The 121,896-nt window shown below is 42.1% G+C and overlaps 6 protein-coding genes and 1 non-coding gene across 9 annotated transcripts; 3 read left to right on the forward strand and 4 right to left on the reverse strand.

Annotated features, from left to right (window-relative positions):
* Nucleotides 1-4,725: 4,725 nt before the first annotated feature.
* Nucleotides 4,726-9,895, reverse strand: LOC146625516 (uncharacterized). Its single transcript, XM_085362190.1, has 4 exons — nucleotides 9,167-9,895; nucleotides 8,585-9,049; nucleotides 8,018-8,350; nucleotides 4,726-4,809 (listed from the first exon to the last, which is right to left on the reverse strand). Exons 1-4 carry the CDS (start codon nucleotides 9,893-9,895, stop codon nucleotides 4,726-4,728), a joined length of 1,611 nt encoding a protein of 536 aa, XP_085218316.1.
* Nucleotides 9,896-58,504: 48,609 nt separating this feature from the next.
* Nucleotides 58,505-64,155, forward strand: LOC146625517 (kappa-type opioid receptor-like). Of its 2 annotated transcripts, XM_085362253.1 has the most exons (4): nucleotides 58,505-58,559; nucleotides 59,145-59,358; nucleotides 62,741-63,093; nucleotides 63,626-64,155. In XM_085362253.1, exons 2-4 carry the CDS (start codon nucleotides 59,264-59,266, stop codon nucleotides 64,153-64,155), a joined length of 978 nt encoding a protein of 325 aa, XP_085218379.1. In that variant the 5' UTR covers nucleotides 58,505-58,559; nucleotides 59,145-59,263. The 2 variants fall into 2 exon arrangements, with proteins under 2 accessions (XP_085218379.1, XP_085218378.1); XM_085362252.1 differs by lacking the exon at nucleotides 58,505-58,559 and having other exon boundaries at nucleotides 59,111-59,358.
* A 3,547-nt stretch (nucleotides 64,156-67,702) lies between these two features.
* chmp5b (charged multivesicular body protein 5b) lies at nucleotides 67,703-71,215 on the forward strand. Its single transcript, XM_085362256.1, has 8 exons — nucleotides 67,703-67,851; nucleotides 69,251-69,355; nucleotides 69,501-69,547; nucleotides 69,637-69,730; nucleotides 69,814-69,885; nucleotides 70,292-70,400; nucleotides 70,670-70,782; nucleotides 70,892-71,215. Exons 1-8 carry the CDS (start codon nucleotides 67,783-67,785, stop codon nucleotides 70,940-70,942), a joined length of 660 nt encoding a protein of 219 aa, XP_085218382.1. The 5' UTR covers nucleotides 67,703-67,782; the 3' UTR covers nucleotides 70,943-71,215.
* Nucleotides 71,216-71,302: 87 nt separating this feature from the next.
* Nucleotides 71,303-74,884, reverse strand: fastkd3 (FAST kinase domains 3). 2 transcript variants are annotated; one of them, XM_085362255.1, is made up of 7 exons: nucleotides 74,825-74,884; nucleotides 72,852-74,315; nucleotides 72,672-72,757; nucleotides 71,971-72,145; nucleotides 71,808-71,877; nucleotides 71,615-71,729; nucleotides 71,303-71,526 (listed from the first exon to the last, which is right to left on the reverse strand). In XM_085362255.1, exons 2-7 carry the CDS (start codon nucleotides 74,284-74,286, stop codon nucleotides 71,428-71,430), a joined length of 1,980 nt encoding a protein of 659 aa, XP_085218381.1. In that variant the 5' UTR covers nucleotides 74,287-74,315; nucleotides 74,825-74,884; the 3' UTR covers nucleotides 71,303-71,427. The 2 variants fall into 2 exon arrangements, with proteins under 2 accessions (XP_085218381.1, XP_085218380.1); XM_085362254.1 differs by having other exon boundaries at nucleotides 72,852-74,320.
* A 1,244-nt stretch (nucleotides 74,885-76,128) lies between these two features.
* On the reverse strand, nucleotides 76,129-79,379 carry myl12.1 (myosin, light chain 12, genome duplicate 1). The gene is made up of 4 exons (XM_085362257.1): nucleotides 79,314-79,379; nucleotides 77,728-77,927; nucleotides 76,780-76,941; nucleotides 76,129-76,663 (listed from the first exon to the last, which is right to left on the reverse strand). The coding sequence occupies exons 2-4, from the start codon at nucleotides 77,909-77,911 to the stop codon at nucleotides 76,491-76,493; spliced, it is 519 nt and encodes a 172-aa protein (XP_085218383.1). The 5' UTR covers nucleotides 77,912-77,927; nucleotides 79,314-79,379; the 3' UTR covers nucleotides 76,129-76,490.
* A 6,687-nt stretch (nucleotides 79,380-86,066) lies between these two features.
* myom1b (myomesin 1b) lies at nucleotides 86,067-118,747 on the forward strand. The gene is made up of 38 exons (XM_085362191.1): nucleotides 86,067-86,083; nucleotides 86,891-87,028; nucleotides 89,334-89,468; nucleotides 89,587-89,761; nucleotides 91,781-91,938; nucleotides 92,086-92,178; nucleotides 93,694-93,782; nucleotides 94,024-94,065; nucleotides 95,801-95,962; nucleotides 96,092-96,253; nucleotides 101,122-101,263; nucleotides 101,491-101,690; nucleotides 101,898-101,951; nucleotides 102,279-102,403; nucleotides 102,528-102,711; nucleotides 102,929-103,103; nucleotides 103,181-103,302; nucleotides 108,857-109,053; nucleotides 109,143-109,269; nucleotides 109,788-109,972; nucleotides 110,068-110,182; nucleotides 110,263-110,419; nucleotides 110,504-110,610; nucleotides 110,709-110,753; nucleotides 110,849-110,985; nucleotides 111,075-111,219; nucleotides 112,556-112,615; nucleotides 112,889-112,956; nucleotides 113,051-113,164; nucleotides 113,617-113,676; nucleotides 113,925-114,012; nucleotides 114,102-114,140; nucleotides 114,220-114,325; nucleotides 114,515-114,678; nucleotides 114,914-114,950; nucleotides 115,097-115,119; nucleotides 117,454-117,509; nucleotides 117,620-118,747. The coding sequence occupies exons 1-38, from the start codon at nucleotides 86,067-86,069 to the stop codon at nucleotides 117,878-117,880; spliced, it is 4,464 nt and encodes a 1,487-aa protein (XP_085218317.1). The 3' UTR covers nucleotides 117,881-118,747.
* Nucleotides 88,827-88,899, reverse strand: trnar-ccg (transfer RNA arginine (anticodon CCG)). The gene has a single exon. It is a non-coding gene; the product is annotated as a tRNA-Arg (tRNA).
* Nucleotides 118,748-121,896: the final 3,149 nt, after the last annotated feature.

Raw genomic sequence — 121,896 nt, forward strand, 5'->3', positions numbered from 1 at the left:
CTACTAGAGCATACAGGACCTCATAGAACCAGAGGAGAGATCTTTTAAATAAACCACACCATCTGGCCGTCCTTTCTTCTCTGTGCGATGTTCATCTTCTGTATCAAACTGAAATTATATGACAAGATTATAGTGCCAAGACGAAGCTAAATGTTGGTGGTAATTATTTTAAAATGTCCCCAAAAAAGCCTCGCATGCTTTCCATCCATCCCTTGAGATTAATGATTAAATGGAGTTTTCTGGGGGGGAAAAGGAGGCAGCTGTTCTGAAATGTGACCCCACTTTATGTTTTAAGGTTTTCGGACACTTTTAGTAACATTTTAAGATCGTGGCACCCAACAATTATTATAATTATAGAAATGTTCCAGGAATTAAAAACACAATCATGCACCAATTATGGAAGCACCAAAAGACCAAAGTGACAAATGTTAGGGAAAGATTTTTAAAAGCACTTGCTCTTCTTCTTCTTCTTCTTCTTCAGTTGGCTGCTTTCTTTATAGGTCACTACAGCAGATGATCTGCCTCCAGCATCCTCCTTTGTCACACCAACCTTCTGCCTCCATCTTTGAATCTTCGTTGCTGTCTTCCTCTTTTCCTCCCGTCTGTTTTCTCCATCTTTAAGGTTTCAAGGTTCTTTATTATTTGTCACATGCATAGTTATACAAGTATAATAACACACAGTGAAATGTAGCCTGACACGCTCCTCGACATGTGCAAAAATTGGGGGGGGGGGGGGGGGGGGGTGTAGAGGAAGAACATATATATATATATATATATATATATATATATATATATATATATATATACACACACACACACACACACACACACACACACACACACACACACTGGGTGAATGTGCAGTAGTAGCAGCAAGCAGGTGAATTCTGTACATTAATATGAATAGATATCTGACTATTTTACAGGATAGACAATATAAACATATTTAAAATTAAAGGAATTGAAATGTACATTGTGCCTTGGTTTAGTGTCTGGAAGAGAGTCCTGTCTCAGTCAATTATAGATGATGTGAGAGGGCGGGTGTGTGTGTTTAGGGCACGGATGGCTTGGGGATAGAAGCTCCTCTTGAGTCTCTCTGTCCTTGCCCGGAAGATGCGGAACCTTCTACCAGATTGCAGAAGTTGGAACAGTTTGTTGCCAGGATGGGACGGGTCCTTCAGTATCTGCGCTGCTCTAGTCCGGCATCTCCTGGTGTAGGTGTCCTGAAGCGGGGGGAGAGCAATCCTGCAGCAGCGTTCTGCTGTACGGATCACTCTCTGGAGAGCTTTTTGGTCCTTCACACAGCTGTTCCCAAACCACGATGTCATGTTCTGTGTGAGGATGCTCTCCACAGCGCCTGTATAGAAAATCCTGAGGATCTTTGGAGAGACCCTGAACTTCCTCAGTTGTCGTAGGTGATACAGGCGCTGCCTAGCTTTTTTGGTCTGGACCTGAATGTGGGCAGCCCATGTCAGGTCTGAGGAGATGTGGACACCAAGATACTTGAAGGACTGCACCCTCTCCACTGGAGCTCCATTGATGATAATAGGCTTGTAGTCTCTGTGCTGACCCCTTCTGAAGTCCACCACCAGCCCCTTGGTCTTGCTGACGTTCAGCTGGAGGTGGTTGTCCTGGCACCACGATGCCAGATTCTTCACTTCATCCATGTAGGCCGCCTCATTGTTGTTGGAGATGGCACCCAACACCACTGTGTCGTCAGCAAACTTCACAATGGTGTTGGAGCCATGGGTGGCCACACAGTCTGAAGTGTAGAGGGAGTAGAGCAGTGGCGAGAGGACACATCCCTGTGTTGATGGTGATGCTGTTGGAGAAGCACCTGCCCACCCTCACCACCTGAGTTCTGCCAGTGAGGAAGTCCAACACCCATGCACACAGACGGCTGTTAAGTCCCAGATCCCTCAGCTTTGTGAACAGTCTGCAGGGCACTATTATGTTAAACGCTGAACTGTAATCAACAAACAGCATTCGCACATAGTTACCCTGTTTCTTGTCCACGTGGCTAAGAGTGGTGTGTAGGACGTGGGCGATGGCATCCTCTGTGGATCTGTTGGATCTGTAGGCGAACTGCAGCGGATCTGTGGTGTCTGGGATGGCGGAGGAGATGATGTTCTTCAGCAGCCTCTCAAACACCTTCATTACTACCGAGGTCAGTGCAACTGGCCGGTAATCGTTCAGGGATGAGGGTTTGCTGTTCTTGGGCACAGGGATGATGGTGGATCTTTTGAAGCATGTGGGGACCACAGACTTCGCCAGGGACTCGTTGAAGATGTAAGTGAACACACCTGCTAGCTGGTCAGCACAGCAGCGCAGCAGACGGCCGGTGATGCCGTCTGGCCCCGCCGCTTTCCTTGTGTTCACTCTCCTCAGTGCCGCTCGGACGTCATGCTCCGCGATGCTGGTCACCGGTCTCTCGCTGATGACGTCACTGTCCTCGGTAGTCAGGCGGTAGATAGCATTAGCCGCCTGGCTAACCTCGAAACGGGCGTAGAACCGATTCAGCTCGTTGGTGAATGCAGAGTCGGCGTCGATCGGCGCAGTGTCCCTGGCTTTGTAGTCCGTAATGGTGTGTAGTCCGTGCCACATACTCCGTGTGTCGCCCTGGTGGAAGCGGGACTCCACACGTTCCCGGTACCTGCGTTTGGCATCTCTCACCGCGCGCCGCACGCCCTATGAGGCCGCTTTGTAGGCGCTCATATCGCCAGTGGCGAGACCCGCGTTGTAGGAGGCGGTCCTGGCGTTTACTGCAGTGCGGATCGATCTGTCCATCCACGGTTTCTGGTTTGGGAATGTGGTGACTCTCGCAGTGGGGATAATCTCCTCCACTAGCATATTGACGAAGCATACTGCTACTTCCGTAAACTCTTTGATGTCGACTGCGCATGCTCTGAACATGTCCCAGTCGACGTCGTTGAGTGCGTCCTGTAGTGTAGCTTCTGATTGGGCAGTCCACCGTTTTACTTCCTTCGTGGTCACGTCTTCCCTCCGTATGCTTTGTTTATACTGGGGAATGAGGAAGATGGCGTTGTGGTCAGACTTCCCAAAAGCCGGGTGTGAGACAGCTTTGTAGCCCTGCTTGTATGGCGTGTAGCAGTGGTCCAAAATCCGATCCCCTCTCGTTGGACACGAGACATGCTGGTAAAAGTTTGGCATGACTTGTCTGAGGTTCGCTTTGTTAAAGTCTCCTGCTACAATGAGGGCTGCGCCCGGGTCCTTGTTTTGAAGCGAGCTCAGCACATCATGTAATTCGGACAAAGCCATACCTGTGTCCGCTTGGGGTGGGATGTAGACCACCGTGGCGATGACCGAGGTGAACTCACGGGGCAGATAGAAAGGGCGGCACTTAATGCTCAGGAACTCCAGATGTGGCGAGCAGCCGCTGGAGAGAGTAGAAATGCTCCTGGCATCACACCACTTTCTGTTTACCATGAAACACACTCCCCCACCTTTGGTTTTGTTTGACTCTGCCGTTCTGTCCGCGCGGAGCACAAAGAATGAATCCGATGGAGTTACGGCCTGGTCCGGCACGGTGGGGGACAGCCATGTCTCCGTGAAGCACAGAATGTTGCAGTCCCTCATGTCACGTTGGAAGGTGACCCTTGCTCTTAGGTCATCGAGCTTGTTCTCCATGGATTGTACATTGGCCAGTAGGATACTGGGCAGTGGTGCGCGATGCGCCTGCTGTCTCAGTCTGTTCCTAATACCAGCGCGTTTTCCCCGGCGCTTCTTTGTTCTGCGCCTCGGATGAGCGGCCCGTCCTTTGTTGTTCTCCGCGCCGCGTAGAATCTCTGGCGGCCAGGAAGGGTCAGGTTTAAAAGTGTCCAAGATTAGATGTGCAACCTTGGCACCGATGTTTACAAGTGATCCGCTGTCGTATACTATAAGACTAGAGGATTTTGGGATGTAAACCAGAGCAAAAAATAAGTAAAAAACAAGAAAAGTGGATAGTCGGAGCGGAGCAGTCAAGAAGGCGTCTGGACGTGGCCGCGCCATCTTGGAATCTTTAACGTTGTTGACATCCCCCCTGACATTTTTCTCTATTCATAAGGCATGAATAGATCCATGCCTTTTATCCAGGATTCTGACCCTCTCGTCCCATTCAAATGTCACAGCAGAATTCGAGACTCATCAGCAACATTTTTCCAATCTTCTGTTGTCCAATTCTTGCGTGAAGGCACCCTGTGTAGTCTTCTGCTGCTGCAGCTCGTCTCCCTCAAGGTTTGATGTGTTGTGCATTCAGAGATGCTCTTCTGCACACGTTTCTGTTGCCTTCCTACTGGCTCAAAGTAGTCTGCTCATTTTTCTGAGAACCGCTTCTCGATAGGTATTTTCTCTTATGCAGACCATCCACTGTAAACCCCAGAAATGGTTCTGTGGGATAATCCTACTACATTCTTAAATGCTCAGATCCCTTAAATCACCATTTCTTCCCCACGCTGATGCCCAGATTGAATTTCAGCAGATCATTTTGTGTGCCTAAATACATTGAGTTGCAGCCACATGATTGGCTGATTAGATATTTACCTTAACGAGCAGCTGAACAATTTTTTTTTTAAAACAACTGTTCTGGTTTGCATCTGTGACTGAAAACAAGTTGATTAACAAGAGTCTTCGCTGAAACCATGTTGGATGCTTTCAGGTGTAAATTGTACGTCTCTCTGCCATCAGCCCTCATCAGTCTCCTTTACTGAAGGATGCACAAAGAGCTTAATTGGCACAGGTGTGACTCATTATCCTCTCGGGATGCACCTGGCACTCTGCTCTCTCTCTCCACTCCACTTTCTGCCACATCTGCCCCACATACAGAATTTACAAGTGAAAGGTGTTCCGACTTTTAAATGCAACTGTTTGTCTACAATGAATCCAGCTCTCCTGTTTTATATTATCACTGTCAAAAGAGTTGTTATAATACCAATGGGACTCTGACATAACACTAAATTATAGTTTATATAGTTCTTGTACTTGTTGCATAAAGAGTGTGTAAAGAACTCACATTGCACAGCCAAAAGGAAAACTCAAAGAGAGATTTCTCCAGTTTTTTCATGCTTTTTATTAAAGTGGAAAGAAATTTGAATACATGTTTAATTATATATATATTTTTTAATCTGCACTTGAGGCAGAGTCTGCTTCTGCTGATTATTTTCCAGAGCTGCTTACAGTCCTACCGCCATGGTCACTTAGCCCATTCTCACTCCCATAACCAAGTTATTTTACACCAAACCAGACACATAAAAGTAAAGCTTCTGATAAAGCACCCAAACGACTATTGCGATGCCAGAGACTTTTGACAAATACCCTGAATGAAGTTGGAGTATGAAAAAGATTTTATTGTATTTTCCTCCCATTATGCCTCACCAGCAAAATAAACTGTTTTGCTTTATAGTGAAAGTGCAGAGCAGTTAGGTAATTATGATATTAGCACAAAATTTAACCAAGAGAAAATTCAAATTAAGGTTGAGTATAAAATTTAAGTCCCATACTTATTTTTATAATATCTTGTTTATATTGTGCATAATGTTGTTTAACTTGAACACATTGCACAGTCGGCATCCTTGGTTACTTTTAGTTACTTAAGCACCTCCCACTAACACACCCATTATTTCCCTGAGATATCCAATGCACTACATCAGGATGGCACGGGATTTAAAACTCCAATAAAGTCAGAGAGGGACGATTGGGAAATAAGATGCAGGTGAGAACAAGAATATCATGAAAAGAGGGAAAGGACCAAAGTGAAAACAAAATAAGGCACATAGAGAAACTAATCTTTAAAGCAGGAAGGCAAACAGACCAAGAACTCATATGGGCAAACATGGGGACAGAGATCAGATTACACAAGAGCCTGAAGGAAACACAAATGAGTACAGCAAAACCAGAAAATATAATACAGAAAATGCCAGTTTTATTATATCAAATGCTTTATATTCTCCTCCCTGAAGTATTTGGTTTCTCTACAGGGGAGCCATAAAAGTCACGGTTTTGTTTTTTACCTTTCACTCTATTTCCCTCACCTTAAGAAGGTGCACATCACTTTCCAAAGCTTTAATCAGATTACGAGGTTAAATATTTAGATTTATTTGGCAGAGGAAAATGTAAAAATCTGAGACAGACTCAGACAGCAGAAATCTTGTCATGGCTCTTAGCTGGCTGGCTCCTTTCAAAACAGATTAATTACACCATTGTGATGCTGCTCTGCAAAATGGGGTTTTGTTACTTATTCACGGTGATGGATTGAACCCAACCAGTCACTTAACTTACTGTTGGAAAACAAATGGAAACACATTCGTTTGAAGGTAGAATGTTAGATTTGTATTGTTGATTGTCATTTATGCTTAGAAATATTTACTTATATATGCTTAGAGTTTTGTAATTAGTTGTAGATTGGTAGAGGTTTTGATCCTTGATAGTCTGCAAACTTTGTGTGTATTAGACAGCACTTTGGGAGCATGAGAGGTCATACCGTGTCTTATTGTTTTATGGTAGGATTAACGTAGTTGCGTCTGTTCTAGTCTAAGTGCTCTTTGTTTAGATGAACTGCAGGACTTCCTCACCGTGTTATCTAGGATGAACCATCTAGGGGGAGGGGGAGGCTACCCTCTTCCTGACCAAGGATGTTTGACCCTTTGATCAGCAGTCCACACACACACACACACACACACACACACACACACACACACACACACACACACAGAGGCAGGTACTCTTTGTGTGTATGTAGACGTCATATGTTAATGAACTTATGCATATTCATGTAACCTCAATAAAAGAACAGTGGTACGGGAGAACGGACGAGAGCAACTGGGGTCAAGTGAAGGAACGGCACTCTGTCCGGTCTCTCCCGTGCACGAGTAACATGAAGAACTTTGCCTATTTGTGTCTTGCTTAGCAGTGTAATTATATTGTCTTCAACGTTCCAGCGGATGGGTTCAAGCTACAAACCTATCATAGAATTTGTACAAGTCTAAAATATCTCAATTTCAGAAGAGAAATTACCAGTTAATTAACAGTAAGGTGATATTTAAGAAAATTAATAATGCAAATATATGACAAAAACAAGTACAAGCAATAATCTAAACCCTCCTCAGTACATGAAACATATTTAATGATTATTGGTGAAACATACTAGATGTGTTTATGTCACAGTATGGCATGGCACACCGTGGAAGGAGTGGGGAAGGAGGACCCAGGCGCGGTGCTCTATGTATAGACAGTGTTTATTTACAATGGTGACAATCCAAACAACGTAACAATAAATCCCCGTGTTTTCCCAGACTCCCGTGTCGTGTCTCCCCGTGAATAGTCCGTGTTTCTGTGCTCTCCGCTCCCGTGTCAGCACCCCCCGGTGCTCGCTGCTCCCGTGTCTTCCACGCTCCTCCTGCGGGAAACAAAAGACGCAGCCGTCAGGACACATACAACGCGGGCATACACACACACTAACTCAGTAACAGGACGACTAACGTGGAGTCTCATGCAATGATCCCGCGTCAGTGGGAGCTCCAAGACTCTCCTAAGTAGCTCCCCCGACGAGCCCTGATCAGCGGCAGGTGTGTGGCTTCGGGTGTGGCCAGTCCTTCCACAGGGCCACACCCCTCAGGCCTGCAGGTGGCTGAGCTCCATCCTCCAAGCATACCCGCAGACGTACACACACACACACACATCTACAAGCATGGAGAAGAGCAGCAGCAACACCAAAATACATATAATAATAATAATAATAATAATAATAATAATAATAATAATAATAAATAACTGCTCAGGGATCCTGGGTCGCCCAGTCCCAAGACCCTGACAGTACCCCCCCTCTAAGGGTCGATCCCAAAACCAAAATCAAAACAGCACAACCAACCCAGGGCGGGCGGCGGGGGGACCAGGACGGAGGGCCAGAACCAAAACAAGCAAAAACAACAAAATAACAAACCGACCCAGCCCACAGTCCCAGAGTCAGACCGCGCATCCCGCAGCGGCGCAAACCCCCCCCCCCCGAAAAGACGCCACAAACAGTCTCAGGTGGCCCATCAACACAACAACAGAGTTCAGGGGGCCTACCTCGAGCCCAACGGCGCCGACGTAGCAGCTCCGGCGGGCGGCCATGGGTCCGGCAGCAGCAGCAAAACAGTTCTGGGGGCCTGCCACTGCTCCAGTGGCGGCTACACTGCTGCCCCTCCGGTGGCGAGCCCCGGGTCCAGTAACGGCGGCGCTGCTCCCCAGGCGGCCTGCCCGGGATCCAGTGGCGGTAGCGGCGCTGCTGCTCCTCCGGCGGCCTGCCCCGGGTCCGACGGCGGCGGTGCTGCTCCCCAGGCGGCCCGCCCGGGATCCAGTGGCGGTGGCGGCGGTGCTGCTCCCCAGGCGGCCAGCCCGGGATCCAGTGGCGGTAGCGGCGGTGCTGCTCCCCAGGCGGCCAGCCCGGGATCCAGTGGCGGTAGCGGCGCTGCTGCTCCTCCGGCGGCCTGCCCCGGGTCCGACGGCGGCGGTGCTGCTCCCCAGGCGGCCCGCCCGGGATCCAGTGGCGGTGGCGGCGGTGCTGCTCCCCAGGCGGCCAGCCCGGGATCCAGTGGCGGTAGCGGCGCTGCTGCTCCTCCGGCGGCCTGCCCCGGGTCCGACGGCGGCGGTGCTGCTCCCCAGGCGGCCTGCCCCGGATCCAGTGGCGGCGGTGCAGCTCCGGTGAACAACGGCGAGGGGTGGTACATGGCCGATGACACGCCGGTCGATGACGCGCCGGTCGCTGACGCAGACGCGCTGGGCGTAGCTGGCGTGGAGGGCGCGCTAGACGTGATGACCCGTCAGACTTGCCGACCTCCAGTTCAGGCTGAGCGGGTCTCTCCGGACCTCCGAGCTCCTCCGGTGGCAGCGCGGGCTCCACAGGCTCGCCGAGCTCCTCCGGCTCGACCAGCTCCTCCGGCTCGCCGAACTGCTCCCGCTCCGGCTTGCTGAGCTGCTCCGGCTCGCTGAGCCCCTCAGCTGGCGGTGCGGGCCCCTCCGGCTCGCTGAGCTCCTCAGCTGGCGGTGCGGGCTCCTCCGGCTCGCTGAGCTCCTCCTGCTTGCTGAGCTGCTCCTGCTCTCTGAGCTGCTCCAGCTCACTGAGCTGCTCCGGCTCGCTGAGCCCCTCCAGCTCGCCTAGCTCCTCCGGCACGCTGAGCTGTTCCGGCACGCTGAGTTCCTCAGCTGGCGGTGCGGGCCCCTCCGGCTCGCTGAGCTCCTCAGCTGGCGGTGCGGGCTCCTCCAGCTCGCTGAGCTCCTCCTGCTTGCTGAGCTCCTCCGGCTCGCTGAGCTCCTCCGGCTCGCAGGGCTCCTCAGCTGGCAGTGCAAAAGAAATCAGGATGGTGGCTGCAGGCAGACGAAACGGTGGCGGAGTTACAGCTGCAGATGGTGAAGCAGCGGGTGGTGTAGTGACCTCTGACCAAGGTGATGTTACCTGCGTCGTCAGCTCGTCCACTGCAGACACAAACACAGATGGTGAGGGAAATGGAAAATTGTCCGTACTACTCACCACAGCCGGCTCTTGAGATGTCCGTGGGTGTGGCTGCGGTGAGGAACGCCGGCGGCGCGAACGTCGTTTTCGTGTAGACGTCGGGGCCGGCGTCTCAGGCTGTGAATCCACCAGCTGTCCGGGCCGGTGAGCAGGCTGAGGAGGAGAGTGGAGGTGGAGGGTGGAAAGCAAGAAGTCCAAGACGACAGGATTAAGGTCGTCAACCAGCCAGGGAAATTTACAAAGCGTCTCCTGCAGCCGCCTCTCCACGGCGCGACGCAAACCTTCCGCGGGCTTCTCCCACCATAACTCACAGAGTCTGTAAACCCTGTCCATAACCTCCCTCCTGAGCCTCTCCTCAGAGACCGCTGGGTCCATACGTGGCGGGATCATTCTGTCACGGTATGGCATGGCACACCGTGGAAGGAGTGGGGAAGGAGGACCCAGGCGCGGTGCTCTATGTATAGACAGTGTTTATTTACAATGGTGACAATCCAAACAACGTAACAATAAATCCCCGTGTTTTCCCAGACTCCCGTGTCGTGTCTCCCCGTGAATAGTCCGTGTTTCTGTGCTCTCCGCTCCCGTGTCAGCACCCCCCGGTGCTCGCTGCTCCCGTGTCTTCCACGCTCCTCCTGCGGGAAACAAAAGACGCAGCCGTCAGGACACATACAACGCGGGCATACACACACACTAACTCAGTAACAGGACGACTAACGTGGAGTCTCATGCAATGATCCCGCGTCAGTGGGAGCTCCAAGACTCTCCTAAGTAGCTCCCCCGACGAGCCCTGATCAGCGGCAGGTGTGTGGCTTCGGGTGTGGCCAGTCCTTCCACAGGGCCACACCCCTCAGGCCTGCAGGTGGCTGAGCTCCATCCTCCAAGCATACCCGCAGACGTACACACACACACACACACACACACACACACATCTACAAGCATGGAGAAGAGCAGCAGCAACACCAAAATACTAGGGGTGCAACAATATTCGTATCGATATTGAACCGTTCGATACAGTGCTTTCGGTTCGGTACGCATATGTATCGAACAATACAACATTTGTAATTTATTTTATCAATTTTCCTTCTGACGATGCTGTCTGTGTTGAGCGCTCAGTGAATCTGCATTCGACTACTCCGCCTAGGCTCGACAGTGCAGCCTAGGCGGAGTAGTCGAATGCAGATTCACTGAGCGCTCAACACAGACAGCATCGTCAGAAGGAAGAGCGCAGGGCAAGCTAGCGAGACAGAAGTTAAGCTCTCCTTGTAACAGGCAAATTGAACCTCATTCAGATCTGGCGTTTGGAATTATTTTGGTTTTCATGTGACGTATGACCCTGAAGGTAAGCGAGTCATGGACTAAAGTAAAACAGTATGTTGGATGTGCCATGCAATGCTCAATTACATTGGTGTGAACTAGTGTGTTAGCGCAGTTAGCTCGTTAACGTGTTGGCCGTCTAGCCCCATGCACGGAGCGATCGGCGGTAGCTCGTTAACGGAGATTTGCCGTGTTGTGGCGTTAAGGTCATTTCAACGAGATTAACCTGAAAGCACTAGTGGGAACACAACGAATATGACTGCACATTTACGCCGACATCATCCTAGTGCAAAGACAAATACAACAAGCATGCTACTAACTTTAGCCGAGTCATTTAGACAGCTGTTAGCACATGATTCTCCTTATGCTGCTGAGAATATAGCCCAGAAGAAGCGGATAGTATAGCTTTTATTTTGGAAAGAGCCATTTCTCTGTAATAAACTCTCTTTTCCAAAGATGAGTGATTCCTCAATCAGATACAGGGCTCGCAATATCGCTAGCCCGACGTCCCGGAGCTAGCGATTTTTTCAGTCGGGCTACCAAAATCTATCTCTTCCCTGCCCGTCGGGCTATTGTAGGAAAAATATATGTCAATGCTTTTGCATTCTTTCAGAAATGTAGCTGGGTAATTATGTCATTGGCATCGGTGAGCCACTGTCAATATGTGACATATTGAAGTCGCGTTTGAATTTGCGCTTGTTTTTTTGCTTTCACTTTGCAATCGTGCGAACTGTGTATAGAGAGCGACAGCACTGATCTGTGAGTGATGATAATTTGTGCACCAATTCCTCTGACATCGTCTTATTAATCGTTAGCTTACTATGCAAACATGACAAGTGAAATCTCCCGCAGCAAGCTTAAACATGTGAGAGGTTGATCGTGCAGAGAATCGCTGAGCTTATGTGAGTGAGTGTGTAAAAGCATTTCAGTTCTGCTGAGCCAAATAAGACAGGTCAGGGTGAAGAAGTGACAGCCAAAGAAAAGCTTACCACAAAACGGAGAAGTTATGACAAATCAGACTATGAGGCAAAAAGAAAGTGCAGCTTTATGGTTTCATGGACAAAAGAATTTCTGTGGCTGCAATATGATGAGCTAAATAACCAGGGCTGCACATAAGTGGTCCGCAGGTGCGCATTCGCTGTCAAAATAAAAAACACGCACAAGGGTTAGGGTTAAATTTAAAAACTGTACTTTTGAGTTAAAATATATATTTATAATTTTAATAAATGACAAATAAAAAATGCATGAACATTTTTTTGTATCGAAAAAATATCGAACCGTGACACCAAAGTATCGAACCGAACCGAACCGTGAATTTTGTGTATCGTTGCACCCCTACAAAATACATATAATAATAATAATAATAATAATAATAATAATAATAATAATAATAATAAATAACTGCTCAGGGATCCTGGGTCGCCCAGTCCCAAGACCCTGACAGTTTAAGTGTAATTACAGCTTATTACAGCTCTTTTTTAGTGTAGTGGTGCTTAAATTAACCTCGTAATAACTAATTTTTCCAAGTGTCGATGACTGATGAAAAACTCTGTGGTCTTAACTTTTATGAAGGTGAAACATTTCAAATTTATACAACAGAACTGAACACAGGTGAGCTATGACCGGTGGACGTGGTAATTGCAATGAAAAAAATACCTTGTATTTTACCAAGCATGAATTGGAGTGAATCGGAACTACACTTAAGAGCTCCAGTCATGGGAAAATGAAACACCTCTGGAGGTGTTCTGTAGGTGTATTAAAGCAGCTATAATTATCGTTCTCATATTAGTAATGGATCACATGATGATTAATGCAAAGGAAATCCCTTGTATAAAATTATCATCCAGCTCTAAAGTTCTTTAAATCATCCCAGAGCTCACTGGTTTGGTTTTCTGAACGTCAGCCTCACTGTTCTGCTTCATCCTCACCGCAGACAGCAGCTCGTTGCTGCTAAAAAGCAAAACTGTGTGCTACCTGCTGTACACCAAATGACAGAGAGTATTAACCAGCTGGTGAGCATTGTGGAGCACTTAGCGTCTGAAAAGTTGTAAAATTAGATGTTAGTTAAGATCTAAAACAGCATTAAAGGAAAGCGAATATTGGAGAATATACGCAAATCTGTCAGCATTACTGCGGTGATGTTTCCCCACAACAATCTGCACACTTTGAATGCCAGGTGTCGTACCTTTATAGCCATCTGGTGGAAATATTTTTATTGTTTGGTGTGTTTTCTGTCGTTTTGATATTTTACATGCAGTCTCCACCTGCTCAATCCAACTGCTTGGATTCTAGGCGGGCTCGCCACCTGAAACACAAATGAAAGGGTATATATATATATGAGGAAAAGCCATGAAGGAAGAATATCTCTCATTCAAAAGAGACGATAACTTAATAAAAACTAACGCATGATGACAAAAACTATGATGAAATGTATTGACACTTTAATCCACGTCTAAAGACACAGAGGGAGGAGATCCAATCAGAACTAAGGATGCAGAAAGGCGGGAAAACATTTGCTTTTGATTGGATCACTTTGAATCTCCTACTGCAGTTGGGTTCACCTAATGACTGTAGAAAACACAGTATTTGGGCAAAACGTGCACAAATTGATCTGCCCTGACAAACAGGTAAGGGGGGGGGGGTTGGGGGAGGGGTTCCATGCTTCCTGTTTGTCATGAAAAGACAACAAAATGTGAGTGCTTGGGAGGAAGAGAAGAGCAGACATGTGGACATGTTTCGCATTGGATGTCAAGGAAAATGCGATGCTTTGTGAATTGTGTGGAGAAACTTTCACCGGTAATACGCACTAAACTTTTACTCTTTGTTTTTTAGTCCACTGACTCAACTTTAGATTTAATTTGCTGTCAAAATTAACAGTGGATCATCTGCCTCCATCCCTATCCCAGCATCCTCCTTTGTTACACCAACCCTCTGCACATCCTCCTTCACCGCATCCATGAATTTTCTCTCTGCTCTCCTCTTTTTCTCCTGCCTGGCAAGTCTTCCATCACTGCTACAATTTCTAAAGCCTGAGTCTGATTACTTCTACTGGGCTTAAATTACAATAGGCTGAAAGGTGATTATGGATTTTTTTCCCCCCACTGACTCCAAGAACATGATGTTTGTACCAGGTTTAACATCGTTTGTTGTGTGTAATATTTAACACAAAGCACCGCAGCAGCCTGAAATGATGAAAGATGTGTTTTCATGCAAAAACTGAGTGCAGCTTGTTCAGAAATGGTGGGAACAGACAAAAATGAGTCAGGCAGGAAATGTTTTCTCACCACTTAATTGTAAAGGGCCTGTTTGTAGCTGTGCAAAGCTATAAGTCATCATTCTAAATTCTCAGTACAATGCATTTACTCAATATTTGCTAGTTCTGTGAACTGATCTGCACTAAAACATTTGTGCTTCTGTGACTAAATAACAGTATTCTCCATCAGTTCACTGGGCTCTCATTGAAAACATAGAGGCACTGCAATCAAAGTCCCTGAGGGCGTTTCCTTGATCATTGATTTCAACCGGTGCCTTAGTGAAAGGCGATGAGTGGTGCAAGAAGTCTGTGGCGTCAAAATGAGAAATCCTTTGATCTGCCCCGGCACATGACGATAGCAATCCAGCTGTGTTGGGCAAAGGCCAGTCATGCCCTTGATTATTTCAGGTTTCTCCTTATTCTGAATGGCTCAGCGAAAGTTGATTCTGTGATGCATTCAGTGGCTCTAAAGTGCTTTTGTGCATTAAGTGGCATTCTGCTGGATCAGAACGACAGCTCGAGGTAGTTAATGAGGAAGAACACAAGATGATAAGGCGCTATCTAGAAGGAGTCCAAAAGGACGACTTCAAAGATCTTATATGATAACTTTTACTTGTAATTGGAGGTTGTAGCGGGCTCGGCATGACTGAAGGACGTCTGTGTTCAAAAGTGTCTGTTCACTTTCTGTATCTCTTCAGCAAACTTGTGTTTATGTTGCTAAAGTCAATTTTGTGTTAGTTTACAGTTGCTAGTTTACACATTTACTAGTGTCAGGAATGCAGAGAACTACACGATTTGAACCCGCTAAAGAGCAGTAGCTGGTGTTTTAGCTGCCTTCAGTGCGGTCACTATGTGTTGATATATTATAATAGGACACTAGCTGTCAGTGAATGTAATGCATATGTGCAAAGGTGCACTCACTTTTACTGCCTCATCGTAACCTGTATATAAAAGATGGATGTAGCCATTCTGACATCACCCTGAGATTTTGGAATTTTTGCTGTCACCATGTTGGTGTTTTTTAGTGTCAGAAGTAACCATGGCTTCAGTTGAATACTCAAAGTAACTCACAGTGCTATGAAAAAGTATTTGCCCCCTTTCTGATTTCTTAGACATTGCTGTGGACACAGGAGGGAATTGTGGCCCACTCTTCTTTGTACGCCGTTCATGTTGGAAGCATGAACGGCCTGTTTAAAGTCATGTCAAAGCATCTCAATTTAAGTCCAGATTAAGACTGGGTACTTCAAAACCTCCATTGCGTTTTTCTTTTTTAGCCTTTCAGAAGTGGACTTGCTGGTGTGTTTTGGATCACTGCTGCATAACCCAAGATGCCCTGTTGAACCTTGAGGTACAAGGAACAGGGAGAGACCAGACAGACATGGACATGACCGACAAGACAAAACGCGTTATGATATAACACGAGAGACATTGAATACACAGCCGAGGTACAAAGCTAGGACAGACTGGACACAAAAAGGGAACTAACACAAGACCTAGAAATACAAATAACAAAACACAAAGGCACCCAAGAGCTTGAATATAAGTGTCTCATAATTTCAAAGAAATGAAACAAAAGTCCAGAACAGACTTAAAATACAAAGAACTAGGACGATGACACATGAGGGGGGCTAATATGTAGCAAATAAGCAAAAAACTAAGGCATCAGGAAGGGGTTCAAATACTTTTTCTCAGCGCTGTAGATAAAACCATCTTACGATCACGATGATACACCATAATTCACAAAAACCAACAATCAATGTAACTGATAAGTTTCACAGATCATGAAAGGTTAACTAAGAGGCTGTTTTTTCATGTCATGCCATAACCTGCTGATCTGTTGTGACCAGTTCTGTCAAACCCAAAGGTGAACCATGAATTTTACACTAATAAAATCTGCTTCGTCTGAAGTTCCCTCACACAAAGATTTTTAAAGCTCTATATTATAGTAATCAGCTTCACCATAGCATCAGTTTGAGCGTTGTTATATTGGCAGCCTTTAAGGATTAACATTAATTACTTTCTCCTCAGTCACAGAAAGCCTCAATAAAGGCAGGAGGTACACCGGCTCATTTCTCCAGCAGGAAGCATGATATGAGTTGATGGAAAGAGCCAACTAATCTCAATTTGACAAGCATTTCATGTCACTTTATGGGCTATATATTGCTACTTCTTCAAAATTAAAACCTCTGAAATGAAGAGAGATTTTTCACTGGTTGTTCTCTTTTATGACTTATATCAAACTACATATTAAAAATGCATGGTGATGAATCACAGCCTCAGAGCCCTGTAGTTAAAACACATCACGTAGTTTCTGTTGTCCTGCGTCCTCAAATCAATTTTTCCCCCAATCAGGGCGGATGAAGAGTTGATTCAACCACAGACAAGAGTGATGAATTATAAGTTGTCAGCTAACAAGCAACTTGTCTAACATACATGAAGTAATGTTAGAATTTCTCCCTCCCAGGAACTGGAGCATATACTTCTTTGACAGGATGTTAGCGCAATTAACCACACAGCAATCCATTATCTGTCAGACAGCCTAACAGTATTAACCATGTAACCTGAACCTTGAAATAATTGCCAGAAAATTTTTTTCTTAAAGTTTTTGAAACTGGAGTGTTTGTTGAACCTTTGGCAAAAGGTTCAACAAACACCTTTTGTTGCCAAATAATAATATATATATATATATATATATATATATATATATATATATATATATATATATATGTGTGTGTGTGTGTGTGTGTGTGTGTGTGTGTGTGTGTGTGTGTGTTTTTAAAAGGATAGATATTGTTAACTTGGATCATTTTTGAGACAGTTGATATTTTTGTGCAATTTATTTAGTTTTTTTAGGTTGTTAAAAGTCACAATGGTGACGATATACAGGGAGTGCAGAATTATTAGGCAAGTTGTATTTTTGAGGAATAATTTTATTATTGAACAACAACCATGTTCTCAATGAACCCAAAAAACTCATTAATATCAAAGCTGAATGTTTTTGGAAGTAGTTTTTAGTTTGTTTTACCTATTTTAGGGGGATATCTGTGTGTGCAGGTGACTATTACTGTGCATAATTATTAGGCAACTTAACAAAAAACAAATATATACCCATTTAAATTATTTATTTTTACCAGTGAAACCAATATAACATCTCCACATTCACAAATATACATTTCTGACATTCAAAAACAAAACAAAAACAAATCAGCGACCAATATAGCCACCTTTCTTTGCAAGGACACTCAAAAGCCTGCCATCCATGGATTCTGTCAGTGTTTTGATCTGTTCACCATCAACATTGCGTGCAGCAGCAACCACAGCCTCCCAGACACTGTTCAGAGAGGTGTACTGTTTTCCCTCCTTGTAAATCTCACATTTGATGATGGACCACAGGTTCTCAATGGGGTTCAGATCAGGTGAACAAGGAGGCCATGTCATTAGTTTTTCTTCTTTTATACCCTTTCTTGCCAGCCACGCTGTGGAGTACTTGGACTCGTGTGATGGAGCATTGTCCTGCATGAAAATCATGTTTTTCTTGAAGGATGCAGACTTCTTCCTGTACCACTGCTTGAAGAAGGGGTCTTCCAGAAACTGGCAGTAGGACTGGGAGTTGAGCTTGACTCCATCCTCAACCCGAAAAGGCCCCACAAGCTCATCTTTGATGATACCAGCCCAAACCAGTACTCCACCTCCACCTTGCTGAGTCGGACTGGAGCTCTCTGCCCTTTACCAATCCAGCCACGGGCCCATCCATCTGGCCCATCAAGACTCACTCTCATTTCATCAGTCCATAAAACCTTAGAAAAACCAGTCTTGAGATATTTCTTGGCCCAGTCTTGACGTTTCAGCTTGTGTGTCTTGTTCAGTGGTGGTCGTCTTTCAGCCTTTCTTACCTTGGCCATGTCTCTGAGTATTGCACACCTTGTGCTTTTGGGCACTCCAGTGATGTTGCAGCTCTGAAATATGGCCAAACTGGTGGCAAGTGGCATCTTGGCAGCTGCACGCTTGACTTTTCTCAGTTCATGGGCAGTTATTTTGCGCCTTGGTTTTTCCACACGCTTCTTGCGACCCTGTTGACTATTTTGAATGAAACGCTTGATTGTTCGATGATCACGCTTCAGAAGCTTTGCAATTTTGAGACTGCTGCATCCCTCTGCAAGATATCTCACTACTTTTGACTTTTCTGAGCCTGTCAAGTCCTTCTTTTGACCCATTTTGCCAAAGGAAAGGAAGTTGCCTAATAATTATGCACACCTGATATAGGGTGTTGATGTCATTAGACCACACCCCTTCTCATTACAGAGTTGCACATCACCTAATATGCTTAATTGGTAGTAGGCTTTCGAGCCTATACAGCTTGGAGTAAGACAACATGCATGAAGAGGATGATGTGGACAAAATACTCATTTGCCTAATAATTCTGCACTCCCTGTAGTGGTGTCAAAAAACCATCTGAATCTGTATCAAATATGATTCACTTGCATTACAGGAACCAACGCTAAAAGCCCCAACTGAGAAGTCAACTTCATTAGGTACACCTGTTCATCTGCTTGTTGTAAACTGAGGCACAGGATTACCAGAAGGTGGTGTAATGTTGTGGGGGATGTTTTCTTTGCACATTTCGAGCCCCTTAATATCAGTTGTGCATCTATCACATGCAAACTGAATGTGTTAACTAAGACAGTCATTTTAAAATGGGGCACACAGTTTTTGGCACTCATGCATTGGCTTCATTTGAGGTTAGAACAGAAGGAGTGTACAAGTAAGTTAGTTAAGCTAGCATTTCATGCCCTACATGTGTATGACAAACATACGTTTTACAACTAAAATTTGCTCAGCTGTATGATCTTTAAATGTTCTTTGACATTTAAAGTGGAAGCAAAAATGCCACATCCCCAGCTTTGGACTCTATTTTGCAAACCTCTTTTCTAACATCTTAGTTGAATTTCGAGTTTTGATGTCACCTTTTTCAGTCTTTTAATGTCTCCCTACTGTATTCAGATGCTTTCACCCTTTCTGGTCACAGTCGCTCAGCATCCTATCATTATTCCGTCAGAAGCACTCTCTGGCCATTAACAGCTCCCTGTACCATTTGAGATAAGAGTCAGGACTACTGGAGCCAAAGCCTCCGTTGATCAGAAGCAGATGCAGCTGATGTGTCGACTCCATGTTTAGATTTAATTGTTGGAGCAGCTGGGCTTTTAGAAAGAAACACTGTACAGAAGAGGATTTCACATTTTCAAGACTAGATCAAAAAGAACTCATTGCAGCCTCCAAGAAGCCATCATGACTTTCTTTTTGTCTGTGGCACTTCAAAATGTGACTTATAACCCCATCACTGCCCATTTTGACCCGATTTAAGGTTTCCTTTCAAGAGCAAAAATAACGACTGTACTTCAAAACCCAGAGGGGACGCAAAGTTAAATTATGAGTCAGGTGAAAAGGGACATTGTATATTTCATCCTGTCTGTATTCTGGCTGAAAAGTAGTAAAAAAAATGAACGTGTATGACTGTGCAGTGGAGGTTCCCGAGAGGCCTCTGCTTTATGCTTTTGTTGCAACTTCAAAGAGTATTTCACAAGGGAATGATCTTTTCTCCTCCGCTTCCCCTCCTGAGATCAGACAGTATTTTGAAAGGGTGGGGACACTTCTTTGTGCTCTGGAGAGTCACATTGTTCGGCTTTCCCTCAACAGGTGAACTAGATGAAAAAGAGATTTTGATTTTTAAAAAAAAGATGTTATGTTGCAGTACTGTTAGATTACCTAGAAATTCATTTGATAATTAAAAAAAACTCTACATTAGTTGATCGTGGTTCATGTACAGAAACTCAGAGAATGTTCTTTGTTCATCATTTCCACTGTGCTTCAGTGGACATTTGATAGCACGCACACATATATTATTCTCTCCCACCAATAGTCTAATAAAGTCATGTGAAACCATTTTTCACGGGTTCCTGTTCAGCACTGTGAAGTACACCCATACTGCTTCCATAGCAATTAAGGGCCATAATTTAATTTTAAAAAACAAAAAAACTCCCAAACTTCTTTTTTTGCACTTGAGATTGAAATGAACTGAGTGCACCTACGATTAGAAAACAGCACAACTTCTCTAAATGAGCCGTAAGTCCAACCACACCTGTGAGAGCTATTTGAGGCTGTTTTTCCCCGTTTAGTAAATTTGACCCAAAGAGGATAGGTGGCAGTCAGGTGCTGCCAATCAAATGCACTTGATTAACTGATCATCAGCAAGTGTGAGTCTCTCTATAAAGGTTCTGGCAGTTTGCTGAGCCAGAGCTTTCACGTAAGGTGTGTGTTAACACAATGCTGCGATTAAAAGCAAATGTGGCTCAAGGAGAGAGACTGCAATGTTCAGAGACTGTAGAATCGTAAAAACCGACTCTGCAGGCTGCTGTTAGTATGCTAAATGTTAAAGTTGATGACAGTACAATTTGAAAAAGACTGAACAAGTATGGCTTGTTTAGAATGGGTTACCAGAAAAAAGCCTTTTCTATCTCTCTAAAAAAGAAAAAGGCAGCACAGCTTAGATTTGCAATGACCAACCTCGAACAAACAGACTTTTGGAACAATGTCCTTTGAACAGGCGAGACCAAAGTGGAGCTGTTTGGCCATAACACACAGCACCAAGTTTGGAGAAAACCAAACACGGCGCATCAGCACAAATGCCTTGTAGCAGCTTTCAAGCACAGTGGGGTTATGATTTGGGCTTGTTCTGCAGCCACAGGACCTGTACACCTTTTAGTCGTTGAGTCGACCACAATCGATGAAAAAGGTGTTGCAGTGACTAAGTCAAAGTCCAGACCTCAACCTGATTGAAATCCCTGCAAACCTCATTGAGCTGTTGTAAGGAAGAGTGTGAGACTGAAAGTCATACGGAAAATAATAACTTCAAGTTACTGCTGCTAACAGCAGCTTTTACGGTTGTAATTTGAGGACATTATCATTTATTAATTGAAATTTCAAAAAAAAAGATGTACAAAAACATTTAATCCACATACAGTGTTAAACTGTGTTATCCACAAACGCACCGTTGCAGCTGTAGATGATTGTAGGTGGTCCATAATTAATCAAACATCTTCCACCGAAAAGAAAGATGGAGGCACCTCTGACCCAGCCTCCTGGATTCGTCCTGGAGCAAACACCTTGTAATGCTTCTTATACTTGAATTAAGTTGTGTCGCAACTTAACCATTTAAAATGTTCCAGAGATTTTTAAGACATACGATTTATTCTGGCACAGTTTAATTAAATTTAAAAACTGAGTGTCAGGGAACACTCCATGATACACCAAATGAATCCAATAAAGATGTTTGTCCCAAAATTTGAACATCATGTTCAGAAATTAGCCATCTCTCTCTCACATCCTCTTGCTTTTAAGACTTCATAATCATTTCTGTATTTGGCCGACCGCATTGCCAAATTGCACTAAAATAACATAATGATGCTATTATGTTTGTCATGGCCCTGGGCCATGTGGGCCCAGTATTCTTAGTTCTTTGTATTTTTGTATTTCGTTCCTTATTTAGGCCATGTCTTCTGAGTTGCCCTGTTGTGTTGTTCCCTAAGTGTTTTTCCCTTCATGGCTCTCTCCCCCCTGTGTGCCCTCTATGTATTGATGAGCCCTCGTCTCCCTTTGTGGTTGTTTCATGTTTCCCCAGCCCGTTATGTCTGTGTTTTCCCCGTGCTCTCTCTCCTCCTGTCGGAACCTCTGTGCCTCTACATGTCATGTTCAGTTCACCCCGCCCTGTCTCGTTATGATTATCAGTGTCACCTGTGTTCCCCGTGTGTGCCCACTTTCCTCGTTTACCCTCTGTGTATTTCTGTCTGAGTCTCCCTCTGTTCGGCGTCGTGTTCTCCCTCATGTTGTGTGGATCTTCCTGTGTCTACCTGCGAGTGTTAGTTTACTTTTCCCCAGTTTAGTTTTGTATTTCCTGTGTTCTGCCGTGCCAGCATTAAAGCTGTGTTTCTCGAGTTCATCCCCGTGTCTGTGAGTTTTGCATTTGGGTCCTCCTCCTGCTTGCCACACAGCGATCCATGACAGAAGAACACGACCACAACATGGACCCAGCAGTTCACAACCCCTCCGCGGACCGACAGTACGACGCGACCATGCCGGACCCAGCGACACAAAGACTGGAGATTGTCCGGACAGTGGAGTCGTTATGCGACAAGTGGCTGCACTGTTCCAGTGAGGAGGAACGGGAGGAGTTCGCCCGCCAGGTAGGGGTGTGCGTGTCTGTGTTCCCCTGGTTATGGGAGACGCTGCACCCCCTCGTCAGCGACCTTCTCGTCTCCGCTCTCCGACTCCGTCCGCAGCAGCAGCGGCCCGGTGGGCGTGCACCTTCACCAGAGCCGTGCCATCGCGCCGTTGCCCCGCCGCCTCATGAGCCAGTGGCGGTCAGAGTCGGAACGGTGAGGCTCACCACGGACACACCATTGGCTCACACTTCATCAGCTTCCGCATCTTCGCCACCGCCTGCCTGCACGGAGATGCCCGAGGCTGTTGACTTCGGTGAGGAGGAGCGGCAGCAGGTGTTGCGGGCTTATCGGGAGGACGAGCTCCGGTGGAAGCCCTGGCTCATCTCGGAGCAGGACCTCTCACCTGCTGCACAGCCTACCAGCCGCTCGCCGTCTCCAATCCGCTTAGACTTTACTTCGCCTGCCTCATTTCTGGCAAGGATGTGGGCGGACGACCGGGAGATCGCCGCTACATCACCCCCTGCATTGGTGCCATCAGCGCCCATCGCGCCAGCTACCAGAAGGGGGCGGCGCCGGCGCCGCCGTGGCACCGCATTAACTCCGGAAATCATGGAGCCCGGTCTCTGTGAGCAGCAGCAAGCAGCTTGCACCCACGTAGAGGAGGAGCTCCGGGGAAAGCCGTGGCCTACCCCCGATTGTCAGCACATCTTTCGGGGAACACGCCTGGCTCTCGGGGGCCCTCGGAGCCGCCAGGGTCTGCAGCCTCTCACAGTTCAGTTAGCTCCCTCGCCGCCACCCTCAGTTCAGTTAGCTCCCTCGCAGCCACCCTCAGTTCAGTTAGCTCCCTCGCAGCCACCCTCAGTTCAGTTAGCTCCCTCGCAGCCACCCTCAGTTCAGTTAGCTCCCTCGCAGCCACCCTCAGTTCAGTTAGCTCCCTCGCAGCCACCCTCAGTTCAGTTAGCTCCCTCGCAGCCACCCTCAGTTCAGTTAGCTCCCTCGCAGCCACCCTCAGTTCAGTTAGCTCCCTCGCAGCCACCCTCAGTTCAGTCTCCAGTAGCTCCAGTGCCGCCTGTAGCGCAGGCCCCAGTAGCTCCTGTAGCCCAGTCCCCGATAGCAGTACGGTCCGCTGGTCAGCTTAACATTCAGCCAGGGGTCTCAAATCTCTCTGGCTCTGCATCAGCTCCTGCTGGGAGCTCGGATGAGCTCATCCAGGACTCCGCGGCTCCCACGCCGCCATCTACCTCGTCAGCTGGAGGGTCCGAGGGGCCCGTTCAGCCTCCTGTCTCAGCTGGAGGGTCCGAGGGGCCCGTTCAGCCTCCTGTCTCAGCTGGAGGGTCCGAGGGGCCCGTTCAGCCTCCTGTCTCCGCTGGAGGGTCCGAGGGGCCCGTTCAGCCTCCTGTCTCCGCTGGAGGGTCCGAGGGGCCCGTTCAGCAACCTTCCTCGTCAGCTGGGGGTTCAGGAGAACCGCACCAGCCTCATGCCACGTCAGCTGGAGGGTCCGAGGGGCCCGTTCAGCCTCCTGTCTCAGCTGGAGGGCCCGAGGAGCCCATCCAGCACCATGCCACATCAGCTGGAGGGCCCGAGGAGCCCATCCAGCCACCTTCTGCTACGCCTGGTCCAGCCTGTGCTTCGTCAGCCTGTGCTTCGCCTGGTCCCGCCTCGACTGGTCCTGTGCCCACCGGGCCTCGGCCAGTACGCCTGACACTGGAGAGCCGCCGCCGCTGCCTTGCGCGCGGCCGGCCCCCTGAACTGCTCCGTCGTCTCCTTCGCCGCCGCCGCCGCTGCCTTCCGCGCGGCTGGCCTCCGGACCAGCTCTGCCACCTGTGCCACCCGCCTGGTCGGCCCCCCGACCGTGTGACCCGTGAACTCTGGTGCCTGTGGGCTCTGGGTCGGCCCCCTGGACTTTATTTTGACTATGGTCATGTGCTCCCGTGTTTTCTGTTGTTTATTTTGTTTCCCGTTCTGGTCCCTCCGTCCTGGTCCCCCGCCTCCCGCCCTGGGTGGGTTGTTTTCTGTTTTTGTTTCTCGGGTTTGGGCTGTCGGGAGCCAGCCCTTTAGGGGGGGGGTGATGTCATGGTCCTGGGCCATGTGGGCCCAGTATTCTTAGTTCTTTGTATTTTTGTATTTCGTTCCTTATTTAGGCCATGTCTTCTGAGTTGCCCTGTTGTGTTGTTCCCTAAGTGTTTTTTCCCTTCATGGCTCTCTCCCCCCTGTGTGCCCTCTATGTATTGATGAGCCCTCGTCTCCCTTTGTGGTTGTTTCATGTTTCCCCAGCCCGTTATGTCTGTGTTTTCCCCGTGCTCTCTCTCCTCCTGTCGGAACCTCTGTGCCTCTACATGTCATGTTCAGTTCACCCCGCCCTGTCTCGTTATGATTATCAGTGTCACTTGTGTTCCCCGTGTGTGTGCCCACTTTCCTCGTTTACCCTCTGTGTATTTCTGTCTGAGTCTCCCTCTGTTCGGCGTCGTGTTCTCCCTCATGTTGTGTGGATCTTCCTGTGTCTACCTGCGAGTGTTAGTTTAGTTTTGTATTTCCTGTGTTCTGCCGTGCCAGCATTAAAGCTGTGTTTCTCGAGTTCATCCCCGTGTCTGTGAGTTTTGCATTTGGGTCCTCCTCCTGCTTGCCACACAGCGATCCATGACAATGTTGCTCCAAATATCCTGCTGATCGTGATTACTTTGAGTCCATCCTCACTCCTGAAATCCATTTTAAGCAGTTTTCCTTTCTGTGTCAAATCTGTTTCTGCAATCTGCTGCTGATTTACATGCATCGATCATTTAAGAGTTTGTTGAAACTTTAGAAGAGAAGAAGACGTTTGGCAAAGCTGACATCGTTCAGCACCGAGCAAAAGGGAGGGAGAAAAGAAAGCGTTATTCAGCTGCTACATTTCAAACATCATATCTGTGACCTTTAAGTGCTGGCATTTTTAGTCCTCTGTTCTTTCTTGACTTTAGGTGGCTTGTCAGCTCGACAACCCGAGGTCAAGAAAAAGTAATCCAGACAATACGTTTAACAAAACCATCACCCTGATTTGTCTCACCGTGGCTGACGTAGTTCGCTCTGATTTATCAGTTTCATATAGAACTCGGACAAAGGATTATGAGGTTGTAGGAGGGTTACATATGACAGAAATGGGGCTCAAATTGGGTTTTTGTCTGACAGCCCTGCGGGTAGACTTTCAAAGGCAGCAGTGTGACTAGGCCACCTGTAGCACTGGCTCAAGGCCCACTGATTTGTCCCTGAGCCACACGCTGAATCCTTACAAGCATCATCCTGAAGTGAAGCAAATCATGAGCGATATCCCATAAGCAATCATAATATACTGCTCATAAAATTAAAGCAACACTTTGAAAACACATCAGATTTTAATAGGGGAAAATGAAATCAGGCTGGATAGCTATACTGGTAATGGTTAATCAAAGTGGAAAATACTGCAGGCTTGCCCATTCTGCAAAATGTTATTGCAGCAATTTAAAATGGGTGGTGTCTTGGTGGGATTTCCCCATCTGGACCAGGGTATCACTGAGCTCGTGGACACTCTGCAACCTGGCAGTATTGGATAGATTAGGGCTGCCACGATTAGTCGACTAGTCACGATTACGTCGACTATCAAAATCGTCGACGACTAATTTAATAGTCGACGCATCGTTTGAAGCTTTGTAAGATCACAAAAGACACAGGAATAAATAGTAGGATTTAAGAGTGTAATAACGGACTGAAACAGAAGATGGCAGCACTGCATGTACAAGGATGCCAGCTGCTGTTAAACCCCGAAGAAGTAGCTGTGTCCCAGAATTCATAGCACAGCCCAGCTCAGTTTACAACAATGGCGGCAGCTAGTTAGTTTTAATATTACTCTTATTATTCTTTCTGGGTCATAAAATAAATGTTTAACATATTTTTAGGTGAGACTGTAACTGTGTAAACCTCAAATATCTGCTCAGTTTATCAAGACACCGCATATTTTTAAAAGCGCTCCGACGTTTTCGGAGACGTCTGTTACCCACTAGCTTGATAGCTAGCCGGGGGCAAGGCTCACTAGAGCCCGTGAGAACACCGGACTCCCAGCAAATCGTTTTCAAACCCACCGCCGTCTTTCACTACTCAGGTGAAACATAAGTCACTTAGATAACTTAACAATGTTATTGTTTGGCTTTTTTTAGTATTTTATTTGTTCCTGAGTAAATCTGTTTGGCTGAGATTAAAGTTATAGTTTTTACACAGCTGAATAAACGTCAAGCAGACAACTGATTATCAGAAGTGTGAGATGCTCGAGAATATACTCCGGTGTCCTGTTATATTTTAGATAGCAAGGAGTTTATTAAACCGAAACAATCTGCAAATTTCATTAAAATTTAGTAAACTATCATCTTGTCTTTATTTTTAGTTAGCACATACCTTAAACACTTAAAGCTGTAAGCTAATAGTTATATAAGAGCAGATGCATGCTGGTGCAATAAGCTGTAGGTTGTACGTTCAATGGATGCATGATCTGATTAGTCGACTAATCGCAAAAATAATCGGTGACTAGTCGACTATCAAAATAATCGTTTGTGGCAGCCCTAGGATAGACTAAAACTGGCCTAACCTGGCACCTCTGGTCAGGTTAGGCAAGCATAGGGACAGGTCAATGGTATCAATTCCTGCATCCTCCAAAAACTTCCTGCATACTCTCGTCATACAAGATCATTTACCAAGAACCCTAGACCCACTGCACCAGCGTGCACCACCCTAATGACAGTCAGGGTGTTGTTGCTTAGCCTGTAGATGCCTCCCCCCATGGATATGATTTCTCAAGTCATCGCAGGGCACCAGTGGTGGACCAGCCAATGCTGGTATTCCATAGCAAATCCCATCCATGCGTTATGGTGCTGGGCAGTGAACACAGGGCCCACTGGACGATGTTGAACCTCCACACCACCCTCATGAAATCTGTTTCTGATTGTTTGGTCAGAGGCATTCACACCAGTGGCCTATTGGAGGTCTTTTTGTAGGGCACTGGCAGTGTTCATCCTCTTCCTCCTTGCACAAAACAGCAGATACTGGCCCTGATAATTGGTAAGTGCTGTCTAAAGTCCTGTCCAGCTCTCCGAGTGTAACAGCCAGTCTCCATGCTTCTGAGACTGTGCTAGGAGACACCAAACTTTCTAGACATGGCCATCCTGCAGGAGTTGGACTACTGTGCAGCCTCTAGGAGGTCCATGTATCCCCTCATGCTACCATTAGTGACTCTGACCCTTGCCAAATGCAACACTAGTGGGGGAAAAACAGTCAGAAAAGATGAGGAGGGAAAAATGTCAGTGGCCTGTTTTTGTTTTTTATGTTGGAGCGTGGTTACGGTGTACAGACCTAATGACAACTTAAACCTTGGTTCCTCTGGTTGCTGTTTATTATTTTCTGTTTTCAAATAGCTCCTGCTGAGCGACAACATGCAAAACATACTGTGTTTTAATGAGCTTATTGTTTGCAGCGCTTTTTTAGGATCTAAGATTCTGGGTGCTGGGGCGAAAGCCTTGTTCATGGTCAAACTTCACAACTTCACATTATACAGGCTACTTGTATTTCACAAGGTACTTCATTAAACCGTAGCTTGAGGTACATTTTAATTAATATGAGTGAAGAGTTGTCTCTGGCCACTCTGCGTCTTGCTACCAGTACATTTTTCCATTTTTAAGTTGCCATTTAATAAACAGTGTGCTCGATCTTCCCATATTACAGCCTGTGCGCCTCTATTAGTCAGATTTTAAGGGTTGTAAAGAGTATGTATGAATCTATAACGACACTTTAAACCAGGCCCCCATGCTGCTCTACTGAACATCTTTACAGTCTGATAATTCAAGTGCTGCTGACAGGACTTAATAGAAATGCACTTCCAGTACCTTTAACTCCCCTCTCTGCCTGATATATTTATTAATACTTGCCTCTTGAGTTCCATGTAGTTTCCCAGAAACAGCTGTCTGGTGCGCGACTGGAGTCAAACATGCATATGTCAGTTTCCAGCTACTTATGCTTCTGGAGAACTGTGGAAACTCTTTGGATTTCAACCTTAATGAGCCATATGGGGAAATGGATCATTGTTTTTGCCTCATTATGTGTTTTTAACTTGCAGTATTGACTGCAGACCCTGAGAGCACAAGCGCAGATTTCAAGAGTACAGTAACGGTACTTCAGCATGTTCAAATTTAGCAAGCCTCTGTCCTAGTACATTACAACGACAAAACATCATGAAATAACTACGTTTGTCATTGTCAGCAGCACTCTCAAGGTGATTATGCAGCTCTTTTTTTTTTCTTTTTTTTTCTTCCTTTTTTTTCAGATCTGAGGACATTTCAGGACAAATGTTAAAATTACATTCATTTTCTCTGAGGAAACTCATCAAATGAAATGGGAACATTAGAATTATCAGCAGCACAATACCGCAGACTCTTATTAACACGTTTCGTTATCCCTGATAATGCCCCCCCAGCTTCAATGCGTCAGTGGAGGTGTTGATGAAACCATATTAATAATGTGGCAACACAAAAGCTTTTCAGGCTGGTCACTTATTCATATTCATAGACACCTCAGCTTCACTACTGGAACTTCAACATTATGCACTCCACACTGTATATAAATGCCACTTGTTTTGCACATATTCAACTCTGTATATTTTATATATTTTATTATTATTATTATTATTATTATTATTATTATTATTATTATTATTATTATTATTATTATTATTTTATTTTTTTACTATTTAATTTGTAAAAATGTGTATACACACACACACACACACACACACACACACACACACACACACACACACACACACACACACACACACACACACACACACACGTAGGAAAATATTTAGTATACACATCCAGAAATGCATACACTTTTATATATTGTACATATATTTATTAGTTTCAGGTTGGCCATTCTTGTATTTTGCTCGTTTGTGTTGTTGTGTTTGCACATCTCTGTTGCTTGTGGGGCTCGCACACAAGAATTTCACTCGCATGTGCTGTGCCAGTGTGCCTGCACATGTGATGTGACAATAAAAAGTGATTTGATTTGATTTGATTTTATTCTCTTGGCCTAATGCACAGCAGCATTAGCCTCAGTGCTTCCATTATAAAACGCAAAGTCAAATCAGAGCTGGTCCAGCCCTGTGTTATTAGGTGCAGATTGGAAAAACAGCCTCGCAGCTCAGCATCAACGGTGATTTACCAAGTTAATTCCTCGGTTTTTTTTGGGTTTTTTTGACAAGCCACCACCAAAAAGCACACATGTAACCTTAAACGTATATGGCAACGTTAATTATTAAGCGGTGCTGCCTTCTGAGCTTCATTTCTTCAAGTTTGTTTGGCTCAGGCGTACAGTGGCTGGCTGTTTGTTTATTCAGTCTTTCTTCTTTTCATTTGAAAACCTGCGTATTTTGCTCATGAGCTCTTCAAAAAGCATTTCTATTTAAATTAAGCAATGTGCTGTATTTAATTTTTGTTTAAAGGTCACTGCTGCCCACGTTTGTCATCAAAATGTAGATGCAAAAAGCGGGCATCTATCCTGAGAAATCTTAATTTAATTCAGCAAGCTACAGTGGAGGGTTTCTGCCCCATACATCAAATAAGAGGCTGAGTGAATGAGATTGAAGCAAAAGTTGAAAATTACAAAGCACTGTGGGAAATTGCTGGTAATTTAAGCACTTTGCATTTCCTCTACAACATACAACAGAAAGTAATTCGATTTGTGGCCAGGACTGGAAAAAGAAGAAGCTATGCAGCGTTGCACCACTGAAACCTCCCTGCAGCTAAGCTGTAACCAGCAGCTGAGCAGGAAAACAACAAGAAGCCACAGGCAAGTTTTAAAGCTGTGAAAAATATTTTTTAAGTCAAATGATAAAGCTCTGAGCCACATAATGAGGTCATATGAACTCAGGCTCAAATAAAATCAACACACAAACAAGACAAAGTGACACAGCTCATCAAATGTCCAAATGTTGTAATTGAACTTGTGTGTTTGTCACGGCCCCGACAGGCACTGTCTCTCACTCCCCCAGTCCCTCACTCTCTTGCAGGCTCTCTCTGTGTAGGGTGAATGCTGCTGGAGGGCCACATGAGCAGCAGCTGTCTCTGGGCTTCAGTCCGCCCTTTGGTTATTGACCGGCAGCTTGGTGGTTAGCACTGTTCCAAGGCACAGCAAGGAGGTCCTGGGTTCAAATCCTGCCTCAGGCCTTTCTGTGCGGAGAGTTCATGTTCTCCTCATGCCTCCTCAAACCTAATCCAGTGACGTCTTGATGCATTCGCAATCATCCAGGTAAATCTCCAAAAGTGATAACGAGGTTCTTGTGTTTTCTGTATGTGTTGCTTAAATCCAGCAATTTAAATATTTTCTTCCCCAGTTCCTTCCTGTTTGTGTCAGGCAGTTTTGTACTGCTTCCCAGAAAAACACTTCTTAACCTGTGATAGCTTACCAGACGCTTTTTAGTGACCTCATGGAAAGAAAATGGGAAAAGGACTCCTACCTGAAAGCCTTTCCTGCCTGCAGACTCCCCATCTGCAGGCATAGGGGCTCTTACCTGGAGAGTAATCAGTCATTTTCCCTTCCCTCTAAATTCTCACCTGACAGTAACGCTGTACAATCTTTATAACTCGTGACACCGTCTGTGTGCTGAGTCCACCTGTTCTTTTTCTAAAACTGGAACTGGAACAGGTGTACTTGTTGTTCCTAAAGTTTCCACAAGTGCATTGGGAGGCAGAGCCTTCAGCTGTCAGGCTCTTCTGTAGATGCAGCTCGCAGACACCCTCTATGTTATGCTTAAAGTGTGATATTTCACTCCCCTACCTCTCTGCAGGTGTCTCTGGCTCTGAGGCAGTATGTATCTATGAAGCGCCTTGAGGCGACTTTTGTTGTGATTTGGCGCTATATAAATAAAATTGAATTGAAATGTTTCTGATCTCAGGTTGGTGGCCTTACACACACACACACACACACACACACACACACACACACACACACACACACACACACACCTTTTGTGTCATCTTTTCTCTCTCTCTGCCCTCGTCTCACCCCAATCGTTTGTAGCAGACAGGCATCCTCCCCCAGAGTCTGGATCAGTCAGAGGTTTCTGCTTTCTAAATAAGAACTTTCCTCCTCACTTTCACCAAGTTCCTGCTCAACAGGGAATCACTGAGTTTCTCTCCACAACATCATTTTGGCCTTATTACGTAAAGTGCTTTGAGATGACACATTTTGTGCCAAATAAAATTGAACTGAATATAGTTGTAGAGGCTTGCCAGTCATGGCACGTTCGGTGGTGGGTCAACTAGTACTGTTGTGTTGTTCCAGTGAGAAACTGTTTTTAATAGATTTAATCATACCATAAAATAGTATATCAAATCGTCTGGCCTCCATTTTTATGAGGAACTTGACATGTGGAACTAGTTTAATACAAAAGACTTCACTAATTGTATTATTAGGTTTCATAATGAAACACATTTTATTAAAATTAAAATATTGTATTAATTTACACATAGAAATAGTGTACTCATGAGACCTATTTTACTAGCAGTGACATGAAGAGATTTATCCATTTCCACTGATAAATTGTGAATAAGTACGTTTACATGAATTATTTTCTGTGAGCAGTAATACAAATGTAGAAAACTATTCATTTGTATGCATGCTAGACATGTTGCTTAATATAACTAATCTCTACATTTCTTTGTGGGTGGCTTCTACTGGGCAGAGTAATTATGATGGATGGAAAATCGGGGGAACGCCGTGATGGGCGCAGGATTTTCCAAAATGCTGGACTTTTCTCCTGCTGTTTGACTGACAGTAATTGTTTCTCTTTTTTAGCATTTCATCTTCCATAAACATCATAATATAACAATCAAAACGTAAAGTATACATTTAATGCAGAGTCACAAAGGCTAAAATCCAAAGACAGATTCCAAGTTTGGTTGATTTATTCAGCTGTGTGATGTCACCAGGTACAAATAATAACCAGCATTATAAATCTGTCAGCTTTCATATTTAAGCATTTTTAAAAAGTCATATTTGTCTTATGTTTATATCAGACACCCACAGAGTCATAATGTAAGCATTTCCCTTTTGTAAATACTTTAACTTTAGAACACTAAACGGATTTCACCACAAAAGTCTTTCAGCAGAGGTCATTAACAAGTTGTCTCTCGTGTGTCTGAAGGATTTCGTAGAAGACATCTTTTGTTGTAGAGTTCCCTCATCTTTTCCTGAGAGATCTGCAGAGCTCTGATTCTGTCATAACGTTCCTGCAGGATAACTTTTTCTTTCAGGAGTTCATCCAGAATCGGCCCAAAGTTGCTCACTCTCTGGATCAGCTCCACTCTGTGTTTATTCACAAAGTGGTTTTCTTCTGGCATTCTCACACAGCAATAAACCAAGAAAACACAGGTTGACATGAGTTCAGTGATCTAGGACACATCAATTTCTATGGTGAAATACTATCAATAAACGAACCACAGCACTTTAGCCAAGTGAACAACATGTAAACAGTGGGCTTTCTAACAAGAATACACAAGGAGAAAAGAAAATTTCCCAGGAATACATGGCTTGGAAACACACAGCTAACATGGGAAAGGACAAAGGAAGACTGAGGCAGTGAGGGAAGAAGTCAGCAGCTGTCAACAATCAAGACAACTACAGAAGATGACGCAGCTAGCAAACTTAAACAAGAAATAGCTAATGTATACTTTATTAAACCCCTGTAGGGAAATTACTCTCTGCATTTAACCCATTCACCAAAGGTGGAGGAGTGTGTTTCATGGTAAACAGAAAGTGGTGTGATGCCAGGAGCATTTCTACTCTCTCCAGCGGCTGCTCGCCACAGCTGGAGTTCCTGAGCATTAAGTGCCGCCCTTTCTATCTGCCCCGTGAGTTCACCTCGGTCATCGCCACGGTGGTCTACATCCCACCCCAAGCGGACACAGGTATGGCTTTGTCCGAATTACATGATGTGCTGAGCTCGCTTCAAAACAAGGACTAATGCTATCTACCGCCTGACTACCGAGGACAGTGACGTCATCAGCGAGAGACCGGTGACCAGCATCGTGGAGCATGACGTCCGAGCGGCATTGAGGAGAGTGAACACAAGGAAAGCGGCGGGGCCTGACGGCATCACCGGCCGTCTGCTGTGCTGACCAGCTAGCAGGTGTGTTCACTTACATCTTCAACGAGTCCCTGGCGAAGTCTGTGGTCCCCACATGCTTCAAAAGATCCACCATCATCCCTGTGCCCAAGAACAGCAAACCCACATCCCTGAACGATTACCGGCCAGTTGCACTGACCTCGGTAGTAATGAAGGTGTTTGAGAGGCTGCTGAAGAACATCATCTCCTCCTCCTCCATCCCAGACATCACAGATCCGCTGCAGTTCGCCTACAGATCCAACAGATCCACAGAGGATGCCATCGCCCACGTCCTACACACCACTCTCAGCCACGTGGACAAGAAACAGGGTAACTATGTGCGAATGCTGTTTGTTGATTACAGTTCAGCGTTTAACACAATAGTGCCCTGCAGACTGTTCACACAGCTCAGGGATCTGGGACTTAACAGCCGTCTGTGTGCATGGGTGTTGGACTTCCTCACTGGCAGAACTCAGGTGGTGAGGGTGGGTAGATGTGTCTCTAACAGCATCACCATCAACACAGGAGCACCTCAGGGATGTGTCCTCTGGCCACTGCTCTACTCCCTCTACACTTCAGACTGTGTGGCCACCCATGGCTCCAACACCATTGTGAAGTTTGCTGACGACACAGTGGTGTTGGGTGCCATCTCCAACAACGATGAGGCGGCCTACATGGATGAAGTGAAGAATCTGGCATCATGGTGCCAGGACAACCACCTCCAGCTGAACGTGGTGGACTTCAGAAGGAGTCAGCACAGAGACTACAAGCCCTATTCTGCCCTCACTAGGGTGTAAAGCTGGTTTCTAGCTTGGCAGATAGCTAACAGGTCCACAATAAACATCCAGGAGTCAGCAGATACGTTTTAGATGTTTACTGTTGAAGCACTGTAAAACTGGTACAGAAACAAAAATAAAATATTACATTTCTGCTGTAATTGCATTCTCTTTACAACATCAAACATTAAGCCATGCACTACAATGTATATAACACATAAACACAAACTTATCCAAACCCTTTCACTGGTTATCAGGCTCACGCATTTAGCGATTAGCTTAATGCTAACATTACATGGGAAATCCCATAGACGGGCTAACGTGTTAGCATCGCGGCCGTTTTTCCTCACAAAAGAAAGTTTTCCACACAAACCTCTAAACTGCTACACAAAACTATCGCGGGAAAGCTTACAAAACAGATAGCAACTACTTACAGGCATGTGCTCTCTCAGACTCAGCGAGAAAAAGTGAACAAAAAGTGGAACAGACGACAGTTTGTCTAAAGGACTGTTTTTCACTGGTGAGGTACTATGGCAAGTCTGCTGGTACAAAAAACACACACCCAAATGATCATGCCTGCCTTAAAGGGGCAGCACAAGCCCATTATCATCAATGGAGCTCCAGTGGAGAGGGTGCAGTCCTTCAAGTATCTTGGTGTCCACATCTCCTCAGACCTGACATGGGCTGCCCACATTCAGGTCCAGACCAAAAAGGCTAGGCAGCGCCTGTATCACCTACGACAACTGAGGAAGTTCAGGGTCTCTCCAGAGATCCTCAGGATTTTCTATACAGGCGCTGTGGAGAGCATCCTCACACAGAACATGACATCGTGGTTTGGGCACAGCTGTGTGAAGGACCAAAAAGCTCTCCAGAGAGTGATCCGTACAGCCGAACGCTGCTGCAGGATTGCTCTCCCCCCACTTCAGGACACCTACACCAGGAGATGCCGGACTAGAGCAGCGCAGATACTGAAGGACCCGTCCCATCCTGGCAACAAACTGTTCCAACTTCTGCAATCTGGTAGAAGGTTCCGCATCCTCCGGGCAAGGACAGAGAGACTCAAGAGGAGCTTCTATCCCCAAGCCATCCGGGCCCTAAACACACACACCCGCCCTCTCACATCATCTATAATTGACTGAGACAGGACTCTCTTCCAGACACTAAACCAAGGCACAATGTACATTTTAAATTCCTTTAATTTTAAATATGTTTATATTGCCTATCCTGTAAAATAGTCAGATGTCTATTCATATTAATGTACAGAATTCACCTGCTTGCTGCTACTACTGCACATTCTATCTATCTATCTATCTATCTATCTATCTATCGCAAACAAGGAGCTCACAGCCCTCATGTTCTGCACCATCCTCATGCCTTTCTCTTCCTTTCCTACCTTCCTCGTGCACTACCACACTCTTTTTTTCTGTCACCTTCTCATATACTTTCTCTAGATTTAAATAAACATTATTAAAAAATAAAAATGACAAAACAACTGAGAAGAAAACCGCATAAAATATAAAACCGAAGCTACATATTAAACATATTAAAACAAATGTTTCCTTGCTTCTTCCTTGTGTATTTAATCCTCCGATACAAGATGAGTTACCTTGCTGGTGTATAAAAAGAGCAGCAGGTAACTACTAAATCATTAATAGCTTTGCAAATTAGTAGCAGAAATCAATTTTACAGATCACAGCACAGGAGCCAGCTGTAATTAGTGATATCCTTCGTGGAAAACTTTTCTTTTTTTTCCCCCTCTGCATGTATTTATTAGGGGTGCAACAATATTCGTATCGATATTGAACCGTTCGATACAGTGCTTTCGGTTCGGTACGCATATGTATCGAACAATACAAAATTTTTAATTTATTTTATCAACTTTCCTTCTGACGATGCTGTCTGTGTTGAGCACTCAGTGAATCTGCGTTCGACTACTCCGCCTAGGCTGCACTGTCGAGCGCAGATTCACTGAGCGCTTAACACAGACAGCATTGTCAGAAGGAAGAGCGCAGGGCAAGCTAGCGAGACAGAAGTTAAGCTCTCCTTGCAACATGGCAAATTGAACCTCCCCCACCCTCATTCAGATCTGGCGTTTGGAATTATTTTGGTTTTCATGTGACGTATGACCCTGAAGGTAAGCGTGTCATGGACTAAAGTAAAACAGTATGTTGGACGTGCCACGCAATGCTCAATTACATGGGTGGGAACTAGTGTGTTAGCGCAGTTATTTCGTTAACGTGTTGGCCGTCTAGCCCCACGCACGGGGCGATCAGGGGTAGCTCGTTAACGGAGATTTGCCGTGTTGTGGCGTTAAGGTCATTTCAACGAGATTAACGCTGACAGCACTAGTGGGAACACAACGAATATGACTGCACATTTACGCCGACATCATCCAGGTGCAAAGACAAGTGGAAGCAGACAAAAACAACAAGCATGCATGCTACAAACTTTACCCGAGTCATTTAGACAGCCGTTAGCACATGATTCTCCTTATGGGGACCTGATATGTTTAATATTGTGGCGAGCTCAGACAAGGAGGAGACGGAGGTGTCGTTTGGTCTTGCTTCCCGTGAGCTAGCCAGGGAGCACAGCCATTTATTGACATCTGCAGAAGAACACTGCCGCTAGCTAACTGCTCAGCGCGGCAACCGCACAGCAACAACAACACACAGGGCGCCCTCTGACCCCGGAAGGACACACCGTCGCAGCGAGAGGGCGTCACCCGTCATAGCCAAGAAGAAGCGTATAGTATAGCTTTTATTTTGGAAAGAGCCATTTCTCTGTAATAAACTCTCTTTTCCAAAGATGAGTGATTCCTCAATCAGATACAGGGCTCGCAAAATCTATCTCTGCCCTGCCCGTCGGGCTATTGTAGGAAGGAAAAATATATGTCAATGCTTTTGCATTCTTTCGGAAATGTAGCTGGGTAATTATGTCATTGGCATCGGTGAGCCACTGTCAATATGTGACATATTGAAATCCCGTTTGAATTTGCACTTGTTTTTTGCTTTCACTTTGCAATCGCGCGAACTGTGTATAGAGAGCGACAGCACTGATTGGTGAGTGATGATAATTTGTGCACCAATTCCTCTGACATCGTCTTATTAATCGTTAGTTTACTATGCAAACATGACAAGTGAAATCTCCTGCAGCAAGCTTAAACATGTGAGAGGTTGATCGCGCAGAGAATCGCTGACCGTTATGTGTGTGTGCGTGTAAAAGCAGCAGGATATATATTTTAGTTCTGCTGAGCCAAATAAGACAGGTCAGGGTGAAGAAGTAACAGCCAAAGAAAAGCTTACCACAAAACGGAAAAGTTATGACAAATCAGACTATAAGGCAAAAAGAAAGTGCAGCTTTATGGTTCCATGGACAAAATAATTTCTGTGGCTGCAATATGAGGAGCTATATAACCGGGGCTGCACATAAGTGGTCCGCAGGTGCGCATTCGCTGTCAAAAAAAAAAAAACACGCACAAGATATGAAGTTGCAACGCGTGTTTGCATACATAAGATTTTCTGGAGGAGGACAAACATTTGTTTAGAACTCTTAAAGATGTCGAAGAAGCTCCTTTAAGCAATTACTTTGGTGTTCCTCCACCTCCAAAGAAATGTCAGAAGGAGTCCGAACCACAAAAGAAGCGCGTATTCTCGGAAAAGTGGTTGCAGGAGGTGAGCTGGCTTCAAACAAATGATGAACGCACAGAGATGTGGTGCGGAATGTGCCGTGAAAATCCCACTCTAGCAGACAAAAACAGTGCTTTTTATATGGACGCAAACGCGCGTTGCAACTTCTTATCTGGTGCGCGTCTTTTATTTTGACAGCGAATGCGCACATGCGGACCACTTATGTGCACCCGTGTAAATAACATGATGTTCTGCCGGGTGTGTTGTTGGTTTTCTCTCGATTTCTGAGTCGACAAGCGCCTTTGTTACTGGGACCAGTCATTTTAAGAAAGGCCCCATTAGAACCCATGAGAAATGCAAGAAATGCATTATTGCTCAGTCTGCAATATCTTTCCCAGAACAAACACCAATTGCAAATAACATACTAAAAATAAACCTGAAAAATCTGTTTAGAACAGCGTACTATGTTGCAAAGAGTGAACTACCACTGGCAAAATTTAGCAGTCTTTGCAAACTTTAAAAAGCAAATGGCCTAGATCTTGGTTCCACTTGTCTCTTACCCGTGACTTCAGTGGAAATTTCAAATTCAGGATCTGACACAGACTGATTCATGTCCTACACAGTTTTTACAAGTTCATAGAAATTTCTGTTCAATTAGAACCAAGTATTTGAGTTGATGATTGTAATTTTTATACAATGTTGTAATTTGTTTTTCAACAATTTTTTGATTAATGTTTTGTTTCCTTTACAATATTATACTTTAATGTATAACACTGTAAAGGAAACAAAACATCAATCAAAAAATTGCTCTCTTTTTTATTCGGGCTACTTACATTTATTTTGGGCTACCAAAAACTGAAGAGTCCCTGCCCGAAGGGCTACCAGGGATTTTGAGACCCCTGAGATATATTACTTTTGTTTCAGCAACATTAAATTTAAAAACTGTACTTTTGAGTTAAAATATATATTTATAATTTTAATAAATGACAAATTAAAAAGGCATGAACATTTTTTTTGTATCGAAAAATATCGAACCGTGACACCAAAGTATCGAACCGAACCGTGAATTTTGTGTATCGTTGCACCCCTAGTATTTATGTCTATGAAGGGAAAATGGCTAGTCATGATCATGCTTCCAGTTTATTCACTATCATTATAAAGCAATACATTTAATATTTTCTCAAATGTATCTTCACAGATTAGAGACAAAGGGTGCTTTCACTTTATTTTAGCCATCTGTTCGAAATATGCCATCACCTGCACAATTCCCTAAGCTCAAATGTAGAACACATGCACACCTGATGCCAAATGTTAGCATGACTGTATCTCCAAAAGCACAGCTGTGATTCTTTTTTTCATGCATTAATTTTTAAAAGACATTACCACTTAAGAAAAAAGGGAGCATTTATTACATTAATATTATGTTAAATTGTTGCTCTCCTGTGAGTGGGTGTTGTTCACAGTCTCATATTGATGCCACAAATCATCATTTATGAATTGTTGAGGATAAAATACAATTGCTTGCAGCTACATTTCATTCAAAGCTATCCTAAAACATGGTCACAACCCCAACTGCACCACTGGATACAGCTAATAGTGCTATTAAACCCAGCTCTGAGTGTGCTAGTGACACCCAGCTGTTAAAACAAAAAATATGCAGAAAGTTACAACTATTACAGGAACGATAATGAATGTGTCATAAGAGGAACAGAAAATGTCCTATTAATATATGTCCCAAAATTAAATATTTGCAAATGGTGGTTTGTAAAATTTTTATGAGGGAAATGCCAAAAAAGTCAGACATTTGATTTATTCATATTCACATGTCAAGTATGTGAAAATGTTTCCTATATACATTTCATTTTAAGGTCAGTTGTAGTAATTTACTCGTTTTTTTAATGTTTCTGATCGTTAGCAGACGACTTAATACATCAAACTGCCTGTGATGCATGTGCTGCCTGGTGCACGTTCAGCCACACCGCCTGCAGGATGTTAATTGTTATCGTAAAAAATAAAATAAATTACTGGCCCAGTAATTGAAACGGAAAAGAAGGAGAAAAGAAAGTCTCAATTGTCCTCAAATAGTCAGAAACTGCAATTTTTCACAGAATTCAAGATGACGTCTTCTGAAAGATGTGTGCATATATAATTGGGTACAAATCTGCCAGTAAAGTGATGATGCTGAGACATGTATCGATCGTGTCTATTGACGGCTTTCACTTCTCATTAAGTCGTAGGCATCCATCACAAAGCTAGAGGTTCCCTAGGTGACGGTTAGTGGAGGATCGTGAGGAGAAGCGCCAGAGTACCACAGCTGACATGCAGAGGCGGTTAGGAGAGCTCTCACTGTGTACTGGTTGCAGAATAGATTTGCCTCATATCTAAAAGTATGTGTCAAGGTTGTGTGGACCTATACTACGTGCCTGCCTCTGTGTGTGTGTATAAAACACACAGTAGGGAGCCTCTGTACAACCCACTGATGCCAAGCATGTTTTAAGGCCGGAGGGCAAATCAGTAGACGGATGACTTCTGATGCCGTGAGACAGTCGAATTTCTACAGAGCGTGGCTGTTTTCTTTATGTAATATCAGGCTCCAGTAGGTTTGTGATCTGTCTCCAGTCTGATTGTTTTATATACAGAAGCGTATTATCTTGGTATCAGGTCAGTGTTGCTCATCTCGATGCGAAGATAGGAGAGATAAATGAGAGGATTCAGGAGACCTTTATCTGAATGATCTAAGACACTGTCTGTGGTGGATGTTCATGACTAACAGTTTGGAATTAATCATAAATAAGAGCTAAATTTGATCAAAATTAATGAAAGAAACGTGCAAAACTGCTGATTCTGTTGCAGATGTGAGAAAATATACATTTTACTGGCATTTTAAAAAATTCTATGTTGAATATAGAGTTTGAAGCACCTCTGTACCTCTGTACCTACGTGTAAGTGGTTCATTTCACGTGTTTGTTGCATACACTGTATGTAAAAACAAATGTTTCCATTGACTCAGAAAAGCTAAGGCAAAATAGCAGTGCCCTTTTTGTATATTTCTTACTAATGGCCAGCAGGGGGCGATGCCTCTGTTTTGTTTTGTTTTGTTTTTTTAATTTTCTCTTATCTTTTGTTCTTTATCTTTTCCTGCTTTCAAACTGGATGTGAAAAATAAGAAGTGGATCCGACTGTGATACTGTGCTCTCATTGGCTAATGATGTAAGACTGAGAAGTCAATAGCCAATTAGCACACCCTGGAAAATCTTTCCTTTTGCCTCTAATAATGATCATCGTTGGTAAGTGGAAAAACAATGGATGCAAAGATCCCCCATGTGACCTGTTGTGGTTGATGGAAACTGATGGCAGGTGCGACTCTCCAAACTTTAGTGAAACTGTGAAAATAACAACACAAGCCAGAAAACTGGAGGCCATCCACCTTCAAAGTAAAGGTTGTGCCCTTTGAAACATGCTCACTGCAGTGCTTGTCCATTTCCAGTTTACATTTATGCTTTTTTGAATTGTGCATCCAATTCCAATCTACTAGAAAAGTAAACACTATGGGAGGTTTTTGGTGCAGCGCCTTCTGTGACTCTGATTTTACCCAAAAAGAACCAAAAAACTCCAGAAACCTCTGCCAACCAGTCAGAGAAAACATGTTAATTCCCAACAAGGTACTGGGTGGATGTATCAAGTCCAATGTGGTGGACAACACATGAGAAACCTCAATATCCATAAGCCTTAAAGCAGGTGTTCATAGGCTAAACATGGCTGAAGACTGCTTAGAAACCAGGAGCTACATCAAAAGTTGAATTTCATGGATTTGGACAAAACTCAGTTATGGTGATGAAAGAATAGCCTTCGGGGGACCAGGTGTCCTACTCTTTGGGACTGCCACATACTGAGACAATGTCCTGCATTATAAATGGCTCAAGTATTGAAAAGTCGGCCCTGCTGGACAGGCACTTTTCTAAAGTTTGGCTTTTATCCAGTGGCTGTGAAGAAAGCAGGAAAGGCTGTTATTACGCTCAATGGGGAAAATTTCAAATTTCACCACATAGTCAGGAGCTATGCAGATTTCTAAGAGAATGATGGAAACTACCACATATAAAAGAAATTCAACAATAGAGGCTAAAAAAGGACTATATAGCTGGGGGAAATGGGTGGAGGGCAATTTTCAGAATTCTTTTGCCTTGATATATATTTTTTTTGCTTTTATCATTATTTTATAATTTTACACAAAAATGACAAAGATGTCATGAAGTGACACAGAACATGTGGGCAGCACAAAATAAGCTGGCTCCTAAAGAGATGTCCAGCTATGACTGCAACCCTACTGAAAGTCACAGATGATTAGAGGACAGAACTGCAGTTAAAATAACAGCAAACAGTTTTCACAGTTTCTGGGAAAGAAAAAAATAATACATGAGAAGATTATCAGACAAACTTTAGCTTTCATTTATGCTCACTGTATTTATGCAGAAAGTTGTATTTGGATAAAAAGTTGTGTATTTCTTTCAGAATATGTTTGTCTTTTTTTGTACTTCATTTATTTTTCTGGGATCTAATCAGTTGAAACACCTGCTGGTTCAGTTTCTCAGGAGCTGCTTAATTGATTTGTTTTCTTTATTTGTCATTTTGCTTTTATTTTGTATTTCTATGTCCATTTTCATTTCTAGTATGTTAAGATTTATATATGGAAAGCAGATTTCAAGTACAAGCCCGATGGGAGAGTGTATCAATCTGCAGAAGCTTTTGAAATCAGCATCATCACTTCTTTGCATCAGTTTTTTCAATCTGCAGTTATGCTGAATTACACAAACATGATGCTTTTCATCATTTAATGCAAAGATGCATTTTCTGTGACGACAGGCTTAAATCTAAAAACATTAGAGTTGATCGTATTTACAGTGTTTTGTGGTTAAATAGCAACTGTCTCATTTAAGTGAAGTTATTATGGATTATACTAAGTTATTACACTGTACATAAGGATTTACTGAGTAAAAGTCCTCACCCATCTCATCATTTTAGCTTCTGTCGAAATCTTCCATCACTTTTGCCTCTTTGTCCAACATTTTCACTTCATCATCACCTAAATTTTCCAACTTTGCCCCCATCTTTTTCTCTCTTACCTTGATGTAGAGGACCGCCAGCGTGCCTTCCAATCCCCCGGCCATTGATTGTAAATGTCCCGCTCACTCACAGTGCACATTCAGCATTTCTGAAGATGATCAGCTGTTCCCCTGAGTCATAGATCAAAAACAGTGAGCCCCTCTGGCTCCACACCTCAAAGTGAATCATGCAAACATCTGCAATACGAAGCAGCTTCAGGGGGATTATTTGTTATGATCACATATTTGCTTGTGTGGGAGATTGATAATGAAGCTGGGCCAATTAACTTACACATTATCATTCACACAAAAATAGATTTTCTTTTTTCTGTATTGCCTACAATTTTTTTCTCTTTCTTCTAAGTGTTGGCCACATCGATCACCCACGCAATCTTTATGAATCAAGTCAAGTCATCTTTATTTATATAGCACATTTAAAAGACATCAAGTGTTGCCCAAAGTGCTGAACAGAGGAATATAATACAAAGAATTTAAATAGATAGAATAGAATCAAAAAGGAGTGTGTGTGGTTTCTTTGGGGCCAAATACTATTGAAGATACCATTATCATATTTATAGTGTTGCAACGAAAATTACCCCTTCCCCCAAAGGAATGGTTTTACAGGCGGAGGTCCCTTCTCATCTTTTCTGACTGCTTTCTCACTAGTTTTGTATTTCAGAATCAGAATCTGAATACTTTATTAATCCCTAAGGAAATTATGTAATGTATTGTATAATGTATTTGGATTGGGTCAGAGTCACTACTGATATCATGAGGTGATACCTGAACCTCACAGTTGTTGCAGAGGTAATCACATGAATACGTGCCATTGCCAGAAGGTTTTCTGTCTCAGTAGCATGGAGACAAGCTGTTATTTTAGGCGAGCTGGACAGGGCAGTAGAAGGTCCTTAACCCATGAGCAGGACTGGTATCTGCTCCTTTGTGCAAGAAAGAACAGGATGAGCACTGCTATTGCTATAAAATATCCTCCAGCAGGGCACTGGTGTGAATATCTCTGACCAAGCAATCAGTAACCCCAACAACGATGACTCCATATGTGTGGCCAACTAGAGTTTCAACATCCTCTGTTTGGCACCGTGCTTGATGCCCAGCACCATGGAGCCGACTGGCATTTGCCATAGAATACCAGAATTGGCAGGTCCATTACCTGCAATATTCTTTTCACAGATGAGAGCAGGTTCACCCTGAGCACATGTGGCAGACGCGAAAGCCCCCGGAGTCTCTGTGGAGAACATTGTGCTGCCTGCAACATCATTCAGCAAGACCAGTTTGGTGGTAAGTCAGCGATGGGGAGGCACATACATGGAGGGACGCACAGGCCTCTACACGCTAGGCAATGACACCTTAGACCCAATGTCAGACCCTATGCTGGTGAGGTGGGCCCTGGGTTCCTCCTTGTGCATGCAGGTAGTTCCTGAAGGGTGAAAGAATTGATACCATTGGTCCCCATGCTTGCTAAACCCAATAGAGCACAAGCTGGGACATCATCTTTCTGGTTTGCCAGGTTGCACCTCAGACTATCCAGGAGCACATTGATGCTCTGGTCCATATCTGGGAGGACGAGACCCGTCATCTCAATCAGAGTAAGACGTTATCAGGCATAAATATCAGCACATAGTAGCAATACAAACTACTGAGTAATATTTTGAGTCACTTCAATGAAATTTAGGCAAAGTGGACTAGCCTCCTGCATCGTTTGATCACTTTGATTTTCAAGGTCTCTTTGAATTTGGCTCTCTGTAGGTTGATCATTTTCATCAAACAATGCAGCATCATTTCCTTCCTAGTATATTACCCAGGTCAGATCAGTAGAAATACAGAACGATGATTTTATATTTCTTGCAATAATAATTGAACCTGGATCTTTTTTTGCACATGCAGGTTGTTCCAAAAATACCAAATGTTGCTTTTTGGCACCACGCTGTTCTTCCAGCATCTGCTCTACATGTGATAATTGAGTATAATATATATTAAGCCTGGAAGTTGCAACAGTTGTCTGCCATATTTTTGTGCCATTGTGGTGACCATTAGGCTACTTCTGTTATCTGTTGCTTGCAATCTTCCGCCCGTATTAATGGTGTCTCTCTTTGCCTCTTCTAGTTGCCTGCTCCATGCTCCCTTTGAAACATCACCACCTTCGAAACACATTCACCTGTTTCCTGTGGAATCATCCACCCTAATTTATTTGCTTTATCACCTAAGAAAGGACTTACTCTGCCTGTCACCTCTACCAACATATGTTACCCCGAGCTGCTAACATCGTGCACATCCGAGTTTGACGTCACGTTACGGCATGCACAACTTTATTTGTGGCACTTCAGCCAGTCATGCACCTCTGGTTTTTTCTAACCAGCTACACAACAGTACAACTGTCTCGTATTTTACTGCCATTTTAATGATGTTCCAGCTCAGAGATACACAGATTATACAGAGGAAGATGTTGCAACTGTTTGAAAACTTAAGACTTTGTGGAAAACATCTCAAGCGGTGACACCAATCATTCAGGAGAATACTGCAGCAGCTTCCTGTGCTTTAAAGGAAGGCATAAATAGAAATGACTGCGTCATGATATTATGGCGGGGCACGATGCAACGTGGAAGGTTTATTGGTGCAATAAGTCTTTGCTCTTAAACAACTGAAGCAGAACTGTCACAAACAATCAAGTTCCTCTCTGCAAACAGTACTCTATTTGGACTCTAACTTATTATCTACTGGCAGAGCTTCTGTGTGTGAACCAGCAGTGGTGCACCTCCAACCTACTACCTGAAAACTGTTCACTCTCTGTCAACAAACACTTTCCTCACCCAACTATTGCTCGAATCTGGTCCTTGGGTCCACTTTTTTCCCCAAACAAGGACAGTTTCTCTGAATTTAAAAAAAAGAAGAAGAATATGAATTTCACAAAGAAGCATGTTTGACTTGATGCCTCTATCAGGAGGATTTACTTTGGAGTTCAACATAGCTTGGCTTTTTTGTCATTAACTGCCAGGACCAAACCAAACCTAAGACCCCAGATTGTTGGGTGTGGCTGTGTGCAGGCAGGAATAGGACCCAAGGTGCAGACTCCGGAGACAGACGTGAACTCAAAAAAGGCTTTAATTCTGAACGCAACATGACATAACTTGAAAAAACTCTAAATAAACTTACACCGGTGGACAGACAAAACACACAGCAAAATAAACGGTAGAGCACGACACGGACACAGAGAAACACTGGGCTTAAATACACAGAGGGAGCAATCAGGGAATGGGTAACAGGAGGGAAACACAGCTGGGGCAAATCAGGCCTAACGAGACAAGAGGAAGCAAAACCAGACACATTAACATCAGACATGGACTTTCAAAGTAAAACAGGAAACACATAACACAGACTGAACAAAGACACAGACTCATATGCAGGCACTACAAAGGGAACAGAGACGTGGGAACAGGGCAGACACAAACACTGACTGAACACGGGGATATAGGAACTTAAGATACACATAGACGCGAACTAGACAAGGGGATGCAGGTGATAGGGGAGACAGAGCAACTAAAGACGACAGAGACATAAGCCATAAGACGGAACTCAAAGAAACCAAAAACTAGAAATTATAAAATAATATCAAAAACTCAAAAACCCTGGGTCGACGACCCAGGCATCCTAACACAGATAGAGATAACGGGTATCAGCACAGTACTTATTGGCTTTCTTTGTTAACTCCGGCTTTCTGCTTCAGGCTCTTTGGTCACATAAAAGGAAGTGTCTTAGTGCCGCCTACTTAAGGCAGACAGAATATTATCAGAGGGCTGGGGGGGATATGAAGAATAGGAAAAATATGAAGGCAAAATGGCAAACAGGGGTTGCTAAAATAAGACAAGAGACCAGTGCTGCAGAAAACTAATCTTGCGTGAATTTTATTGCTGGGTGTGCTCTCAGTGATAGCTGCACATTAGAGCTCTGAAACGTATACATTTAAACATGACTCTCAAGAAGTGCATACAGCTGTGATGCTGTCACATCGCCTGAAGAAGAGAACCTCATAATCACAGTCTTTGCCCAAAGCAAAGCAAAACTGATTTTAATGGCTGAATATTCTAACCCGTGCTTCCTCAGCTGCAGTACCAGCAGTGTAAAACAGACCAAGCCTTAATACTTACTTTGGATTTTCTCCATTAACACCTGAACACACGCAAATTGCCGGGATAATGCAGTGCATGCAGGCCGAGATCTTCGAATTTTATTGGTGGTGTTAGCGGGCTATGTGTCTAAAATCTTAGAATCTGCATCACATCACGCATGTTTGCAAGAAAAGAATCACTGGAAATGTGGTGGTGAAAAGAATTTTACTAGGCTATGAAAAATGAAGGAAATGAAACGTACAACAGCCAGATAAAACATAATAAAACAGAATGGCACTTAAAATTTAAAAATGCGTTTTTGTGTGGAAAGTCACAAAACTCTTCACTTTGCACTGATGTTTACTGCACTGCAAACCTCAAAGTACAATGTTGTATAAAACAAAACAAATTAAATATATAGAGAAAATATTTGTTCTTGTTTTTGTTGATGTGACAGTAATGTAGTTACAGATCACTTTAAGCACAAAGGGGGCTTGGTTACATCCAGTGAAAGGTCAAAGTTTGGATGAAAATATTAGGAGAACTTCTGAAGATTTATAACCTGAATGGGACAAATCTTTCTCTCAGGAGCTGGAGGAGACCAAAAGTAAGCAAAAATAACAACAACAAAAAAACATTCATTCACGACATGACAATCAACACAACTTCAAAAATGTTGTGTGCACGCTGTCTACCCCCTTGCATTGTATTCATGTGCAGCTGTGTGCAACAAAGGGAAGAACACTGCGTGTTATTTAAAATTGATTTACTGGTTTAATCTGAAAGTAGATAATTAACTATAAATGGTCAGTACTTGGCAGACACATTGCTTGTTTAAGAATTCGAATCAAAGGAGGTCTTTTTTCTTATTACTTTCCATTACATATCTAAAACAACAGAAGGTTGGCAGCAACACGGTTGATTTAGTCCGCATCGTGACAAAGCAGCCTTTGACTCAGCAGCTCAGACTGATACAGTTTGGAGAAACAATTTATCCCTTTGACCTCAGGGATGGGAGATTATTGCCACACTTTTTGTTTTTTCCAGCGATGCCAAAATGCCTTTCTGTGTTGGGTGGAAGTCTCATAATTCTCACAACAGAACAACGCGTTCAGTTTCCCACATTTATTGTACGAATCCAGCAGGGAAAACCTCGAGCCAGAAATAGCAGCTCTCACATCTGAACCTACACATTTTCCATCTCTGCTTCATGTTATCGAGTGAAAACACTAAAGGTAAACACTTACAACACACAAATACGAAGAGTTGATTCATTACCAGGCATCACGGCGATGACCTCTATTACTGTGCGTTTCTGGTGAAATGATTTATGAAAAGAAAAACAAAAAGGAGAACGGATCACTGCTGGTTGGAAAATGGGTTTTGATGCCCGTGGAGTTTGTAAATCAGGCAGGAAAAGTGATTCACGACACATAATGACCACAGCTCTGCTCTTTTTGTTCAGATTATGGGAGAAAGACCAGCAGGGTGGGGTTTGATTAAACCAAAATAAAGACTGGTGGGAGCGGGAGTGTTGCAGTAATTCAGAAGGACATCAGAACAATAAACCTTTGACAGCCTCTGAGAGATTCTGACATTTAAAAACAACAGTAATTACAATTTTCTCATTTGAAATTTGAATTTGATTCTTGCATACTTTAACTGGCCTGTCTGAGAGATCCTGAGAAAATCGATGCTTTAAACTCACGACTGTGCTTATTTAATCTGAACTTAAATCAGATCCAGTATTCCTCTCTGACCCACTCGCGTCTCCACGCCAGCAAACGAAACACGCGACGACGGCATCCATCTGTCCTTTCATGCCTGCAAGTTCGGGCGAAGCTGTGAAAGATGCTCCGCCGACCTCCCACACATCTTCACAAAAGCTGCAAATTATCAGCAAACTGTGAATGTCATCTTCGGAGTTGTACACTTGTAAACGGCGAGATCAATCACGGCTCCTGTCAGAGGCAGATCAATAAGTTTTCACACCATGGAGTCAAAGTTAAAAATACCAAGCTGCTGAGCGCAGTCATTAGCAGATGGAGCCGGTCAGCAATAATCTCTGCTGCACTGTGAGCCTGTTTTGAGATCATGTTTGGAGTGGAAGTTTACTTTTTTAGGTTCCATCACTGACCCAAAAAAACAGAGAAAAAAAAATTTTTTTTTTTTTATTTTTTGCTCTTCGAATAGTCACATCTGACGCTGTTTACTTCTGAGCACAGACACAGACTTTACAATGTAATCTTTTTCTAAGTCCTTTTAATCCCTCGCTGCGGTTCGCAAACACTGGTTGAGTTGTGTTCGGTCACACGTACGTGAGCTTTTTTTTTTCCTTGAGCTCAGCAGAGTACAGGTTGGTGTGCAGGAAGGCTGGGGCGGATCTGGAATATTAATGCATTGTATGGACTCCTGAAGGGGAATCCTCCTGAGCTTGCTCATCTACAGTTGGGGTCAGAGGTCAGGACCAGTTAGAGAAGGAATGCTAGAAAAGGTCTGGTGATTTGCTCAAGAGCACCTGGTGTTTAACAAAGCCACGTGAGCCGCATTCATGTCTCTCCGCACTGGTCTTGGCTCAGAACAGATGTGTGCAGATGATTACAGCAGGGATCTCCAGCAGATTAAAGCAAAGGTCTGGCTCTTTGTCATTTTTAAATCTTGCACAGAGTTGCCAATCACATGCTCATCTGTTACATAATCGCCACCAACGTAGGAGAATTCCAGTTCCACTGACGGGTTGGTAGCTGCAGAGAGATACAATAGCAATCGGTCTATAGCTTATGTCAGATGATTACAGATTGATTTTTGTGGACACTCGTAGCTCCCAGAGGATGAATCCTAATTACTTTAAGGATCTTCTTACTTTTCCCTTTCACTTGTTGTTATTCAGTGCAAAAAGTTACACGTATTTATTGAATTCAGATTAATATACTTAACAGATTTCAAGTAGTTTCTCATCATTTGCTAGGTTATCATACACACTTCTCATATGCAACGCTTTTTTCTGCAATCTAACACAAATGTGCAGCACAGGCTCTGTTCAAGCTCTGTTTTTCTATACGGAAGTTCTGGAGGTACAGCGATCAATCTTCTTAGTTCAAAATGCGTTGCGGATGACAGAGTGCAATCTCGTAAATCTAAGTCTTAAATAATCTTCTATGTATGGTCTCATGTTTGTCTAGCACCGTTATAAACTTATAAAAACCAAATCACTTCACCCCAAGAGTGACTCTAATATGTAACTGTTTCTTTCCTCTTCACAAAAGCCATTTTCGCTGTCCTTGCTGGATTTCTTCTTTTTTTCATTCATTGATTTTCTATACCTTTCTCAGTGCTATAGCCTTCCCCAGAATGCACCAGGCAAGAAGTGAATTTCCCAAATTCATTTTGCCCTCCTGTATGAAAACACTGGGGGTGTACTGTAGCTTTTTCTGCTTTTCAAATATTTGCCCATGTTTTCTCTGAGCCCCCGGGATGGGTTCGGCCAGCGTTTGTGAACCATGTATAAACATTTCCTGAGTCAGAGGATTTCATCTGTCAACAAAATGATAAAATGATCTCCTCCACGGATGACAAATGGAGTAATCACTTTAAGTGCCTCACAATTAAAGCTCACTATTCATGTGAACTGATTAAAAATACTTAAAAACTTAAAAACAGTGCATTTTATGGGATCTAATGAGAAAAATGCACTACAAAGTAAATAAAAGTTATTGCGAGTAGATAAGAAACTATGAACAGCAGATGACTAACTCGACCTCTTTCCTATGTGGAGAAATTTCAGACTAAAGTAGAAATGTAATGAAAGGATACAAGTAGCAGAAATGAGTTCATTTGTTATTGTTTGGATTAGCTACAAAACAGCTTAAATTATTTAATGACTCTTGACTTTTATATTATCTTAGTCCTCAAGTTTGCGATAATTAATGAAGCTTGCAGAAGCTCAGTTTCCCGAGGGCCTGGGACATTGCGTAGCTGCGCCGTAGATGACATGCTTAGGATGATTATGATCCATCGTGAAACTTTATATTATGATCACACAAAGCCTCTAATGTTAAAATTTAGCTCTGCATTTCTGATTGTTTAATAATTGAGTCAGTGTAGCCTGGTAATGAGGTTTACTGTTGATCAGCTATAACATTAAAAGCACCGATTGATGCTATTAAGGTAGTTAAATATTGCTTATAATCTGCTTACAAAAGAAGATTTTGCTGGGGAGCCTGGAAATTAACTGGATATTGCTTTGACATGTACCACCCATGTAAATATCACTGTGGACAAAGCACATCCCCCCATGTTGGCAGCACTTCCCCACAGTCATGGTCATTCAGAATGGGACAGCATGCCCCACACCACACCACAAAAATGGCTCATGCCAGAGAAACAAACCAAAAAGCTCAATTCCAAATCCACAAAACTCGATCCTCTTGAGCACAGTAACAAGCCTCAAACACGGAGCCTCTGCTTCTAGCATCTCAGCGCTGACTTTACAGGAAGCTAATTAGCAGGCAGATGTTGCTCATTGAAAACGAGTGCATTAATCGAGCATCACCAAACGTGAGCACCTCAATAAAAGCTGACGTTTTGGCAGTTTACTGGCAAGTTACCAATCTTCCTACGAGTGGACATCCTAGCAAATTTGCCCCAAAGAAAAACTCAAGAGCTACATCTCAGACTCTACAGGCCTCAGTTAGCATGTTAAATGTTAAAGTTCATGACAGTGAAATTAGAAAGTGATTGAAAAATAATGATTTAAAAGTGTTTGCAGGAGAAAGTCTCTTCTCACTAAAAACAACAATGGCAGCATGGCAGAATTGCATCTGAACAAACTACAAGACGTCTGGACAGATGAGACCAAAGTGAAGATGTTTGGCCATAATGTACCAAACACAGCATATCAGCACAAATACTCCAACTGTGGAACATGGTGGTGGACATGTGATAATTTAGGCTTGTTTTGCAGCCAAAGAACCCGGGAAGTCTGCAGTCATTAAGTTGACCGTGAACTCCTCTGTATAACAAAGTATTCCAGTCAAATATGAGGCCACCTGTCCAGCGGTCTGTCTTGGCCTAGACTGAGTTGCAGCAGCAAATCTATAACAGAATGGCTGAAAAAGAAGTAAAATCAAGGAGTTGCAATGGAGCAGTGCAAACCTCAGCCCGAGTGAATAAATCAATAAGATGCTTATTTGCAATAAGTAAAAAAGATGACAGTGAAGCATCTGTTTATGTTTTTATTCTTTAATGTTGGGATTGCATAGACCCACTGCAGTATGTGCAAAAAAGAATAACAAGAAAATAGATTTTTTTTATTATCATGCTTTTGAAAATGACGGTCTTGGTAATTTTTCACTTGAACACAAACTGCAGCAGACAAAAGTGACAAAATTACACTCTGTTCTCCCAGAAAATGACTCGAGAGGTAATTTGTGCAAGCAGATATTACAATCCAGTAAGCACCCTTTAGATGCAAATTCACACTTTCACATACTTAAGGTTGCAAAAATGTGAATCTAATCTAAAAAGCAAAGCAAAGTTAATTCCCCAAATTAACTACAGCAAGTAGATTTGGTGCCTAAACCTGGCTAAACTGTGAAAGTGGTTCCATAATTTTTCTCTTAGCAAATGCACACTATATTATCCCCATGTTAGACCTCGTAGCCAGGTTTTTGTTTTCATTGGAAGGTGAACCATTAAAATGAAATTCATTTAATTATATCCATATTTGACTGTTTATCCACTACCTATTATCCAGTTAATGTTTTTCTAATCTAGCTTGCTGTGCATTAGTCTCGAGCAGTTTTATAGTTCAAACACCTATTATTAACCCATGAGTCATCATTAACTGATAAGCAATGAATAGTATGCTACATAGTCTATTCTGGAATAACAACACTCTGTTAAAAGGGGCTATGATCAACCACACCAACAGATGGGAGGAAATCCCTTTATGTTCAGTGATTTCTCTGATTTTTCTTTAGACAAACAGAAGCAATTTTCTTTCAGTTTAAACTTCGGTTTATTGTATACAAGTTACTGTCATTATCATTCAGTATCCAGTTCATAAAGCAACTCTGAGCAGGTTTTATCTTTTTTTAAAGGATTAAAGAAGAGAGCTGCACAAATCTGCCATTTAACACTCTTCTCTCATCATAGTTATTCTACCAACAGCCTGTAGTGTCAGAAGCCATAGAGCCAAGAGAGCTGTTTTTGGCACTCGCAGTGAGGGAGATCCTTTATAAAAACAGAGCTAAGCACAATGCATCAGACTGAGAGAGGTCTAAAACAACAGTGTACACTACAACTGATGTTTTTTTTTTTTTTAAACATCTTTAAAAAAAACAAAAACAAACATGGATTCTAAAAATGATCAAAATTAGACTTTGAATCAAGAACATTTGAAATGCTGGGAAGCAAAATGAGATCCAGTGCCAATGGCTTTTCCTTTCACTGAGGGTGAAATGGGTCATTCTGGTTGTTTGTTGGAGTGGTCTGAGTGCTGGCTGTGCTGGACCTTGGTCATATATCACCCCCCCTTTTCTGTCCCCGGGTTGTAGCTCCTCTGTCCACCAAAGCAGAAATGGCCCGAAATGCGCAGTGCTGTGTCCAGTTAAAGTGTTTATGACCTCCATCATTGAACACACACACACACACACACACACACACACACACACACACACACACACACACACACACACACATAAAGTGCTTGAGTCATGGCCTGTGATTTAGCTGCTTCCTATGAAATGCAGTGATGTGAGATGCATCTTTATGAGCAAACATGAATAATTGGGATATAAACAAGCTGTGCCCTGACATTTTAAAACCCAGTTGAACCTCAAATTTCTCTAAAGTTATAGATACTTCATATCGGAATCAGAATCACATTTATTGGCCAAGTATATGCGCAAACACATACGAGGAATTTGGTTGTTGATGGTGTCTCTCAAGCACAACACTGTAAAACACAACAATATGTAAATGACACAGTATACACACACACACATATATATATGTGTGGAGATATGATCTGAATTTCAGGAGCGGGACCACTCCTCCTTCACGCCCCTCTGGCCTCTGCCTATAAAAGCCCCCCTTCTCCAATACCTGCTGTTCTCATTTTCATGCCCCCCCTTTTTTTCTATCTTCTCTTCTCCTGTCCTCTCCTCTCTTCCTTTCCTCCCTTTATTTCTCGTAGTACAGGGGGTTCTGCCTGGCCCGAGAGCCGTCACCAGTCCCCTTCAAGGCCTTCCCCAAACCGCAGCACTAATCACACTTCCTCATCCCTCTTGCTCATCGTTACCAAGGGAGTGGTCTTTCAAGTCCTGGGAGATGGTGGTAATCAGGAACTTGAAGATCTCCACAGTAGACACAGGGCTGTCTGATATGGTGAGGGAGAGCAGTGTTGAGGGATGTTTCCTGAAGTCCACTGTCATCTCTGCAGTCTTAAGCATGTTCAGCTGCAGGTTATGCTGACTGCACCAGAGTACCACCCGCTCAACTTCCTGCCGGTATGCAGACTCATCACCATCCTGAATGAGGCCAATGACGGTGGTGTGATCTACAAACTTCAGGAGTTTAACAGCTGAGTTCTTGGAAGTGCAGTCATTGGTGTAGAGGGAGAGTAATAGTGGTGAGAGGACACATCCTTGAGGGGCACCAAAACTGAGGGACCGTGTTTCAGAGGTGATCTCCCCGAGCCTCACTTGCTGCTTCCTGTCTGTCAGGAAGCTTGTGATCCACTGAGATGTAGCTGGTGACACGCTGAGCTGGGAGAGTTTGGAGGAGAGGAGTTCAGGCACAATGGTATTAAAAGCCGAACTAAAGTCCACAAACAGGACCCTGGGTGGTCGAGATGTTGCAGGATGTAATGCAGTCCCATGTTCACTGCATCATCCACTGACCTGTTTGCCCGGTAGGTAAATTGCAGGGGGTCCAGCTGGTGGCCTGTAATGTCCTTCAGATGGGCTAACAGCAGGCGTTCAAAGGATTTCATGATCACAGACGTCAAGGCGACTGGTCTATAATCATTCAGTCCTATAAAGGTGGGTTTCTTGGGGACCGGGATAATGGTGGAGCATTTGAAGCAGGAAGGAACTTCACACAGATTCAGAGATCTATTGAAGATGCTGGTATAGATAGGAGCCAGCTGTTTAGCACATGTTTTGAGACAGGTGGGTGAAACACTGCCTGGTCCCGGGGCTTCTGTTTCTGAAACAGTCGGCTCTCATCCTGAATGTATATTCTTAGTTCCAGGCGGGAGGATAGGGGGGGTGAGAGGGTTGGGTTAGGGGTGTGAGTCTATCCATCTCAAACCTGCAGGCCCTTCCACACTGATGCAGGGTCACTGGCTGAGAGCCGTTCTTTCAGCTTCTCTATAGAGCAGCTTTAGAAATGCACATGCAAACATAGCTGGTTTGAATATTTATACCCATTTGGATTCCCATGTGAGTCATATTGCTCACCAGAGACACCAAAAAACTCCAGTGTCCTAACTTCCTTTCCGCCAAAACTATTACCAAATTCAAATAGTGTGCTAAAGGTGTTGATCTTTTAGATTTCCTTTTTTTTCAAAGCAGCTCTTCTGCTTCCTTCAGAGTGAATTAATATGTGATCAAAAGGGGGAGAACAGAAGGGGGGGAAACACCTTGCTTCATTACTGAAGTCTTCTCAAACATCACAGTGAGGGATTTTTTTCATATATTTAAGCTGAGCAGATGCTCTTCCTAACTCCTGTACTTTCTGTTGTCTGGGTGAGTCTCGTCCTTACTTTCGCAGCAAGAAAAGAAGAACACAAGTTGGTGAAGCATGGGGGAAAAGAAGTTTAAAAAGATACATATATCATCATCTCCTTTCTGCTTTCAGTTTTTATTCATCTGTCCTTATTAAAATCGGTTCAGGTTTATGAGCTACTCAAAGGCACTCTGAAATGCAAATATATAGTGACTCAGCTTTAATGAACATGAATATTATTCACAGGTTGTCAAGATTCATTCAGGTGACCTGATATGCTAATATATTTTGGCTATGAAGTGATTCACACTGGACATGCAGTTCTTTTTTCTACATAGACTGTCAACAGATTTCACAGTGTAAAGAAAAGGTGTATTAATTACTGTATTAGATTATAGCTTAACAGCAACCATCAATTAAAGTTAAGAACTCTTTGAATTTGAGCACTTTTATTTATCTACATTACAACATCTGCTGCATTTGTATTTGACTAATGAATGATGTTAAAACCTGGGTCGAACTGATATTCTTGCACCAGCTGAGCTTTTTTTTTTCGAAAGTACAGGGAGTGCAGAATTATTAGGCAAATGAGTATTTTGTCCACATCATCCTCTTCATGCATGTTGTCTTACTCCAAGCTGTATAGGCTCCAAAGCCTACTACCAATTAAGCATATTAGGTGATGTGCATCTCTGTAATGAGAAGGGGTGTGGTCTAATGACATCAACACCCTATATCAGGTGTGCATAATTATTAGGCAACTTCCTTTCCTTTGGCAAAATGGGTCAAAAGAAGGACTTGACAGGCTCAGAAAAGTCAAAAATAGTGAGATATCTTGCAGAGGGATGCAGCAGTCTCAAAATTGCAAAGCTTCTGAAACGTGACCATCGAACAATCAAGCGTTTCATTCAAAATAGTCAACAGGGTCGCAAGAAGCGTGTGGAAAAACCAAGGTGCAAAATAACTGCCCATGAACTGAGAAAAGTCAAGCGTGCAGCTGCCAAGATGCCACTTGCCACCAGTTTGGCCATATTTCAGAGCTGCAACATCACTGGAGTGCCCAAAAGCACAAGGTGTGCAATACTCAGAGACATGGCCAAGGTAAGAAAGGCTGAAAGACGACCACCACTGAACAAGACACACAAGCTGAAACGTCAAGACTGGGCCAAGAAATATCTCAAGACGGATTTTTTTAAGGTTTTATGGGCTGATGAAATGAGAGTGAGTCTTGATGGGCCAGATGGATGGGCCCGTGGCTGGATTGGTAAAGGGCAGAGAGCTCCAGTCCGACTCAGACGCCAGCAAGGTGGAGGTGGAGTACTGGTTTGGGCTGCTATCATCAAAGATGAGCTTGTGGGGCCTTTTCGGGTTGAGGATGGAGTCAAGCTCAACTCCCAGTCCTACTGCCAGTTTTTGGAAGACACCTTCTTCAAGCAGTGGTACAGGAAGAAGTCTGCATCCTTCAAGAAAAACATGATTTTCATGCAGGACAATGCTCCATCACACGCGTCCAAGTACTCCACAGCGTGGCTGGCAAGAAAGGGTATAAAAGAAGAAAAACTAATGACATGGCCACCTCGTTCACCTGATCTGAACCGCATTGAGAACCTGTGGTCCATCATCAAATGTGAGATTTACAAGGAGGGAAAACAGTACACCTCTCTGAACAGTGTCTGGGAGGCTGTGGTTGCTGCTGCACGCAATGTTGATGGTGAACAGATCAAAACACTGACAGAATCCATGGATGGCAGGCTTTTGAGTGTCCTTGCAAAGAAAGGTGGCTATATTGGTCGCTGATTTGTTTTTGTTTTGTTTTTGAATGTCAGAAATGTATATTTGTGAATGTGGAGATGTTATATTGGTGTCACTGGTAAAAAAAAATATATATATAAATGGGTATATATTTGTTTTTTGTTAAGTTGCCTAATAATTATGCACAGTAATAGTCACCTGCACACACAGATATCCCCCTAAAATAGGTAAAACTAAAAACAATTCCAGGATTCCCTGGTTCTCCTGGATCCATCTTTAACTGCCTCTGGCTCCTGGGTTGCGTTATTGCGACTTTCCACCCTCATTTTCAAGTACTTTTTAGGACAAAGACACATATAACTCTGTAACTTCTGTCGGTGCTGTGCTTTTTGGAAATCGAATTTCCCAGAGGAACCCACCCGAGGGATTAATAAAGTTCTATCTTATCTTATCTTATCTTATATACAGAGACACTCTCTCTCTGTCTCTCTCACACACACACACACACACACACACACACACACACACACACACACACACACACACACACACACACACACTCCTAAACATCAGCGAGGCTGTATTTGTTGCACTCTCGCCTGAATTCACAACTTAAAAGGAAAAACGTGTTTTCTTTGCCCACGGAGAATTTCCTCGAGCCCCTGTACATCGTTATAGGACCATTTTTTAATAAACTGCAACATAGATGCAATTTTAATCTCGTCTAAACCTTTTCAGTGCTTCTAATGCACAAATCTTACTTCATTATGCTCAACAGTTTTTACTCGGCTGTGACATGGTGATTGTGGGAAGCTGTGCGCTTGCCTGCAGGTTATTGTCATCGCTCTGTCATCTCATATTTTGGGTGAATGTTGTAGGCGTGTGTGTGTGTGTGTGTGTGTGTGTGTGTGTGTGTGTGTGTGTGTGTGTGTGTGTGTGTGTGTGTGTGTGTGTGTGTGTGTGGTGGGTCTAGCCTGATTGCGCGCCACTTCTCCATCAGTGCGTGTGCACGAGGGTCCGCAAAGCTGCCGCTGCTCCTCTCCGGGCGCGCAGTACCATCCCCAAACTTTGATGAGCCGTAACCTTCACCAGGGCAACAAAACAAGCCGGGCTGAATTATACCTGCGAGGATATATTAAAAATAAAAACAGCGTCGTCTCTTTCTCCCCCCCTCTCTCTTTTTCTGAGTGATTAAGGTGAGTAAACTGCAAGCTTCACATTACAGTGCGCGTTTTCCCCTCAACGATTCGCAGCACAGCGCGTATTTTACCGGACGTGTTTTGCCAGATCTGCGCGCGTCTCCACAACCAAAGTGAAGTTTGTGTAGGTGTGATGTTTTTGCATTAATTAATTGATCGTGCAAACTTTTTTCCTTTTTATAACTGAGTAAAGATGTTCTAGATGCTTTTTTTGCAGCTCAGTTGCTCCGATATCACCATATCTTTTTTTTTTTTTTTGCCTGCCGTATGTTACATCTCTGAATTCAACACGCAGAATTTATCAGTAACTCGATTTTAAAAGTCTTAACCAGAAAGGATTTTTTTCCTCCAAGCCCAACAACAAACAGGTGTCAAAATGGAAAGCACTCCGATTGAAATTTACAAAGAAGACACCAAGTGCCTCTCCTCGCTGCTGGAAGACTGTCCGGCGAATTCAACTGCTTGGGTATCCGGATACTCTGACAGCCGCAATGTGACCCACGATGATGATAGCTGGGAGCAGGAGAGCATGTCTCCCATCATCCCCATCATCACCGCAGTGTACTCCGTGGTGTTTGTGGTCGGCTTGTTGGGCAACTGCCTCGTTATGTATGTGATTATTAGGTAAGGATTTTTCTCCCCACTTTGTATAACATCATAAAGTGTGTGAATGTGTGTGTGAATGGGTGGATGACTGAATGTGTAAAGCGCTTTGGGGTCCTTAGGGACTAGTAAAGCGCTATACAAATACAGGCCATTTACCATTTACCATAAAGTATAAATAATAAATCCGCATGTGTGCCAGAAATCACTTCTCTGTTTCTATGGAGAAAAGAAAAGAGAAAAGATGCTATTGTGTCTTTTTTTTTTTTTTTTTAAGAAATCAAGATCCAGCCAGAGGAATGTTTTTCTTCTCTGCCTTTGCAAATGTTATTGCTTGGGAATAAGAGCACCCAGACTTGGGCTTACACAGTGACCTCCAGGCCATCTGGTGTTAGTCACAGTTCTTGTTTTTGCCTGCATTTTGTTTTTGGATGCGCTTCAGAGACACTGAAAAAAAGGTGTGATGCTCTAAGCTCATGAAAGAATTGACAAAATGGGCATTTAAAATGGTATGAGACAGCATCCAGATAGAGAACGATCTTTTTTAAACCCCCAAGTCTCAAAAAAGAAAACAAGACGTCATTTTGGCAAAGAAAGGGAATGTCGTCATTTCTAACCTGACATTAAATGTTCAAAAGCTTGGTGACAGGGAGCTAATTCTACCTCCTCCAGAAAATGAAACATGCCAACTTTATGAATGGCAACTCTCCAGCAAGACCTCCCAGATATATAATGGGTTTCTATACATTTCTCATCAAGTCTGGCCTGGCAGGCATAAAATTAATTACATCTGAAACCAGTGGTGCTTTGTCAACCCAATAACATGCTTACACCTCATTGGGCTTTATTTATGGTCTGTGTGAGCAACAAATCTTATCTGATGTAACGTGAACTGCTGCAGTGCCATCCAGAATGCTTCAATTCCTCGACAACAATTACCTCAAATCAGGTTGATGGCTTCGCCTGTCTGCAGGAGTCAGCTTTTTCACATCACTTTACAGACAAGAGTGTACATTTTACTGTTTCTCCACAGAGAACAGCTGAAGGAAGAAGATGCTTAATGCTGATTTATTGGGAAGAAATATATGCAATTATTCAAATGTAATAAAGTCCATTTGGGTCACAAAATAGATGTTTTAGGCCGCTTGTCTGATTTTCAGACATGTCATGTTTTATATAGCCAAACTGCCCGTTTTACCATCTTTCGCTTTTAGGTGTGCTCTTATTCCTTATGTCAGATTCAACAATCTGACATAAGCTCCTCAGAGATTTTGGTCTATTTTGCCATGATAGCGTCACACAGTTACTGCAGATTTTTCAGCTGCACATCCATGATGTGAATCTGCCATTCCACCCCCTGGCCTCTAAATGGCCATTTGAGTACAGTGAACTCATTGTCATGTTCAGGAAACCAGTATGAGATGATTTGAACTTTGTGCATTATCCTGCTGGAAGAAGCCATCAGGAGACGGCTACATTTTGGTCGTAAAGGGACGGTCAGCAACAATACTCAGGTAGGCTGCAGTGCTCAGAGGAGTTCAAAGGGGGACAAGAAAATATGTCCTACATCATTATACATCACCAGCCTGATCAGCTGATACAAGGCAAGGTGGATAAGGGTTTTCATGTTCTGACCCTACCATGCAAAAGTCGGAGAAGCAGTAACACTTACTCATCAAACCAGGCAAGGTTTTTCCAATCTATTTTTCACTTTTGATGAGTCTATGTGAAATGTAGCCTCAGTTTCCTGTTCTTATCTGACAGAAGTAGCAGCCGTTGTGGTCTTCTGCTGCTGTAGCCCATTTGCCTCAAGGTTTGATATGTTATCCATTCAAAGACACTCTTCTGCATACTTTGGTCGCAACAAGTGGATACTTGAATTACTGTTACTCACCTGTCAGTTTGAAAAAGTCAGGGTATTCTGCTCTGGCTTCTTGTATCAACAAGATATTTTCAATCAGTGAACTGCTGATTTGGATAGTTTCTCTTTTTGGTAAATCCTATACTGGTTGTCCTTTGTAGATCAGCAGTTTCTGAAATACTCAGACTACCCCATCTGACACAAAAATGGGACTTAAATCACATTTTTCTCCAGTCTTATTCTCAGATTGAACTAGATCCACTACAATGTCTAGATCTGCTGAGTTGCTGCCATATGATTGGCTGATTAGATATTTGGTATACAACTGCACTTGAACACGTTACATACTGAAGTAAAGCCACTGAATGTATTTACAACTCCCAGTGAATATAACGTCGCTTATTCTCTGCTATATGTGTATAAAAAACACAATAGCTGCTTGCTAACACATTAATCCACATATCAAAGTCAGTGCCTGCTGAACTAAACCCAAGTGGCTAAAAGTAAACTTGAAAAAAACTTTTATATCATGACAAATAAATTTCTCTTTTGCTCAGAGGACTGAGCTTTATCTATGAATATAAAGCTGAAGCTAGCAGCTAGTTAGCTTGAAATTTAATTTACTGCTTCTACATTTTGGGTTAATCACACCATAAATAAAAGACATGCAGTGTGTTCAATAGTGAACTTCTGGTAGACTGAACTTCTTTTTTCTGGTCACAACTATTTTCTTGGGTTTTTTGTCTTCATGATTAGCTAAAGTAACTTGTTGCTAATAGGTTCCTTAAATTAAAAAGTACATTGTTTAAGCAACTCGATGATATCTGGTTTCAGAGGGCTGTATTATAAAGAAATATTGTTTTACCTGTCTCTTTTTCTGGATTACTGCTTGTGAATAGTAGACCATTTATAAGTAATTGAATTACTTTAGCCCACTATATTGTGGTATATAATACCAGCAACTCTGCAAATTGTGCAAAATAACGTCTATTTTCAGGTTGATCTCAAATGGAGGGGAGTTCACAATAATTTTTCCAGTTGGAAACAAATTTTTCTGATTACTCCAACATGACACGAATGCAGTTTATTCTAACCAAAGTTTGCTTGTGAAACACTGACGCTCTTTATGATAATTTTGCTGTAATCTTGAACAGAAGTTCATTCTTTTAGGTGAATCTTCTAGGTTCTTGCAGATCATACTATAGCAAGTAAATATCAACTTTTTAAAATTTCTACCCAAACCCCAAAATTCTGCATGTATTTTGCATTGGTGCTACCACAAGTAAAAATCTGTAAATACACAATTGTATAAAGCTCATTGGATATGGTTTCAATCCAGCACCACTTTACATATAACAATGAAGTGTGAGCCTGAAAGATTGCATTACAAATTCAAGAAAGCACTGTGGACTAATGGACAATGTTTAGTTCACAAAGAGCCCAGAACAAAGGTCTTCCACTGAGTTGCGAAGCAATAACGGCTGCCGAGACAGTGCCGTATCTCTCCTCACAGGACAACTTTGTGTTGTGCATATTTAACAGGTACACGAAGATGAAGACGGCCACCAATATTTATATTTTCAACCTGGCACTCGCCGACGCCCTCGTCACCACCACGATGCCATTCCAGAGCACTGACTACCTTCTGAATACGTGGCCCTTCGGCGAGGTGGTATGCAAGGTCTTCATCTCCATCGACTACTACAACATGTTCACAAGTATCTTCACCCTCACCATGATGAGTGTGGACCGCTACGTGGCCGTGTGCCACCCCGTGAAAGCCCTGGATTTCCGCACTCCCCTCAAGGCCAAGATGATAAACGTGTGCATCTGGATCTTGTCCTCGGCTGCAGGGATACCGGCTTTTGTGCTGGGCGGTACTCAGACGAATAGCGGTGAGGAAGTCTTTCCCCGATGTCTAACAAAAAGTTTAAGAGTCTCTGTCCACTTTCTATGCATAGCAAATACTCTCCAAGCATGTACTAATAAAATGTTAAGAACAGAAATATATTCAATATATCAAATCCATCCGTCACTGAAGAGTTTTTCATTAGCTACAAATTGAGCACATCCTTCCTGAATATAGATGATGTAAGAAATAAAAAAGCGTTTAGAGCAAAATGTTCCCTTGTTGAGTGCAGATTAGCTATTCTACAGCAACTTGCTAAATTGATTGCAGAAAATTGTGAAGTGGAATTTCATTTATCATAAAGTGCACTTCAAAAATAGACTCAAAACCTTTTTGTTCATACTTGGCAGCTGTGTGTGAATGCCTTTTTTTAAGTTTTCACTGACTTAAGACATAATCAAACCTACAGGTTTTTCTGTTTTTATTTTCAGTGTTAATTACATTGAGTTTCATAAAACATGTCATATAAATAAAATTGCCACTTCGGACTTTATTTTCTCTCCACTGTTCTTCCACAGACATAACAGAGTGTGCGCTGCAGTTCCCCGATCCCTACGCAAAGTGGGACACACTGATGAAGATTTTAGTGTTTGTCTTTGCCTTCGTCGTGCCTGTGCTCATTATCACCGTGTGCTACTCCCTCATGGTCCTGAGGCTGAAGAGCGTCCGAATGTTGTCCGGCTCGAGGGAGAAGGATCGCAACTTGCGCCGGATCACGCGGTTGGTGGTGGTCGTGGTGGCCGTGTTTGTGGTCTGCTGGACGCCCATTCACATCTTCATCCTGGTCAAAGCTCTCGTCACCGTGCCGGAAACCACCGCCATCATGGCCGCCTACTTCTTCTGCGTGGCTCTGGGTTACACCAACAGCAGCCTCAATCCTGTCCTCTACGCCTTTCTGGATGAGAACTTCAAACGCTGCTTCAAAGACTTCTGCCTGTCAGCCAGACTGAAGGGGGAGAAGGTGTCAGGGAGCAAAAAGGCCCCCAGCACTGTGCGAGAGGCCGCTGTTCCCCTGGAGAACCCAGATGGGACTGGTAAGCCGACATGACTAGCAGTGGAACTGTCTTCAATCTCCCACACTGGAAAAGAAGACTCACAATACCTGGGCTTAACCCACATCACAACAGCAATGTAGACTGGGTTTTGGATTCACTTCATTTTCATTATCACCCAGGGTATAATCATCGATGTGGTTGTCCATAAATCCAAATCAATCCATCCTAGTGTCCTCTGACTTCTGACACTTTCCTTCACAGCAGCCTGTGATTGTAGGTCGAGACAAAGATTGTGCATTTATGGTTTAACCTGGCAGGTGGATGTAAACCAAACACTGTTTCTGTTTAAGTAGGTCAAAGAAGAAAGTGCTGCTTATAATTAATATGGATTACTGTTGATGGAGGTCCAACAATTAGTTGATTAACCAATTATTGCATGAATCCCCATTTATTTTGATGACTAAGTAATTATTCAGGGAGGGTTTTTTTTTTAGGAAAAATTAAACATTCGCACCATCCAGCATCCTAAATAAGATTTTGATTTCATACGTGACAGTTAATTAAACATTTTTAAAACAAATTTATGATCGCTTACTGTTTTAATGATGATTTATTTAGCCATAAGTTTAATTTAGACTGCCAACCTTCCCAGGGTGTACTGACAGCTGAGATACGTTACATCACCTCTACAACCCTGAATTGAATAAGTAGGAGATGGATAGATGGGTATTGAGCTTACTGGCAAAATAATCAGCAGATTAGCATTTCATAAAATCATCATTACACAATATTGCACACACGGTCATGAGATAATTATGTGAAGATATCTTAGGAGAACTGATGATTATTTAAAGGGTAAACGAGCAGGAGACTGATTAAAATCACTTGGCCCATATCAAGTTTCATCAGTTTTGATTCATTTGTCTCTCAAATGCTGTTTATTCCCAAAATTTCCTCCTATCATTTTTCATTTGCCAAATGTGCCTTTACAAGTCCAGGAAAAAATGTTTGTGGCGGCAGAAAAATGACTTCAGGAATGATTACTAGATAGGGGTCAAACAGCACTTCATATTATAATGTTTGCTATTTTTATTCAATGCATTTGACATGCCGGTGATATTTGCATGAATCGCTGACAGCAGACATGTGCCAAAAACATTTTCACATCTGTGCAGAGCCTGAATGGTGCTGATTGACCACAGTGTGAGAGCACTCACTGACTCGTGTTGGACTTTGAAGTTGTGTAAGAGTCAAAGAAAAAAACAAAAAGCAACATTCAGCTGCATCAAAGCAAGTTAATCAATGAGAGAATGTGGAGGGAAGATCCTGGACTTGAATGTGCATTTAAAATTTGACAGAGGGCTCTCTATCAGCTTTGACCCTGGCTTTGTGTCCAGACTGATAAGTTGTTAACTTTATGGTATATAACTAATAATGATATGTGCTTTGTATATGGCTTTTACCATGATACACATACTGTAGTCCTGCTGAACTGTCATACTGTTATTGTTGTGCAGTCTGATAAGCCGATTAGCTCTTTCAACAAGTAAAAATACAGAATATTCTAACAACTGTACAGTATCTCAGTCTCTATACAAAGACTTATTTTGTATAGACTACAAAATGAAAATCTTTGCACAGACTTTATGAAAATATACTGTATTTGTAGCATGTTAATCATCACTGCTATGATAGTAAAGGCAACATCAGCAGCCATAAGCTTCATGGACTGTGCTGTTATTTTGAATGTACTGCAAATACTACATGAAAGTCATCTATCTCATTTTAAAAAAAAAGCATCTTTAGCTAATACTTGTTGATAAATCTCTTGCTGACACATGTATATGGACATAAAAATAGATAAAGCACAGATGTTCTAAAAATAAGAGACGTTATTCTAAGAATCAACACTGTGATCGAGGCATCGTTGTAGTTTTTATTTATTTCTTTTTCATCTCTGTGCTCACAGTTTAATGCTGTACATTGGCTTCTCCTGCCGTCATTCGAGCAGGACGTGTACTGATCGATTAAAACTTGTCTGTGAAGAGCTTAATAAAACAAGTTTAACAAATACACAATGATTCTTTCCTTGGAGTGTGACAAGCTCGGGGATAGCGGATACTCATTGTTTGTTTGTTTTAAGGAAAACAAATCTCTCTCCTTTTTGGTGACTTGTTTTAATAGATTTTGAAGCCTTGAAGAGATTCTTATTGGAGGCAGTGACTCTGCAGACTTCTACAGTTTAAGAGTTTTTTACTGTAAGCCATCAGCTCCCCCCAGAGGGAAGAGGATGCAATGTGGGGTCTTTGTTTTGTTTTTTATTTTAAAGAAACTGCAATGATTAATAGCTGCATTCACATAACTTGGCATAAACAGAAGCTTCTGTATAGCAGTCCATATTAGTGTTCACATACTGGATCTCAATTGTGCCACCTCTGCAAGACTACGGGATAAGAAGATACATCAGGTGATGATTGATGATTTCTCCCACATTACAAGCTTCTGTCTCAGACTTCTTTTATTATGTTCATTATAATACATTCACAAGACCTCCAGATCATTTGATCATTATTCACCCATTAATGCACCTGATACAAAATCGTAATCGTTTATTATTATTATTAGTATTAGTAACCTCATTTTTGATTTGTTCATATTTCAACATTACTAAATTGATTTGACTTATCATGGCAGTGTATGAATTACTGTAGGCAAATTCCAGCACTTAGTGTTTTTGGACTATTTCTGTATGTGTAGAAATAAGCCATAAGAAGAACAGACAGACTAGATTCATGTAGGTTCATGTTCTAAGTTCAGGTCAAAGGAATTTTATTTACATACAGAGTACCGAGTCTGTAGTCGGTAGTCTGATACTGAAAATATGCGTCATTTTGCTTTAAACAATCCATATGAAATTTCTGTTTGTTTGGATAAGGACAAACTCTTCTAAACTTTTTATCAGTGAAGTAAAACAAGGAAACATTCAGGTTCTGAGCCACTAACACTTTTTTCCTAATTTACATGTTCTGTTGTATTCTCCTTCATAAATGACTTGTCTTTTGAAAAGGGCTCTACAAATAATAAGTGCTTTTATGGAAAAAGCAGATGGCTTTTAACAGCATGTTTGTTTGAAGGCAGCAAGCATAACGAAAATAAAAGAAAATGAACTAAACAGGCTGGCGAGGCTATGTCTACAAAGATGTACCTAATTTTAATATTATCAGAGTGTGTGGGCGGAGTGGGGGGCATAAAGCTTTTAGTTACAAGCTGCGGTGTGGATAACTGGAATACTTGAGCTTACTAATAGACATAATATATGAAATGATAGAATATTTCATATATATCATATCAAGTTAATTTAGGACCCCGAATTTTGTACAAATTTTGTGTAGTTGTGTTTAATTTTTAGAATTAGTGCTATCTAAACGGCAAAAAGAGAGAGAAAAAGAATTAGTTGAAGAACTTAATTGCGCCATATAAAGACGAGGCAGGCCAATAATCAAGCACACATACAACAGCACAACAGTAATCTGAGGAGGGCGTGGCCGGGTGAGTCAAGCCCATGTGACTCCCCTTACGTCATGGGAAGGGCTTTTCCGGGTGTTTAGTTGGACACTGAACTCTTGACAGACAAACAAACGTAGCTCTTCTTTTACACTTTTCACCTTATTTTTGCCGAAATGAATCGCATATTTGGCAAAGGAAAAGCTAAAGGTCCGCCACCGAACCTGACGGACTGCATCGGAAGCGTAAGTATGAGGCGGAAATAACTTTTCGGAAGGATCTTTAAACGAAGTAAACAAAGACAGTTAGCTAAGTGTTAGCCAAGTTTCTGGGGACCAAACAGGCCACGGGTTCACATATTTAATTGGAGATATAATTTTCGGAAATATACATTATTTTCTAGATTAATCGTATGTTATTTTTTTATGTTTTTAATGTCTCGTAGACTTAAAACCTAACGCCTTGAGTTGACAGTGTCAGTTGGTAAATAAGGTTCTCAAAGAAAACAATCAATTGTCAGTGTGGGTAATGGGTCATCATTGTGTAACGTTGGGCAGGAATTTGAGCCATTTGACTGTGATTGAGCTCAAACCATGTTGTTCTCCGAGTAAAACAAAGAGAATAAGCAGACATGAACCAGTTAAACTGGTTGTCAGACTGCAGATGAAGGACGTGTTTAACGATGATGAGTTTTAGCGCCCACCGCAGAAAAATTACCACGGCTGTGATAGAAAAATATTTTGTTTTTAATTTACTGTAGCATAAAATACATTTACAGTGTCCACCAAATGGCCTGAAATAACAGGAAAATGCTTAGTTTCTGATAAGATGAGATAAAATAGATCCCAAGGGAAATCCCTAGTGCCTTTTTAGATGCTCGGTACAATGAGAAAAAGCATTCTCACACAAAAAAAAAATTATGATCAACTACTGAACGGCTGCTGGAAAGATAAGACACAGGTGAGAACAACAGCAAAATGTCTACAGGACAGTATAAATGTCAGTATGATTAGTAAATAGGCAGAAAGTGGTGTTTTAAATAATATTTTTAATGCTATAGGGAATTGTAGCATGTGACAATGGAGAATAAACTACAAATGATACTGTATTAATAATAATAATAATTGTCCCATCTGGTAAAGAGTCGATGGGTTAGGAAGTGTTGCTGTGCATGTGTATATTTTTCATGCATCACATGAGGGAGGAGTTGTACTGTCTAATAGCCACAGGTAGAAAGGAACTTCCTGTAGTCCTCAGGCCTGCACCTTGTGGCAGTGAGTCATTTGACTCGTGTGCTGTGGTGACTAATCAAGAGGGTCATGCTTGGATGGATTGTCCAAGATGCTGAGGAGTTGAACCAGCCTTCTCGATCAATTTGTTCAATCTGTTGCCATCAACTGCCTTCACCCAGCTGCCCCAGCACACTGTCGCATACAAGACCACTATTGCAACCACGGAGGTATAAAACATAGGCAGCATAGTCTGTAGATGCCCTTCAACATCTGTAGGACCATTTAGTGGCCTATTCTGAACCAGGAAAAACCCTGAATTCATTACTGTGTTCTTCTTTAAAAAGAGCTCCAATAATAATATGGTCCTACTGTCAAAGATCAACTAAAATTGATGTCATGTTTCTACTTTCAGGTGGATTCTCGGGCGGAGTCCATTGATAAGAAAATCGCCAGACTAGATGCTGAACTTGTGAAGTACAAAGATCAGATGAAAAAGATGAGAGATGGGCCTTCAAAGGTGAGTCTTGTTGTCCGGTTGTACTGTAAGACAAAGAGGCTGGTGTCTCTTAAAAACTTTCAAGATCAAAATAAACCTCTCTAAAATAATTCCTACAGTTTGTGAGGGGGTTTTCCACAAGTTTGTCCTTTTTCTCCCCCACTAGAACATGGTCAAGCAAAAGGCAATGAGAGTGCTAAAGCAGAAGAGAATGTGAGTACTTTTACTTCCTAAAGAAAGGGTAAGTTATTTAAGCTGCTGCCTTGATTGCTCTCATAACTTTATTTCTTCACGGCTCCAAGGTATGAAGGCCAGAGAGACAATCTTATGCAGCAGTCGTTCAACATGGAGCAAACAAACTACGCGATCCAAAACCTGAAAGACACTAAAACTACAGTAAGAGAACAGGAACTGGACCAGATCTTAGTTACAGAAGAAAATACTTTGTGTGCTAACATGTTTTGTTTTTTTTCTTTTAGGTTGATGCCATGAAAGTTGGCCTCAAAGACATGAAGAAGGCTTACAAGAATGTGAAGATTGATAAAATTGAGGTATGCTTTCAGGTTATTTTAACAGCAGTTAATGTAGCTACTTGGCTGTTAGTTAATAATTAACTAATTAATTATTATTATTGAAATTCAGTTACCAGTCTTAGGTGCTAACTCTTTAACCCTTGAAGGTTTGCTGATAGAACAAAACGAGTCGCTGTGCATCACAAATTAGTGAGGGTGGTCTCTGCCTGTGCAGCTACATCCAGATAAACCCAGAAACTATTGTATTGGTTGTCAAATACACATGTTAGATAAGTCCTGTAAAGGAAAGATCCTTAATGGTGATTGGCCAGCAGGGATTAATAACAGCCCAGATTAAATATGAGCAGAGTGTGCAGGTTATCAAATTACCAAAGATGCTGCTGACACAAATGTAATGCTTCAAACTTTTTTTTTAAATATTCAGGATCTCCAAGACCAGCTGGAGGACATGATGGAGGATGCCAACGAGATCCAGGAAGCGATGAGCAGGAGCTATGGCACACCTGACATCGACGAGGACGACTTGGAAGCAGGTCAGGAAAACACAAATATGCCTGGATTTCACATATACAGCATTAAAAAAGAAAACATTACAGTGTACAAAGCTGCAGCAGTTCTGGTCAAGACTTATCTTTGCAGCATATGTGACCAGTGTGTGGATTTCATAAAAAAGGCTTCTAGTTTTTCCACTGACATCCCTGTGCACACACAGGACTTTTTTAAGGATTCACGTGTGTAGACAGTTTAAACACAGATCTAAAGTGATAGAGCTCCTGATCTTTAAATGCTGTTCTGTCCACAGAGCTGGACGCTCTGGGAGACGAGCTGCTGATGGATGACGACAGCTCCTACCTCGATGAGGCCTCATCTGCTCCTTCCATCCCAGAGGGCCTGCCCGGCGACAAGTCAAACAGGGTACTGATCACAAGATTTTTACAGTTTCCTGTGAAATTTCTATTTAGTTTATAGCTTCTTGGTTTGTTATGCTTTCATTATTCATGGGAATTCCTTCTTTTTCTTTCAGGATGGTGTCCTGGTAGACGAGTTTGGCCTTCCTCAGATCCCAGCTTCGTAAAGGAAAATACATCATCCTAGTTTTACATGTATCATAGCCCTTTTTTTCTATTTATCCAACTGACGCTCCTGGCCGAAAAAGGCAGCAATAAAAACCAAAGCATCTTGTGTCCAATGAATGGTAGAAACTGTAAGGTAAAAATCGGGCGTCTTTAATTCAAGGTTGTGCTTATGACTCTTTATAACTAAGCTTGTGATTGCTGGAATTAGGTTTCTATTATCTTTGTACAGTTTTTGCGGCACCCTGTTGCAAAAAACAAAATAAATTATATTTTTCAAACAATACTCATCCTTGTGTGATATAGAAATCATTCCATCAAGTCATTTTTTTGTACAAAAGACAGTTTATCGTCCAGTTAAATTTGTGCATGTGCAGGTGATAACTTAAAACACATTAACTTGGCAATTACTGTTAGCAAAAATAAATATGGAGTTTTTCCTTTTTAAAAGCCCTGAAGTTCCAACCACAGCGAAACTGTTTCTCGGTCACCAGCTGAGCCTGTAGGTGTGAGGGAAGATCTTTTGGTGTAGATACTCCACCATGCTGGTCTTGCTTTGCAGCTTTTCAAACTCAAAGTAAGGAATCTAGAAAGAAAAACACAAATTCAGCTATTTCGTTTGAATTTTAGGATTTACTGATCTACACAAATCTAAGAACTGTTGAGGATCTAACCTGAACAACTTCATATCCCAGAAGGCGCAGATGCCGCTGCTTGATGGCCTCTTTTCCAAGAAGCTGCCTCAAGTTTGACGTGAACCTCTTTTGTCCATCAATACACAGAGCGATCCTGCAACGTCACCATACAGCTCTCAAATACGAGCTTTACTTTCACTGCTTTGACATCGAAAACATGAAACTGGTTTACCTTTTGTATACGTCATCAGTTTGGCTGGCAGGCAGCACATATCCCTCTTCATCAAGTTTTATTTCAACATCTGCAACAAGAAAAGAACGAAGCCTTCAGTAGATAAGCTACAGGAAACATTTATGAAGTAAACCACTGGTGCAGACCAGCGTGTGTGCGTTACCGAGTGTGTAGCAGTATGGCGTCAGAACTTTCGATCCAAAGTATGAACGATCCCCGAGCAAATCCACCAATCCAGTTTTCACAGAGTTGTACAGATGTGGATCCACTGGTGTCTCCAGAGAGCGTCCAGACATGAGGAAAGACTTGACGCGGTATTTTGGAAGGAGTTTGGGACCCTGATTAAAGAAAAACAAAGGTTGACACAGGAAAGTGTTCATATAGCCTGCTATGACGTGTGACTTACAGATTTTCATTTATTTGAAAACAAAACACTGAGCAGTATAAATGTTATTAGTATTCACTTCTTTTTGTTTACCTTTACGTGTGTTTTCTATCCATTTGAAATGAGAAAAACACAATAAAAACACATCATCCTGTTTTTATAAAAGCTCACAGAACGTGTATACATTTGTTAGTTTGTCTTTTTGGATCTCAAAAAATGAAAACTAGATAAAAGACCGGAATTGGAGGTTGGTAAGTCAAATTTAAATAAAATACAACTGAACACTGTAGAAACAATAAAGTGACCCTAGATAAGTAAATTGATAAATAATTTGCTCCTAATGCCACATAACTAAAATGCACTGAAGCTCACACACCGATGATGAGTTAAGCATGTGGGTGTGTATTCAGGTTTTGCATTGTTCCTGTGTCATTCAGCTTTCCAAGTGTCTAACCCTCACATTGTTCTAAATACTTTACCTCATAGAAGGGACACTCCAACTTCACAGTCATGTAGAGCTGAGTCAGTTGTGCCAGAGCAGCCCGGTCAATTCCCATGCTTTGCTCTACAGGACAAAAACACACAGCAGGAAATGACGTCAGCAATATTTTGTTAAATCATGCACTCATGACACAGCATGTGTTGGCATTACGATTTACCTTGCAGCTGCTGGAGGAAGTAACTGCTGAAAACTTTGGAGACAAAATTAACAGGGAACCTCTCCACCAGGGTGCAGGCATGGAGCAGGTTGAGCAGCGTTCGAGGCTGGAAGTGTGAGAAACGCGTGTGTAGGATAGTTTCTACTTTCCCGAACACCTGGCCCGCATTGGGTGGGAGGTATCCCAGCTTCCCAAAAGCCATGATCTGCCTAGCCACCTGGCTGGTGCTGTAGTCATCTGCTCGGTACACAAAGCTCTCAGCGATGGCATCAAAGACGGGCGGGGAAAGGATGTTCCTGCGTCCAAAGAACTGCATCACTTTAGTAATTGTCTCTGGGTGGGAGGTGAAGGCCACTGTAGGAACATATTTCTCCATCGCCCCCATAAAGTAATGATCACTGTGACCAAAGTGCATTAGTGCCCCAAGTACATGGGTGAGCTCCTCATCGGTGAAGTGAGGCACATGCCGCACAGCCTGCTTACACAGATTGATCACAAGAGGCATGGCCTGCATCTGATTCAGGGTTACGAGAGCGCCGAGCACCCCGCTGACAGCAGCAGGATCCATACGGGAAGTAACAGTCACAGCGTGGCTGTGCATGGCATTCAGGAGGTCCCTGTATTTTCCATCTACACCCACACCACCTTGCAGAAGTCTATAAACAGCAACAAGGTCTGCTAGGCTCCAATTGGAAAGCTCCTGCCTCTGGATTTGCTCCATCAACTGCTCCAACATCACACTGCCTGGACCCTCTATGGCCAGCATCGCCTGCCCCAGAGTACACAGTTCCCCTATGGTCATCTCCCCCCTGTCAAGCCTTGCCTGGCTCTCAGACATGAGCCTTACCATCAGTGTGCTCCAGGGATCCAAGTAAAGCCGTGTGCAAGCCAAGAGAGCCGAAACCAGTCCAGCATTAGTCAACCGTCCAGAGTCCTGCTCCAGCTGGAAGCACAGGGCCCTGATAGTGGCCTCCTCCAACACAGTGGGGTTGGTCAGAGCACCACCCTCCTGCTCCAAGTCGGCCACACGGTGAAGGGCTGCTGCGGCCATGGTGTCAGACATGATTTCCACTGAGCGCAGCAGTCTGAAAACCTGCCTGGAGGAGGAGCAGGTCTCTAGACGGTGCAGGAAACTTTGCTCCTCTATAGCTGTGGGTCGGTGCAGCTGGGTCAGACAAAACCGCGGGACCGAATCTCTGTGGATTCCCACTGAGCTGCTGGTGATGAATGCAGGCTCCCTGACGATGGTGGTCAGACTCCTCGTCACGCTGTCCTGTAGTAGCTTCCGGCAGCCCCATATCCTGATACACCGGCCGGCTGATGTACACAGGCAAGTTACACATAAGACCTGGCTGCTGGTACTCAGAGGCCTGACGGATCCAGCAGGATAACATCGGATCCTGAACGGAATCCTCTGAATCAGCTTCAGAGCCATGACCCTGGTCCGGGACTCACCGGTCCCAGCTGAGCTAAAACGAAATAAAAACACAAAATTATTAAGACTATTTTTAAATAAGTGAGAGAACAAAAAAAAAAAACACCAAGAGTCAGAGACTCCTTCCAAACGTTTTCCTGTTTAAAATGAGCAGTTCATGGGTGGCTTTTTCAAAGACGCTAGACTGGTATGCAAATAATTCAAGGCAAAGATAACATCTGTTATTTTTGGCCATTGACAATATTATCCTTGCGTAAATGCCACCTTACTTACAAAATTTAAATATATATATTGATAGAAAACTAAAATGTCTCTGGTATTCACCAAAATGTTTTAAATACAGGGAAACGTCTGTCTTAGTTTCTTTTAGCGAACCAACCTTGAAGGTTGCTGTTAGCTAACGTTAGCATAGGTGCTAGCCTCATGTGTAACCTAGCAGAGCCGCACTGCTCTTTGTACTAACTTTTCATAGGGCTGACACTTCGGAAATATAAATAAAAACAAAAATGTGACGACAGTAAACTGAAAAAGTTCGTACCTGGACCTTCCAACAGCGGAAAAGGGTAAAATAACCGCTGACACCGGAGATGCTACCAAACGTGACTCCGTAAGGAGCACGAGGCGTTCAAGGCACCCTCAAAGTCTGTTCTTCTTAATTTCACACGCGTCTTGATGTTCCAAATCAAGAAGTAATTCTTAAATTAGCATATAACAAGAGAATTGCTGTAGATTAGCATAGCTCTTCACACATCTGAAATTCGTGGTGTAGAAAAAGATATATATTTCTTTCTTTTATTATTAAATTTGTATGAAACCCCTAAAGGGAGCAGACGAAAGAAGCAGTGTCTGAAATCCATACTTTCACTGTAACCTTCACTTCTCTTAGTCTCTTCGCAATAAATGTTCATTTCCGATAACTCGTTTTAATAGTTTTCTGACCTTCATAGGTTTTGTATGTCCAATAATCGAGGCATCATTGAAGGCAGCGTCATGTGGTTTGAACCTTCCACTCAGACACTAGAGGGCGACATTATCACTGCACAAGCCTATTCAAAATAACGTTTTGAGTTTGCGGCCGGTCGTCATAGCTTAACCCTCCTGTTATGTTGGTTTCCAGGAACACCAATTATGCTCCTGGGTTAATTTGACCCGGGACAAATTTACTCATCCAAAAGTGTCAGAAATACTGCCATTGATTATTTTACAATTTAGATTTTTTATTTTCGTTTTCTGTAGTGATGCAGATGACATCTCTTCTGTTCTGGGTCAATCTGACCCGCAACATAACAGGAGGGTTAAGTGGTCTTTCTGCGCCAAAAATAATTTTGTATTTTAACCTGCCATTTAAAGCATGGACTGTCATTTAAAGAGGGCGCAGCTGTAAAGTGCAGACTGATTTAGCGTCATCGCTCAAACAAGATTTTGGGAAATGAACACTGTAAATGTAGTTCTGCCAAAAACCAAAGAAAATTTAGTTCCAGGATGGATTTAAGCCCGTCCTTCTCATCTGGTAGGTTAGCATCCTTTTGTATATGTTTTATAGATAAGCATTTTTATTATACTAGATCACTCCCTGATATGAAGCAGACAGCATGCAGGTATGTACTGAGCAGTTTTCCTTTCATTTTTATAAAGGTCAGATTTTACTGTTTGCACTGGACTTTGCACAAACATCACCTAGTGCTAGCCTGCACATGCTGATTGAATTGGATCGGAGGAAGAGCAGGCTTGTAGAGACTTGACAAAAATCCCAATGAGGGGGGGGGGGGAAATCTGTTGCTTAAGAATTTTGTTTCACCCGAGGCAATAAAATAAAGACAAAATAATGCAACACTTATTTCAGTTGTCATTTATGGAAGGGAAACAGCAAAATACAACTTGATAGAGGGCTTTTATTTAAAAAGTTTATATTAGAAAATGTAAAAACTCAGCTAAACCCAATCACATGAATTGCAAAGATGCATTTCCTTAGAGCTTTCCAAGTGCTGCCACTTCACATCTTTACATGACAAAACAACACTATTCAGATTTTTCTTCTAAGATGTGTAAATTTGGCAATACTGGAAGTTCACAGCAAACCGTGTTGATAGTTATTGCTTTGGTTTGTTTAAAATAGGGTTTAAACTGGAGTTGAGACATGCAGCATGGTGATCTAGCTGACGACAGAGAGGTGGAGGGCACAGAGAGAACGCTGGTGTAGCTCCTTAATCGTCCTTATCCTTGGCTCCGTGCTTTAGGATGCGTGTGAACTCCACATAGTTGAAATTATTCTTCTTGTCAATGGGGGCCTCCCTGAAGAGCTCATCCACCTCCTCATCTGTAAACCGGTCACCCATTGTTGTGAGCAGCTCTCTGAGGTAATCTTCCTGGATGAAACCTGAAGTGGATAATGGTCAAAATCAGATAAGAAACTGCAACAGTTCCCTCTTCAAATTAAAAAAAGCAAAAACAAAAAAAACCCCATGAGACTGTGGGTCACCAACAGGAAGTTACCTGTCCCCTCCTCATCAAAGCAAGCAAATGCATTCCTGATCACATCCTCGGGGTCTGTGCCATTGAGCTTCTCTCCAAACATGGTGAGGAACATGGTGAAGTTGATGGGCCCAGGAGCTTCATTCATCATGGCCTCCAGGTAGTCCTCATTGGGATTTTTGCCTGTGTAGATAAACATATGTGATGCAAACTGAATTCAGAGGAGACTTTTCTATTTTCAAACAACTTCTTATCCTAATAGGAACAAAACTAAATTGGGCAAACATCTTACTGCCTTCAATGTTCTCTGTACCGAGAGCCCTGTGTTTATTTCTCTATAAAGCAACTTCAGCCAGCTAATCCCAGCTTCAAACCATTATTATTTTCATTGTGCTTCCTATCAAAGAAGCAGAGTGAAGCCTTTTAAGTGTAGGGTTTCTGCCGGACAAGTTATAAGACCAAGAGTAAAAGAGTAATAAGTTGTAACATTTGCCTGGGTCTTTTGCTTAGCAGTTCTAACCCTTTCACAGCTTACTGAATGTGTTAAAATAAAAAGGTATATTAAACAGCAGCTGTACTTCTCGTCCTAAAGCCAAGCTTAAAATTACCAGCTGTTTTCAGACATTAGTCTGGGTAGGCGGCTCCGTTTAGGAGCTTGAAATACATGGGTGGAAACCCTGCATAGCAGTAGCATTGGCAGGAACAGGTCACACAGCAGTTACTGCACCATTTTCTTCTAATGAACCAGTATAGATCTATGAAGAGCACCTTTTCTCTACTCATAAACCTGAAAGGCTCAAATGATAGAGGCAATCATTATTTTTATTAACAGCTAAAAGCAAATTTAAATACGTGTGCCTGTAGAACCAGTTTAAGCACAGCTAACATCAGTACACACCCAAATGAATACGAACAGAGCATGAATGGCATACATTTGACCTCCTTAAGACGTCTGAGAATTTTACTCACCCAGCGAGGCAAGCATGTCGTGGAGGTCCTCTTTGTCGACAAACCCATCTCGGTTCTGGTCGATCATGTTGAAGGCCTCCTTAAACTCCTGAATCTGGGACTGGTCAAACATGGCGAAGACATTGGAAGTGGCGCGCTGAGGGCGCTTCTTTGTGGTCTTTCCCTTAGCCCTTTTGCTAGACATTGTGAATGTTTTGTTTCTGTGGAAATTAACAGACATCAGGTTACACATCTTTTTGAATTACAGCTCCATTTGATTAACTACTGAGAAACAAACTGGAAACTGATTTAGGTTGGGTTGATTTCTACATCTGATAAGACTAAACTAAAAGACTTTTCATTTGATTGAAAAGACTTCAAGAATTCCAATCAGGATGCAATGTTATAGGGATGAATGCCAACTTATTCCCCATTTACAGGAAACAGCATCATTTGCCAAGGCACAATGTGGAAGAAAACACCACAAGACAGACAAAAGTTGGCAGCACAATTCAGCATTTAGATCAAAGTAGATGATGCCATTATTCAAAATAAGAGTTTGTCAGTCACATCCACACATGAGTAGCAGGGTAATATAATTCTCTGGCAGCGAATCCCCAGTGAGGTGTCCCTCACTGAGCTATAAATGGAAATGTTCCTCATCTTTCTAGGTTGATCAGCTCACTGCTTTCAAAGAGGGTAGGAAAACTACCGATGTGAGGACAGATGCCCTTATCAGGCAAAGTCTTGAATAAAGAGTTGAACTGTCCCCACGTTAACATCTTTATGTTGACAGACACTTTGGGTTTTGCTGCTCTGCGCTCATGGAAAATGGATTCCAACAGCTCAGGCAGCAAGTATTATCTCGCTATGCATGTGATGCCCTGTAAAAACAGTGATGTGGGCTGATATTATCTGAAACACTGACAAGTGCAACAAAAAAGGAAAGAAAATATGAGCAACGTCTTACCCTATAACTTATTAAATAAAAAAATAGAATAAAATGACAAATGTTATGCCTACTGAGAATGAATCTGAAAAGCTGACTGAAGACAGCTGGTGATTGTTGGTTAACCGTGTCGACTGACTAACAACTAAAGCTGATTTACGCATATATCATATTTACGCGTTTTTAATTAAATGTTCTCTTCTCCCCAGCGGTCATACAAATGCACAATTGACATTAATTAACTTCGAATAAGCCAAAAAAGTTAAACACGATATTTATATGATTTAAAAAGCTGACCGTACCTGCACACTCTTCTGGTTTGCGGCCTGTATTAACCAACATCATAATTTATATGAAATACCCAACAGTCACTGGCGATAACCCAATTCACAAACACATTTTCAACTCACGAAGCTAACCGCGGGATTTACTAGCTGAAAATATTTCTTTACTTGCGACCAATTTCGTAACAGAGCCATTAGCTACGCGGCTAACTGTTAGCCGTGTTTTCAAGGCTACCAACGAGTGAGCAACACATTACGTTTTCTTTTAAGATATGAAGTTTTAGCAGCGGGATTAAATCCGTGTTTTGTATATATCAGAGTGTGTTTAATGCAACTAAATAGCTCTTTAAAATAAGATATAAACACAGACTTACCTGACAACTTCCAGAAAACCGTCAGCTAGCCCTGTGCCGTTCTTTTTCTCAACCACCGCCCTTCACTTCCTCATAATATTGCTGGGTTCCGTACAGAACACCAGACCAAACCAATGAAGAACTATGGGGGTGCCGGTCAAGAATGAAGCCATTATTTCTCATTTGGAATTAATTGCATGTTTCAGTCTAATTGTAATTCTTAAATAACTTGTCTAAAACTCCGTTTGAAAACATATCTAAATAATTCTAGCATTATTAGCAATAAAATACAAAATAATTTTTAACACTTCCCTCTTTGGAGTAATTGTAACTTCCACTCTCTGCCTGCATTGACTTTCAAGGATATGTCCTTTTAAGGAAATAGCGACATACATCCTCCCTGCGATGAGCAATTAAGGAAAGGTGTGTAGTTTCAATGATCCCCGTGGGAGGATGGAATTTTTTAAATTCCATATTTTATTTATTCTAACGTTTCTCTTATTTTCTAAACTATTCAACACATAAATTTATCTTTAATGTATTTTTTAAACACGTTTCTAACAGCTGATTTCATTCATTCCTTTAATGGAAAAACAGAAATTTAGTCATATTTGGGTCATATTTGGGTCATCCTCATAACTAAACTACGTTGACACTGATCATTTGTTATTTATGATTCTCCTTTGTTGCATTATCATTGGGCTTTTAATGTTGTTTACGTGTTATTTATTGTTGAAGAATATGTTATGATGTCTTCCTGGGAACGTCCTCGTTGAAGATTTGAATAGGTAAATCGAACAGGAAAAGATAATGAAATATTGAAGGAAGTCAAATACTAAACCATAACAAAATGAAGAAATGTTGACATAGAGGATAATTATAGTCCGACTTGTCCGACGATGGGTCAGACAACAGTTGGTACCACAGTCATTGCTGTAAACAGAGGATTACTGCTGCAGGGCTTCAAAAGCAACACGTGGAACTATTGACTCACAGTTAAAACAGGCCACGTCTGCCTTTGTTGTCCACCTGTCATATCACTTTCAGTGTTAGGGAAACAGCTTCACACTGGAAAAAGTTTTACTCGCAGCAAAGCCAGAGGAAGAAGCCTAGTTTAAAGCTTCAAACATACAAAGAGGTGAAGCATATGGTTGTGTGCTGCCTCATGAACGCATTGCCCAGGCATGCCCGAAAAGGGGAATGTGGCTCATTGAGTGGGTCCGGTTACAGAAGATAAGTAACAGTAAAATCATTTTTTTCGTTGTATGCCACACTTAATTTGTGATTTTAGTAGTTAAACTATTTTTGTTTACAAAATAATTATCTAAAAAAAAAAGCTACAACAAATTTAAACTGTGCATGGTTCACTTACCTTTAGCACTGCACTTTCAAAGCTGATAACAAAATGAGTGTCATGACTCATGAATATTTATATATTTTACAATAACCAGACTTTTACAATTATACATATAGATACCAAACTGTTAGTTTCTACTCCTCCTCTGTGTTTAGGAGAGACACAACCGAGCCACTCAAAATGAAAAGAGAAAATTAATGTTGGAAAATATTTTACGATTGTATTTTAAGTTTTGCATTTATTTATTTATTTTTACTTAGAATTGCAGTACTGCATTCACCCACTAGAGGCTGCTACTTACACATGAAACTTCTCATGCATATTTAAACACTTCTTGAGATATTTACTTACCTTTCTTAGAGTGTCACTTCGTGTGAACTGAATATGTTCATATCTCCGAACTTTATATAGCTTCAAAGCATTGATGCAGCACAAACACAGAAGATAAAAATAGCCTCAACAGATCCCCTGATATCCATACAGTGGGAATTTCCTGGACAGCTAAACTCAGTTCATTGCTGTGAACTGTCTTTCTGTTCAAATCTTAGTGAGTCAGAGTAATATTGTGGTTAAGCAAATCATTTCTGTTTTTGAAGTGGGAACCCCACACAACACTAGAAAAACCTCTCAGTATAATGTACCATTACACCAGAGCTAACCATAACCTCAAAACTGTAACCTTGAGTTGAATACACCTACACCTTTGTGGTCATTCAAACGTGTCAATAATACAAGACTTCACAGGCTTTATATTTACCAGTTTTGTGCTTTACTTACAGTCATAATAACTAAGTGCAAACTGTTTCAATAAGGTGATAAAATCAACTGTATTCTGTAAAACATATTTATGTAGACTATGATACTCTTCATATACCATGGGGACTTCACTGTGTCAATACAAACTTTAAACTTTCAAACAAGCTAGTATTTTGAGGAAGAGTTTATCAGCTGTGGGTGGCAGCTGTTTGGTGAATGGGGCTTATTTTCAGGGCTATTTAGATGTTTTTGGTAGGAGATACTGAGCAGCTACATGCTGTTCTTTGATGCTCAGTCATACGCACTAATTATGCAGTTTACTGTAGCTTGTGGTGTAACACAGCGGCTTTAAAATGTAGCATTGGTGAGTATGGAGGGGATGATGAAGGTCTGTGTGTAGAATATAATGTAAAAGGATAATTAGAAAAAAAAATACTATAACAGTTCTGTGCAAGCCAGATGAATCCAACAATGGAGGGATTTTCATACTGTTTGAATACTTAAGAAAATATGAATATGAACTATGAATTTATATGTGGCATGGTGGAGCAGCGGCTAGCACTGTGTTAGCTCCTAGCAAGGAGGTTCTGGGTATGGATCTGCTGCCATGGTCGGGTCTTTAAATGCTGGTTTTGCACATTTTCCTCTTCAGGTATTCACACTTCTTCCAACTGTACAAAGACATGTATGTTGAGTTTACGGGAGCTTCTAAATTGACTGCAGGTGTGAATGGTTGTATCATCAGCTCAGTTAGACCTGTGTTGAACATTGGCCCAGAAAACTGTGTCTGTGCACACAGTAGATCGTGCCATCCTAAAATGCAGAATCAAACTTTATCGTGCAAAGAAGCCAAATTATGTAAAAGTTTTAAACAGTTCTGTGCTGAGACACATCAAAATTTGAGTTCTTTTTTGAAAAACATAGACATCACATCATCTAGACTAAAAAGGAGAGAAACCATCTAACTTGTTATTAGCACTCAGTTCATTAAAATGAAAAAAGAAATGTAATTTTCTTTGTCTTGTTGAGAGGTTTTCTATTGAAACTGAGGCCTCGATACAAAGTAAACAAGACAAGTTTGACTGAAAAGAGAAAATCTGCAGATTCCCTAAACAGCACACACTTATGAAATACACACTTGTACACACAAGTTATAATAAACTGATTAAGACTAGGCAAATTGAAACAATATGTTAATTAGTTTGAACTTTGTCCCTATTGCCAGTCTTGGCACCCGGGGGTCAGTCCGCCAGGGCCTCCGGAGTTTGGATGGAGTTTGAACTTTGATTTAATGCATAATGAAAAGTTGTGTTTGATTTGATTTGGAGCTGGATGTTCACACGTGAAACCAGTCGCAGACAAACTTGCTGTTTATCTGATGATTTCTGCAACTCCCTTGTTTTTCAGTTAATGCAACCAGTTCAAATCTATCACCTTGGAGGCTTGTTTAGTGGGTAAGCTATTTTCATTAGACAGAATGAAGTACTGTGACCCTGCTTAATGTCTTGTACTAGCTCCCTCAGTGTACAGAGGTGGGCTTATCTCTTTTAATGGGCTCACACTTCATGTTGCTGCCATAATGTTTAAGGTATGCTGTCATGCTGATTGCTGACCGTATTATGTTGAACACTGATGAGTGAGAGCCAAAAAGGAAAGAATGGTCAGAACAAAAGCCCCTGAAGTGCCCACTGACATGATATTTTTGCCATGGAAATTGTCAGATGTTTGACCTGAAGTCAAATTCCAGAACAAAGTCCAAACACAGATAGAGCTCAAATTATCTCCACCAGGCAAATGACGTAAAGCTCACTATATTTAAGATAAGATAAGATAAGATAAGATATAACTTTATTAATCCCTCGGGTGGGTTCCTCTGGGAAATTCGACTTCCAAAAAAAGCACAGCAACGACCAAAGTTACAGTTACAGAACTGTTATATATATATATATATATATATATATATATATATATATATATATATATATATATATACATATATATATATATATATATATATATATATATATATATATATATACACACACACACACACATATATAAATACAGAGACAAATATAAATAAAATATACAAAGGGGATAAATAGAATAAATAGGAATAAAAAATAAAAATACAAGTGAATTGCACATTTCAAGTATTGAGTCTATTGCACTGTTGACTATTTACAAAAAGTATTGCACAAGGTATTGCACAGTGAGGTGCAGAGGCACTACAGCTTAGTTGTTCCCCCCTCCTTTGTCCTCCTGTTTCCCCTCCCTCTCCCCTCCAGAGAGGAGTTAAACAGTCTGATGGCGTGTGGGACAAAGGAGTTTTTAAGTCTGTTAGTTCTTGTCTTGGGGAGAAGCAACCTGTCACTGAACAGACTCTTCTGATTGTTTATGGCCGTGTGCAGAGGATGCCCAGCATTGTCCATAATGTCCATCAGTTTCTTTAATGTCCTTTTCTCTGCCACTGTCACCAGAGTGTCCAGCTTCATGCCGACCACAGAGCTAGCCCTCCTGATCAGTTTCTCCAGCCTGGATGAGTCCCTCTTTGCTGTGCTGCTCCCCCAGCACACCACAGCATAGAAAAGTACTCCAGCAACCACTGACTGGTAAAACATCCTCAGGAGCTTCCTGCAGATGTTAAAAGACCTCAGCCTCCTGAGGAAGTACAGTCGGCTTTGGGCTTTTTTATACAGGTGCTCTGTGTTGCATGACCAGTCCAGTTTATTGTCCATCCACAGCCCGAGGTACTTGTACTTGTTGACCACCTCCACCTCCTCCCCCTCTATCTGAACTGGCAGTGGACCTTCTCTGGACCTCCCGAAGTCCACAACCAGTTCCTTAGTCTTTGAGGTGTTGAGTTGCAGGTGGTTTGTGTGACTCCATGCGACAAAGTTCCTCACCAGACTTCTGTACTCCTCTTCCTGATCATCCCAGATACACCCCATGATGGCCGTGTCATCTGCAAACTTCTGAATATGGCATAATTCAGAGTTGTAGCAGAAGTCAGAGGTGTACAGGGTGAAGAGAAGAGGGGACAGCACAGTTCCCTGTGGTGCTCCTGTGCTGCTGACCACTGTGTCAGACGTGATGTCCTTCAGCCTGACGTACTGTGGTCTGTCGGTGAGGTAGTCGGAGATCCAAGCCACCAGGCAGGGGTCCACCTCCATCCTGTTCAGTTTTTCCTGAAGCATACAGGGCCGGATGGTATTAAAGGCACTGGAAAAGTCAAGAAACAGGATCCTGACCGTGCCTTTTCCCCCATCCAGGTGTGAGTGGGCTCTGTGTAGGAGGTACAGGATGGCATCCTCCACTCCGACACCCACCTTGTATGCAAACTGTAGTGGGTCCTGGGCATGTTGTACCTGTGGTCGGAGGAGGTTGAGGAAGAGCCGCTCTAGAGTCTTCATAAGATGTGACGTCAGTGCCACCGGTCGGAAGTCATTCAGCTCATTGGGCCGGTTCTTTTTGGGGACCGGGACGATGCAGGATGTCTTCCATAGGGCGGGCACTCTCCCCAGTCGCAGACTGAGGTTGAAGACTCGTTGTAGCGGCTCCCCAAGTTCAGCAGCACACGCCTTAAGCATCCTAGGACACACCTTGTCTGGGCCTGCTGCCTTTCTGGGGCGAAGCTTCCTCAGTTGCCTCCTGACCTGATCCACTGTGACACTGGGAGATGTTTGGGAGGAGGGGAGGGGGGGAGATGTCTTGCTGCTGAGAGAGGGATTGGAGGAGGGGGGTGTCATGGTGTCAGGAAGGGGGGGAAGCGAGGGAGGCAGGAGAGTGGGGAGAGGACTCTGTAGTGAAGGTGAGGGTGAGGGTGGGGGGGTTGTGGGCTGGTCAAACCTGTTGAAGAAGTTGTTGAGTTCGTTTGCCTTCTCCACAGTCCCCCCCACTGTGCTTTTCTTGGTGTTGTGGCCTGTGATGGTTTTCACACCATTCCAGACCTCCCTCATATTGTTCCTCTCCAACTTCTGCTCCACCTTCCTCCTGTAGGTGTCCTTTGCTTCCCTCAGGCAGCGTTTCACCTCCCGCTGTGCTGCTTTCATCTCCTCCTTCACTTTGCTCCTGAAAGCCTTCTTCTTCATGTTGAGGACAGCTTTGACTTCCTGTGTTACCCACGGTTTGTTATTAGGATAACACCGTACCGTCTTAGCAGGGGCGACTGTGTCCACACAAAAGTTGAGGTAGTCTGTAAGACAGTGTGTCGCCCCCTCTATGTCCTCACCATGTGGGCTCAGGAGCACATCCCAGTCTGTGGTGTCATAGCAGTCTCTCAGAGCATCCTCCTTTTCTGGGGTCCATCTCCGGATGGAGCGCGTTGTGACAGGCTGCCTTTGGACGAGGGGTGTGTATTGTGGCTGTAGGTAAACCAGGTTGTGGTCTGACTTCCCTAGTGGGGGGAGGGGGGTGGCTCTGTATGCATCTCTCACATTAGCATACAGTAGGTCAATTGTCCTGTTGCTCCTTGTGGGACAATTCACAAACTGGTGAAAAGCAGCCAGAGTAGAATCCAGTGTGGCATGGTTAAAGTCTCCAGATATAATAATGAAAGCCTCGGGGTTTTGTGTCTGAAGTCTTGCTGTGACTGTGTGTATTTTCTCACAGGCAGCTGTTGCGTCGGCCCTCGGAGGGATGTAAACACACACACAGATCACATGACTGAACTCCCGAGGTAGATTACATTTGCATGTAAATAGAAACATGTTAGTTTATGTTTATGTGCTCTATTAGCCACTGGATTCTGAGTTTTATTTATTTGACCTTCTTAGTAGCTGTTTATGAGCAGAGTGACCAAGAGGAGACACTCATGCACTTCTCCAAATGACAGTGACACTGAAAGAGAGAGTGACAAAGAGACATTAACTGGCATTTGTTGTATGCAATGAGCATAACAATAGCATTGCTAAAGTTAGCAACGGTCACAGCTGAGACCGCTACAGTCAAAAGCCAAGATAAAAAGCTGCTGGAGGCTAACCAGCAATGCCACACTTTGGGCTTTGAGCCATCACAGTCTTAACAGACTTAAAACAAAATTAGAAGATATCAGACACTGACTAAAGAATACTGAAAAACCTTGGGAACCTCTGGGGAAGCTTGGCCTCGAGGAAAAGCTGGTTGATGAGGTGCTTTGGTGGTGTGGCACAATTTCAATTTAAAAAAAAGTGGTAGTAAATATTTAAAAATGACAAATATAAATAAGCAGCATTCATAAATACAAAACATGTAAAAAAATTAATATTATATAGATTTAATGCAACACTAAAAGTGATATTAACAATTTAACCTTGACATTAATTGGCAATTTAAACTTCAAACACTAGCCTTGTATTTACCTGCATATCAAGCCCACTGGCAGAGACCTGCACCCATAAGTGTTTTGCACTATGGGAGTTGACTTGCCCCCCAGCTCTGCTCCTAGCTATATTTATCTCCACTCTCACCATAAAAGGCTGTGACTGCTGCTTGGACTCTGACTAAGGCCAATATTATTTTTGTTGTGTAGACCGCAGCCGTGTGTGTGCCTACCTGCGGGTTTGCTTGGGATATCAAACTTAAGAGTGTGTGGAGTTGGACCATCTTTTCATTTAAAGCTTAGAATTGAGAGAGTTTGTCCAGAGTAAGTGACTACTTTGGGGGTAAGATGTGATATGCAAGGTTGTAGTTGTTGCATATGTCTGTGTAAGCATGCCGAGAAAGTGCCTGATTGCCTGAAACTGTATATCATGTCTTTGTAGCTGATGTTGCAGGTTTGATTTGAAAGGTTTTATGATGGTTCCCTTAAACTGTCTTTGTTGATCAAGAAACTATTTGTAGTTTTTGGCCATCATACCTTTAGTACACTTAGTACAGTCTAATTTTTTCCACTATGACAATTAGATTAACTATTTATGTTCAGCAAAAAGAGTCAAAAAGCTTGCTGTGAACCTACCCTGTATTGACAGTGAATCCACATGCTCTTGACCACTAACTAACCTGACAGACAAGCAGATAGACAGGAAGAAACTCGGAAACTCAGGGCTCGTGTGAGGAGTGGCCTGCAGCATGTCTGGATCTATACCGTTCTACCAGAAGCACCATCTCCACTATGACCGCGGCTACCGTAGCAAGGAGACTCAGTCTAAAGTGAGTCAGTACCAGGCCAGCAGCAGATACAGTGCTAGCGGCAGCGCCTCTGCCGCCACCAGGAGCAGGGGGTAAGGAGAAGGAAAGGGAGGTGGATCAACTTCATCAATCCTTTTTCTTTATGACAGGAAAGTCCTACTACCTCCCTAACACCTACCCCACCCCAGCTGATCAAGTTCACCTCCATCACCCTTGTGAGATCACCTCCCTGACACAACTCTGGGATCGTCTTTCCTTGACACCAAGTAACCATCTTACTCCCCCATGAGTTTTCTTTCACCTTGATCGCCCCTCAAACACACCTGAGGATTGAAAACAGCTTTGAGTCCTGCATGAAGCCCTGTGCATGTAGCCTGACAGATGTCCTTTGTGTTTTCATGCATGTTGACCAAGTCTTACCTTTAACACAGTAATGTGTCTAAAAGGGCTACAGGAATTTCTGTCACCTTTAGAGGAATGGCATTCGTTAGAAAGGATGCAACGTTATGTTATATTAGAGCTATATGCTATATAAATTGACTGAAATAGCATCTTGACCTGTGTATCATACTAGGATGAAAATAAGAAGAGATAGTTTATCAGTCTTGTTCGTTTGAAAACTCATCCACTGTGCCGTGAATCTTTTTAATTAGTGAGTGTGGGAAACTTGGCAGCTTCTCTTTATTTTTAAGAGGCATAAGGATAGCTGTTCATGAGCTGCTGATTTGTCATCAGTTCACATTTCCTGACATTTAAAGTTTGGAGTATATTGAGCTTTTCTATCCAGGGAATACCAAAGCTCCCATAGTGAGCCTATCTATTAGGGTATCTGGCAAATCCTTAAATACTCTGGCCTGGAGAGTGTGAACACATCAGAGGGCTTAGATTTTACTATCTCATCTTTCCCTTCAGGCAGCTCACCAGACCCCAGATCAGTGCTGAGGGGAGGCAGGGAGCATTGCTGTTATGGCAAAGATAGGATTGCATTTATGTGGTTATAGGAGTTTCTTGTAATATGGGATAATCTTCATATCACACCCTCGCAAATTCTATGAGATTTTCCAATTAAAATCTTGGAAATGGTCAGAGGTAAAGGGACACTGACTCAGATAGACATAGGAAAAATGAGGGCAGCTGTCCTACTTGCTATGCCATTCTGTGAATCCTCAAAAACTATTCAAAGCTATAGTGTTGACACTGGACAGATTTCCTTACCTAAATCAGGATATTTCACCCTATGAGCCACAGTCATTTCCTGAAAGCAGTTTGTCAGTAATAAATGATTCTAGCATAAACATTACAGAACAAGATTACGACCCAGGTGGGACTTGAACCCACAATCCCCAGCTCCGGAGGCTGATGCCTTATCCATTAGGCCACTGGGCCACTGATTGATTGTAAGCTCTACGTAAACTAAAGATGGATTTCTCACTTTGCCCTAAATCTTTCTTAGAGAAACATGAAATGTAGTATGGAAGTCAGTAGGACAGCTGGGTTTCACATTTTGGTATGCACTGAGATACCATCATAGATGAAGGACACTCATCTGTTAATGACCGAATACTGGCTGCTTTTAGTGGTCGTTAGCGGTGTCAGTATTGTCTTTCACATCATATGGTTGTTATAGATGTTGAAAACTTAATAACTGAGGTGTGCAAAGCTGTAAAAAATAATTACAACTAAACCATCTCCACTACTTTCCAACTGAATTTTAATCCACATCTCATCCACCCCTGACCTTGGCTTTGTCCCCACATTTTTCTGTTGTTGGTTGCACTGTCTGGCTGTGTGCCAGGCTGATGGTACTCTGTATGTCTCAGACTTAACGTGTCTTCGCACTCTGGCCTGGAGGAGAGCAGACTAAGCCCCTCACCCAAGAGAGCCAAGCCAACTTACTTGGCTGTGGATAAAGACAACCAAATCATCGGCTATGTAGTGCCTATCTTCAGGGGCAGGTAATAACTATCCCTCTATGTAGAACTGGAAATCCAAGATTGCTTTTCAACAGCCTAAAGTTTTAACAACATGCCTTGCTTTCACGTCCATCCCTGGCTCTGCTTTGCTGCCTCCTAGTCAAGAGTTTGCTACAGGACTTTCAGATACAGAGGAAGCAAGAGTGAGAGACACTGCTGCATACATGGCCCGCAGGGATTTGTTCACCAGTGGCCTGGAGATGGAGAGGTCTGAGCTCATCTCCAGGAAGGAGACCATGCGCGAGTCGGCTGAGCGCATCACTCTGAATAAAAGGGTCAGTTCTCACTGTTTTGAGATCACACAAGGCAGCCGTGCTGTTCTTTAAAGTTTTAAAGCAAACATGGAGAACTGCTTAGAATTTTACATCACAGAAACGGGCCTTAGGTTTGGTCTGTTTGGTTGTTTGTATGCGCTTGCAAAAACCTGCATACTTATTTTTTTTGTAAATCAGTCTTCTTCTTGACATTACAGACTCACTTCTCACATTTAAGGCACATATCATAGTCCATAACAGGGTCATAGAGTGTATCATGGGTCAAGGAAATGCCTGTGTGGCATTATAATGGCACATATCTTTTGCAAAAGCCCAGAAAAATGTTTCTTGAGCCTGGATTATACTTTCTGTTAGTCTGCTAGGGCCCACTCAGGTCCACTCTGGTCAGAGTGATGCAAATTTCATCGTCAAATGGTGAGTGCAAGGGTCTATGCGGACGTCTATATGCCTGCCCACTTTTTGTGACCACGTTGACATCTTTGAAGAATTTACATTAGAATGCACCAGGAAGCTGTCCAAGTATAAGCTAGGCTTTAGCTTTGATATCACAAATAAGCATTATGTATTTGTGATGTTACAGTAAACTTTAGGACATGCCAAATTTGCTTTTGTACTTTTGTAATCACAGTACAGCCATCTCAGTCGCTGGGGAGTATATTAGTGAATAATTCTGTAATTCTGCTTAGATAATTATAAGCTAATATTACTTACTATCAGGTTTCACTTTACTTAAGAGAACACAAAAATGGTAGTTAATGGTTAAATAGTGGTTAAGTAATGAGTAACTACTGAATAACTGTTAATTCTTCTTCTCTTCGCATTGCTTGGCATAACAGAGGAAACATGGGGTAGTGGTGAAGTAGTCCTTAAACTACTGAGTAACAATTAAGTATAACATTTCCATTGTGTTGAGTTATATTTTACTGACATAATGTGATTAAAAAAAGAAAAAAAGATTTTGGCTGTTAGTTAAAAGGTTTTCCAAAGAAACTCAAGATAGGTGAAGTATGCTTAATCCAAATGAATCATCTGCACCATTCATCTGTGCTTATATATTGTGCTTTTATTGCTCATTACTTGTGGGATCATAGTAGATCATCCTCTATATCCCAGATTCTGTAAAGTTATTTATTTCATATTCTGTATAGTTTTTCATATTTATATCCTGTTCATATCCTGTACATAGCTTGTACTCACTACAGCCTGTACATACTTATAGTTATAGAATATTCACAACATACTTCATACCGTGTACATTATAACATACCATAATAGACCCATTTCTGTAATATACTCACATATCTATATTATTGCTAATATATATTGTAATATATCTATATCACTAAAGCACTTCTGGATGGATGCAAACTGCATTTCGTTGCCCTGTACCTGTGCATGTGCAATGACAATAAAGTTGAATTCTATTCTATTCTATTCTATTATAATATCACAATAAATCCATATTCTAATGCCAATATCAGGCCACAAAGCACAACAATATTTATTTATTGTAGCAAAACTGACCATGGTTGATTGCATCAGTGCTTGGGAATGTAAAGTGTCTGTGGCTAAGTGGTTGTTATTACTACCCCTTACACAAGAAAGTTATTTATGTGCCTGGATGATTATGTGAATTGGTACCCAGCCATTCAATGAGCATCATGAAAAACCACACTTACCCCCTCACTGCATTTATATGCCTCCCCTGCCGCACAGCCTTACTACTGGGTGACAAATTCTTCAGGAGATCACGTTTCTTCGGACAGAGGGAAGCAGTGTCTCATTGGTGGTATTATGTGTTGAGATACTGGATAGTGAACAAACAGACAAGACCTCAACACCTCATCTTTTCACAGGACTAAGGAAGAACACATCCTTACAGTTGTAATGTGTGAAGATAATATCTAAAGTAGATGTGTTGGTTTTATTTAAATGTATCTACAAGAAAATGGTAATTGTGGAGCACGTTGTGGTTGGTAGAAGGTAAAAACTGTCCTGAGTGATTTGCTCTATCTTTAGATCCATGAACACGAGGAACACTTCAAGCGTATGAACGAAGACAGCCTGATGCACGCCCCAGAGTTTGTGATTAAACCTCGCTCCCACACTGTGTGGGAGAAACAGTGTGTCCGGCTGCACTGCACTGTCAGTGGGTGGCCCGACCCACGGGTCGTCTGGTAGGTCACCAACTACACAATCTTATGTCTTTCCTCTCTGTTCTTTCAAAAAATGATCTTTATCCATTCCATCTAGATCCATCTAGTTTTTAATGTTTCCTCGCTTGATTTTGTTTTATTCTTTTCAAACTTTTTTTGTCTTTCAAGGTACAAAAACAATGTGGCGCTTGATCCGCTTGCCAACCCTGGCAAGTACAAAATTGAGAGCAGATACAGCGTGCACTCACTGGAGATTAACAAGTAGGTCGTTTCTCCCATCCACAGTACTTAAAGTAGATGTCCACATACATTTTATGCCATAAATTAATGTCAATACACATCATCACCTTGAAGATTTTCCAGTGAGCCCTTTGAAAGAAGGTAGGGTATTTTCATGCAACTTGTGAATCCCAAATAGTGCTATACTACAGCTCTGTATATTAAGTTTAACTTAAAAACGTAACCAGAACATCATGGAAGTTAAGATGTTAGACATTAAGATAAAATATATTAGTCAAAGAACTTGTTATGATTACATACTGAAAATAAAGTTTATTTAATATCTTCATTGTTTTCCAGTGACTGACACAAAATTGGGTTGAAATAAAGAAGTTTGTTGGGGGCAAAATATGATAGGCTGACACTGATGTTCCTTGGGCCTCGGTTTGTAGTATATGTATTAAAAATACTTTGTTAAAATTAAAATATTTACTTTGAAATTTAGGATTCTTTAAACTGAGTGTTATTTTTTAAAGTAGGCATCTTGCCCTGGATTCAGCATTCAGCCATATATGGACTTATGTGTAAATGACTTAATCTACAGGCCCAGGGTCTTGATAACAAAGAGGTGGTCTAAGGATAGCTAGTCTAAGATAGTAGATGTAGCCGTATTATGTAGAAGTTAGTCTACATCAGATGCACCCCATCTCTGAGTTGAGCTTCATGTTTGATCACTTGTAGCACAACAATTCACTAGCATTAAGATTACATGCAGCTTAAAATATAAATTCAACCACTACTACAAGCTGCTATTCAGTTTAACGGATATCTGTTACATTCAGTGGACAATGTTAAAATGTTTATCTAATAACATGGCCTGTTTAATAATGCATCATTCAAGCTAAAAATGCTGCTAATGCTAGCAGGTTCAGTGAGCAAGCTGTACTCTTAAACGTTATGAGCATAGAAGACATACACAAATACTTTCTAGTGCAGGCTAATTAAATAGTATAAACTTGACTCACCAAATCACCAAAACTGGAGGACTTTTAGGACAGCCTATATCTGTGTGTTTTCTGTAATTTTATACATTTATCTCTTACAGTTTAATCCCAAAGCAGCATTTCTTTATCACATAGAAAACCTATGATGTGCTGTTGAAATTGCATTTTCTTAAATTAAAACATCTAGGGGGAAAAAGTGTCATAAAATTGCTTTACTTTATTTATTCTTTTTTAAACTACTGCTTATCCATCAAATTAGTTAACCTTTCTTGCTAGTCTGTCGGCACGTCACACATCGGATCACTTCATGTACAGAAAGCCACAACACCTAATGCGTGTGACATCACCAGCGTGTCTATTTTTTGCCAGAGTATTTCTGGCCAGGAGTGATGGAACGTTTTACAGTTGGGCTCACATAGTTGGTATTATTTACATGGCTGAAAGGAATTAGGTTGAGCTGGGGGGAGGGGCACCGTACACATGAATCCTTAACACAGTACACCGAACATGTGCATATCATGGACATTGATCAGCTGATGCTCTCCTCTTTCAGATGTGATTTTGATGATACAGCTCAGTATCGTGTCTCTGCCATGAACTCCCAGGGAGAGCTGTCTGCATTTGCCTCCGTTGTTGTCAAGAGTAGGTTTCACCCAATTCCACAGCTAATGCCAATATGCTAATGATCATCAAAAACATATATAAAAAAAAAACTCAAGAGTAATTATATTTTCCTAATTAACTGTTTAAAATTAGTGTGTGACAACTTAAATTTGCATGTGTGTGAAATGAAAACAAAAATTCTCTCCATCAGTGTGATAAAGTCATACAACAATCTGTAAATGTGAAATGTATTAAAAGTGCCTCCTGCTGTTCTTCATAGGGTTCAAAGGTGAAATGGATGAGTTCCTGCCAGCACCCAGGCGTAAGTTGGAATTTACTGCCAGTTTTAATTCATGAATGAACTTTTTTCAGGCCACTGGAAAGTAAAATATGTCAATAAAGACTCTAAACAGCAAATTGCTATACTAGCAAATAAGCGGATTCTGAACAACATTTATCTTCTTTTATAAAGTCCTTTCATTGGAGCTGTGTTTTGGTCTCCTCCAGTCTTTGGAAAAAAATTATGCAACAGTTACGCTACAGAAAACAGTGGGTGGAGATCTTGGCACGGCCAAAATGACTGGGATCATGTGCAATGAACTTGTGATCTTGCTGCTTTTAAAATGGTGGTTATGAACATGACGATTAAGGCCTGTTAAAACACTCATGGTCAGTTGTATTTAAAGCAAGGTTGGTGCATCCAAACAGCAATAAGATAAAATCAGTCTGCTATTAGTCTGCAGTCAAGTATCAAGCTGGTATTTGAATGCAATCTGCTTTTGATAACACAGCAATTAACTGATACATCAGCGAAAGTCACAAATTATTTTTCATTTTTCAAATGAGTGTAATTCAGTTTTATTTATATAGTGCCAAATCACAACAGCAGTCGATTCAGTGCTCTTTATATTGCAAGGTAAAGGCCCTACAATAATGAAGAGAAAATCCCAACCACCAGAAAACACTACTCTATAAGCAAGCATTTGGCGAGAGTGAGAAGGAAAAACTCCCTTTCAACAGGAAGAAACCTCCAGCAAACCGAGGCTCAGGGAGCCATCTGCCTCAACCAGTTAGGGCTGAGGGGGAAGAGACAGGACAAAAAACACAGTGTGGAAGCAAAGTTCTTTGAAATTTGTATATCTATTGCCTTCTACTTACACAAAAATTCACATCAGCTAATTACAATCAGAGCCCAGTTGGCCATTACAACTACTTGCAATCAGTTTTTGACATTAAAAGAAAAGCAAAGCAATCACTGGGAAAACGCAGATTTTTTCCTTCTGATTGCCATTTTTTTCCATGGTGTGTAACTGGGCATGTACCATACAGTTTTTTATTAATGAAACAGATGCCTGCAACATGATTGATGATCGTCCAGTGAGTCCAAATGGATTTAAAAGCACAGCATAGTAAACAGCTGTGTTATAAATCTAACTAACCCCAGTGGGGAGCAGGGTGGTGGGATGTTTGGAGAAGAACAATGGGCGCTATTGCATTAACATTTTTGTTGTTGCTTTTTTGACAATGCAGGGGCCATTACTGAAGGTAACAGGGTGTCGGGAGTGTGGTCTGAAATCGATTTTCTCCAAGCATGGCCGTTTTTGTCTGAATAGAAAAATCCACAGTAACATTCATAATAGTCTAATTAAACTGCAGATAGTAAGTGTGCAAAAATGTACTAATTTTTTAATGCATGAAAACATGAATTATTTCAGCAGTTGTTTTTGTGAGAGCTGCAGTGAAGTTTTAGAGTCCCCCTTTTGGTCTGTATTTGTGTTTTTGCCCTTTATCCTTTTACATCTTATACACGCTCACTTTTCCACCGTTTTCCATCTGGGTGCAAAACTTTGATAGTTGATGTGTGCAACACCTGTAGTTCCACTTAATTCAATCTCAGTAGTCTGAATTTGCGAGATTCTTTATATATATTTGTGTGTGTGTGTGTGTGTGTGTGTGTGTGTGTGTGTGTGTGTGTGTGTGTGTGTGTGTGTGTGTGTGTGTAAACTGTTTAATAATGATACCAGCCAGTGACTTTGTTGTCACATCCTTTTGTATAGTTGGCCCAGTTTCCGAGTACGGCATCACCTTCCAGACTCACATTGTTGATAAATTCGGTGTATCGTTTGGAAGGGAGGGTGAGACCATGAGTCTGGGGTGTACAGTCATCATCTACCCTGCCCTGCATCGCTACCAGCCAGAGGTGGAGTGGTATAGAGATGGTAGGAAGACTTACTGTGATACTGAACAATGCCCGTAATGTACAGTTCTTGTAGATTTAAATCAGTTGTTCTCTGTACTGTAATATGTTTACTTCTCACCTTGCTAATACTTAATGACCTGCACTCCAGATGTTCTGCTGTCTCCCTCCAAATGGACTCACATGCACTGGAGCGGAGATCGAGCCACCCTGACACTCACGCACCTGAACAAAGAAGACGAGGGCCTCTACACCCTGCGCGTCACCACCAAGTCTGGATATGAGACCTACTCAGCCTACGTCTTTGTCAGAGGTAGGTACATCCTCGCTGAACGGTTTCTTGTCATTAAGTCATAATTATTCTATTCAGATTATCTTTTGACTGATTTAGAAATTAGGCTTTATCTTCATCTGTAAACATGCCATTTGTTTGGTCCTATGCTGCCAGCTGAATCTGGCACACATGCACAGATTCACAGAGCATGCACAAAAATATCCTCCAGCTTTAATCTCAGCTGTTTTGTCCAAATAATCTTAATAATTCAGATCCAGGTTTGAGTTTTGAGTCTAAACTAGCTAAGCTCTGAAGGTTGGTCCTGCTGACCAACCTTCATACATCACACAAGATTTAGTATATTAGTAAAATTATAAAAACTAATGTTATATATCTAAGATGTGTTCACATAGATATTTCTACTGTAGTTCTTTTACATTAGTCAAGTGGACTTCCTTAAAAAATGTTTTTAAAGCCTATCAGATCTAGATCAAAGTCACAACAGATTAAACCCTGGCACCCGATGATGCAATGGCATCTAAAAGTCAAAGTGTTTGGATGTTAGTGATGGTTTTAAATAGGATATCTCTAATAGATACACCACTGAGTGGCAACTCTCTGGCATCTGTTTAAATAGCATGGAAAAATAGGTCACCACAGCTTATCTTTGCTGCCTTCAGAGACAATCTGACCTTTGAAGCTTCAGCTTCTACACAGGAACCATGCTAAGTATGAGGAGGCTGAAAAATATCCTGCTCATTCTTCTGTTATAGTTCAGGGTCATTTGGTAAAGAAGAATCCAGGTACAGTCTCCACAACAAAACACTAGACGATCATGGCTGCAGCCATGCTATTCTTAGAGAGCCGGTGCTTAAAGAATGGAGAACACAAAATTGGTCCAAAAACCTCTCATGTTCAGCTGTTTTTTGTAAAAATATAACAATGTTAGCCTTTTCTGCAGCTATGGGGCATATATGGTATCACTCTTGGCTGGAAGCAGTGCTTAAACAATGGAAAAAACACAAACTTTGTCCTAAACCTCTCATGTTTAACTGTTTTCCACTTTTTCTTTGGTCATTTTAGCCTTTTTGGCCAGGGTGAAGGGAGTATCTGCCATCAAACAAGAGGACAGCCGCATGTAGCTATGATGATGTTTGCTAGTTCACCTTACCTGCATTAATGTAATAACGTGGTTAGCCTACTCAACGTAAATTAGCTACTCACGCAGAGAAGAACTGCTGCTGCTGCCACCATCATCCGTCATCATTTCTGCTACACTGGCAGGGCTAGGGGCGAGGACTCTCCTCTTCGGGTTTTTGGGGGATGTTGCTAACTCCGGGTCCGATAACAGGCAACCCACCCGCAGTAGATGTGCTCGGTGTGAGGTCTCGCAGCAAGCTATCAAATACGGCGCATTTCTGGGCTTTTAAAAAAAACGCTATGCGTCGCCAGGTGTTTCATCGGATTTGAGGTGTTACCTCCTTTGACAGTATCACAGTATCAGCTTAAAGCACTTGTTGCTGCTGAGTTCGCATATTTTGCTATGAAGTACAGCCAGACTTTTGACCGCTTCGCCTTGGACATTTTTAATCTGTAGCTCTGCTCTAACAGAACGTACGTACCTGGCCCCGCCTACTATCCTCGGAAACGTAAAATGATTGGCTAGAATCAGCTCAGGAAAAAAAAGCACCGAAATAAAGCACCGAAATAAAGCACCGAAATGTGCGCTGCTTTTCGGTCTGGTTACTACCGTTTATGTCAGAACTGGTGCCATCATGGCACCGGACACCGGTACCCATCCCTAATGACAAGTGAAATCTCCTGCAGCAAGCTTAAACATGTGAGAGGTTGATCGCGCAGAGAATCGCTGACCGTTATGTGTGTGTGCGTGTAAAAGCAGCAGGATATATATTTTAGTTCTGCTGAGCCAAATAAGACAGGTCAGGGTGAAGAAGTAACAGCCAAAGAAAAGCTTACCACAAAACGGAAAAGTTATGACAAATCAGACTATAAGGCAAAAAGAAAGTGCAGCTTTATGGTTTCATGGACAAAAGAATTTCTGTGGCTGCAATATGACGAGCTATATAACCGGGGCTGCACATAAGTGGTCCACAGGTGAACATAAGTGGTCCGCAGGTGCGCATTCGCTGTCAAAATTAAAAAAAAAACGCGCACAAGATATGAAGTTGCAACGCGTGTTTGCATACATAAGATTTTCTGGAGGAGGACAGACATTTGTTTAGAACTCTTAAAGATGTCGAAGAAGCTCCTTTAAGCAATTACTTTGGTGTTCCTCTACCTCCAAAGAAATGTCAGAAGGAGTCCGAACCACAAAAGAAGCGCGTATTCTCGGAAAAGTGGTTGCAGGAGGTGAGCTGGCTTCAAACAAATGATGAACGCACAGAGATGTGGTGCGGAATGTGCCGTGAAAATCCCACTCTAGCAGACAAAAACAGTGCTTTTTATATGGACGCAAACGCACGTTGCAACTTCTTATCTGGTGCGCGTCTTTTATTTTGACAGCGAATGCGCACATGCGGACCACTTATGTGCACCCGTGTAAATAACATAATGTTCTGCCGGGTGTGTTGTTGGTTTTCTCTCGATTTCTGAGTCGACAAGCGCCTTTGTTACTGGGACCAGTCATTTTAAGAAAGGCCCCATTAGAACCCATGAGAAATGCAAGAAATGCATTATTGCTCAGTCTGCAATATCTTTCCCAGAACAAACACCAATTGCAAATAACATACTAAAAATAAACCTGAAAAATCTGTTTAGAACAGTGTACTATGTTGCAAAGAGTGAACTACCACTGGCAAAATTTAGCAGACTTTGCAAACTTCCAAAGGCAAATGGCCTAGATCTTGGTTCCACTTGTCTCTTACCCGTGACTTCAGTGGAAATTTCAAATTCAGGATCTGACACAGACTGATTCATGTCCTACACAGTTCTTACAAGTTCATAGAAATTTCTGTTCAATTAGAACCAAGTATTTGAGTTGATGATTGTAATTTTTATACAATGTTGTAATTTGTTTTTCAACAATTTTTTGATTAATGTTTTGTTTCCTTTACAATATTATACTTTAATGTATAATATTGTAAAGGAAACAAAACATCAATCACAAAATTGCTCTCTTTTTTATTCGGGCTACTTACATTTATTTTGGGCTACCAAAAACTGAAGAGTCCCTGCCCGAAGGGCTACCAGGGATTTTGAAATTTTGAGAGCCCTGAGATATATTTATTTTTTTAATTACTTTTGTTTCAGCAACATTAAATTTAAAAACTGTACTTTTGAGTTAAAATATATATTTATAATTTTAATAAATGACAAATTAAAAAGGCATGAACATTTTTTTTGTATCGAAAAAATATCGAACCGTGACAACAAAGTATCGAACCGAACCGTGAATTTTGTGTATCGTTGCACCCCTAGTAAATATCTGCTTTAAGGAGGAACAACAGATTCATTTCAGTGCTCTCTGGATAGCTGTGTGAGCCAATGAACAACCAAAATAAAAAACAAACACAAAGTGAATACCGTAATTGTCGGGCTATAAGCCGCTACTTTTTGCACAAGCTTTGAACCCTGCGGCTTTTAGTCAGGTGCGGCTTTTCTATGGATTGTCCGTGATTTTTGTCATATCGTAAGACGATTTGTTTTGTTTGTTCCGCTGTTGTACGGCACTACGTTGCCTGGCGGAAGGATCGGGGTTCAAGAGTGGTATGTTAGTCACATGTCCGTCCGCCAGGCAACGTAGTGCCGTACGAAGTAGCGCGAAAAACAAACTTCAAAGTAGCGCTACGCATTCAGCGGGAGTCGTGGATGACGAGCGGCGATAAACTTGCGAAAAGCAAGTTATGCCCAACTCCACCGGTGGATTCTGACAGCGTGGAAAAGTGCGAAAACATCCACGATCACCAACGGATTTTGAAGGGCTGGACTGCTGCATGATGGAGAGGAGGACACCGCCACGGCCCTTCTGAGGGTGTTCGACTCCGACACTGACAACGAGGATTTCTTTGGTTTTGAAAGTGACAACGAAGGAGAGAAGCGGAGAGTGGATGACGAAGCCATCCTGAGCCTGTTTGTATCCGACACTGGAGGAGAGGACTTTGGTGGTTTTAGTGCGCAGAAAGATGGTGGTGAATGACTGACTTTTCTTCTTGTTAAAGCCGTGTCACTGCACCTGAGCCTAAAAGGTAGGCCGAATCTATTTTTCTGGTGTGCTGTAGGTTACTGTTATGTACTACATGTGCAAATATGTACCCATAACTTGTTTTTCACAATATTAATAAAAGTGATGTCTCCAAACAGCCATCTCTTTCCTGACAATTCCCTTTGTGCATATTCTCTTACATATGATAAGTCAACATTGAAACACCTGCGGCTTTTAGTCAGGTGCGGCTAATGTATGTACAAAACAGGATTTTCCCCTGATTTTAGCTTGTGCGGCTAATATTCAGGTGCGCTTTGTAGTCCGGGAAATACGGTATTTAATTTTACAATATACAAGGATGTAAATTCCAGACGTTATTCCCCCACATATCCAGTTTAAAATAAATCTGTCTCTCTATTCTAAAACCTTTGTCTCTTTCCTTAGTGTCCTGACTTTACCTACAGATGACAGGCATGTTTGCTTTATTTAAAAGTCACCTCTTTTATCCCTTTTCCCTTCAGCGCAGGCTTGTGCTAATTCTGTCCTCCTGCTTGACCTGAAATATTCCTGGCATTGAACCCTGCAGCTGCAAAGTTCACCCACATGGTCCACTCGCTATAAATCAAACATCCTGTCAATTTATTGCAAAAATAAAGCTGAGCTAAAGCTGAATAAAACAATAGAACGTGCACGTTCAGAGAGCGCGCTCATACTGTCCTGATGATATTCTTCTTGTATCTGTTAGATGCTGATGCTGAGGTCGAAGGAGCTCCTGCAGCCCCTCTGGATGTGCGCTGTTTGGATGCCAACAAGGATTATATCATTGTTGCATGGAAGCAGCCAGCTGTTGATGGTGGCAACTCCATCCTGGGCTACTTTGTGGACAGGTTGGTCAATGCGTCGCTTCCTGCTACTCTAACCTCCAAAGCTAAACTGGATAGACACCACAGAATGAGCTATCAATGCAAAACATAAAAGTCTTTCTCAAGTGAATGTCAGAGGAATAAGGCAACACAATGTTGGTGATAACATGACTAACAAGTAGTCTTTAGGTGTTTGAAATAAAATCAAAAGTCTGAATGTGACATACTAATATTTTAATGTTTACGCACAGGTGTGAGGTCGGAACCACTCACTGGATTCAGTGCAATGACACCCCGGTGAAGTTTGCCCGATTCCCCGTCACTGGTTTGGTGGAGGGGCGCTCTTATATCTTCCGTGTGCGCGCTGTAAACAAAAGTGGCATAAGCCGCCCATCCAGAGTCTCGGAGCCAGTGGCTGCAATGGACCCAGCTGACCGCGCCCGCATGAGAGGTAGTTGACACAGAGAGGAATTTGACTGTATCGTGAATCAAAGCATCCGATGCACAAACACTCTTAAACATATTTAGGGATTTTGAAGAATAAAAGATGTAGTTTGGGCATTAGTTTTGGCACTGGAGCAAAATATAGAAAACATTTAGCTCACAGAAAATCGCAGGACTGACAATGTGTCTGTACTGATCTACTACATGTTTGCAGGTACTTCTGCTCCCTGGACTGGCCAAATCATTGTCACGGAGGAGGAGCCTGCAGGTAGGAGGTCAAATGCTTTTGCATGATGATTTATATCAGAGAGTGACTCAAGTAGAAGGGGATTATAAAATTCTCCAACTCTGAGTCCACCTGATTCAGGCTTATTAACCACATTCAGGGAAGAAGAAGCACCTGTGCTTTTTCATTTATGCTCTATTTATTATCAATGTAATTATTAAAAAATAATAAAGAAGAAAGGAATGATAACATTTCTTGAATAGATGAATTTTCCAATAAGTGGTGGATGTGATCTTAATACATCCATCTGGTGTTGAAGGGTCAATCTTTCTTTTTTGGAGACTTGACTCTTTCCCTTTTGACCATCAGAGGGCATTGTTCCCAGCAAACCCTGTGATCTGCAGGTGACAGAGGCAACCAAAAACTATGTGGTGCTGAGCTGGAAGCCACCCGGAGAGAAAGGGCTTGAGGGTGTCATGTACTATGTGGAAAAGGTAAATTATTCCTCCACTTTTCCTCAGATGCACTTTAACTAAACGTTTCTGTTTTCCTGCATATGAGATTGTTACATTGCCTGAGTTTCAGTGACAGTGTGACGTTTTCCTCTTTGCCCATCAGTGTGTTTCCGGTACAGACAGCTGGCAGAGGGTGAACACGGAGATCCCAGTAAAGTCTCCTCGCTTTGCGCTGTTTGATCTCGCAGAGGGAAAAGCCTACCGCTTCCGTGTCCGCTGCTGCAATTCTGCCGGTGTTGGCGAGCCATCTGACCCGACTGAGGCCACCACAGTTGGAGACAAGCTTGGTCAGAAGAGAGATAAACATAAACATAGAGAAGATTAGCTCTTTTAGATATTAAGAATCTTATTTGTCACACAATGCTATCAGGCAAACTGGTCCCAGACCTGTTTTGCAGTCATGACTCCTGCATCACAGATCTGATGAAACTGAACATTTGCACGGTACAAATATATTATGTTAGCACTGACTCAGCCCCAAAATGTAACTATTCTTGTGTGCAGATATCCCATCTGCCCCAGGAAAGGTTATTCCCACCAGAAACACGGACACATCAGTTGTTGTGTCCTGGGAAGCGTCTTGCAATGCCAAAGAGTTAGTGGGATACTACATCGAGGGCAGCATTGTGGGGAGCAACGTGTGGGAGCCCTGCAACAACAAGCCCGTGAATGTCACCAGGTAAAAATGACCCCTCTTGTTTTCTTTCAGCAATTTCTGATACAAATTCATGGCTGCTGCACTTTCTGCATTTACAGGTTCATCTGCCACGGTCTGATCACAGGAGAGAAGTACGTGTTCAGGGTGAGTGCGGTGAACGCTGCAGGGATCAGCCAGTTCTCCCAGGAGTCAGAGGCTGTGGAGGTGAAGGCTGCTATTGGTGAGTACAGTGGATCCATCACATCTAAATACAACAAAGTAATGTAGTAATCAGAGGACGTTAATAATTCCAGTTTACTGCTATTTAGATTAAGATTTGTTTAGAGATGTTAAAAAAACTAAACTGTTGGTGTTATATTGTGCATTTCTGAGCCAGTTGTGCTGGAAATTTCAACAAGGCACACCTCTTGGACGCACTGAACACCACAGACTGATCACTGCTATCATTAGCAGACTCTCTATGTGGAAGAAATAATGCAACAAGCAGATTTTTCTTGATATTTTACCACGAATTGTGTTGTAGGCTACGGTTCTCTTGAAACATGTCTTCAGCTCCCACACTTTCTCCACCATTGTTCCACTCTGTCACCCTGTCACATTATTCTGCACTGTCGTATGCTCTACCTACCTCCTACCCTGTCTGGCCACATCTCCTCTAGCGCCTCCTCCTCCCTGCACAGCCTGAGGCGGGGCTGGGGGTCAGGACTTGTAGACTTCCTCTAATTTGGGTCAGTGCGATCCAATTCAGCGGTCGTTACAAAGTAGCTCAGTGTCACACATCACCACTATCACCACCACCTCCCCGCATCTCCCCTATCCTATCTCGGGCACAGGATGTGTCGGCAACCCCACATTAGAGCTAAAGGTACCACCATTCGAACCCCCCCTGTTATCAGCTAGCAATGTTATTGTTCCGTTGATCTGATTCTTTATAACTCAATATTTTTACATTATTTCATTCAACTCAAAGTCAATAAACTGCACCCTAACACGTACTTTGCATGCCAGCAACAGAAACAGTGTTACTGTTTTAATAATGATGCTGTTACTAAATTCCTGCACGTGTTCCCTAACAGTAACATCTCTCTGCATTAATACTAACACAACTTTCAGCCTTTGGATGTCACTCATTCACTGGCTGGCTTTGCGCTGAGCAGCATGCTTTGTTATCCCTTGTGAAACACTCTTAGCAAGAATGCCAGTGCACATATATTTTAAGAAGAAAGATGTGTTGTTGATGACACATCCTTTTCTGCTGGAATAATGTGTTACTTCAACACAGTCTTCAAGGCTGATTCATCATTAGAAAAACGAGTTGTGATGCTCATATGTGCAAGGAGACAGTTACTTCAGGGTCCTTAGGGACTAGTAAAGCGCTATATAAATACAGGCCATTTACCATTTAGTTTAACAAATAGATGCCTTACTGTGCCTGAGACTTTGCTGCTTAACTAAATTGTGCCCATAAGAGGAGGATTATGCTGGTTTTTGAAGGAAACCATGAACTTTTGCACACAAACGTCAGATTTGGGCATTTTCACAATCAGAATAGTTTTACTTTCTTAGAACAAAAAAACTAAGATGAGATTCCAAAGGAAATTCTTTTTGGGGGGTATTTTACAACTGTTACTGAAACCACACAGACCGATGCAGCAAATGCAAATAGATTGTTTCAGCACAACAATCAGCAGTTTTTTATATGACAAACCTATAAATTTATACAGCCCGAGTTCCCAAAAAGCTGGAATGCTGTGTAAAACCTCCATTAAAAACAGGATGCAATGATTTTAAAATCTGATAAAACCATATTTTATTCACAATAGAACATAAAAAAATGAGTGTTTAATGTGAGACATTTAATTTCATGAAAAATATTAGTTCATTTTGAGTTTGATGGTAACAGGTAAGTAGTATGACTGTATAAAAAGATCATCTTAAAGAGTTAGAGGTTCTCAAAAATAGAGATGGGTCAGTCAGTCAGATCTGTAAGATAAATCGGTGTACAACTTGAAGTCAAAAGATTCAGAGAGTGTGGAGAAATCTGGATGTGTGCGAGCTTCAGGCCCTCAAGTGGCACTGCATTAAAAACAGACATAATTCTGTCGCGGGTTGGCCTCACTGAAATCACTGTCTGTTATACAGGTCACTAAGCAGAGCGAGCTTGTTATCAGTGCTCAGTTCAAAAGCCTGCATCTGTGAAGGTATGGAGGTCCATTAGTGCCTATGGAATTGGCGTCTTGCCCATCTGGGAAGACACTATAGATGCTGAAAGGTATATACAGGTTGTAGAGCAACAAATATTCCCATCCAGATTCTTTTTCAGGGAAGCCCTCGTGTATTTCAGCAAGACAATGCTAAACCCCACACTGCATCTACTGAACAACAGCATGGCTTCATAGGAGAAGGGTCGAGGTGCTGCCTTTCACCAAGTCAAAACATATTCAACACATCATGAAATGAAAAATACAGCAAAGAAGCCCCAGGACTGTTGATCAGCTAGTGTTCTTTATCAGACAAGAATGGGACAGCATGGCCCTGTTCCAATTTTTTGAGATGTGTTGCAACAATCAAATTCAAATTGACCTTATTTCTTCTTAAAAAGGCACTTTTTCTCAGTTTAAACACTTGACATTCAGTTCAGTTCAATTCAATTAAGTTTTATTTTTATAGCGCCAAATCACAACAACAGTCGCCTCAAGGCGGTAGACCCTGCAATAATGCATACAGAGAAAAACCCAGCAATCATATGATCCCCTATGAGCAAGTACTTTGGGACAGTGGGAAGGAAAAACTCCCTTTTAACAGGAAGAAACCTCCGGCAGAACCAGGTTCAGGGAGGGGCATCTGCTACGACCAGTTGGGGTGAGAGAAGGAAGACTATGATCTACTGTGTATAAAATACAAATTTATGGGATTTGTAAATCAATGCATTCTGCTTTTAATTTACATTTTTTGGTACTGGAATTTTACAATGTGCCACCAAAACACTGAAATAACCTTTGAGTTCACTTGCAACTGAAGGAAAACTCAGAGTAATTAAAACACAGCACTACCACCCGTGAATTAGATCATGGTGTGCTGTTACATTTGGTCTCGATATACAACTTACATCACTTTTGGAGCTGTAATCTAAGAGATGATGGAATCTGTTGGCATTGTTTCTAAAGTCATGAGTTTTTTCATTAAGGGCCAGAGCAAAGCCGCGCACCCACATTATTGGCCGGCTGTTCTGTGTTACGTGCCTGCGTGCTCTCATAATCCCAATTGAAGCCTGCTAACATGGATGTCACCTGCTGGTCATCTTGTCTTCATTTCCACTCCCAGTCAGATGAAGACATTGTTCTGTATTTGACTGCCAGTTCAGCAAATATTGCTTTTTAATGTTTTTGTGCTTGTTTCTTCTTATTCTGTTCTCTTAATGTGGTGCGATTGAGAAATGAGCTGTGGATGGATTTGTGCCTGTTTTTAAAAAAGCTTCTTCTGCTTTTCTCTGCTAACACCCGTAGGGGGCGGCATCCTACACGGTGTGTTGCCGAAGATGGGGCCGGGGGGTAACGTGGGACAACTAACTGAGCACAGGCCACGCTGGACGGGAACGCATGACACTGTCCAGTTCCCTCCCAACACTATGCAAAAGCGCAATAAAGCTCAAGCTGACAGTGAATCCAGGGAAGGGGCCAGGGCTGCTAGCTCAGACCTCACAGACCCTGACCCCAGGGAGACTAAAAACAAGTGGGGCAAGAGAGGTGATGGGTCCCGGGCCCCTGAGCTGGCAAAAGACATGCACTCAGAGCCTGTGTCAGGCCCAATTCCTGAATCACATACTGACACAATCACAGCTGCACACTGTGACCCAGTAACTGCTGAGGCTCAGGATCAGGCTGTGGAGACAGCTGATGAGCCTGACGCCTCGCAGGCACGTAAGTTCTCAGTAGATGGTAATCGGGAGAAAGCGAAGCCCCAGAGAGAGTCAGCAGGTGAGCACCGAGGAAAACCTTTTGTCAAATCCAAATAAAACCACAAAGAAAAGTACAGTTTTTACCCACTTAAGAGCCATAAAAATATATTCTGCCTTGACTTCACATCAGTTTTGTAGGTACAAATAGTAACTTGGCTCTTTTTGAAGGTAAGTCAATCCAATTCACCGCCAAACCTGGGTTTAACTCATGCTTTCTGGCCGCCACCAAAACCCTAACTTATATGTGTAGTGTCAATCACCTCAGGACCTGCCACTCCTCTGATTACCCAGAGCACTTTAACACACAAAGACACCAAAGCAATTCATGGCAGGAGCCCCTTAATCACACCCTGTACTCGAAAAGTGGGTCATCCAACCAAGAGAACACTTGTGACCTGAGACCTTTTTGGGAGTGCACTCTGGACTTAATCAGACACCCACCTCCCAGACGCTTTGACCACATTCTCACTCCTAATCAGGAGAGGGTATAAAGTTCATGTGACTATTTGTACTCGACAGGCTGCTTTATTATCACAGTGTTACTTGATCCTGCTTTTGTGGAGACCTTTGGCTCCCAGTCATTCCTTTAACCCTCCTGCCATCCTTTAAAAAACTCACACCCATCACCCTAGGGACCATTCTCAGCCACGCCATAAAAAGACCATATATCCATATTTTATTCCACTTTAAATTAGCCAACCTTGTAAAACTACTTCTCCCTGAAATATTCATGTAAAGTTTTAATTATATTTTCGTTGTTTTAACCCTTCAAATCCCAGTGTTATTACATGAGCGCCCTGTGTTATAAGCCCCAAAAACCAAAAAACGAAACTAAATATTTCCACAAAAAACCAGTTGAAGTAATATGTGATTGTCATTATAAGTAGGCCTTTAGATGGACCAAAGATTGGCACCAACATACATTTTGACCTGCCATTATTTTTTTTGCATTTTTTTTGCAATTTAAAAATTAAAACTTCAAGGCCCTGAGTCTTCATTGACATCCAAGAAAAGAAGAAAAAATAAAATCATATGATGATAATTTGGGGTTGAAAAATAGCGTTTATAATGGAAGTCAATGGGCAGAAAATGGTCCCCAGGGTGATGGGTGTGGGGATTTCTGCTGCTCAGCCATTTTAGGCTGATTTAAGGAATTCACACTGGAATATTAACATTGACAGGTAAAAACTATCCTGTGGCAAGTTTGGTTATATTCCACTGAACACAGTGGAAATGGCAGCCATTTAACACATAGCAGTGGCACAAAAAGGTCCCAAGAAGGCAGGAGGGTTAACCTGGTCTCTGAAATCGCTGTGCCCTTTGTTACCAGGAATACAGTGTAACAAGCAACATGTAACTGCACACTTTCTGACTCAGTGTATAAAACAGTGGTTTCTAAATTAGACTAATCTGTATTTATCTTTTGAATCTGGAACTAGAGAAAAATAATTTAATAATCTTACGGCTGCTGACTTCATAGTTAGAGTGCAGACATAACAATTAACTCCCAAAATCTCAATGTCACTGAGCATTAAGGTTACAAATGTGTTGGGTTGGACGAGATGTTGTTACAGCAGGTATTAACCTACAACTGTCTCTGAACCCACTATCCAGTAATCTTTAACATTGTAAGGAGAGTAACTGCTGGTGAGTTCCTGCTGTAAACTGTTTCCAATAATGGGACACTGAAGCTCTTCACAGGGAAAAAAGAGGTGTGGGAATTAAAAGTATCAAATCTTTTGTGGCGCTTCAGTTTCCCATTACGTCAGTTTTCACGCCGAGGTTTTGCCGTATTAATTTGCGATTTGCGTCTCAGCCTCTCCCGCTCCACCCTATGGCATCACCATCCTGGAGTGCGTGCGCGACTCCATGGTGCTGGCCTGGAAACAGCCAACTTTCATCGGAGGCGCTGACATCACCGGTTACTTTGTGGATTACCGTGAGGTCATCGATGGCGTGCCGGGAAAGTGGCACGAGGCCAACATTAAGGCTGTCAGCGAGAGGGCCTACAGGGTGGGTTGATATGAAAAAACACCATCCGAGCCTGAAGTTATATGTGCTGAATGTGCAAGGGGCGAGTGTCTTTGTGTCTTTGTTTCCAGGTGTCCGATCTGAAGGAGAATAAGAAGTACCAGTTTCAGGTGCGAGCAGCCAACATGGCTGGTGTCGGCATCCCGTCGCTGCCCAGTAATACCTTCCTGTGTGAAGAATGGACCATTGCTGTCCCAGGTTGGTTGGGCCACATGTTTCACCAACTGAGAGAATATTTTAATGAACCATTTGATGAACAAAAACAAACAAAAAAAAAACCTCCCAATGCACACTGCTTTATTTTTCTGTCACCGATGTTGCACATAAATACAACTATATCAGAGAAATATGGTAAATGATACAAAAAAAATGAATTATTAGATAATTTGGTAACTTTTAATGTTGAAGAAAGTCACTTTATGTTATAAATATAAGAAAAAATACCAAAACAAATGTTCATCATCCATGAAAATGTCTTAATTGTACATATTTCTCCTGTTTGCCATTTATTCCTGCTGTACCCACAATTTTGTTGTACATGTATAATTACGATAAAGTTCTATTCTATTCTATTCTATTGGAATTGTGAACTGAATATTTACATGTTATAGACACGGTTTCTGACAACACTATCACTTTAGGGATTTACAGAACCTTGAAAGTGACTGAGTAAACAGGATTTGGTATTTAGCCTCAGTCATCTTTCTGGGCTGCAGGACCTCCACATGATCTGCAGATTAGAGAGGCGCGGAACGACTCTCTGGTATTGCTATGGAAACCACCTGTGTACCAGGGCCGCGATCCTGTCAACGGGTTCTATGTTGACATCAAGGAAGCAGATGCACCAGAGGAGGCGTGGAGAGGAGTCAACACCAAAGCCTTAGAAAAGACATATACAAAGGTGCTAATCAGGAGTGCATTTATCTGAGAGATTCCCAAGTTTTAGCAGGATATCACAAATATATTTCAACATTTCTTTCTTTCTTTTTTTTGCAGATTAAGGATCTTAAGGAGGGAGAGAAGTATGTGTTCCGTGTGCGTGCTCAGAATAAAGCTGGAGTAGGAAAAGTCTCAGACGTGACAGAGCCGGTTCCCGCTCTGACCAAACCAGGTGGGATGAAATGATGGAACAAGTGAAGGTGACACTACAAAATTTGAGCAGATGAGATTTTTACCTTCTTGTTTTTTTAGGCACGAAAGAGATAGTCGTAGATGTCGACGACGACGGTGTCATCTCCCTGAACTTTGAATGTGGCAACATGACCCCCGACTCCAAGTTTGTGTGGTCCAAAAACTACGAGGACATCACAGACACCTCCCGCCTGACCACAGAGACCAAGGGAACCAAGTGAGATGGCAACATTTTTAACATTAAGACTATTTGAGCATCCCTCTCACCTCTCATGTCACGAATGCTGTGTTTCCTCTGCAGGTCTAAAGTTGTTTTCAATCATCCCGGGGAGGAGGACATTGGAGTTTACTCATGTCTTGTCACTCACACTGACGGTGCTTCATCCAGCTACACTCTCTCTGAGGAAGGTGGGTTTGAAAATTGAGAGAAAAGAAGATTTTTCATATTACATGATGTGTTGCTTTTCTCATCTTGAATCCTGAATCTCTTCTTGTTTTCTTTTCAGAGTTAAAGAGGCTGCTGGAGATCAGTCATGACCACAAATTCCCCAGTGAGTGCTTCACATGGTATTTCTGCTTTATTTAGTGGTTTGTCATGAACTGGACGGACTTTCTAACTATTTCTTCATCACTTTCTTTACACCAGTTATTCCTCTGAAGTCAGATCTAGCTGTGGAGCTGCTGGAAAAGGGCCGCGTTCGCTTTTGGCTGCAGGCGGAGAAGATGTCCAATAACGGCAAAGTCGATTATGTTTTCAATGATAATGTTGTCTCTCAGGGGGAGGTCAGTGAGAATCTGCGTTCAGATATTTTACTTGTGTGCTCTACCTGTGTTTTAAAGTAAAAAATTTGCTGCTTTATTTGGGGTGGTAGAAATATAAGATGAACTTTGACAAGAACACCGGTGTGATTGAGATGACCATGGAGTCTCTGACCCCGGCGGATGAGGGCACGTACACCTTCCAGCTGCAGGATGAAAAAGCTACCAACCAGTCCAGCTTGGTACTGATAGGGGATGGTATGTTTATTTTTAAAAAAAAAAGAAAAAAGAAAACGTGACTTTTAATTGTGAATGAATGTGTACAGTCAAGGATAAAAAGCTCAGAACGTTATCCATATAAAATAATTTAACACTCTGCCACGCTGGGTATACTTTGATTAGGTTTGATAGAAAGTGGCAACCCTACAAATTAAATTAAATAATATCTCTCATGTGAAACAACCAAAACGATTTTACTTTCAGCAGTAAAGCAGACTGTACCAGAGGCCATTATGGCTCAGGTGGTGGATGGTTTGATACCTGCTCCTTCCAGTCTGTCTGCAAGCATTATTAAATAAGTGTCCTAAGGCCAGATATTGAATCCCAATTAGTCCTCTTCATGTTTCTCATTGGCATGATCACTTAAATATGGTTAAAGTGGCTTTTAGTAGGAAGCACAAAACCAAATTCTGACCCTACCATCAGAATGTTGCACCAGAAATTGATACATAACAAACCAACAGTGTTTTTCCAATCTTCTGTTGTCCAGATTTGGTGAGGCCGTGCAAACTGTAGCCTTAGTTTCTTGTTCTTAGCAGAGAGGAGTGGCACATCTTCTACTGTAGCCCATCTGCTTCAAGACTGGACGCGTTGTGTGTTCTGAGATGCTCTTTTGCGTACCTTGGTCATAACAAATAGTTATTGGTAAAAGGACTTATATAGTGCTTTTCTATTATATTTGAGGATTAAAAGTGCTATATAAAAACATTTATATAACATACTTATTCGTCCATTGAGGCAAGCACTTTTTTCTAGTGTTTTCTAATTAACATTCACACTCCAATAAATGCATCGGAGAGCAACTCAAGGTTCAGAAGATGAGCCAGGGATCAAACACACAATCTTCTGATTAGCAGATGACCTGCTCTACTTCCTGAGCTGCAGGGTGGCTTTTCTCTTCCGACCTCTAAGATCAAAGTGGCATTATCTCACATCCTAGAGATGGTTGTTTGGGTAAAATCCCACCAGTTTCTGAAAATACTGAGCCACACATTCAAAGTCACTTAAATCATTCTTTTCCATTCTGATGCTTGATTTGAACAAGAGTTTTTCTTAACCATGTCTGCATGCCTAAATGCATTGAGTTGCTGCAATTATTTGATATTTTGATAGAGCAGTTTAACAGGTTTAGCTCATAAAGTGTCTGGTGAGAACTCAACATCTGCAACATATGAACACTAGAGGGCACTGAAACATTTTAGAAATCATGTTGTAATAGCTCCAGCTAAATTCTAATTTCATTTAATTGCACTTAATGGTATCTGTGTTGTTTTAAACCACAATTTATGAAAACTGTCATTTGTGTATTTTTCAGTGTTCAAGCAGCTGCAGAAGGAATCAGAGTTCCAGAGAAAGGAGTATTTCCGAAAACAAGGTAAGCGCCTGAGCACAAGAGTATTTTAATGACTGATGGATCTGTGTTATTCTCAGAGGCTTAATCTTTTTCTTCAACATTTAAAACAGAACAAAAAATATAAAAGCTGACAGTAACTCACACAGAAGATGCTGAAACCAGCAAATTTGGAATTTTTGCTTAAAAGTGATGAAGATTCATTAATCAGATTAACAGCTCTATGAAAATTTTCACAGAATTGAGTTTTCATTATTTGCCCGATTGTCATCATTTTACCTGCGACGTTTGTTCCAGGCCCTCACTTTATCGAGTACTTGAGTTGGGAAGTGACACCAGAATGCTGCGTTGTACTCAAATGCAAGGTGAGCCTGTGTTTTAGAGATTTTACTTGTACATTTTTTTCTTTTTTAATGTAACTGAGCTCTGAAAACATCATCCTGCTGTGCTGGAATTCAGGTGGGCAACATGAAGAAGGAGACCTCTGCACTGTGGCACAAAGACAGACACCAGATCAAAGTGGACGAGCACCTCGGCTTTGCAGAGGGAGTGCTGAAACTGGAAATTGCTCAGGTGAGAGTGTGAGAAAGTGAAGTGTGAATATCCGTATATATGTGTGTATATTTCTGTACTGTATAACCACCTTTGAATTCATTTGCATATATGGCTGTAAATGTGCTGCTCTGTTTCCCTCTGTGTGGATCTTTCTGTCCTTACCTTCCAACAGAGACAGGAATATATACTATATACATGGAGGGCTGACTGGGCACAGGTGAAAAAAAGTCAAGAGAAAATAAATATTTTCAAAATAAAACAGGAAACAAGCCAGACATTTGAACTGCTCTGTCACAATCTCTGTCTTCTCTTTTCATCTAACCCATCTCTGTCCCTTATCTACTGTATAACTCACGAACCCCTCACATCCCATCGTGTCGTATTGTCTGTAAACGTCTGTCCAATTATGACATGCTTTCCTCACAGGTAATTCAGCATATAAACATGATGTCACATGTGTCCCATTGCAGCGCGACCTCCCCGCAGACACAGCAGACATTGTCGACAGCCCGATCTGGAGAAGACTTAAAGTTGGGATCAGTTATCTGTTGTGACCGTGGGCCAACGGCCACCTCTGGTTTTCCCGTTTTTGCCTGAGAATGCTTTTCTTTTTTTTTCGTAGCTGTTGTTCGCCTCTTATTTTTGCTTTTGCGTCATATACGTGTGCACTGCAGCGCCCCTAGCTGAAGAGAAGCGCTTGCCTTTTTCAGACGAATACGCTTAATTTCCTTTTGCAAAACCTTCCTGAGCTAATTTGCTGTTGCATTTTTGCTGTCAGATTTCCAAGAAGGATGCTGGTGTGTATGAGGTGATTCTGAAGGATGACAGAGGACAGGACACCTCCACCCTGAATCTGACAGACCAAGGTAACTTTGTATGGCAATACAACAATGAAATCAGAAACAAATGCAGCAAATGAACCACTTAGGGTGATAAAATGTGTCTTTTTTTTAAGGTTTCAAAGACTTGATGAATGAAGTTTTCAGTGTTATCGGTAAGAAGAAATATTTAGTCCACAGATGATGTACATATTTAACCCAACACACATTAAATAAGGATGTTTGTCTTTGCAGCCAATTCCTCCACTCCACTGAAGATCACAAGCACAGATGAGGGCATTAGACTCTACACCTTTGTCAGCTACTACAACGACTTGCTCCAAGTCACATGGCACTACAAGTAGGTTCTTGGTTGATTGACATGAACAAAACAAGCAACTTTTAATCAAGTCTATACCTGATGTATATTCAATTTTCAGTTGTGAGTTGTCAGGATTAAACCAAGTGTTCATCTTATCAGACGCTTCTGTGCTTTTGTGTCACAAAGTGGCCTTTAACATATACGTTTTTCATATCGTCTCTCTGACAGGGATTCAGCAATTGCCTTTTCTGACCGCATAAAGAGCGGCGTGGTCGGGGAGCAGCTGTGGCTTCAGATCACAGAGCCCACAGAGAAAGACATGGGCAAATATGCCATCGAGTTCCACGATGGAAAAGGTGGCCTCAGGAGGACCGTTGACCTCTCTGGTCAAGGTGAGTGTCTAAGTGACTTTATAACTGGGCTGATTTCACATCTTAAACTTTTTTCATCTTGCCAGCTTCCAACATGTTTACATGATGTGAAAAGTTTGATTTTCTTTTGTAGGAATTATCACCTCAGTTATCAGTTAGATTTCTTTAACGTGATGTTTTGCAATTATTGTATGCTGTGCGACACAAAGATGTGTCTTGGCCTGTAAAACTGATTCTTACAACTTTTGTTTTACAGCATTTGATGATGCTTTTGCAGAATTCCAGAGACTCAAGTAAGTCATTAACCAGCCTATAACTAACATTTCTTTTCTGTATGTAGCCACAGTCCCAGCAAAGCTTTTCTCATATAAGGAAAAATGATGTAAAGAATGTCACTTGTCATTCTCAACTTTGACCTAATTTGTCATTCTCTCCTCAGAGCTGCTGCTATTGCAGAGAGAAGTAAGTAGTACTCTGTTTACAATAGCTCCACTTCTTTAATATTTGGCCTTTTCAGATCTGATAATGAAGATGCTGAATCTTCATGAAGACGGGTTGCAAATATATTGCTTTTAAATCAGTTTCAAATTATGTAGCTAACTTTACTGTGACTAAAAGTACAACCAGGGCTCAGTAACTTGACTATTAATATGATTTCAGTTCCTCAATTTATTTTCTTCCTCCACTTCCGTTGACTTAAAGTATAACATGTTGTAGAAAGCAAAAATTTTTACATTCCTAGTTAGAGTCATTTGTGTATTTGATTTGTGTCAACTACTTAAACTGAGTTATAGAAGTAACAAAGGATAAGTCACGTGCTGACATGATACAAAGAAACACCCTCTGTCAATTTTAAAAACTCATCTAATCCATAGAAAAGGTCTAAAAATGAGTTAAATGCAACTTTAGATGAACAACAACACATGACATATTATTTAATGCCATTGAAGTAATTCTTTTGTCTATGACTTCATCAGTGCATCACATCGCTGTGGTTATATACTGGTATATGCACAACTCTCTTAAGGTTGGACTTGGACTGGACCACTGCAGCACATTGATATTTTTTCTTATTCAGCTGATCTGTTGTAGATTTGCTGCTGTGCTTGGGATCATTGTCGTGTTGCAAGATTCAATTTCAGCCAAACTTTAGCTGTCAGACAGACGACCTCACATTTGACTCTAGAATACTTCGGTATACAAAGAGTTAGTGGTGGACTCACTGACTGCAAGATGCCCGGTTCCTGTGGGTGGAAAGCAAACTCAAATCATCACCCCTCCACCACTGTGCCGACAGTCGGTATGAGGTGTTGATTATTGCTAAATGTGGCTCTTTGCATTATGACCAAACAATTCTACTTCGGTCTTGTCTATCCAAGGAAGTCTTGTGATTTGTTCAGATCGAACTTGCTCAGCTGTGGTGCCATGTTCCTCTTGGCAATTCTTCAAAACAACCCATAGTCTTAGCCTATAGAGTCTGAGATGCAGCTCTTGAGTTTTCTGGAATATCTCTGAGCATTGCACGGTCTGATCTTACAATGAATTTGGCAATAATCTTGAATGTTTTCTGCTTGTGAATAACCTGTCTCTGTCACGGTTGCCGCTGGCCAACTGTGGGGATGTGAGGAAGGAGGACCCAGGCGCAGAGCTTTGAATGCAAACAGTGGAAAACACAACAATAAATACTCAGTGCGTTCCAGACTCCCGTGACATGTCCTCTTCCCAGTGCCAGTGTTCCTGTCTCCGCTTCTCAGTGTTTGAGCACCCCGTGCTCACTGCCCTCTAGTCTCCACGCTTCTCCTGGGGAAATAACGGGCAGGCAGCTGTAAGACACACGCAATGCGGCAGACTAACCTTACTGACTGGACGAGAGACTAACGTGAAGTCACGCAATGATCCAGCGTCGGCGAGAGCTCCACCACACTCTTACAGTGCGCCCCAGGGTGGCTGTGGCTACAATGTAGCTTGCCATCACCAGTGTGTGAATGTGTGTGTGAATGGGTGGATGACTGAATGTGTAAAGCGCTTTGGGGTCCTTAGGGACTAGTAAAGCGCTATACAAATACAGGCCATTAACCATTAACCATTAAGTAGCTCCTCCGACGGGGCTTCATCAGCTGTGTGATTGTCTTCTACCAGGCCTGAAGGCACCTGTAAACAGGTGCTCCCAGACACACACACACACACACAAACACATACCTGCAAGCAGGGAGAATGAAGGACAGCAACACCAAAAACATATAACGTACAAGTCCATAAATGCTCAGGGACCCTGGATTGCTTAGATCCAGGTCCCTGAGAGTCTCACTGTAGAATATACTGTGTTCATTTGAGGTTGTATTTTAAGACCTGCTAAGAACCAGACTGTTTTTATTATGTCCTGATACATAAAACCTGAGAGTGAGAGGGTGTAGCTATTTTCTTTTTATCATGACTATAAACCTCAGTGGGTCAAAGTGAGCTCTATTCTGTGAAGTTTAAATTAACTCCAGTTAGTACTATAGTTTATTCTAAAAACATTAAGAAAAACTCTTTTTAAAAAAAAATAAATAAATCAGAGATTGTAATTTAAAAAGCCAGTTTACCATATTTATTGCAAATTTAAGTCCATTGCAATAAAATTGGAATGTGTTAAAAACAACAAGCAACAGCCCTGAACATGAATACTAACCCGAAGACTGTTCTGAGCCACATAAAGTCTTTCATGTTAGATAAAAACACAGTTTGCGTGCACTGTGTGCAACATGCTTTGTTTTTGAAAATCATTTTTCATTAGTTAATATTGTTACTTTTCAGATCGTGCTCGAGTAGCAGGAGGCCTCCCTGATGTGGTCACCATACAAGAGGGCAAGGTAAACAGTTTTAGCTGAATTCATGTGGTTTGCACGTCTTCAACTAAGAGTCTTAACCTTTACAGTGACTGCCCTGAGTGTAACTGAGTTGTGCCTTATTTTCCATTCAGGCTCTCAATCTCACCTGCAACATTTCGGGCAACCCCGTGCCAGAGGTCACCTGGCTGAAGAACGACAGAGAGATCACGTCTGATGAGCACTGCATCCTGAAGTTCGAGTCGGGCAAGTTCGCCAGTTTCACCATCACCGGCGTGAACACGTCAGACTCGGGCAAGTACAGCATCCTGGTGAAGAACAAGTACGGCACAGAGAGCGGGGAGTTCACCGTAAGTGTGTTCATCCCTGAAGAGGCGGGCGGCAAGAAAAAGTAAAAGCGGTCCAAATCTTGTCGTAAATATGTAAAAATGATGCGTACTGGAAAAAGTTAAAAAGAAAAAAAGATTTTAAAAAAAGAGGTGGTGTTTGATGGTTTGTGTAGAAATCAGTCAAATAAACTCCCGAGGTGATGAAACTGAACACCAAAAAAAGTACAAAGAAAAGAGTTACTTAAGATTATGATTAATACTGTATGTGAACATTTGGTCCAATAATTACAAATCTCACTGAAAATCTGAAGCTTATTTGTGGCTGCCACTATGAAAAAATGTCACGGTTAGTGTGGAATGTCTATTAAAAACATAAATGTTTTTACATTTGCTACAAATTATGTGGATTTCCCAGCAAACCTGACAAGACAAGTACTTCAGACTGCGTGCAGCTGTCAGATTTACTGAAACCGTGTCATTAAATTGTGGGAAAAATCTCACAGAGACGGCACAAATTTCAATTCTATCTTTCTCAACCTGCAAGAAATAAACTAGTTAAGACAGATGTGCCGGGGTTTATTCCGATGGTGTGCTTTGGAAGTAAATATAATTTGTAGCAAAACAGTTAAAAATGTGCGTTTCAGTGAAATTTTAAACTTATGTGTGTTCCACTTTATTCACATTCACTCTAAATGTTATCTTCTGCAGAAAACAGTACAAGTCAGCTCACTGTCTACTCACTATTATTTATATAACACACCATTTTCCCCAGCCCATAATTAGTAATTATCCTGGATGTTGATGCAGTGAAAACTGTGAGGTCACTGTTAATACCAACAATAGAGGTTATTGTTTCTCTTCCTTTTCCCATTTTTTGATGAGACTAATAAAAAAAGCATGTATTTCCCCACCTCCTCCACCTTCTGTCTTTCCTTTCTGAGTCGTGTCACTTTGATTTCAATTCTTCACCTTTTACGTTTCACTCTCTTGTTTCAGTCGAGTTGTTCCGTTTTCACTCCCGATCACTATTTCTGTAGAAGTTGGACAGCCTGAAGATCCACCACCAGCATGGACACAACTCACCCCCTTCACTGTAATCCTGATATTTGTTGTAGGACAATCATTTGCCGTATCCTCAGGATAACGTGACACTCTCTTTACAATGAGCACAAAAGAGGGACACGAAAAAAGTATTGTCTTTTTGTCATAGAGCACAAATATCCAGAACATTTCTAATTAGATAAAAGCCATTTTTACTATTATGTTCTTCAGTCTGAAATGTAATAACAGAACATAAGGGTGTATTTCAGAGCCTAGGGGCCAGATATTTTTCTTATGCATCAGTTGCTGCATGTATAAATACATAACTTTTAGTTTTTAAGTTAGCTCATTATTAAGTTGGTAATGAGATCCTTCTTGCTTCACATTTTGTTTATACTTACCTGAAGTGACAAAACTATTAGTTATACAAGTTTAAATCAAATCTATTTCTACCATATATATATATACATAGGCACTATTAAGTCACCAGCTGTATGCCAAATGGTTAAGTATGTTTACCAGTCAATTTTTTAGGTACACAGCTGCTGCAGATTTGTCAGCTGCACATTTATGAAGGAATCTCCCGTTCCACCAGATCCCAACGACGCTTATTAGATTAAGATGTGGTGACCGGGAAGGCCATTTGATTACAGTGAAGTCATCGTCATGATGAAAAAAACAGTTTGAGAAACCTATTTGAACAACTAAAGGGATGGAAATGGTCAGCAACAATACTCGGGTCGGCTGTGTGGGCCTAATTTAGTTAGTGCTAAATCAAAGTGTGCCAAAAAAAATATCCCCCACATCATTACAGAAACAGTAGCAGCAGCCTGAACTGTCTATACAATCAAGGATTAATGCATGGTTTAATGTTATTTAAATCCACTTCAGTTCCTACCAGCCAAATGTTACTGCAGAAATGGAGGTAACATTTTTTCAATGTTCTGTCAATTTTGGTGAACCCATGTGAGCTACAGCTTTAGTTTGATGATGAACATTTGAACAAGCGTACCTAATGAAGTGTCCAGTGAGTGCATATCATATCACATAACCATAAAAAACTTAACAAAGGGTAACTGTATAACTAAGAAATCCTAAGAGATCACAGTTCAACTTGCACCAGAGTTGGACTCATTGAACGTTTCAGCTTGAGAGCATTTTAAAGAGAAAAGATTAAATAATATTTTTGCATCAAATTAAAGACACAATTCTTTGCAATACATCAGCGAATCTCTCATTGCGATCTCTTCTTTCTTTTTTTAGAAAGTTGCAATAATACAAAAACTTTTGTGTTAATGTAAATTAAACTGAGGTGAAGCTGAAATTTAACATTTTGCAAAAACTTTAGTAGCCTAAATAGCTTAATTATGACAGGTTTTATCATTTTCTCTATGAGATGATACTGTTTTAGCCTTCAGCGGTAGGTGTGATCTCACTGAGCTTCATGGGTAAGTAGTTGATTTCACTTTCTGAATGACTGTATGGTGATTAGTTCATGATTGTAGAGCTTTACCACACTGCAATGTCTCCCTTCACTGTGGATGAACTCAGGTGGAGGTCACAGAGGGGACACCTGACTTGGGGGTGACTTCATATTGGACTGATGAAGAGGGAAATGTAGTGTTTGGCTCAAACACACCAAAGGAAAAGATGAAAACCACACTTACTGGAACTAAAATGCAGAAGCGAAAGGGTGAGGAGTTTTCGTTTGTTGTTTAAACACTGGCAAAATTACAGAATGGTGCAATTTTCCCATGACGGGCTGAAATGCTTACTAATAAATATTTCCTTACAGAATCTGTTTCAAAGGCATCGACTGTGAAAAATGTGGAAGACAGAGAGCAGGGCAAAAAAAGCGAGGCACAAAATGCGGGGGACCCTGCAGAAGTTCCTGCTTTAGATTCAGATCAAACTAAAGAGGCAAAAGTAGATTTGATCAACCAAACACTGCCTGTTGACCAATCAGAAGCTTCTGAGCAACCTGCAGACAGTGCAGAGAAGCCTGAAGCAGTGGCTGAGACAACCTGAAATCACTGAATGAATATAAACCCATTATATACTTTGCTGTGGGCTTATCATAACATATTAATAATAACAATATTCCACTTTACACTAAATGAAATGGGATGGTAGTATTTTAATAACCACATACTGTTTTTCAATATGCTGTGTGTATCTTTTTGCTGTATCTGCCTAAATAAAGGAGCTGTTATACTTCTTTGTACTCCATATTGTACTCTTAAGAATATACAGAGTGATGCAGGCTTTCCAGCTTAAAGAGGCGCCTCTCTAGTTTGCACGGACGAATAAAGCAAACATGAGAAATTCTTGTTGTGAAACAGAGCAGAAATGATCCAGATGAACAAGAGTAAAATTTGCAGAGGTCGATTAAGGCAAGGCAAATTTATTTGTATAGCACAATTCAACAACAAGGTGATTCAAAGTGCTTTACAGAGACATTAGAAACAAAAACAAATAAAAAGCATGATTTAAAATTGATTAAAGCAAGCAAACTAACTAACTAAATAACAAACAAACAAACAAAACAGTATATAAAATCAAAACACATAAAATCAGAACAGTAGATAAAATCAGTAGTTAAATGTAAGTTTTGAAATTTAAGCTTAAAAGTGTGGATTTGGTGCTTTATTCAAATGCAGCTGAGAACAGGTGAGTCTTCAACCTGGATTTAAATAAACTGAGTGTTTCAGCTGATCTGAGGCTTTCTGGGAGTTTGTTAGAGATGTATGGAGCATGAAAGCTGAATGCAGCTTCTCCGTGTCTGGTTCTGACTCTGGGAACTGATAAAAAAACCGGATCCAGATGACCTGAGGGATCTGGAAGGTTCATACTGGGTCAGGAGGTCACTGATGTATTTTGGTCCTAAACCATTCAGAGCTTTATAGGCCAGCATCGGAACTTTAAAGTCTATCCTCTGACGGACAGGCAGCCAGTGTAAGGACCTCAGAGCTGGACTGATGTGGTCCACTTTTTTGGTCTTAGTGAGGACTCGAGCAGCAGAGTTCTGAATGAGCTGCAGC

The sequence above is a fragment of the Diplotaxodon limnothrissa genome, linkage group LG9, assembly GCF_057381915.1.
Source record: "Diplotaxodon limnothrissa isolate DT_005_m linkage group LG9, D_limnothrissa_male_GT1.1, whole genome shotgun sequence".
Classification (NCBI taxonomy): Eukaryota; Metazoa; Chordata; class Actinopteri; order Cichliformes; family Cichlidae; genus Diplotaxodon; species Diplotaxodon limnothrissa.

Coding starts and splice junctions, on each gene's coding strand:
- LOC146625516 (XM_085362190.1), bottom strand. CDS start 9,895: ATGCCATACCGTGACAGAATGATCCCGCCACGTATGGACCCAGCGGTC. Junction 8,351..8,584: donor GGCCGCCGGAGGAGCAGCAG/CGCCGCTACCGC, acceptor GGGGAGCAGCAC/CGCCGCCACCGCCACTGGAT. Junction 4,810..8,017: donor TTGATGGGCCACCTGAGACT/GTTTGTGGCGTC, acceptor TATGTGGGGCAG/ATGTGGCAGAAAGTGGAGTG.
- LOC146625517 (XM_085362252.1), top strand. CDS start 59,111: ATGGAAAGCACTCCGATTGAAATTTACAAAGAAGACACCAAGTGCCTC. Junction 59,359..62,740: donor GTTATGTATGTGATTATTAG/GTAAGGATTTTT, acceptor CATATTTAACAG/GTACACGAAGATGAAGACGG. Junction 63,094..63,625: donor CGGTACTCAGACGAATAGCG/GTGAGGAAGTCT, acceptor GTTCTTCCACAG/ACATAACAGAGTGTGCGCTG.
- chmp5b (XM_085362256.1), top strand. CDS start 67,783: ATGAATCGCATATTTGGCAAAGGAAAAGCTAAAGGTCCGCCACCGAAC. Junction 69,356..69,500: donor TGAGAGATGGGCCTTCAAAG/GTGAGTCTTGTT, acceptor CTCCCCCACTAG/AACATGGTCAAGCAAAAGGC. Junction 69,731..69,813: donor TGAAAGACACTAAAACTACA/GTAAGAGAACAG, acceptor TTTTTCTTTTAG/GTTGATGCCATGAAAGTTGG.
- fastkd3 (XM_085362255.1), bottom strand. CDS start 74,286: ATGGCTCTGAAGCTGATTCAGAGGATTCCGTTCAGGATCCGATGTTAT. Junction 71,878..71,970: donor GCCATACTGCTACACACTCG/GTAACGCACACA, acceptor TTCTTGTTGCAG/ATGTTGAAATAAAACTTGAT. Junction 71,527..71,614: donor TGGGATATGAAGTTGTTCAG/GTTAGATCCTCA, acceptor TTTTCTTTCTAG/ATTCCTTACTTTGAGTTTGA.
- myl12.1 (XM_085362257.1), bottom strand. CDS start 77,911: ATGTCTAGCAAAAGGGCTAAGGGAAAGACCACAAAGAAGCGCCCTCAG. Junction 76,942..77,727: donor CGACATGCTTGCCTCGCTGG/GTGAGTAAAATT, acceptor TTATCTACACAG/GCAAAAATCCCAATGAGGAC. Junction 76,664..76,779: donor CTTTGATGAGGAGGGGACAG/GTAACTTCCTGT, acceptor TATCCACTTCAG/GTTTCATCCAGGAAGATTAC.
- myom1b (XM_085362191.1), top strand. Junction 103,303..108,856: donor GGAGGTGAAGGCTGCTATTG/GTGAGTACAGTG, acceptor TTTGCGTCTCAG/CCTCTCCCGCTCCACCCTAT. Junction 110,183..110,262: donor TCCCGCTCTGACCAAACCAG/GTGGGATGAAAT, acceptor TTGTTTTTTTAG/GCACGAAAGAGATAGTCGTA.